Source organism: Pleurodeles waltl, chromosome 4_1 (assembly GCF_031143425.1).
Source record: "Pleurodeles waltl isolate 20211129_DDA chromosome 4_1, aPleWal1.hap1.20221129, whole genome shotgun sequence".
In the NCBI taxonomy this organism is placed as follows: Eukaryota; Metazoa; Chordata; class Amphibia; order Caudata; family Salamandridae; genus Pleurodeles; species Pleurodeles waltl.
Genome location: NC_090442.1, coordinates 154,859,011 through 155,003,189, shown reverse-complemented (window position 1 = coordinate 155,003,189; position 144,179 = coordinate 154,859,011). Strand labels below are relative to the sequence as shown.

Below are 144,179 nucleotides of genomic sequence, written 5' to 3'. Positions count from 1 at the left end.
GATTGGGGCTTCTGTTTATTCTGTGTCATAATAAAGACATGTTGATTTCACTGGTTAAATGAAATAAAACTCTAGTAGCTGTGTAAGCGAAATGTACCTATCCAAGGATGATAGATACTGTCCTAGACTGTACGATTTACTGCGTATCGCTGAGAATAGATGCTAAAAACACTCATCTCCATCTGTTTGAATCCTGAGAATATCTCTGAATGTATTCTGTTGCAGCTGTTGCGTCTTACTTAATTCCTATTGGTTATGAGCATGAGAACTGTGTACTAATGTAGTAGATGTGTGGAGCCTTTGTCTAACATACTATAAAAGAGGGTGATTTCTCCACGTTAAGCGGAGACCTGTTCCCCATTCCATGAAGGCAAATCTATGGTAGATTAGAATCTGAACTTCATTAAGCCATATGCTTATATGTTTTAAAGCCTACTGACGTCAACATTGATGGCCCTGTTTCTGTACTTTATATTTGAATTTACTGAGTAAAACGTAAGACTAAGACCCTTGTCTGTTATCCTTTACAAGAAATGCTTTGCTCTTAACTGCAGTGCTCTTTTATGTTAGCTAAGAGGGACAGATCCAGCGGGGAGCACCAAAGTTTGTCAAGGACTACACCGCTACCAATCCAGGGCCAGTGCCCTGAATAAAGAAAATAAATGCATGGGTTTATGCGCTGGTAGGTAAATCAGTTTGAGGTGCCGAGAACTGAGGTTGCACCTGAGGTTCACATTGACCCAGCCCGCACCCTGATGCTGATCGGTGATGACCGTGGGGAGACGAGCAAGCTGACACCGTGAACCGAAGTAGACAACCTGAGCATCAATAGGGATTAGCGTATATGCAAATGTGTGCAGAGTGACAGTGGTGCATTTTGGGACTTGTTGTACGGAACGGAGTGTTCCAAAGCAGTGGACAGATTTAGAATCAAACTATTATGTGTCTCTAATTTGTGGGCTGGTAGGGACAGTGGTTATTATTTTCTTGATGTTTTTCATTGACTTTTGAGAACAGGATGTGTAATCTCTTAGTTGCGAGTTATATCAGTAAAGGTACCTTAGTTATAACCTGGTGATTTACCAAGTTGCCGTGTTGTCTGCTAAGGGGATGTGTACTGTGAAGAGCTATAAGTTGCATCATGACATGGACATAATTTTCCTGTTGAGTGGTTGTACTAATTAAGGCTGATTGCTGTTCATTCCTCAGTGCAGGGAAGTAGATACATTTGGCGAAGGCAAACTGCTGCAGGTCGAGAATCTGCTGAGTACGAATGTTACATGGTGGAATTGCACTATTTGTATAAATTATTTTTATTAGAAGAAGTAGACAATGTTAAAGTTTAACAGAGAGTAAGAGCAAAAAACGTCATAAGGTGCCACACACGGAAGGGCTGGCAGACAGGCGTTGCACTGCGACTGGTTGATCTTTGACTTGGTTGCGCTGTTACTGGTGGACACATTGTGAGCTCTGTGAGTGAAGGCTTGAGAGAAAGGCAAAAGGGACATAGCGAGAAAAAAAGTGGAAAATAGGTAACCTTTCATTGAACTCATAAAGATTCAGAAAAGGAAAATAATCTTCCATCTAAAAGCACAACTGCTAAAGAAATGGCAGGAAAGAAAGGGTTGCACATGTGCGTTTAGCTTAAACAATGGAATCAGTATACTGAAGAAGATAAGGGGTTACAGTTTCCTCCATGCAGAACCTTACACAGACCTAAACTCGAGAATCTGAGGTGGAGAATATCTGAACTAAGGCTGTAGCATAGACCCACTCAGTTTGAAGCGTTGAGTCTTTGGTAACAGAGTTTTGGCCTCAGAACTCAAAGGAAGTTTTGTCTTAGATGAATTCAGGATAATGAGACTTGGAGGAGGTGGAGAGAGGATGTGAACAATATTGTAGGTGCTTACCCTGCGATAGACAGCAAGAACCTGCGGAAAGAGAATCACCCCTTCAGCAAAATCCAAGGGAGAGTCAGATTCAGAGAGCGATGACGAGAACGCTGTAATAGACATGCTTCTGATGGCCAGACCACCTGAATATAATGCAGCCCCAGTAGTAGGATCCCCCCAAACTTCCTCAAAGAATTAACCTACCACCCTGAATCCTGTAGAGAAAATCACATCCCTGAGTTATGCAGAAGCAGGAAGTATCCAGACTCTGCCAGCCAAGACTATTACTTCCATTATCACTCAAAGCCTAACTACCATAAGCCCCCTTCTAGACCCATGTGCTGAGAACCCTGCAGATTCAACCCACCCCAAGCACAGGTAGTCATAGAATCTCACAATGTCACAGATTTGAATGACCAAGAAGGAGGTGTCCAAGGGTGGTGTCCAAGGGTCCCCTGTATCAGCTAAATCTCCTTAAACAAATAGTGTATCAACTTCATAGAGAATAAACATTGTCCAACTGCAAACTGAGCTCAAAGAGATTGTTAAGGGTAATTTACTATTTGACCTTTTGGGCACAAAGTATAATAAACTGATTTATTTAAGCAGAAAGCTGCAAGTGCGGTACAAGACATGTATGCCAAGATGGAAGCATTGGCGGATGAGTAAGGGTATCATTTGATGCAGAGGAAGAAGTTGCAACAAAGTACTAGGATGAATACTAGCGAAAGGGAGTTGGGAGTGCTGAAGCATAGAGGCTTGAAGACTCATGTGAAAGAAGTGATTGAATGCATCAGGGAACGGAGTGAGTTAAAGAAGAAGAGGGACCCGAGTTCCAAAAAGCAGTGGTCCAAATTGAGACTGACATGAGGAACTGTGGTTGAGGAGAAGGAGGGAGACACAGAGGCAGCCATAAGGAAGTATTCCCTAAGAGATGTACAAGGAGGAGGCCTCATGCACATTCCTTGGTATTGAGCTGGTTTATTCGACTTCATGAATTCTCACCCAAAACTAAGAGAACACACAGATTGATGGCATACTCAGACAGACAGAGCTATGACCATCTCCAAGGTTTTGAGGGAAGAAGAAGATGCTGTGTTTGAAGTTTCAGTTCTGAAAGATTTATAGGCAGAATGCAAAAGGGCAGCAGACTGGCAGACGCAAAAACCTTTGAGAGTAGCAAACCTGAACGTCCAATCTATAACCGAAAAAGCTAACTATGAGGCAGTAATAGCCCATATGAAGGCAAAGGTCCCCTAGAAAGAGACATAGTGGCCCAAGATATTCAAGACTCGCAGGACCCCAAAGAATCAGTCCACACCTATTTTGAGTGCTTAATGCAGGTGTATACAGAACATAGTGGAATGAATGAGCACCCTTGGTGAGAGTCTGAGAAGGTTTATTGCAGCCTTCGTAAAAAGAGCCACAACAAAGAGGTGCATTCATTGTCACCCCCACAAGGATGGTTCTCGAAATCTTGGATAGAATAGCGCTACGAAGGGGCCTTACCACCTTCCCATCTCCCAACACACCACCTGCTCTTAACCCGGGCATCACGCCGTCCTTTGACCCCCATTATTTCCCAGCTGGGAGGCTTGTGAGTGTGTCACTCTATGTGAGCTTTTCAAGGGGGAGGCCATTAAAACTTTAGAGCAATGCAAAGCGGATTTCAAAGTCCTCGAATCAACACAACTGCAATACTGCTAACTGCGTTACTGGTTCTCCACCCTCATAATGTCCAAGGAGCCACGCAGGCCTAAACCCCCTTTGAGAAACTGGTCAGAACATACAATGGTACTAGAGGCTTGATCTCTCACAGCTACCAACTACTCCAACACTCTACGTGGCTGTGCTCCACACGTACAAATCGCAATCGCACAATAGCTCTGTAAAGGGCATGTTAGAAATTGTGCCTCTAGTTGGCAGAGGTATACACCCTGTCCAAGTAGGAATCACAATCCTAGTCAGGGTAAGTTACAACAGAACCTAAATTATCCTGTGCTCACCCTCGGGTAGCTTGGCACAGAGCAGGCAGGCTTTACTTAGAAGGCAATGTGTAAAGTTTTGTGCAATAACTCATACAGTAACACAGTGAAAACACCACAAAATGTACTCATCACCAGTTTAGGAATTAGATAGTATTTATCTGAATAAAATAAGACGAAAATGACAAATATCCAATGTGTATAAGTCAAGATATCACTTTTTAAAGGTTTAGATGGGTCCTAATCCATAAGAATCAGCGGCTGTATCTTTTTTAACACAGAGTACCTGGGATGCATCAAAAATAACAAGGCAGAGGGCCGCAGAAGAGGTGATGCATTGGAAAATAAAGCGATACATTGATTTTTCCGGTGCGGCCGAGGTGATGCGACAATTCTTTCCTCAACGGCAAGGTGATGCATCGAATTCCGGGTGTGCACCCTTGCTTTTTACTGTGGTGCGGGGATATTTTGACAACAAGGGACAATACCTGGAAAATCCAAAACGCGCTGGGAGGATGAAATAGGTGCTGCCTCGATCCGGTAGGCGATGCAGCGATTTTTCTGCTGCCAGACAGGTTCTGAATTTTGCAGGGTTTGCATCGATTTACTGATCCAGTGGATGTTCTCTCTTTGGTGAAGTCTTTGATGGCCCTGAGACTTCTTAACAGGAAGCATGCTCAGTCCAAGCCCTTGGAGCTCACTTGTGGGGGAGGGCAGAATACCTCCAGCAGAGTCAGGAAGCAGCAGGCAGCAGGGCAACAAGCAGAAGAGCAGTCCTTCCAGAGAAGCAGTCTAGATTAATTCTTTGGGCAGCACAGAAGTGCCTCTGACAGAGTCCAGTTGTAGGTCTAGCAGTGTCTGCTTTTAGGGGATCAGAGACCGCGTATATATACTCAAATGTGCCTTTGAAGAGAAAGAAACTTCCAGAAGTGTACCAGTACCCCTTTCAAGCCAGTCTTGTCTGCCAGGAGATCTGTGGGGGATTATCAGTCCTTTGTGTCGGTCAGGCCACTAGTCTTTGAAGTGTAAGTGGGAGCACCTCCACCCTTCCTGCCCAGGAAGACCCATCAGTATGCAGATGTATACAAGTGCAGCCAAGTGTCCTATATTTATGGCTGGGTGGAATGTACAAAGGGAGCTATCAACCATCATAGACCAGTCGTGGATTGGAGAAAGGCTGTAAGGCACAGAGAGCAGTAAGTGCAGAGAAATGCCTTCTTTCTAAAAGTGGCATTTCTAAAATAGAAATGTTAAATCCATCTTCATCAAAAAGTAGGATTTCTCACTACCATTCCAACTATACCAAACATGACAATGCCACTTCTTTCTAATCAGAAATTACCACTTAAAAGTATATAAGGGGATTCCCAATGCTGGCATAGGAGAGGAGCAGGCTTCACAATAGTCCTGCCTTTTACTCACATAGCACCCTGCCCTATGGGCTACCTAGGGCCTACCTTAGGGGTGACGTATATGTAGTATAAGGGGGGTTTAAGGCTTGGCAAGTAGTCTTAAATGCCCGTGAAAGTGACAGTGAAAAGAAACTGCACAAACAGGCCTTGCAATGGCAGGCCTGAGACATGGTTAAGGGTCTACTTACCCGTGTGGCACAATCAGTGCTGAAAGCCCACTAGTAGCATTCAATTTACAGGCCCTGGGCACACATAGTGCGCGTTACTAGGCACTTACAGGTAAATAAATATGCCAATTGGGTATGAGCCAATGTTACCATGTTTTAGAGAGAGGTCACATGCACTTTAGCACTGATTAGCAGTGGTAAAGTGTCCAGAGTTCTAAAGCCAACAACAATGAGGAAAGAAAAAGAGGAGGAGGAAGGCAAAAAGTTTGAGTGTCCCCTCAGAGGGGGCCATTTTCCAACAGGACGTCTCCCAAAAGCAGTGGGAAACACTCTGGTGCGACAGTCCCAAAACACACAGACCTACCTCAGCGCCATCTGCCCCGCTGCCTATGTCCCTTTCTGGCACTGTAACACCGTACCGGGGGTCTTCTGCTATATCTGGCGGTCATGCTCTCTCATCACTAGTTACTGAAAGGAGGTCCTTGGCCACATCAAAGGCACAGTGGGCTTCCCCTTCCCTGCTTCATACACCACGGTTATCCTGAGTATTTGGCCCATAGAACTACAGCTGACGACACACACCAACTGGAGCCCCATTAGCGACATGCTAGCTATATCAAAGCAGCTCACAGCACTCCACTGGAAGATACCCAATTCCCCACCCCTTGTTCAATGGTTTACGCGCCTTTGCCATGTTATAGCTATGGAACTTTTGTCTCATTAATTGGCACCTGCTCATGCTAAATTCGCCTGCATCTAGCAACCACTGTTTGACCACTTTACCCACCTAGAATACGCCTGTTTCATGCTGCCACAGCTTAAAGCGCTTTGAATCGTTAATTAACAGCACCACACAATGATGACACAATGCTGTGGCATTGGCCTTCTGCCCCCTCACACTCCCTTCCTCTTTTGTCTCCATTGCCTCAGACTCTTTCACTTATACTGCCCCAAGACATTCCTCCAGGTTGGCCACTGCACACTGGTTCTACTGGTTGGTTCTACTGTTTTTTCTTGGATCCATGACATGCCCATCCACTCACATCGTAGAGCATTCTGCACTCACATCGCTTCTAGTGCACCCTTGCCCTCTGTGAAATGTTGTTAGCTACTGTTAAAACGCAGCACTGCATGTAAATGTGGTGCATATGTTCTATTAATGAAAGTGTCATGCAATATGTCGTATGTTATTGTTAGACCAGTCAGCTCTTGCCGTGGTTTCCCGTCTTTTGGCTTCTGATCTTCTGTTTTTGATCTTCTGCTGAATTTCCTTTTTGCTGGCTTTAGGACTCTGGGCACTTTACCACTGCTGACCAGTGCTAAACTGCAAGTGCTCTCTGTCTAAATTGTAAGGGTGATTGGTTTGTCCATGATTAGCATATTTGATTTACTAGTAAGTCCCTAGTATAGTGCCCCAGGTGTGCCCAGGGCCTGTAAATAAAATGCTACTAGTGGGCCTGCAGCACTGATTGTGCCACTCACATGAGTAGCCCTGTAAACATGTCTCAGACCAGCCACTGCAGTCTCTGTGTGTGCAGTGGTAAACTGCCATTTTGACCTGGCAAGTGTACCCCCTTGCCCGACTCAAACCGTCCCTTTTACTACATGTAAGTCACCCCTACAGTAGGCCTAAGGCAGCCCCCTGGGCAGGGTGCAGTGTATTTAAAAGGAAGGGCATGCACTGATGTGTTTTACATGTCCTTATAGTACAATATTGCTACATTTGGGTTTTACTATTGCAAGGCCTATCTTTCCCACAGGGTAACATGGGGATTACCTTGAAATATCTTTTAAGTGTAATTTCCCATTGAGAGCAGATAGAGGCTTGAAGTTTGGGGTCTCTGAACTCACAATTTAAAAGTACATCTTTTGGTGTAGCTGGTTTTTGAATTGTAAGGTTGAAAATGCCACTTTTAAAAAGTGGGCAGTTTCTTGATAAACCATTCTGTGCCTCTGCCTGGTTTTGGAATACACATCTGGGTCAGGATGACAGTTGGGCTGTTTGTGAATTCACTCTAGACAGTCACAAAAAGGGAGCTGAAGTGTGCCCTGCATATCCTGATGTGTCTTCCTGAGCTAGAGGGGCAGGAGTAGCTGACACTTGCACCTGAATATGGCTGTGCCTGTCCCTACACAAAGCAGTCTCCAATCCCCTGGAGAGAGTCTGGGGGCAGGGCAGGAAAGGCAGTGTCTTGTGAACTACAGAGACTTCTTTTTGAAGATTGCCTACTTCAAAGACAGAAAGAGGTGTCAGAGTCACCAGATCCTTGGGGTCTGCGCACGTTCCCAACACGTCCACCACTGAACAGCCCCAAGACTCTGATAAATAAATCACAGAGGCTAAGAGAGTTCAAGAGAGTTCAAGAGGGAAAGAGGGGATTAGGAAGGGAAACAGCTGGGAAGGAGACCTGTAGTAAGAAAAAGGTTAGAACACACAATATGAAAATTATATCTCCTGAAATCAATACTAGACTATGATTCTAAGCATAGTCATTCTGAAAACATGAACAATCTAAGAATTAAGTTTAAAATGACTAAGTTTCAAGATGGCTGAATACCTGTAAGGGAATTAAGATGGATTAAATGAAAAGTTTCTTATTCAAGTACTTTCCTTTACATGAGAATCAGAAAAACATTCTGACTAAATTTTAAACCAGTCATATAAATCCTTTTTTGAGAATGCATACTAGGACCATACAATATTGCATCTAGAAACTCTGATCTTCTGTGTACTCTTAAAATGTTTCAACACAAATTGCGCATATTGTAGATTTATATATATATATATAGTAAACACCATAAAAGGATTGTGCACCATGAATAACACAATATGGATTCAGGAAAAACAAATCACATAACTTGTCAACTCGAATATTACATGATAAATATCTTAGAACAGTGGCATACAATAAACAACATGAATTAAACTCGAGGAGAGAATCGTGCGTCTTGCCGATTCTAGTGCCACCATGTAAAAAGCCAAGAAATGGTAGTACGCAATGAATATCAAAGTCAAATCATCATTAAATGAATCGTGCGTCTTGCCGATTCGTAAAACACGATGTAAATGCCAAGAAATAACAGATCACAATGAAGAACAAGATCAAAGTACAATGAAACGAATCGCGCGTCTTTTGCCGATTCTTAAGCCACCATGTAAATGTCAAGAAATGGTAGCGCACAATGAACAACAAAGTAAAAACACCATAAAACGAATCGCGCGTCTTGCCGATTCTTAAGCCACCATGCAAATGTCAAGAAATGGTAGCGCACAATGAATAACAAAGTTAAAACACCATAAAACGAATTGCGCGTCTTGCCGATTCTTAAGCCACCATGCAACTGTCACAAACACTCAAGCGCATATTTCACACGTGCAAAGTACTCTGTCAAATCATAAAAGAATTAGACCCAAGAACATGAGAGTTCTTGATAACGGCGTTGGGAGGCCAGCCCAACCACCGTCTTACCGCCTAGAACAAGGATCTCCAAATGAAGAATGAAAGTCAGATGTCTGGAAGATCAAATAGGCCACCGGGACAGGAGCTCAGGAAGTAGCTGCTGCTCTGCACCGGGACCTCTGAATAGTGGCACTTGGAGCTGGGCTGGCTCCTTTTTATAGAGTCTTGGACCAGCCCACAACCACACCCAGGCATGTTGCAGGGAAAGTCTCTAAAAGCCCCTGGAAAGGGACCACACCCTAACACACCCTGAAAGCCTGCAGCAATACATTGCAAATGAACAGCATTTGTAAGCACATTAAAAATAAATCTTCAGGACTGAACTCTGCAATGCAAAAGGTTAAACAACAACATATCAGCACAATGCATAAATTACGTTGTTTTGAGAGTGCTGGGTTTTTGCATTCTAGTCACCAATAGAGCGCGCACTGCCATGGTGTTGACAGTACTCCCCTCTCCCAGGCGCGCTCTAGGGCCTGGTTTGCCTGGATTACGACGATGAAAGCGTCTCACAAGTACTGGAGCATGAACATCAGATGCGGAAACCCATGAGTTACTTTCAGGACCATAACCTTTCCATGAGATTAAGTACCATAGATTACGCCCTCTTAGTTTAGAATCCAACACTTTCTTAACTTCATATTCTTCTTCTCCCTGTACTAGAACAGGAGCTGGATGAGGGTGGACCTTTTGGACTGCCCTTTTTAATAGGGAAGTGTGGAACACTGGATGAATCCGTAAGGATCTGGGCAATTGTAGTTTATAGGTTACCGGACTGATTTGCTGAAGGACTGTGTAAGGACCTATAAATTTGGGATTAAACATGTGCTTCTTCTTGAAGTCTATATGTTTTGTGGAAAGCCACACTTTGTCACCTGGTTGATATTGCGGTCCCTCACAATGTTTCTTGTCATAATGCCTTTTGTATTATTGTTTGGCTTTTTCTAAATGCTGTTGAATCCGTTTCTGGGTTTGATGCAAATGCTGAATGGTTTCTGACACAGCTGGAGTAAGAGAACTTTCTTGAGCAATTGTGATGGGCAGGGTGTCAGGATGATAGCCAAATAAACCAAAAAAGGGTGTAACGCCAATAGAAGTGTGGAATGAGTTATTGTAAGCTAACTCATCTAACCAGAGCATAGATGTCCAAGAATGAAGTGCCTTTTCAGCGTAGGCACGTAGGTATTGTTTCAAAGTCTGATTTAGTGTCTCCGTTTGACCATCTGTTTGAGGATGGTGACTAGTAGATAGTGTAGATGTCACTTGGAGTGTTTTACACCATGTCTTCCAAAAATTGGAGGCAAATTGCGACTCCCGATCGGAGAGGATAACTTTTGGCAGTCCATGATAACGAACCACTCTGTTCAGTAAAATAGTTGCCAGTTCACTAGAAGTGGGCAATTTTCTACAGGCAATGAAATGTCCATATTTCGTGAGACTATCTACTACCACCTGAATTACTGAATGCTGTTGAACCACTGGCAGACCGGTAATAAAGTCTAAAGAAATGTGCTCCCATGGACGACTTGGGGTTGGAAGTGGATGTAACAACCCTTTTGGTTTTGAATGACTTGTTTTAATGCGAGCACAAACTTCGCAGTTGTTTACCATTGTTCTTACATCTTTTGTTAGGGTAGGCCACCAAAAATAGCGTTGGATCAGTTCAAGAGTTTTAGGAGTACCTGGGTGACCTGCCGACGGTATAACATGCAACCAATGAAACACTATCTTGCGAAGTTTGGTAGTGGGTACGAACAAACGAGCGTCATGAATGGGTAGACCTTGCTTGATTGACCTTTTGGGATCTGCTTGGGCCCATGTTTGCCATTTTTCAACAGTGAAAGAGTTAAGAATTTCTTCAAAGAAATCTTCAGTTTTTATGATACATAGAACCTTGTCAGGAGCAATGATAGCTCTGGAGGCTTGAAATGCAGGCAACGTGGTAGACTCTTGACGGGACAAGTCGTCAGCTTTGCGATTATCTTTACCAGGCCGGAAGGTTACTACAAAATCAAATTCTGCAAAAAACAGCATCCAGCGTAATTGCCGAGGGGTCAAAAGTCTGGCGGAACTCATGAATTGAAGATTACGATGATCAGTATATACTGTGACAGAGTATTTGGCACCCAACAAATGATGTCTCCATTCTTTAAAGGCGTCACGAATCGCCAGAAGCTCCTTTTCAGCAATGACATAGTTCTGTTCGGCTTCATTCAACTTCCGAGACATATAAGCTACAGGACGAAGTTGACCAGTGTCTTTATTTCGTTGTGATAAGACGGCTCCTATTGCTACATCTGAAGCATCAGCTTCCACTATGAAAGGTCGATTCGCATCAGGATGATTCAAGACTGGGGCAGTGGAGAAAGCTTTCTTCAAAGTCGAGAAGGCTTGATCAGCTTCTGGGGACCATACAAACTTTTCTTTCTTTCTTAGTAGCTTAGTGATTGGAGCCACTGTCTGGGAGAAATGATTTATGAATCTCCGGTAAAAATTTGCAAACCCCAGGAAACATTGTACATCACGAACAGTCTTTGGGGTGGGCCAATCAGATACTGCTTTTACTTTCTTTTCTGCCATCACCATACCTTGAGGGGTAAGAATAACCCCTAAAAATTCAACTGTGGCAACATGAAACTCACACTTGGTTACTTTGCAATATAAATGGTGCTTTCGAAGGGCTGCAATAATTTTCTTGACATGTTGGACATGTTCGTTTTCATGGTCAGAGTAGATCAAAATGTCATCGATGTAGACTATGGCAAATATGTTGAGGTACTCTCTAAGAACGTCATTCAAGAAAAATTGAAATCCTGCTGGAGCATTACACAGACCAAAAGGCATGACGGTGTATTCAAAAAGGCCATATCTTGTCTTGAACGCTGTTTTCCATTCGTCACCCTCTCTCATTCTGACCAAATGATAAGCACCTCGAAGGTCAAACTTCGTGTAGATTTTTGCTCTCTTTACTTGTTCCAATAATACCGGAATTAGGGGTAAAGGATATTTAGTCTTGATGGTGACTTTGTTCAAGCCCCTATAGTCGATGCAAGTTCAAAGTTCTCCATTAGCTTTTTGGAACAAAAAACAAAGGCGAAGCTGCAGGAGATTTAGAGGGGCGAATGAAGCCATTCTCCAAAAATTGATCTAGGTATTTTCGTAAATGTTGATTTTCATGTTCTGACAGGGCATATACACGACAGTTGGGAAGTATCGCACCTGGGGATAGATCAATTTGACAGTCATAAGATCTATGAGGAGGTAGAGTCTCTGCTCCTTTTTCATCAAATACATCTTTGTAAGATGAATACTGTTTGGGCAGCTGAATTTCTTTCTCCGCGGCAGTAGCTATGTAAGAGTTACAAACTTTTGGTACTTGAATCTTTTGGAGACATTGTTCGTTACATAGCGCAGATGAGAACACGATTTTTCGTTCTGCCCAATTGATCTCTGGATTGTGATGAGTTAACCATGGCAAGCCGAGGATAATCCCATATTTGGGAGCATGGATCACGTCAAGAATGATTTTCTCTTTATGTTTCTTTCTTTGATTCTTATCTTCACAAATCATCGACAAGGGGATAGTCTGAAGAGTTACTGGACCTCCAGTCAAGAGTTTTCCATCGACTGCCTGGATGATTTCTGGGGTCTTCTTTTCAATACATGGGATCCCCCATGCACGAACCAATTGGACATCAACAAAGTTCCCAGTAGCCCCAGAATCGACTATAGCTTTTTTGAAATAGATCTTTTTCTTGACCTGAACTCTTATTTCCAGTTTAAGATGTCTAGATTGTGAAGGGTCCACGGTGACACCCAAGAGCAACCCTTCTCTGCATCTTGGGTGTTTTAGTTTTCCAACTCGACTGGTGCATTGGCTGCTACCTTCTGAACTGGACCTTGCTTGTTCTTTGGTTTGATTGGACAATCTTTGGCAAAATTACCCTTCCGCCCACAATAAAGACATTATCAATTTTTTCTGCATAGGTCCTTTTCATCTTTGGTCAAAGGTCTTCTGATGGTTCCAATTTCCATCGGTTCCGGCGTTCTCTCTTTCGGAGTTTTTGAGTCTCTGTTATCATGAACACGCCATGAATATTTTTCAATCTTGTTGCGCATTCCTTTACGTTCTGCTAAACGATGATCAAGCCTCAAGACAAGGTTTATTAATTCTTGACAGTTTGTAGGTTGTGGGTGGATTTGCGCTAAGATATCTTTTATTCCTCTTTGAGTCCCTTGTAAAACAAGACCGCTTGTTTTTCTTCAGGCCAGGATGTCTCGGCAACCAGCCGGGTAAAGTTGGCTAAATACGACACTAGGTCTTGATTCCCTTGGCGTAAATCTAATAATTCACGATCTGCTGACTGTGTTACAGTTCTACGATCAAAAACTCTCTCAAACTCACGAACAGAATTTCTCCAGTTGTACAACAAGGGACTATTTTTACGCACAAGAGGAATTGCCCAAGTAGCTGCATCCCCAGCCAAATATGATAACAAGAAAGCTACTTTGGACTGGGCATCGGGGAAAGTATGTGGTCTGCAGGTGAAGTGTGGTCCCACTTGAACCAGGAAAGATTGCGCTTTCAAAGGGTCACCTGAGAAATGTTCTGGGGGAGCTAAAGGAATTGCGGAAGGAACATTTAGGGAAATGTTTGTCGGATTACTTCCAGAAGCCTGAGAAGAAGTACCTGGCCAGGACACACCTGTGGGACTTTGTTCCTTCTTCTCTACCTTATCTTGGAACTGGCTCACTCTCTCAGCTAAGCTAGTTGTCAATTCTTTGGATGATACCACCTCTGCCTGGAGCTGGGTGATAGCCTTGACTAACTCGTCCAGCGTGGCCATGCTGAAAACATACCACAAACCAGGAGGATAATAATTTGTGGGCTCACTCTTCTGTCAGAGTCACCAGATCCTCGGGGTCTGCGCACGTTCCCAACACGTCCACCACTGAACAGCTCCAAGACTCTGATAGATAAATCACAGAGGCTAAGAGAGTTCAAGAGTGGAAGAGGGGATTAGGAAGGGAAACAGCTGGGAAGGAGACCTGTAGTAAGAAAAAGGTTAGAACACACAATATGAAAATTATATCTCCTGAAATCAATACTAGACTATGATTCTAAGCATAGTCATTCTGAAAACATGAACAATCTAAGAATTAAGTTTAAAATGACTAAGTTTCAAGATGGCCGAATACCTGTAAGGGAATCAAGATGGATTAAATGAAAACTTTCTTATTCAAGTACTTTCCTTAACATGAGAATCAGAAAAACATTCTGACTAAATTTTAAACCAGTCATATAAATCCTTTTTTGAGAATGCATACTAGGACCATACAATATTGCATCTAGAAACTCTGATCTTCTGTGTACTCTTAAAATGTTTCAACACAAATTGCGCATATTGTAGATTTATATATATATATATAGTAAACACCATAAAAGGATTGTGCACCATGAATAACACAATATGGATTCAGGAAAAACAAATCACATGACTTGTCAACTCGAATATTACATGATAAATATCTTAGAATAGTGGCATACAATAAACAACATGAATTAAACTCGAGGAGAGAATCGTGAGTCTTACCGATTCGAGTGTCACCATGTAAAAAGCCAAGAAATGGTAGTACGCAATGAATATCAAAGTCAAATCATCATTAAACGAATCGCGCGTCTTGCTGATTCGTAAAACACGATGTAAATGCCAAGAAATAACAGCTCACAATGAATAACAAGATCAAAGTACAATAAAACCAATTGCGCATCTTTTGCCGATTCTTAAGCCACCATGTAAATGTCAAGAAATGGTAGCGCGCAATGAACAACAATGTTAAAACACCATAAAACGAATTGAGCGTCTTGCCGATTCTTAAGCCACCATGCAAATGTCAAGAAATGGTAGCGCGCAATGAATAACATAGTTAAAACACCATAAAACTAATTGCGCGTCTTGCCGATTCTTAAGCCACCATGCAACTGTCACAAACACTCAAGCGCATATTTCACACGCGCAAAGAACTCTGTCAAATCATAAAAGAATTAGGCCCAAGAACATGAGAGTTCTTGATAACGGCATCGGGAGGCCAGCCCAACCACCGTCTTACCGCCCAGAACAAGGATCTCCAAATGAAGAATGAAAGTCAGATGTCTGGAAGATCAAATAGGCTACTGGGACAGGAGCTCAGGAAGTAGCTGCTGTTCTGCACCAGGACCTCTGAATAGTGAGCACTTGGAGCTGGGCTGGCTCCTTTTTATAGAGTCTTGGACCAGCCCACAACCACACCCAGGCATGTTGCAGGGAAAGTCTCTAGAAGGCCCTGGAAAGGGACCACACCCTTACACACTCTAAAAGCCTGCAGCAATACATTGCAAATGAACAGCATTTGTAAGCACATTAAAAATAAGTCTTCAGGATTGAACTCTGCAATGCAAAAGGTTAAACAACAACATATCAGCACAATGCATAAATTACGTTGTTTTGAGAGTGCTGGGTTTTTGCATTCTAGTCGCCAATAGAGCGCTCACTGCCCTGGTGTTGACAGAGGTATAAGTGCTGGACCTCTGACCCCACAAAGTTAGAACACTTCCAGACTGAGGACATTCTGTCAGGAAGAAGAGCTGGATGCTGTTGGAAGGACTGCCACACTACCTGGTGATTTGTTGTGCTGGCCTGCTGCTGGCTGCTTCTGTCCTGGAAATGAAAGGACTGGACTTTGCTTTCTACATCCTGCTTTCCTAGCTTCTCCAAGGGCTTTAACTGCGCTTGCCTCCTGTTAAGTCTCAGGGCCATCAAAAACTTCACCTACAAGCGCAAGGGCTCTCTTGCTGAGAAACTTGACTTGCCAAGTGATGCCAAATACAGTTCTTGGGCCCTTGGAAGTGAGCTCTGGTGCAACCAAGAAGAAATTAAGTACATTGACTCCAGAGCGACTTTGGAGCCAGCGCTGCACTTTGACTCCACTCCACTGTCTGCACCAGAGCCGTGGTCCCCACTGAGTGCAACAACCGCTACTAACGCCGCAAGCCTGATGCCAATGCAGCACCTCCGAAGTCTCACCACAGCATGAGTCTGAGTGCTGTGTGACCAACGCCCGTGACACCCAACTACACTGCAGCACCTGTGGTGTGATCGCAACACTATGAAGTTGACGCCTCACGTCTTGACCTGCTTGTTTCATTGACCCCACCTTGTCATAAGGAATCAATGCCTTGCCATTGAAGCTGCATCACCTCTCCTGCAAACGTAAGGAACCAATGCCTCACCTCCCCTGCTTAGCAGTAACGAACCAACGCCTCACCTCCCCAGTAGCAGTGGGGAACCAATGCTGCGCCGGCTCCAGCAACGCCTCACCCCCCAACTCCGTGCAACGTCTTTGTTTCCTTGTTTTCCCAGGTACTGTACCTATGGTCTGTGCAGCTCCGTGACCGGCCCGCAATCCCTCACTGATGGGAATGACTCCTTCAAGACGTTGTGATAGCCCTAGTTACAGCTGTTGTGTTTCTTAGCACTATATCAAGATTTAAACTTTTAAAATTTGTATCTTTGCTTGTATATGTTGGATTGTTGTAGCTTTAGTCTTGTTTTGCCTAATATTGGCTATTTTTCTAAACTGGCGTGGATTACTTTTCTGGTGTTTTCACTGTGTTACTGTGAATGTGTACAAATACTTCACACATTGCCCCTGAGATATGCCTCACTGCTTGTGCCAAGCTATCAAGGGGGTGAGCAGGGGTTATCCTAGCTTTGTGACTTCTTTACCCTGACTGGAGTGAGAGTCTCTACTTGGACAGAGTGCAAACTACTGCCAAATTGAAACCCCATTTCTAATAGTTATTTTGTGAAAAATCCTTAATCAAGAGATTCTTTTTTTAAAAGAGCCACAAGCCAAGGTCAGTTCCCATAATATTGAGAATGTGTTATGTTGGAAGTCAAAGCCCTTAGATGAGAACCTGCACTATGGGAAGCACTGCAGTGACACTTTAGGAGCCAACTGATAGAATCTGAAAGAGAGATTAATGCTTGCTCAAACCAAGCTAGCACAGAATGGGGGAATGAGAGGTGTGAGTGTGACAAACATGGATTTTGACTTGATAATACAGAGGATGGAACATGTCAGGAGTTGCCATTCCCTGTGCGAGAAGCATGCAAGGACAGAGGAGAGGTTGAGGGAATGTAAATGGAGCAAATATTAATGCTTTGAAGAAGGCTACCTATGACGAGATGTCTTTGAAATAAAGGCATTAGTGGTAAATTTCAAGCAAGTGAGGTTTATTCTCCACAAGAATGTTCCCAACAAGCCACTCCAAATGCTGTCCAGCTCTCACTTCTCCAATTGCCTCCCAGCAGTAAAATACGGGCACTTATGTCATAAAGATCCTATGTAGTTTAGAATGGTGTGATGTCATTTTCAGAATCAGGAAAGCTGGAAGACAGTTGAAGAAGTGAGGGTTGGACAAAAGACAAGCTGAAAAGATGCATCATCCTACTGAACACAGGCCAGTGCTTGCATGCGGTTCTCGTGCATAGAACCAGTCCTCTCTCACGAAGGAATCGTCTGCATGAGATCGCTCCACATAGTCTTGAAGCAAAAATCTGCGAGCACCATATAGTTGACACTGCTGTTATTTTAGATTTTTTAAAACATACAATAAAGATATATACACTAAGCTTGTGGTCTTAAAACACAGTTTCATCACATATGCAGGAACTTCCAAACATGCGCTGGAGGGAGAGACCTCTCCTGAACACTTATCGCCGAAAACCACAATCCAGATCACAAACACGAAAATCAATGATCTCTTCCACCCACTTACAACAAATTGAATTGTCACTTAACTACCATTTCTAGCAACTACAGGAAAAACTGATAGAGTTTACCCTACTGATATGAATTTCAAATGAGCCAAACAAAGTCTCTCAAATCAATGCAGATGCCATCAAGCTTCATGGTTTTGAGACCTTACTTCAGCATCCCATCTTCATTGCCAAGGGGTCTTTGAAATGAAGACAGTAGAGGTAAAGTAGAACCAAATGAGGTTTATTCTCCTCATGAAAGGTCCCATACAGCCATTCCAGTTGCTGTCCAGCCCTCACTTCCCGCGCTGCCTCCTATCTTCCCAGATTCTGAAAATGACATCACAATATTCCAAGCTACATAGGATCTCTATGTTATAAGCATCCATACATTACATTACCTCTTTTCACATTTGTAACAAGGTAGATCATTGGAAGAGGGAGTGTTGTTTCAACCCTATAATGATGCAGATTGATGCTCGAGTACCGCAGGCACAGGAAGAAATCCCTCAGGTGCCAAGATCCCCAATGAGTCTCAATTTCCCAAAGTCTGGGTTGCATCAAGCTCCTATGATGCATTCACAGATGCAGAATGGGAATCCCCACCTTCAGTCCAATCCCTGAAAGCGAAAGGCAATGTTCCAGAGTCAGGTTTCACAGATTTCCATCATGTTTGATATCTTGTACAAACACAAACAGGCCCAATTGTGGTGCCTAAGAGGGGATAAAAATTGCATACTTGGTGAAGTTCTGGAAGTGGTTTAGAGTGGGGCTTATGTGGAATGAGCAGTTAATGGTCACCCCATTTCCTTTCTGATTGATACCAGTGCTACTCGTTCAACAGCGTGGACAGTTGAGGTAACAAATCTACCCCTCTTGGGTAAAGAGATCCAAGCTGTAGACATTTCAAATGTGCAGGACAAGAATAAAGTTTCGGCTCCTGTCCTCTGAATTAGGGACTATTAGAGATCAACATCAATTACTCCAACTCTAGAAACAGATGTGCTATGTAAGCTCAACTATGTGATCTATTGCACGCCTGAGGGAGTAGAATTGGAAACTAATGGGGCAAATGCCGAGTTCAAACGAGAGTCATAGGAATCTAAAGTTCAAATATTTCCCATTTTTTCCACAGAAGACTTAATTATAGAGCTGAAGAGAACAGCCGGAGAGGAAGTACAGGATTTCACAGGGAGAGAATTTGGCCTGATCAAGTATGCTGCTCCATTTAAGATTACATTTAGGTCCAATGCCGTTTTCCCCCAGACCCGCCCTTACAAACTGTCACACCAAGCAGTAACTGCAATAACACCAGTCATTGAGAATATGACAGAACTGGGAGTTTTGAAGGCGGTTATTGGGGGTCCATGTAACTCTCCGATAAGGGCCTTGCAAAAAGTGAACAAAATATTGAAGAATGTCTAGGACCTAAGAAAAATAAACTTAATAGTCTTTCCATGCTATCCTGTGGCACCGAACCAGCCATACTCCAAATTTCCCTTAAAGCTGAGTGTTTCACTGTCATTGATTTTTGTCAGGCTTTCTTTTCCATTCCACTGCATGAAGATAATCAATCTCCCTTTGCTTTCCGTTTCCAATAGAAAAGTCTTCTGTGGTGTTGAGCACCTCAAGGGTATATTGAGAGCTCTTCCTGTTTTAATCAGGTCCTGAAGAAGAATCTAGAGATACTGCATCTACTGAGCAGTTCCACTTTAGTTCAGTGCCTTGATGGCCTGCTTGTGGCATCAATAACAAAGGAAGCTTGCAGACAGGACACAATTGCCCTCTTCAACCATTCCTTGAGAAATTACAGTACTGCTAAAAAATAAGTTAAATATTTGGGACACCAAATTGAGAAAGGACTGGAGCGAGAAGAGTGCGAGCATTGAGGTAGACTTCAAGATGAATTTCCAGACCACACAAAGACAGGTGCACATGTTTTTGGGCATGGTTGGCAGAGACCTGTTGCCTAAGTGTTGGCAATTCTTGATTCTGCAGCTTTACCTGGTTGTCTCATTGTGATTGCTAGTTTAAGATTCCAGCAGACCAACACCATTGTGATAGGTCACCTATTAATTGTCCTGGTACCTCACTCTATTGAAATTCTCCTGATATGTACACATATGCATTATCTCACAAATAGTCAACTAACCTGCTATGAGAGTATCATCTCGGCTGCAGAACATGTGTCCTTACCAAGCTGCAATTTTCTCAATCCTGCCACACAGTTGCCCACTTCTCATGAAAATGAAGAGTGCGAGTATGACTGCAACTGTGTCGATGTAACCAAGACCTGACAAACAGGATGTGCTCCTTGCAGAGTCAGATCCGGCCTTGTTTGTCCATGGCTTTTGTTTAAGAGACAGGCGAAGTATTTTAAGAGCAGCTTATTCCATCTGCATATCGAACAGTGTTGTGGAAGCATCGCACCCCTACCATGTAACAACAGCCCAAATAGCCAAATGAATTGCCCTTACTATTGCCTGTTGTACATCTAACGTATTGAAAGTCACCATTTATGCCAACAGCCACTATGGCTTCAGAGTTGTGCATGACTGTGGCCAACTGTGGTCCCAGAGAGGTTTCTTGACTTCGTCTGGCTTGCCTTTTAGGAACAGTCTATACATCTTCAATCTGTTAAATGCTTTACAGCAGCCCTGACAGATCGCAGTTGTGAAGTGTGCTGCTCAACTTTGGAGGTGATTTTGTCACCCGAGGCAATAGATATTCAGAAGAGATGGCACACTATTGTGCTTTTGAGACCAGCACACTCCACTTTGACAAAGCATGCAGTGAGAGAGGAACTGCTTCAAACATTTTAATGAATGCTGTTCAAACTTTCAATGCATTGTGGGAATTGCAACACAAGGCTCCTGCAATCGAGTAAGTGGGGAAAAAGTGGAATGTACAAAAGAGGTTAGTGATATCTGGGAATCACGTGATGGTAAACCTGACTCCATATTGCCTGCCATGGTGAGACACATCCATGTCCGACTCATGTAGGACGATATGGAATTGTGGTGACATTCAAGCATTACTGATACAATCCTCATTATCGAAACAAAGCTGAAAGTTTGTGCCAAAGGTGTCCTGTGTGCCAGAAACCAGATGTTGGCAAAAGAGTTGTAGTGACCATGAGTCACATAAGGAAATCTGATGGGCCTTTCAATGGACTTCTAGTAGATTTCATTGAAATGCCTCACAGTAATCAGCTGAAGTACATGTTAGTTTTGGTTTCCTTGTTCTCTTGCTCAGTGGATGTGTACCCCACCAAGAATGTGACAGTCTGACAGTTGCCAAGCTACTATTGAGGGAGTTGATCTCTCGATTTGGCATGCCAGTTCATCTTGAATCAGAATAAGGAAGTCACTTCAAGAATGAAGTGAGGTAGTTGCTTTGAGCTACACTAGAGATTGTCCAGAGGTTCCTTTGCAACTACCAACTAGAAGCATCAGGGATAATAGAGAGGGTGGACGAGACAATCAAACAAAACTGACAAAGGGCATGTGCTTCTGCATCTCTCTAGTGGCCTGATGCCCTTCCCCTGGTACTCATGGGCATCAGAAGTACTCTATGCAGGAAAGTGGGACACTCCTCTCATGAAGGTCTGATAGACCTTCCATTCCAGTGGCTGCCCTTGTGAATATCACAGATGACTTAGGTGGTCATTACGACCCTGGCGGATTACTTCCGCCAGGGCCGCGGGACGCGGTGGCACCGCCGAAAGGCCGGCGGTGCCCCGCGGGGCATTCTGACCGCGGCGGCTTAGCCACGGTCAGAGAAGGGAAACCGGCGGTCTCCCGCCGGTTTCCCGCTGCCCCCAAGGAATCCTCCAAGCCGGCGCAGCTTGCTGCGCCGGCTTGGGGATTCCGACTCCCCCTCCCGCCATCCAGTTCCTGGCGGTTCTCCCGCCGGGAACCGGATGGCGGGAGGGGGAGTCGCGGGGCCCCCGTAAGAGGGCCCCAAAATGTATTTCACTGTCTGCCTTGCAGACAGTGAAATACGCGACGGGTGCAACAGCACCCGTCGCACCTTCCCACTCCGCCGGCTCTATTACGAGCCGGCATCCTCGTGGGAAGGGAGTTTTTCCCTGGGCTGGCGGGCGGTCTTTTGGAGACCGCCCGCCAGCCCAGGGAAAAACTCATAATACCCTCCGCGGTCTTCTGACCGCGGAGCGGTATTATGGAGGGCGGAATTCTGGCGGGCGGCCTCCGCCGCCCGCCGGAATCGTAATCAGGCCCTTAGTGTTGGAACACTGGAAGGTACTAGCTGATGTGGTGCACTCTGTCACTCACCAGGTTGAAGTTGCCACCCCATCTGTGAGTGCTACCTTATGCCATGATTTGAACCCTGGAGACTAGGTTCTTGTAAAGTGACATGTTCAGAGGTCGTGTTTAGAAGAACTCTGGAGATGCCCTTACTAGATCATCCTGATAACTAACCCAGCTATGAAGTGTACCGGACCGCCGAACTAGGTACATGCTTCATACCTCAAGAGCGTGAAATGAGCTGAAGAAGCGGAAGAGACAATTTCTACAAGTTCCATGCAATGTCCTTGCTTTAAGTATCCAACACCTTAGAGGAGGAGGAGGACGTGGGCCAAGAAGGCAATTCATGTTCTCCAGCAAAACCACAGCAGTCTCATGAGCAGAGCGATGACAATCAAAGAAGACCCACCTCTTGGGAACGAGGAAGAGACTCACAAACAAAAAATAACTAATACCTCAGGAGATAGGGCATACTCAGAAGACAATTGGCCAGAGTAAGGACCTAAACGGAAGAGACTGCTAGCTAAGGCTAAAAGACAGAACCTATTTCAGAAGAGAGTGAGTTAGAGGAACAAGAGAACCAGGAACAGTCAGAATTTACTGAAAGTGACTTGGAACTGACAGAACCCACAAGACCTAAAAGAAAGAGAGAAATAAATCAAAAAATTTCAGGCCCAACTGGACGTACTTGGGGCAAATTTAAAATTGCTCCAATGATTTGACTGACACTGGAGAACCTCCATGAGGTAAGAGGCACTGTTGGAGACATTGAGACGACACACTTTCTGAACTCAAACAAGATTTCTAAAGTTAGAGCAACAGTTAAAGGACCACAGGCCCCTTAGGCAATCCATTTGACATAGTGACAATTACTGCAGTTTTCAAGATATGGTAGATACTGTAAGGTAAAATTGTTAAAGAAATAACTATAGTACTAATCTTTGCTTGTACTGGCACGATGAGAGAATGGAGGAGGAACCCTGCAAAATTTGCCTAACAATATTGGTAGTTCGGGGTGGAGCTTGCTGAGCCTGAAGAGGGGTGGAGCTTGCTAAGTCTGAAGAGGGCCACAGTTTAGGCAAGCTCCTTCGGCCATTTCACAATCCTGCAGCACCCTGGCGCTATCAAGATCCGATACACCACAGCTGACCTGTAGATGTCTAATCCTGCCCCCAAATATTGCAGACCCTGAAAAAATGCCACTACGGTCCTTATGTGGGACAGTCACTAAGCCTGGCTGCAGCCTGTGTGGCAGAGTCCGAAAGAGGAGAGCAGCCAGCCTGTAGCTGAGGGGGTGCCTGATTGGCACTGCATGTCGGAGGCCCAGATCTGTTGTGGGCTCCAGACTTCCCCTGGGGACTGCGGTGACCACAGACGCTGCATTTCTGGACCCGCACAAGTGATCAGGTGCTGGGACGGAGTGCAATGAACACCAGCAGTGCAGTGATCGGCCTGGCGGAGCAGGAGCGGCCTGCTGGCGCATACCAATATCTAGCCACAAGGGCTGCCTGAGAACAGCAGACGGCTGGGCATGGCCAGAGAATAAGGAGCTGTGCATGGAAGAGCCCAGAGGTGAGAGGGGTGCGATCGGTCCTAGGGGAGCGGTGCAGACTACCAGCACCCTGCGCGTCTGTCTGAGTGATGCTGGCATTCTGGAGTCAGCGGCCCGAGCGGCATGGGGCCCTCCAGGAAGTCCATGATTCCCCACCCCTTGAGGGAGCTGATACTTGCCGCTAAAAGCTGCTGGCCATGACATGACTGTGCTCCTGGAAGCCTAACTTGCAACAAGCCCAGGCACACCTACTGTAGGGCTCTGTGATGTGAAAGGGCACTACACCTCCATCTGCATCAGTCGAGGCCTGGAGGGAGACCTGAACCACGCCTTGGAAGTATCTCCCAAGTGCTAGGGAGGTGAGCCCTTGCGCACTCCGGAGGGGGGTACGGGGCCCAAGTGAGGGAGCAGTTGGCTAGACAGATGACATAGGGGCCACTGCCGCTCATGAGTAGGCGGCAACCCACGATGCTCCCCACCACTGCCCCACCTCAGTGGGGGGTAAAGTTCACCAGCAAGACACTTGTTTCCACTGGGAGCGAGACCTCAGGGTAATTCCGCCTACATCAACTGGCACATGTGCCCCACAGAACAAGAGCATGTAACTGATGAGAGCCCTAATTAGGCACCAGCATGCCACTTGTGGAAGGGGCTGTGCAATCCCTGAGGCCCCAATGTCTGTGGCGTCTTCACGCAGACTCAATATACTGGAGAGTCCTTGCTATCGGCATCCCGCTTAGCACTACTCCCTCAGTGCTGGAGGCTTGTTGCTGTGTCAGCCCCCGGGACACAGCAGTCCACTGAATACTGCTGGGAGTGAAAGACCATTGGAGAGTGCGCCAAATATTTTACAAGACAACAATGAGTAAGAGACACCCATGGGGGAGCAGTTTTGAGACACTGTAGTACACCTTTCCGATATGGGCAAAGGCATATCAGACAAATCACAACCTCAGTTGACTTTTGAACAACGGACAGCCCATAAGACTAGGGATGATGGCACACCAGAGCCCTGACGAGATGAACCAGACCTAGTATTGAGGAGTGGCCTGCGGCAGACCCTTGAAGCCATGCAACATAGCCTTACCAAAATAGTTGGCAAAAAAAGACGCAATGACTTTTCGTATGGATCGCATGTCTGAGCGCCTGGATAAACATGCTCATTAACATGGTGGAATGGCAGGTTTCTGAGTTGGAGGACGAGCAGGTCACTGCCTCGTCAACCCAGAAAAAGATGGACAAGGTACTTCACAAGTTACAAGCAAAGGCGGAAGACCTTGAAGCCACACTGCACTGCAACAACATCAGAAAAGTGGGCCTGGTGGAATCCACAAACACCGGAAACATGGAAAGGTACATGGAACAACTCCTTGTTGACTTGCTTCAACGCAAAACCTTCTTGGATATTTTTGTGGTTGAACAGGCACACCGATCCCTTGCGCCCCGCCCAGTACTGGGTGCTAAATCTCACCCCACCATTTTTGCAACTTCTAAACTATAGAGATCGCGATGCTGCACTCTGCAAGGCACATGAACTGAGGGTGCTCCGACATGAAGGCTCAGAGCTCTCAATCTACCCGGATTTCACAGAGAAGGTACAGGAAGCTCCCAAACAGTTTATCCCAGCTACACGCAAACTGCAGGAGTTGAATCTGAACTACAGCGTTATATCCCACACGTTTGCAAGTTATGGTTGAAGGGAAGGCAACTGTTTTGGGGACCCCAAGCAATTGCTACAGTTTCTTACGAACCAGACGGCTGCGGCACTCCCCTAGATCCAAGATCAGGGACACCAGGACATCCAAGGACCTAGAGGAACAATATTAATTCCCCTGGCCTGCTGCTATGATTCCCTTCATGGGTGTGGCACTCAATATTCAATGATTACCCCCTCTCTGAGTGGACTAAACTGTATTGTGGAAACACTTCACCTACAATCCTGTACACTGTGATAGGACATCAACCTTGGAATGATACCTTCTTGACACCGGCACTGTATCCTTCAGGTGGAGGAACTGACCCACATGCGCGCAGGCTGGACTTAGTGGGCAAGTGAGCCTGTTTGTTCTTCTAGGCCGAGGTTCTGCAGGACTCTACTACTTGGCTATACCCTCATGCTGTGGGCAGAGTGCATAGCTGGCTTGACCAACTTTGTCACATTGTGGTATACATATAGTAGCACATACTATGGGGGTTATTCTAACTTTGGAGGAGGTGTTAATCCGTCCCAAAAGTGACGGAAAAGTGACGGATTTACCACCAGCCGTATTACGAGTCCATTATATCCTATGGAACTCGTAATACGGCTGGTGGTATATCCGTCACTTTACCGTCACTTTTGGGACGGATTAACACTCCTCCAAAGTTAGAATAACCCCCTATGTCTGTAACATGATCTCCTGCGGCTACAAGTAATAGGGGGAGACTGGCCAGGCAACATCTGCCCCCATGTGTGCACTTCTAGGTTTTGCTTGGAGTTCAGTTGGATGGGGCTTGGGTGGGGTTGGGAAGGTTTGCATTTCACTGAGCATGTTCTTGATGTACACAGTGTGGGTGGGGGGAGGGATTTATTACCAACAACCATTTAATATGACTGGGTTCAGGTTGCAGACTGTTTGTACCCTACTCAATTGTTTGCTGTGTTATATAGTGTTGCATGATGATGGCAGGTGATGCGCAAGCTGAGGCGGTGACTGCTAGGAGCTCTTCACTGATAAAGTTCCTCAGCTGGAATGTCAGGGGTCCGAAGGACTGCAGTAAGATATGTAAGTTAGTGGAGTACTTACACCAACACAATGTTGACGTGGCTACATAACAGGAAAGGCACCTCACGCCTGGTAGCGAGGCCTTCACACAATGCTGTATGTGTGGGGTCTGCTGTGCAATGGGTTTCACAGTGCATGCTCGGGCGTGCTGATCTGGGTCCGTAAGAACTCGGGGGTCAGGATTCAGGAACTGCATGTCGATCCCAGAGGCAGGTATCTGGTAGCACGCTGCTTCAAGGAGACTTTGGTGGTGTTGCTGGTTTGGGTATATGGCCCTAATTATGATAACCGACAATTCTACAATGCGTTGCATGTCTGGTTGACTCTGAGCTGTGACTAATTGCGTGCTGTGCCCGGAGAGGGACCGCTCCAGAGACATGCCTAAATGGCCTTTAGCTACAGACCACAGCCTTGATGAGATCGCGGATCAATATGGCTTGCTGGATGTCTGATACACACACTATTCCCCACCGTACATGACATTCATACCCCCATAACTTTCTGGTTGATGTCTCAGCCTCTAGTGCCACATGTACAGCACTGCAAACACTTACCACATACTTACTCACACCGCTCACCGGTACTATTAGAACTGGAATTACTGGGCCCCAGATGACCTGCCTTTGCGTGGCATTTCCCCCCATACTTGCTCATGGATACAGCATTCAGGGACGATTTGTCGCAAGCTATAGACAACTACTTCCGTAAAAATATTGGATCTGCAGAGAAATTAGGCCTTCAAGGTCTACATACATGGAGTTATGATATCGGCCCGGGACATCTTGTTTGGGGTCAAGGGCAACAAGTTTTTATGTATACTTTGTCCTTGGGACAAGTAGGCCCAACCCCCTGCAGCACAAACCCTTTGGCTGCCTGATTACAGAAAGTGGAACTCTCTGCAGTTGAGGTAATGTGTTACCAAAAGATAATGCTGTTCGAACTTGTATTTATGGTTCATTATTTGAAAGCCTTCATTATTAGGGTGAGTGCTGTAAATAAATGTTTTAAGGTCACACTTCACTACTGATGTTGGTTCCAGTACAAAAAAAAAAAACGTGTATACACATGTTTGAAAAGTTTAGGCTATAAGGCTAAGTATAATGCTCCCAGAATGCTCTCTGATTATATGCAAATGAAGTGTCATTTAGTAAAATGTGTTGATGCATGCTAGTATTTCCCAAAAATATTTCTAATGGAAAATCAGTGTAACCGTTTTCAACACGATTACGGGAAGCATGAAAATAAACAAGCACTGACAAAGCCAACTGATCTGACATATTTTTATAAGTCTTTTAGTTTCATCAATGCGTGTCTTGTTTTGACATGGCTTTTGTAACACTTTATTGTTGTGGGAGCTACCAGGCCCTCAACATTGTAACAAACACTGGCAAACCCCCCCCCCCAAAAGTTTTTGAACTCTCTAAAAGCACACCAGCGGCATAACAAAGGCCCTGCAGCCGCCCTCCAGGGGGCCCCTTCAGCACAGCACCTGCCCTGAGTGAGTCTGGAGAGGGGGCTCCTCCATGTTCTTTACAAAGGGGCACCCTCCAGTTTAGTTACGTCACTGATTGCCACTGTAGTTCCTGACACTGAACAAAACTACTTTGTGTGGCAATATGCTCCTTGTGGAAGAGCAGAATGCGATCACTCACAGTAAAGCCGGCCGAAAGAGAGAGAAATAGAAGTTTAATAAAAACAAAATGTCTTTGTTAACACCAGACCTAATTAGGAACCAAGACCCACATGTAGGTAGCTTTTTGCATGTCGCAAACAGCGACTTTCTCTGTTTGCGACATGCAAAAAGCACACTGCGATGCACAAACCCAGTTTTGCGATTCGGTAACCTGGTTACCGAATCGCAAAACGGGTTTGCGACTCGCAATTAGTAAGGGGTGTTCCCTTCCTAATTGCGACTCGCAGTGCAATGTAGGATTGTTTTGTGACCGCAGGCGCAAACCAATCGCAGTTTGCACCCATTTCAAATGGGTGCTAACACACATTACAAAAAAAAAAAAACTGCTTTATTGAAAAGCAGTCACAGACATGGTGGTCTGCTGTCTCCAGCAGGCCACCATCCCTGTGAGGGCCGCCATTCGCGAGGGGGTCGCAAATTGCGACCCACCTCATGATTATTCAGGGACACCATCCTACATTCGGATTAGCGACTCGCAATTTGCAGGTCGCAAATCTGAACCTACCTACATGTGGCCCCAAATTCTTAAAGAAAGTCACAAAAGTGCACCCATGGTATATGTCGTACCCCTATAAAATATTTGTGAACTGTATTTTAGCATGGGTAAATACGATGTGTAGATTTGCTCATGTAAAAATCTATTGAGCATTTGCAAGTTCATTTTCTCTCCAGCCACTTTCTTCCCAACCCTGGAAGAAGTTCTGATTCTGCCATTGTCAGGAGTAAATGTCCAACCTTTCTTATTATGGGAAAATATTAGAGAGAAGCTGGTAAAAATCTTTAAAACATGCAGGTTAGTAGGTTTGCAGACTCAAAGGCATTCCAGCCCTAGAACTATTGCTTACTGCTTCCTCCAGCCCCAGTATGCAGATCTGCAGAAAGGTGGCAAAATAAGGAAATTGCTACAGTAGGGATTGAAACTGCAAGTATTCAAGCCCTACTATGGTAGTAGCCCTGGCATAATCAGAGAGGCTATTATCAGAACACTTACATAATGAGATTGCTGCCATAATTTGTCGCCACACTACATGGCACCAAAGGGACAAGTAGATCTTTTTACAGGACAAGTAGATTTGAGAAGCAACCTGTCCACTGGACAAGTAGATATTTTAATAAATTCCACACCCCTGTGGGGTTACTCAGGTCGTTGCATGGGCAGCTAACATGGTTAGAGACAAATTGCTGAGTTGGAGCAGAAACACTTCAAGATGGTAAAACAACACCTACTACGCGATATCTGGGCTAAATTGGCAGAGTTCCATGAAGTGGTGCAGAGTGAAGTTAATAATTTCGGGAAATATGAAATGACCAGGGTGTACGGTAAAGGCAAGAGCCGGGGTGAGACACTCCCTGCTCTGTTGCGTCCTCGTCGTGATGATAATACGATACTGACATTGGGAGATGCACTGGTGTCAACTTTGTGCACTGCTGAACAGATCTCAGAGAGATTCTGTCAGTGATATACTGAGCTCTATGTGTCGCGCCACCCGCACAACAATAGTGCCATGTCAGACTATCTTGAGCATATCACCCTGAAATGGTTGACATCGGCCAACAGAGTGGGCCTTATGGCTCCGGTATGCCACACCAAAATCGTTGAGGCATTGAAGGCCATGTCAAGCCACAAGGCGCCTGGCACAGATGGGCTGACAGTGGCCTTTTATGAAGACTACCAAGACAAACTAGTTCCCCACTTAGCCACTCTATATGTAGAGATGGCAGAGGATGGATACATGCCCCCCCATGTTGTGGGAGGCCCTTCTGGTCACCTTGAAAAAGCCAAGTCAAAACAGCGGACTGCTGCTCCTTTCATAGGCTACTGTCTCTCTTAAACGTGGACACAAAAATCTTTGTGAAGATTTTGGCCAACCGGCTACCGCCATTACCCCCTAGCGTGGTGGGTCAACAGCAGTCCGGCTTTATTCCAGGCCGAGTCCTTACGTGCAACCTTAGACCACTCTTTGGTGTGCTCTCCCATATCAGCGCAGAAGTGCGTGCTATGAAAATATTCTTAGACAAAGCATGCGACTCTGAAGTGGGAGTTTATGCTGGCGGTGCTGCACCAAACTGGAGTTGGGGGATGTATTACTGAGGCTGGTTCGAGTGCCCTAGTCACAACCGACGGCACATCTCAGTGTGAACGGCACACTAATCACAAACCCCATCGCCATAGTGAGAGGCACTAGACAGGGATAAAAAAAATCTACCTTACGCGTCAAGAATTTTCAATTCTATTAAGGACATGGAGGCGAGGATTATGTTTCCTCTTTCTTTACTGTCAAAATCACAGCAGCCAATCAAATAACAATAAACAAAAAAACTACATATCCCATGATGCTATAGTCCAGTATCACATGCACCAATCACTGTCCGTGACCTATCCCACAACATAAATGAACCCAAACGTCACATCCTCTTTCTTTGCGAAAATCGATAACCTTCAAACTTCTGTACCGAAACGTCCTTCTGAACTGTAGAACTCGAAACTTTCAGTCACCTCCAACATAACCGATCTCCATAAGAATTGGATGTTGAACAACTTTCTAAGATCCAAAAGAAGAGTATCTTCTCCGATATCCATCAACTCAGATAATCAAGCATTCTTCTGATCTGAGCCTAAAACATAATAATAATAAAAGGTAATATCTCATAATGTTGACATAGTTAGAAAAATATAAACAACCTTATTTAATATCCCAGGGTGGGCACAATAATAAAATCTGCAATAGTTTTTCATTTATAAACCATCTATAACATATAGAAAAAACATCAACTGGGGGATAATCCTCACCTCCGTGCCCTTAATAGAATTGAAAATTCTTGATGCGTAAGCTAGAATTTTTTTTATTCTATTTCAGGACCGGAGGCTCGGATTATGCTCGTTCAAAGCTGATCAATAACAACAGAAGCAACATCAACTACTGGTTTATGATAGAATATTTTAAATGTAGACTCAGAAGACCAATCTGCTGCTTTCATAATGTCCTCTAGTCTCGAACCCAATGCAAAGGTTTTTGATGCCACAGCTCCTCTAACTAAGTGAGCTCCAAATAGACTTATATCTAGACCCGCTTCACTCATGAGCCATCTCATCCACCTAGCAAGAGTGGCTGAGGAGACATGTTTAAAGGGCTTCTGCAGAGAAATAAGTAATTGACCGTTTACATTCTGTCTAAATTCTTCAGTGACAGCTTCATAATCTTTTAAGCATTGAACTACACATAGGCCCTCATTACAACATTGGCGGTAAAAGCCGCTTACCGCCATGCAGAAGGCCGCCAACACACCGCTGAGGCCGCGGAATTCCGCCACAGCTATTATGACCCACATTTCGGAATCCGCCAAAATTCAGACACCCACACAAGTCCGCCACACCAAAGGTCAGTGATAAACTGGCGAAAACAAAACCTCCACCGTCACGCCAACAGAAAAACGCCCACACTATCACGACCGCGGTATTCTATTGGCGGTACACACCACCGCGCTCAAAATACACACACTCTTACAAAACACAGCCACATTGGACAATTTGAAATACACACACCTGATACACATACACACACCACTCCCACACACCCATTACAATATAAAACACACACCCACATCACCCACAAACCCCTACGACAAAAAATTCCAAAAGAAGGCCAGAGAGAGACAGCACCAGCAAGAACAACAGCATCCACAGGCACACAACACCATCACCCACAGAACTTCCACGCACCTCACACAACACCCCACTACATATCAGCACACTTATCACCACACACTCCACCCCACACATCACCTACACCACCCCATGGCATGGCAAAGACACCCCAGGTCCTCGGAGGAGGAGCTCAGGGTCATGGTGGAGGAAATCGTCTGGGTAGAGCCACAGCTATTCGGAGCACAGGTGCAGCACACCTCCATAGCAAAGAAGATGGAGCTATGGCGAAGAATAGTGGACAGGGTCAACGCAGTGGGACAGCACCCAAGAAATCGGGAGGACATCAGGAAGAGGTGGAACGACCTACGGGGGAAGGTGCGTTCCGTGGTCTCAAGACACCACCTGGCGGTTCAGCGGACTGGCGATGGACCCCCACCTCCTCCCCCACAACTAACAACATGGGAGGAGCAGGTCTTAGCGATTCTGCATCCTGAGGGCCTCGCAGGAGTAGCTGGAGGAATGGACTCTGGTAAGACAAATCTTAATTATTACATCCCCCACCCTACCTGCATGCCAGCACATAACCCCACCCTCACCCCCAGCACACCAACTCCTCACATATGTCCCAACATCACAAACCACCCATCCCAACACCAAGCCCTGCATGCAACAACAAAGCATGGACACCCATCACTAAAGCATGCCCACTGCACATACCCATACAACCCCCTAAACCATCATCACACAAGGTCCCACACAGGAATGCAAGCACTGGGGTACACGGTCACCCACCCATTGCACACCATGACACACACAGATGTAATAACCATCCTTTTATACCCCTGCAGGACCCCTACCCAACGTCACCGGACAGGAGGGTCCACACATGTCCACACCACCAACAGAAGAGGCCCACAGTGATGACAGCACCTCTGTCCAACTGGAACTAGATGACCAGCCCGGTCCATCGGGAACCTCGGGACAGTCGGTTCCCCTCACCCAGTCACAGGCCACCACAGACCTTCCCCCCTCTGGAAACACCAGCACATCACCCACCCAGCAGGCCCATACCTCCGTCCCCAGGACACGTCAATCAGCTGTGTGTCCACCACTACAGGGAACACAGGATAACCCACCACCCCAACAACAACAGGGATCTGGGGGCAGTGGCAGTGGGCACACGGTCCAGGGGACGGAGGCCCAGGAACACAGGGGAACTGGGAGGGCTGCTGTGCGACAGGGGGCGGACAGGCCAAGGAAACCCACTCTTCACGAGGCCCTCTCCTCCATCATGGGAGCCTACCACCACTCCCAGGAGACGATGGCAACGGTACTGGCCAAGTTTCAGGAGACCCAGCGCCTGCAGGAGGAACAGTATATGGGCTTCAGGGAGGAACTCAGAACCATCAGCTCCACCCTGGGCACCATCGTACGGGTGCTGAAGGAATTACTCAACACCAGGAGGGACACTTTGGCACTACAAGGGGCCCCTGACACTAGCATGGACGATGAACTGCCCACCACCTCCGCCGGCGCTAGTGGACAGGACGCCCCGCCACAGGACCACCACACCAGCACCCCACCCCCTGCAGAGGGAGAACCACCCCACAAACGGTCCCAGAGATCCAGGACAAAGACAGAGCACGATGCCAAGACCCCCGCCAAGAAATGAGACCACCCTGATTGTCATCCTACTGTCCCACTTTGTCACCCTGTCCATACTTAAACTGCCCCAGCTCCACTTACCATGCCCATATGGGCAATGCACCTGTGAGACTAATAGACTGGACTCTGCCATGGACATTCCTCCGCCATCACCCCCTCCAATATTGAGCACTTAGATAAACACACTTAAAGCACAAAACAATCTGGAGTCTGTCTGTGATTTCGAAATAGTGTATTAGCAATTACAGTGACAAAATGCTCTTTCAATTGTAATGTCAACATACCTATGTCACACAGCTCTAGTCCATGAGGAATCTAAGCAGATGTCACACAGTGGGACCCACACCTGTGAAATCGTAAGGGAAAGTGACAACTCAGTGACCATACACTGGGTGAAAACGACAGACAGTAGAGAGGTAGTAGTGTTAAAGTACATGTAGTAGGCAGGTCTGTACTCTTACCTGTGTCTCACTGGAAATATTGCTGGATCACTGAGTCCCTGTTGTTCATGTCTTCTTCCTCTGCTTCCTCGTCTTCACTGTCCACAGGCTCCACAGTTGCCACAACACCGCCATCTGGACCATCCTCCTGCAGAAAAGGCACCTGTCGTCGCAAAGCCAAGTTGTGAAGCATACAGCAGGCCACGATGATCTGGCACACCTTCTTTGGTGAGTAGAATAGGGATCTACCTGTCATATGGAGGCACCTGAATCTGGCCTTCAGGAGGCCGAAGGTCCGCTCGATCACCCTCCTAGTTCGCCCATGGGCCTCATTGTAGCGTTCCTCTGCCCTTGTCCTGGGATTCCTCACTGGGGTCAGTAGCCATGACAGGTTGGGGTAACCAGAGTCACCTGCAAATGGTGAGGGACAACTGTTAGACACGCACTAACGTGGAGGGATATCCCCAGACCCAGACAACCATTCCCACTGACTTGCTTCCAGGTGCTCACCTAATAGCCACACACAGTGCCTCTGGAGTTGACCCATCACATAAGGCATGCTGCTATTCCGCAGGATGTAGGCGTCATGCACTGAGCCAGGGAACATGGCATTTACATGGGAGATGTACTGGTCTGCCAAACATACCATCTGTACATTCATCAAATGGTAACTCTTCCGGTTTCTGTACACCTGTTCACTCCTTTGGGGGGGATCAAAGCCACATGGGTCCCATCAATGGCACCTATGATGGTGGGGATGTGTCCCAGGGCATAGAAATCACCTTTCACTGTAGGCAAATCCACCACCTGAGGAAAAACGATGTAGCTCCGCATGTGTTTCGGAAGGGCAGACAACACTCTGGACAATAGGTTGGAAAACATAGGCTGGGACATCCCTGATGCTATGGCCACTGTTGTTTGAAAAGACCCACTTGCAAGGAAATGGAGCACTGACAGCACCTGCACTTGAGGGGGGATTCCTGTGGGATGGCGGATTGCTGACATCAGGTCCGGCTCCAACTGGGTACACAGTTCCTGGATTGTGGCACAGTCAAGCCTGTATGTGATAATCACATGTCGCTCCTCCATTGTCGACAGGTCCACCAACGGTCGGTACACCGGAGGATGCCGCCATCTCCTCACATGTCCCAGCGGACGGTGCCTATGAAGGACAACAGCGAGCACAGAGTCAAACAACTCAGAGGTACGTACCCCCAGTTTACACAGAACACCATTCATACACAAATGATGGCCTGTATGTGTGTAGAGTCTAGGCCTAGGTATGTGTGATGCAGTTGAAAATGAAGCCATGTGGGCCCCTGAAATGGCGGCTGCCTGACCTGTAAAGTGGGACAATGGGATGTGAGGTAACTGCACTGGCGTTGTACACCGTCACGGTAGGCGGTCGAAGACCGCGGCGCAATGCTGCATTGGTTAACATTGGACCCTATGGGTCCCAGGAGCCAATGATGATGTACGCCGGCGGTGACGGTACGCACCGCCGCGGGCGTGACCGCCATATTCTATCTGTTCAATCACTCGATACCTGATCTTCGACAGGAGAGGACCTACACTGCAAGTGCTGCTGTGACCTCGGTCTGGAAGAGACAATGGCTCGAGTGTCTGGGGAAAGGGCCCCTGCCTTCACATCGGAGGAGTTGGAGAAGCTCGTGGATGGGGTCCTCCCCCAGTACAGGCTACTCTACGGTCCTCCAGACAAATAGGTAAGTACACAGGGAGCATGTTGTATGGGCTATGCCTGTGTGGAGAGGGCTGGATGTAAGAAGGAAGGGGGGAGAGTGCTGCGTGCATGAAAGACGGTGAATGCATGTGCCACATGGCAAGGGTAGGGATGGGGGCCAATCAGTTTGACGGTGCAGTTGGTAATAACTTCTCTTTTACCCCTGTACATTTCATGTAGGTCAGCGCCCACCAGAAAAAATATATTTGGCGTGCCATCGCCAAGGATGTCCGGACCCTGGTGGTCTACCACAGACGGAGCACCCACTGCTGTAAAAGATGGGAGGACATTCGCCGCTGGAGCAAGAAGACGGCGGAGGCTCAGCTGGGGATGGCCTCCCAACGTGGGAGGGGTGCCCGTCGCACCATGACCCCCCTGATGTTCAGGATCCTGGCGGTGGCCTACCCGGAGTTGGATGGGCGCTTGAGGGCATCACAGCAGCCACAAGGGGGTGAGTACACTCTCATTCAGCTGACTTTGCGCGCAGTGGAGGTGTCTGGGTGGGGGAGGTGGGCTGTGGGTTTCCCTAGGCCAGGGCGAGTTCCGTAGGCAAGGCCCCTCCGTAAGGCAGGCCATGTGGCACCCCATCTCTGTAGAGTGCCAAGTACACCTAGTCATGCCCCTGTGTCATCTATGTGTGCAGATGTCGTCCATAGCCTTGTAGGCCATTTCCCAGGAATTGAACAGTGGACCCCAAGAGCGCGGCGTAGTGCAGGGGGCTTCTGTGTCTGTCGTGTCCGCCAACGGTAGTGGTAATGCATGCACTCAACATGTCTTTCTTCTGTCGTCCCCACCCTTTTTGTGGTCTCCCTGTTCTTGTGTGCGTTAACATCATCAGGCGGAGGAGCAGTGGCACCGGAGCACGAGGGAGCTGCATCCCACATGGCCCTGGAGGGCGAGACTACGGACTCAGAGTTCACCAGTGGGACGGAGGGCGAGGGGAGGTCCACGGCGGGGACAGGAGCTGACACCAGCGACACGGACTCGTCCTCTGATGGGAGCTCCCTTGTGGTGGAGGCAACATCTGTGCCCCCCGCATCTACAGGTACAGCCGCCACCCCCCCTACCAGCACCGCCCTCCCAGCAGCCCCTCAGCCTTTGCCCCGTGCCCGCTCACCCAGGAGGGTGGGCATCACCTTCGCCCCAGGCACCTCAGGCCCTGCCCCAGTCACCCCTGCTGCCCTCAGTGAGGAGGCCATTGACTTCCTCAGGTCCCTCACTGTTGGGCAGTCTACCATTTTGAATGCCATCCAGGGTGTAGAGAGGCAGTTGCAACAAACAAATGCATTCCTGGAGGGCATTCATTCTGGTCAGGCGGCCCTTCAGTGAGCTTTTCAGACTCTGGCCTCCGCACTGATGGCAGCCATTGTTCCCGTCTCTAGCCTCCCCCCTCCAACTTCCTCCACCCAGACCCAATCCCCTGTACCTCAGCACACCTACAGACCAGCATGCACACACGTCAACATGCAAGGGAAGCTCTGGCAAACATAAGCACCACACACCCCACAGGCACTCACGCAAGCATCACACACATGCACACACCAACATCCACTGCCTCCACTGTGTCCCCCTCTTCCTCGTCTCCCTCCTCCCTCCCAGTCTCGTCTACACTCACACCTGCATGCATTACCTCTACAGCCACTACGTCCCTCTCCAGCACACCCACCACCACACCCCGCTCACGTGCAGTCACCACCCCCACTACCATTCACACGTCCCCTGTGTCCTCTCCCAGTGTGTCTGTGACGCCCCCTCCCAAGATACAAAAACGCAGGTACACACCCACCCAACAGCCATCCACCTCACGACAGCCTCCAGCGCATGCACCTTCACCCAAAGTCACCAAACCTACACCTCCTACAACCACCGCCTCTTCCTCCACTCCCAAACCCCCTCCAGCTACCCGTCCCAGTGTGTCCCAAAAACTTTTCCTGTCCACCCTTGACCTCTTTCCCACACCTCCCCCACCCCGTCCGTCTCCTAGGTCCCGAACTAGCACCTCAGCCACAACATCTCCGGGACCAGTGGTACCTGTAGTCACCGGAATCTGGAGTGCACCGGCCACCAGGGCAGTCAGTGTGGCACGGAGCCACAGCATAGACAGTCCCCCACCTGTGAAGCATCAGAAGTTGGCCAGTGCCCGGCGGGAGAGGGGGAAGACTCCAGCCACCAAATCCGCTCCCAGGGGTCCCGGTGGGAGTGTGGAGTCAGCTATGACACCTTCCAAGGTGGGGAAGGGCCACAAGAAACCCGGCAAGTCTGGGAAGAGCAGCACGGCGGAGAAGACCGCCATCATCCCCGATGCCCCGGAGCCCACCTCCAGCACAAGCCCAGCTGCCCAGGACAGGACCGCCAGCACTAGCCAACCTGCCCAGGAGGCCACCGCCAGCACCAGCCCACCTGCCCAGGAGGCCAGCACCAGCCGGAGGCCAGGACCAGCCCACCTGCACAGGAGGCCACCGCCAGCACCAGCCCACCTGCCCAGGAGGCCAGCACCAGCCCACCTGCCCAGGAGGCCACCGCCAGCACCAGCCCCGCTGGGCCATGAAGGACCGCCAGTAAAGCCCCGCTGGGCCATGAAGGACCGCCAGCACAAGCCCCGCTGGGCCATGAAGGACCTCCAGCACAGGACCCGCTGGGCCATGAAGGACCACCAGCAAAAGCCCCGCTGGGCCATGACTCTTTTGCAATAACTGCCATATCCAAGATCTTAGTCAGAGGTCCCGAAAAATCGAGAAGTTTGTCTTGGCAGAGTCTCCATGACCTATCCAAACCTTTTTTAGGGTCTTTAGTGAATTTTTTCATAAATGTGACCATTATAGGGTCTATCTCAGGGGTATCAGATACCTTATTGTCTAAATCAGGTCTAGGGCATTCGGCTCGAAGACGAGCGCAGACTTCTTTATCAAAACTCTTCCTGAGATTAGTATGTACATATTGCGCTACTTCAGCCAATTGGAAGATCTGGGGTGAATAAGTTCAGTTGGATCAAAATTCAAGACCTGTGACGCAGGAGGATGTTTCCTGACTTTCTTACTGGGTCCTGGGATATCTGAGTCATCAGAATCACTGGAGGAGTCCTTATCCGAGGAAGAAGAAACTAACTGGGTGTCTTTCTTAGAGCTATAATTATGTTCTGTCGCCCGTTTCTTGCGAATCTTTTCAAAGATGTCCGCATGAGGATCTACAGATGTAGATTTGGCGTCTTCAGTAGCCCTAGATCTTGCTTTCTGTTTAGCAGAATCCTCCCCCAAAAGAGGGGTATTTTGGTTAGACAACCAGCCTTGCGATTGGGCATATTCGAAAAGCTGTCCTGAAAAGGGGCCCAAAGCTCGAACCAAGGCATCGTTTACAGATTGTTGTACTCTGGTATCCAAAGCTTCTACCAAATGAACCTCTAGCCATAGTGCTCTGATTTATTTGTTCTCAGAAATATATATCAAATAGGGGGAGTGGAAAAAAACCCTAGCAGGCACTAATAATCAAAGGCCCAATAAGATGTGGAGGGAGCTGCCTGCTACCACTCTAGGCAGAGCCTAATTTATTTTACAACCCAGGTGTAAGTCACGCTGGGCATCCGGGAGCACAGAGAGCTAAAAATAGCTCTTTCCGACACTCGCACGCTGATAGGAAACGAGCCGCTCTCCTGAAGACAGTAAACTCAGAGACCGGCTCGTTAATCAGCGCGCGCGTATAAAAGAAAAAACAGACTACGCGCTACGCGCGTAGTCGCTCCCACTCCACCAACGAAAAAACGGGCACAAATAAATCGGAGTTTCCGATTAAAATAAATACATTACAATTAAACAATGCGAGCGGAATCGCATCGCAGATAAGCAACAATAGAATATATACATTTAATGTCACATTAAGCATAAATACACACAAGAGAAAATGGAAATAGTACTTATCTGCTGCGAAGCAGCAAAGAAAGAGGATGTGACGTTTGGGTGCATTCATGTTGTGGGATAGGTCACAGACAGTGATTGGTGCATGTGATACTGGACTATAGCATCATGGGATATGTAGTTTTTTTGTTTATTGTTATTTGATTGGCTGCTGTGATTTTGACAGTAAAGAAAGAGTAAGCATAATCCGAGCCTCTGGTTCTGAAATAGAATACCCCCTACTGTTGTTGCTGTATCAACTGGTGGCCGAGTCGTTGGCCTGTGCCCTTCGAGAATACTATGCGCACCGGGAAAATTGGTTCCCCAGCTACAATTTGATTGTGTCTGTGTATGCTGATGATAACTTCCTCTGTATATGTAACCCCGAATATAACCTAACTTTAGTGCTCCGGAGGTTGCACAGTTCGGTGGTCACTCGGGTTTGCGTATTAATTGGAACAGGTCCCAGATTTTTCCACTCATTGCTGCCTCCACACTGATGCAATTAGAATATTCATTTCATTGTACAATGGACTCTATGAGATATTTAGGGAAACAGATTCATACAGACCCATTGGTCGTGATTATGGACAATTATGGCAAAGCAGTGCAAAAACTCACAGTGGAGATCGACCAGTGGATGTGGTTGCTTCTATCACTCAGTAGGCGTATAGCCCTAATGAAAATGGTGGTGTTATTCCGATTCCTATTCTTATTTGCTAACATCCCCATCCTGCTTCCTCGTGTGCTGTTCAACAACCTCAGGGCCCTTATGTTTCACCTGGCCCGCGCAGGAAAGCAACCATATGTCCATTGCAACACACTTAACTTACCTTACAACAAGGGTGGGCTAAATGCACAGGACCTGGAGGCTTGCTACAGGCCAGCACAGTGCATGTATGTGCATTATTGGCTGCACGCACCAGCGGATTTGCCACACCTGTGGATTGAGCATGGCACTGCTTCTCCGCTTATCGCTTCCTCAGATGTTACTTTCGGAGCAGGGACAACACTACGATGACTTTGACCTATTAAATTTGACCGTATGCCAATGGTAGTGGCTGGTGGAGCAAGGGGCCTGATCGCTGCTCTGTTCACCGCATGTGCTGATTGACCGGTGCATGTCGTGCCCCCTGGGGCAGGGAGCGAAGAGTGCACTGAGTAGGCAAGAAATTAGATCTATGGGTGACTTCTTCCAAGATGGGGTTATGCGCAATGGGGAACATCTCAGTGCGCAAAGTGATATACCTACAACCCTAGACCAATTCCACTATTACTAAGCACAACATATGATGCATGGCCTACTGGGGAGCACCTAAGCGAACCACCTGCGGTGCCGGCGTTGACACACTGCTTGTAAACAGCGGCGCCAAAGTGTATTATTGCAACGCTTTAAATGTTCTTGCAGGAGGCATGACGGCTGGGAATTGCAAGGGCTAGACTAGACTGGCAAAAACATTTGGACATAGTTATCATTGATAAGCAGTGGACCTATTGGTGCTCTATGGTGAAGCTCATGTCCATGAATAGTAGACACTGCTTAGTTCCTTTTAAATACCTCAATAAAGCATATTACACGCCAGCCAGGCTATTCCAGTAGGGCTTACGGGACTTACGGGCCTAAGGTGCAGCGTAGGAGGGGAGTGGGGTGCTTGCCCACCTAACTTCTTTTTGCCATGGTGTACAGGAGTTCTTAGCAGAACTGAGGGAATCACTGGCGAGGCTATTGAACTGACCCTCTGACTAGCGCTGCTTGGTTATTACAAAGCTACCATAAAAACATTCAGGTGGCTTGATTTTAGCAATCAGCAGAGTAAGCGAGTCAGTTTTACCTATGTTACTAGAGTGGTGCCTCCTGGCCCACTGAAGTAAATTCTGCTGCTGGGTGCTTAACTCAGTCCTTGGCCTGCATTGGGTGGTGTGCAGCATGAGGATGTACATGTGCCTGAGATATAGTACAGTGGGTACTGCGGGTATGTTGGAGGAAGGCTATACGTTATTTTTTATTCCATGCAACAAAATGTAAATAGCTGTAAATTAACTGTGCAAATATTTCAGAATATATCGGAATTAGTAAAACACTAATGAAGCACATTTTCTGTACTTCTGAAGTGTGGATGGAAACAAATATTTTAAAAAGATCAAAACAAATCAATACACTAGGTGATGTCATTTCCACACATTATCGTTTGTGCACTGTATAGCGTAATTAGTAAAACTGTATGTCTGTGCAAAAGTAATGGTCATTTTAATTGAAAATGTGTTGTCTGTAATAGAGGTGCGCTACTACACGCTCTACTCCATGACACTCTATGCTATACCACTCCGCTCTACGCCACTCCGAGCTACTCTACAACACTTTACTGCACTCCACTCTACGACATTCTACTCCACTCTATGCCACTTCACTCTAAGCCACTCTTCGACAGTCCACGACTCTTCACTCCACTTTATGATACTTTACTCCACTCAACAACACTCCAAGGTGCACCATTCTACACCACTGCACGCCACTCAATCCTACTAAACTCAACTCTACGACACTCTATGCTACTCTAAGACACTTCATTTTACCCCACTTCACTCCCCTCTACTCTATGACACTTCACTCCACTCTATGCCACTCGACTCTATGACACTTTACTCGACTCTAGACACTTTACCCCACTCTTTGGTACTCCACTGTACGCTACTCTATGCCACTCCACTCTACGTCACTCCGCTCTACAGCACTTCATTCCACTCCACCCTGTGCCACTCCAAGTCACTCTATAGCACTCCACTCTACGACACTCCCTTCTTCTGACCTCCACATCACTCTACTCCACTCTCTGACTCTACACTCCACTACTCCACTCAATGACACTCTACACCCCTCCACTTTACGACACTCCACTCTATACCACTCTACTCTACGACACTGTAGCCGCTCCATTCTACAACCCTGCACTCCACTTTATGTCACGTTACTTAACGATGCTCCACGGTATGCCACTCAATTCTACAACTCTCTCACAACACTTTACTCCCCTGTATGCCACTCCATGCCCCTTCACTCTACAACCCCCAAAACACTCCACAGCACTTTATTCTAAGACACCCTACTCCACCCTCTCTCACAACACTTGATGGCACTCTGCTCCACTCTCCACCTCTCCACTTTACATCACTCCACACTACTCCATTCTATTCCACTCCATGCCAATCTACAACACTTTTCTCTACGTCACTAACTTTTAGCAACGCTGGTGTACAACATGGGTCAAATACATTGACAAAGCCAATCGCTCTTGTTTAACCGAGACCTATTGGCTTTGCCAATGATTATTCTATAAATGCAAGCATTTGACTGGACAATCATTTATTGGGGATGCTGGGTGTATTTTGAGCAGTGAGTCTGTGATCACCTTATACCTACCTCCTACCTGAGAAGCCTAGGGCTGTTCGAACCGCACTTACACTGAGAGTCAAGTGCTGAAGGGGTTTTTGCTTACATGCCAGCATTTTAGAAGAGAAAGGTCGGAGTTTGTGAAAAAATAAACTGTAGAATATATTCCTCTCGTTGAACGAGAGACAATTTCAGACGGGAGACACCCAAATAAAGCCATTTTGGGCTTCAAAATTTTGGAATCTTCCGCCTGAATCGAGTCTATTAGCATGGACTCGGTCCAGTTGCTCACAGCCCACAGTAGGCCAGCCCTGGGACATGAGGAGTAAACGGCCTCAACCACCACGGTTGGGCCCAGTAATTCATAAGTACATTTATAAGTTTCTCCCAGTTATTCGCATAAGGATGCAGGAGGACGACATATAATAAGCAAAGTGTTAGGTTTCTTACAAATTCGTTAGCTTTACTTGTAGGCATTGAAATGGGCCAACGGAAGGGGAGTGGCAGTAACCGACTAGGTAAAGAATTTAGGAGACTCCAAAGAAATATAAAAAAAGAAAGCAATGAACAAAAAAATTGTCTCAGGGTTAATTCACAGAGGTGCGGAATGGATATGATCGGTGACCTGTAGAACAAAAATAGATGTCTGCGCATCAAAGCGGTGACAGAAAGGTGACTCTCAAAATTAATTGATAAACAGGAGGACATTGTTGTGCTAAAAGGAGCTCTTGGTGACTACATCATAGAACTGGTGCTTTGACTTTTTTTCACTACTTCAGACGATTTCGAATGCATTTATCCACGACAGTCGTTGCTGTCAAAGTCGCACACGTGCAAACAGGCTCCCATCTCCTGTAATCCTCCTCCCAACGCGCTCCCCCGCCCCTTCACCCACCTCTGACCTCCTTGTCACCCGTGCCCCTTTCTAGAGAGGTCGCTGCCATGCTTCTCGCGCCACGCTGTAACCCTTTCTAGAACGTGCATGTACAATCGACAGTTTCTCATTGGTTGCTGGTGTACTCAGCAACGCAAGAAGGCGCCAATTACTTAGAAGAGAAGGCGACTCGTGCTACGATTGGCCAAGGTTTCGCTTCTGCCGTGAAGGTGGTCCGATGGCGGGAAGACATGCTGCGCTACAGCGCGAACGGCTCCGCAGAAGAAACCACCACTACGCAGAGTCCAAGCCCAGCAGCTGATAGGTAAACACCAGGAGCGCATGCGCGTGGCGGGAAGCGCGAGCAGCGGAGCTAGGGAACGTTCCAATCTGCCCCTGATTACGGATCTTTACACCAGGACGTTTCGGGGCCTGAACTCACCCCGCAAAGTACACGTCTGTCCCTTTCAGACGCAAAATCAGCACCCTTGACATACCTTTTACCGGCCGTCACTCTAAGCGCAGAGGCAAAGTCTCAGAATCTGTCACACTTAAATATTGATGCCGACAAGTTCACCCTCGGGGGCTGAGCAATAGCATTACTGCACGACACGGTTCTCGCCCTGTGCTGCAACTTCCATTTGAGCATAAAGAGTTCAGTTTACTGATAGTGTGTGCTGGGAAAACTGTAAGGAGGCATGATATTTATGGGTTTTGTAATTTCTTATTTCAAACCCCGTTTGTCTTTTAATAATGTTTTCGTCAACTAGATTTGATCGTTCACCGCGCCGAAGCAGTTTTTACCTCTGGCATGAAAAAATATTGACCCGCATCCTAACGCAGTAGGACTTTAAAGTACCTGGTCCCTCTGACCAGATCAGTCTAATCGAAAGTGTTTGAGACAGACCCACGCGGGTTTAAAAAAGGGCTGCACAGCCTTATCTGACAGTTGGCGAGAATTATAATGGGAAAGCCAGCACTCTGGAATTAATGTACGAGATATGTTAACAGTTTTGACCACCCTTTAAGTCCGCTAAACCTTCTCTTCCAACCTCTAAAAAACATCTTGTGCTCCCACAGCCCTGCAGTTGTAAATGTAGGGTTACCTTATTTCCCTTTGGAAAATCCGGGGCACTTCTGCATAATCTATTACGTCTGTCAGCCTTTCACCTAAAAAATGTGGATGAAGTCGGGAGTTTCAGAGGGCTGTCCCATTAAGGTCAATGGGGAATGAACACTTTTTGGAGGGTGATATAGGTTGCAAAAGCAGGTAATTCCACAGAATCTATGAATGCATTTTGTCAGGTGCATGAACAGAGGTGGGCGACACCAACCAAATGTGTGTGGGTTGACAGCTATGGTATTGAGGCGTTAGTATGGAATCGCCAAGTGACCAAATCTTGAGTGAGTTACTCCCAAACGTGTGAGCAAGTCTAGTGAGTGACCCTAAAAATATCAAGAGAGTCCAAAGAGGCGGTCAAATAAAATGCCAGCAAGCAATCAAAAAACAAGGATTTGCAATGTAATAGGTCTCGCATTTGTTAGAGTTAGAGCTATTGGCGTGGTAAATGCATAACTGGACTTTTCTTGCTACATAAATTGGTCATAATTTCGTCTTTTCCTGCCACATAATTTCAGTGGCCCTGCATATAACTGAAGCACTTCCATTTACCTTCTTCCTCTATCTGCAGCCTGCAATACAGACACATTACTCAGAGACTTTGGAAAAGTTGACACTGTCTGATCATCTGAAATACAAGTGAAGTTTGAATGTGACTCATTGTATTGCAATGACTCCACATGGCATTTTATCTTGAAACATTCCACTATCAGTGAAGTGGAGCCTTGTGAGTACCTGACAAAAATGGAAAGTACAGTACACTATAGAATTAAAGAGTATGTATGGTCAAGGTCATTCCCCCGAGGAAGCCCGTAGCTTGCACTGACATCACACTTAAAGAACTTATTACAAAGCTGTTTGCACAACACACCGATGACCTGAACGGAGAATAATAGCAAACATCGTTGTGACTCAGCTGGCAGCTGAGTGAAGTGTTGGCATCTAGTCACATATATCCTAGCCCAGGCTCTATTTGTGGTGAGTGAGATATCCGTAGGAACGTCTGCATAGTGCAGAATAACACACCAGACATATTACTGGCTGGAAGTAGCAGCAGATGGGGGTGGAGCCATGGAACAGCAAGTATGCTATCTGAGAGTTGTGATATGTTTTCCATGTACTAAAGAAAACTTGTGTAATGCAGCTTCAAGAAGTGCACAATAATAAAACAGTCTTTTATGGATTACTAAATGTTAGTGTCGTGTGACTATCGCTGTTAAAAAGTGTTGTTGCTGTTCAGCTCAACCATACTCATTTCATCAGTCTCAGAAAGATGAAATGCAGAGACATTTCTACTGGGATTTTATTTAGTTATGCAAACCATAAACTACACCAGGACTACCAGGTGATTCGATGTTAGTAGAGGCCGTGGGGCTTATTCACATGCCCCCTGCGCCACTGGTGCATCACTTTTCCTTGGGGAAAAAAGTGACGCCCTGGCGGTGTAAGGGGCTTGTAGAGGAGAGATGAGAAACTTGTGTAAACGTCTGAACAGAAATTGGAAAATAAGCCTGGAAAGTATTGTTCTTTTTATGTTACAGAATGAAAAGTCTTAGAAGCATTTTTGCCTCACATTTCAAAATAGCTCTAATGAAGTTAACAATAGCAGAGCAGCCTGAGAAGATTTAGGGCCCCAATAAAGGAGATAAGCAATGCCCTGTGTGTGGATGTCTCTGAGGGCTGGCAGGGAGGGGGCCTGGAGGGAGAGACTCCAGATGCAAGGCTCTGCAAGTTTCACATCATTGCTTCTAGGTTTAGCTGCATTCTACCAGAAAGGGCATATTGTGGCTTTCATGAGCAGTGAGCTAAATGTTTAGGCACCAGGTGCTTCTTTTGTAAAATAAGCTTATTTTAGCAGCCAGAGGGAAATGAGGACAGCACTGGAGTAAAGCCAAAACATATTTTAGCGATATGAGAGGAGGTGGGAGGAACGGAATGCTGCAATAAAACGCAGGCAGTTACCAGCCTGAAACACCCACAGTGAAAAGTGAGCAACACGGAAATGACAAAAGTAGTCTGTCACAGCAACAGATAAAGAAACCAAAGTGGAATAATGCAGTAGTTGGTCACTGCTCTGAAACAGAAAAAGGAGGGAGAAAAACACAGAACTGACCACTAGCGAGCAAGAAGTTTTAAAGGACACTTCAACCAACAAATGAAATCGCTTTAAGCCATTAGAAGTGTACTAAAAGTATTCAAGAGGTCGACCGCTTACGCTCAACCTAAAAAAAACAGCAAGCTAATCAGAAAACTGCACCAGAGCAAAACCCTTTAAATAGAATGTTGACTACAGACTGCCATAGACTAGGCAAATAAGAGACTTAACTGAAATAAAATGTGTTCCTGGCTGAGCCATCCCCAGAAAGTCTGGTCCTTCTGCCAGTCAAATGACAAGGATGTCATATTGGCATGTACTGGCCATGTAATGAATTTATTGGTCTTCTATTGTTACAGTCAACATCCAAGGAGTACATTTCATTTTCACGTGAGATCTGCTAACTTCAGAAGAGCTCCAAACTTTACTAGATATGACATCTTTCTCGTCAAAGTGCTGTTAAGGTTCGATACTTTCAACGATGCTCAGAAGCCAGAAATAGTAAGCAATTTGTTTTGACAGTGTCAGATAACACAACCCTGCTCCACTCACATAGCCATTCCCTGCACCTCTCACAGTGGTCACAAATACACATTTCCCAAACATGCACGGCCCCGTCCGTATTACTCACATATAGAACATTCACAAACACTGCCTAATTATAGCATACAAATATAACCCCATGCATGAAACCCAGTCATAGCACTTGTTAACAGAAACCCAACCTGCTTACCCAGGCACAGCATCATCCCTTAGATCCCCATGTGCCACCTCCAGTCTAATGAAACACACATACAATCCCAGTGCAGCAGTCAGAGCAAGCATACACTGAAACCCAATTGTGCCCAAAGTTTTAAACCACGTGCATCACCATCTTCAAAACCCACTGCTCTTGTGCACCGCCCAGTGCCAGCACCTAGACATTGAACTCCCATATAGGCCACCCAGTCAGCAGTCATCCACACTGAAACAACCAAGCATACCAGCTTGTTACAGCATCCACCCAAAAGAACCTCTTTGTGCACCGTCCAGTTAATACCTACATATAAAACCGCTCTGCACACACTTACATTGTCATTTGATCACACCATCTGAGTGTAGAAGGACCCACACGTGCATCGCCCATTTATATCACTTAATTGTATAATTCGTATAGAACACCCTCAAAACCCTAATGTGTACCACACCATTGCAGTACCTATAGAATGAGCCACCTTGCTTCACTTTTTCACAGCACTCACACACAGAACTGTGATGTGTTCTTTACAGTCAAAGAAAGCACGCTTAGTCCCAGTGTGCACCGTCCAATCACAATGCAGTAACTTCAACTCCTGCCACCTCATTAATCCCAGATGTACTAGTCCGCTACCACACAGAGAAATCTCTGTACCACACAGAGTGGTAGCAACCTCAGTTTTATCACCCATATGTCTCACCCGATTACATCTTCCACTTATATAGAACTTCTCACACTTGCACCTCCATCACCCACACATTAGCCTGTGTGCACCACCCAGTCCCAATGCTCACATAGTGAATTCCAGTGATGTCATTATGTGCACCCAGGCACACTTATAAAACCATGGTTGCCACCAGTGGCAGGGCAGGATTTTGTGCTCAGCATGAACCTTGGTCAGTTGTGGCTGCTGAACTTACGAAACAGGAGATGTCATAAAAGGCAGCTGTGAACAGTGACAGCTGGTGAAGTCTAACACAAAGTGTTGTTTAATTGCTCCAAGCGATTTATGGGAGGTAGTGCGGTTAGTAGACTCGGGGGTGTTTTTGAGATTATATTTTATACATGTCTCTTAATAGTGCATTTTAGATTATCAATCATACAATTATTAAATGGAGGGTTGCTATAAATGGCCACCATGAACAGTGGTAGTTGGTGAAATAGCGGGGAGTATATACTCAAAATGCACTAGTAGACAGAGGATGAACTATGCAAGTGAGTAACATTTGCTTCAGAAGGAAGTGTGGTGTTTGCTGGAAGATTGTCAATATAGTCATGTTTTGAAGTTTATTATGCAATTCATGATTGGCAATTACCAGTGCCCCAACAGATTCAGTATATCATTTGAATCGCAACCATTATGCCAGGCCCGAAGGGGTGCACCCTATGAAACTCTAGATGCTAGGGCTAATTGATCAGAGGTACTGCGTGTTGGAGGGGACAGACAATATTTCATGTTTTACTGTTAGCTGCAACAAACTGGCAAAAATGTTCACACAAAAGATCTCGGACGTAACATTGAGTCAAAACAAATTAGGACAGCGATCACTGAAATCAAGGGAAATTTAGGTGTCAGGTGGCCAGCGCTCAAACAATTCACAAACCTTGAACCTTGTACACACAGAGCCTCATTCTTAATTAAATAGATGACCAGGTCCTTGCAAAACATCACCCCAAGGATCAGTGAATCACGGCTCAACATTATTAATGCTTCCCTTGAGCAGGGCTTAAATCCAGACTCTGTAAAAACAGTAATGTAATGATTTCTATAAAACCATGTGAGTGGGACAGTAGATATTAATTACTGTAGGTCATCACCATCCTAGACTTCTTGGCCAAATTATTAAAGAGCTGTGTAGCAGAGCAACAGAAAAAACACATCTTGGAGAATAACCTAGTGGGATTAGGGTGGGCTTCGGCTCATAAACTACACTTATGTAGTGGAGGATTTTGGACAGAGGTGAGTCTAGTCTAGTCTCCTCAGCCTGCTGGACCTCCCTGCAGCATTTGACATCACTGAATGGAACATACTCCTAGATACTCAGCAAAATTAGCTGGGCATAGTGGACTGTGTGCTGAAACAGCTCTCTTCTTATTGTTGTAACCAAAAATGGAACTTCATGTCAGCTATCAAAGTGTTCCTTCATTACCCATGACATATTTGGTTTGACGGGGTTCTTCTCCACTCCGCTTTTGAATTTTCACATGGAGTGTGTTAGAAATTGGGTCTTTAGTTGGCAGAGGTATTCACCCTTGTCCAAGTAGGGACCACAATTCTAGTCAGGGTAAGTCACAATACAATCCAAATTATTCTGTGCCCACTCTCTGGTAGCTTGGCACTGAGCAGTCAGGCTTAACTTAGAAGGTAATGTGTAAAGTATTTGTGCCATAACTCATACTGTAACACATTGAAAGCACTGCAAAAATATACCATACAGGTTTAGAAAAATATCTAATATGTTTCTAAATAAAATAAGGTCAGAACGTACACGTAAAGTTATGAATTTGTAAGATTGAAATCCCACTAAAGCGCTTAGAAACTCAGTAGCTCCAACTGGGGCTTACACACCGTCGCTGATGGAGTCGTTTCCAATAATCCGATGCCACAGGCGCCGGTCACGGAGTCACACGGATCCCCAAGTACAGTACCTTTGAAAACGAAGAAACAAAGACGTTGCATGGAGTCGTGGAGATGAAGCGTCGCTGGAGCCGGTGCGGCGTCAGTCCCTTACGGCGTCCGGGGAGGTGAGGCGTTGGTTCCATTCTGCAAGGCAGGGGAGGTGAGGCGTCGGGTCCGTCCAGTTGCAAGGGGAACTGGTGCTGCGTTGGTGGCGAGTCATCAGTTCCGTGTCACCCGACGTCAGGCGTCGCGGCAACGTCGGACTTGCGTTGCAGGCCACAGTCGTTGCGTGCAGCGATGTCCACAGAGCAGGAGCAGGCTGTGGCATCGGTGCTGCCGTCGCTGAAGTCATTCCTGGCATCGCCGAACTCAGAAAAGTAGCTAAAAGCTATTAGATGAAGTCTTTGCTGTCCTTGAGACCTCAGAACAGGAGGCAAGGTCAATCCAAGCCATTGGAGAGCACTTGTGGGAAAGGCAGAGCCCTTCCAGCAAAGTCAGATGCCAGCAGGGCAGGAGAGCAACAATCAGGGCAGATGTGCTTCTCAGCAAAGCAGTCCAGATGAGTCCTTTGGGCAGCCAGGCAGCTCCTCTGACAGAGTGCAGGTGTAGATCCAGAGGTGTCTGCTTTGGTGGGGTCAGAAACCAAGTTTTATACCCAAAAATGCCTTTGGAGTGGGGGAAACTTCAAAGAGTGGTTTTGAAGTGCACAAGATCCCCTTTCAGTCCAGTCCTGTCTGCCACTATCCCTGTAGGGGTTATCAGTTCTTTGTGTGAGGGCAGGCCACTGGCCTTTGAAATGTAGGAGAGGGCCCCTCCACCCTTCCTGCCCAGGGAGACCCATTCAGTATGCAAATGAATGCATATGTGACTGAGTGTCCTGTGTTTATGGCTGTCTGGGTGGAATGCACAAGGGGAGCTGTCAACCAGCGCAGACCAGACGTGGACTGGAGACAGGCTGCAAGGCACAGATGGCAGTAAGTGCAGACAAATGCCTACTTTCTAAGTGGCATTTCTAAAATAGTAATATTAAATTTAACTTCACCAGCAAGCAGGATTTTCTATTACCATTCTGGCAATACTAAACATGACAGGCCCACTTCTTTCAGATCAGAATCTACCACTCAAAGGTATATGAGGGTAGTCCTAATGCCAGTCTATGAGAGGAGCAGGCCTCACAGCAGTGGAAAACAACTTTAGGAGTTTTTCACTACCAGGACATGTAAAACACATAGTGCATGTCCTACCTTTTACTTACATAGCACCCTGCCCTATGGGTTATGTAGGGCCCACCTTAGGGGTGACATATACGTAGTAAAAGGGGAGTTTAAGGCTTGGCAAGTAGATGTAAATGCCAAGTCGAAGTGGCAGTGAAACTGCCCACACAGGACTTACAATGGCAGGCCTGAGACATGGTTAAGGGGCTACTTATGTGGGTGGCACAATCAGTGCTGCAGGCCCAATAGTAGCATTTAATTTACAGGCCTTTAGGATTTTTTGTTTTCAGACCTCTCACAGTGAAGTTTCAGTCTTTCTACATGGGGCACCCTTAGAGGGTTCCTAGGGGTCTGGAGGTCCACCAAGTAAATGGCCTCCCCCTTACGCTCCTTGATTTCATATGGGCAAGTCCAGCAATCCTGGAGAGCTCTGGGCTCTGCTGGTTCCATGACCCATACTTTGTCTCCTGGTTGAAACTCCACCAGAGTGGCCTTCTGGTCGTACCAGCGTTTCATTACCTTTTGACTGGCCTGAAGGTTACTTTTGTCCTGTTTCCAGAAGCAGTGCACCTGGTTGTGGAGGGCCAACATGTAGCTGACCACATCCTTGGGGAGGGGGACCTGGGAGCTTTCTCCCACCCCTCCTTAAAAATGCTTAGTGCCCCCCTAACAGGGTAGCCATAGAGAAGCTCAAAGGGACTAAACCCTATCCCCTTCTGAGCAGCTCTCCGTAAGCAAAGAGAAGGCATGGCAAGAGGACGTCCCGTTTATGCCTCTTGACCTCAGGTAGGCCTGCGATCATGCCCTTCAAGGTCTTGTTGTACGCAAACATGAAGTTAGTGACTCTGTCAGACACCATCTCTTTGGGGAACCCCGCGGGGGTAAAGATCTCCATCAAGGTTCTGGTCATTATCGGTGCAGTCACTGTCCTCAGAGGGATTGCCTCTGGGCAGCATGTGGCATGGCCCACCAAGACCAGAGTGAAACTGTTGCCTAGGGCTGTCTTGGGGTCCATTGGACCAATGATGTCGAAGTCCACCCTTTCAAAGGGGGTGTCACTGACGGGAGGTGGGATCAGGGTGCCTTCAGCTTTTCCTCTTACTTCCCAGTGGCATGCCAGGTGGGAGACAGGACCCGCAGATTGTATCTGAGGTTGTCCTCATTCGGGGCCAATGAAAGTGGGTAACAAGCCTAGCAAAGGTCTTGTCTTGCCCTAAATGTCCTGCCAGGGGTATGTCATGAGCCAAACCCAGTAGGAAGGCCCGGTAACACTGGAGGACCACCAGCACATGTGCTGCCCCAGTACCTGGAGCCTTAGGCTCACTAAATAGGAGATCATTCTCCTAGTAAATTAGGTGATCCCCAGAGGCTTCACATGCTGCATGAGCTGAGGCATGTTGCCTCAAGCCCTCAAGAGTGGGACAGTCTTTCTGCGCTTTGCAGAATTCCTCCCTGGTGGGCCCACCCTCAACTTGCCATCCTGCAAGCTCAGGTAGGTCACCCAGGGTGGCAGTGTCCTCCCCTGAGGGACCCCGTCAACCTCCACTCCGGAAACTTCTGGAACAGGTTTCCCCCGCCCCTTGCCCCTCTCCTTGGCAGCTGTCTGGGTCAGTCTTCCAGGCTCCAGACGCCCTTGTCTTTCCTCCCGGGCAGCCATGGACCGTATGGTCATACAGACCCACTCGGTCAATCCCATCACCTCCAAGTTAGACATGAGCTATACCTTCCTCCAGGCAGTGTGCTTTAGGTCATTGCCTAACAGACAATCTACAGGCATGGCGGGACTCACAGCTACTTCTAGAGTACCAGAGACCCCCTCCGCCCCCACTCAGAGAGAACCAGAGCCTCCGGTAGATGGCTATCGCAATTGTCAGCGACTATGAATTGGTGGAATGTGTCCGTAGGACCTGCTCTGCTGACCCTTGACAGTAGTCATGCTGGCTCCTGTGATTGGCAGAGCCTCCACCCGTTGCCCACTAAAGGTGATCCACTACCTATACTTAGAAGTATTGGCAGGCATGTGGGCTTTTGGCATCATCTGCATCCCCCAGGGACACTAGAGTTACCTCTGTCTGTTCTCCAAAACTATCTGGGACTACCTCCTCCCGAGACCTACACTAGCCAGCCTAGGTGTCTGCCCACCAGTTCGGCGCTGTGCCCTCTTTGGACATTTGGAGTTGCCCTTAGAGTGACCATACGTGGAGCACTCTGCACATTGGGGTACAAACCTCCCTGTGTTAAGATCAAAGATCTCTTTCTTGTTAGGATTAGACTGGGACTGGTTACCACTTTTCCCTTGGGAATTATTTTGGGGGCCTTTAGCAAACTCATTATTTTTAAGTTTTCTACCCCCTCTGGTTCTTCTGTTGGGAAACCTTGACCACCTTTGTGGGTGTCCCACCCAGATACCTTTTTGGACACTCTGGTATTAGCCCAGAGGTCCGCCCCCCCAGCACGCTTCCTGGGATCAGTCAGCTTACTGTCATTTAGGTGCTGGCGCAACTCTGTAAAACAAATACTGAGCATATGCTCTCTCAGGATTAAATTGTACAACCCAATATAATCACTGACTTTGCTGCCCCGCGCCCAGCCATTCGGTACCTTACTGGAAAAATCAATAAAGTCTACCCAGGTTTGGTTGGGGAGCTTGTGACTGTCCCTGAATCTTTGGCGGTATTTCTCAGAGGTCAGTACAAATTTGGCAATCAAAATGGTTTTCATGGGGGTGTACTTGGTCTGGTCCCCAACCTCTAATGTCAAAAGTATGTCCCTCCCAAGTGTAGGAACGTGTTTCCGCATACCCGCCCACCAGTGCTCTTCAGGAACCCCATCTGCCCTCAGTTCAACTTCATAAGCAGAAAACCACTTGTCAATGTTATCTCCCACCACATAACTGGGCACCAAATCCTTGAGTATACGAACCTTCTTGTCTGCAGCAGGTCCTGTATGTATGCTGCTACCATCACTGCTGGACTCAGACTGCCTAGACTTGAGCTCCTGCTCTTTTAGACTGGAGTTCATGGGCCAAGATAAGTTTCTTCTCAGCTAAGGCTCTTTCAGCCTCAGCTCTCCTCTGTCTATATTTTTAATCTTGCCAACTGGAGCTGAAATTCTCTCTCCTCCCTCCTTTCATCTGCGGTCGAGCCATCACTGGATACACTGCTTCCTGGTCTCGCAAGAGGAACATATCCAGGGGTGTCATCCCCTACTGCTGTTGGCAGCTCCTCGGGAGAACCATTCTCTTGCTCCCCCAACTCATCATTCTCTTGTGTGCCGTACTCACACCAGGCCCTCAGCGCCTTTTGAAATTCTCCCTTCTTGGAAGCTCCAGGGGCAGGTACCCCCATAGCTTTGCAAAAGCCCTTCAGCTGGGGGAATGTGTAATCCGCTGGCTTAGTCAGGTCAAACTCTCCATGTCCACTTGTGGACTCAGCCAGCGACATGATGTATAGGATTGATTAAAGAATGCCAAGCAGGGAAATTGCAGGCACACGAAAACAAATCCAATTGACCTTTAAATGTGGGTAGGTAGTGTACACGTAGCTATTGTATGGCACTGCACAAACACAAGTCCTATCCTCACCGCTGATCCCCAATGTTAGAAATTAGATCTCTAGTTGGCAGAGGTATACCCCCTTGTCCAAGTAGGGACCCCAATCCTAGTCAGTGTAAGTCACAACACAATCCAAATTATCCTGTGCCCACCCTCTGGTAGCTTGGCACTGAGCAGTCAGGCTTAACTCAGTAGGCAGTGTGTAAAGGTTTTGTGCAGTAACGCTGTAGGAAAGTACCCTCTTTTTTTTGGCATGGTTACCCCCATTTTCTGCCTGTTGTCAGTGTTTGACTGTGTTCACTGGGATCCTGCTAACCAGGACCTCAGTGATTATGCTCTCTCCCTGTAAATTTGGCTGCTTGAACCACACGCACCCCACATTTGAAATGCTGGTTCCCCCTTGTAAGACCCTAATGTATGGTACCCAGAGCATTGGGGTACCAGGGGATCCCGATGGGCTGCAACATGTATTCTGCCACCCATGGGGAGCCCATGTAAAATGTATCTGCAGGCCTGCCATAGCAGTCTGCATGAAAAGGTGCATGCACCTTTTCACTACAGGTCACTGTACCAGATCACTGTAAGTCACCCATATGGTAGGCCTTCCTAGCCCAGGGGGCATGGTGCAAGTACCTGCGTGTGAGGGCACCCCTGCACTAGCAGAGGTGCCCCACGAACTCTAGTTCCATTTCCCTGGACTTTGTGAGTGTCGGGACGCCATTTTACGCATGTACTGGATATAGGTCCATGTGTCCAGCTACATAATGGTAACTCCGAACCTAGGGATGTTTGGTATCAAACATGTAAGAATCATACCCCAATACTGTTGCCAGTATTGGATGTATGATTCCATGGACCCTGGGGGCTCCTTAGAGGACCCCCAGCATTGCTCCTACCAGCATTCTAGGGTTTTCCGGGCAGCCCACGCTGCTGCCACCCCTCAGACAGTTTTCTGTCCTCCATCTGCTTGATCTGCTCAAGCCCAGGAAGGCAGAACATAGATTTCCTTTGGGAAAGGGGAGTAACACCCTTTCCCTTTGGAAATAAGTTTTACATAGCGTGGGAGGAGTAGCCACCCCAAGCCATTGGTATGCTTTGAATGGCACATTTGGTGCCCTCCGTGCATAAAACATTCAACACCGGTTCAGGGACCCCCAGACCCAGACAGTACCATCTCTTGCAGTTACCAAGGCTTGTTGGCATCTCCTCCAAGGGATCTTCAGGCTTCATGTAGCCCCAGCCCCCAGCACTCTTCCCTGCGACGCACAGCCCTCTGTGTGCTTCTCCTGCGGCGTGGGACCCTTTTTCAGTTGTGCTGCATGGGCTCCTCTGCGACTCCTGGTTCCTCTTCCAATGGGTCTCCTGTGGGGGCTGCCTTTTCTTCTGTGGAATCTCTGCCTTGCTGAGAATCCCCCCAGGACTCCCCTCCCCCACCCCGTGGGTTGAGTCCTCCTAGACCTTGCTGGTCCCCGGCAGCCCCACCTTTGCTTCATCATGACTTCTGCCTTTGCGAAGGCTTGTGGGTTGCTTTTCCACGCCACTAACCAACTGCAATCTTCCATCTGGCGTGGGACGTCGACTGCATCCTCCAGGAACTTTACCGACTCCAGGGCTGCATTGCTGACTGTCTTCGTCCTACCGTCGACCAACTCCTGCAACCACAGATGGGTGAGTAATGGCCCCTGCCCCCACCGGACACTTCTGTGACTTCTGGACTTGGTCCCCTTCTTCCACAAGTCTTCCTCTTCAGGAATCCACTGCTAGTTTCTTGCAGTCTTGTTGGGGTGTTGCATTATCTTCATTTTCGTCTTTATTGGTGGTTTGGGGAAAATCTAGTAACTTACTCCTTTCTTCGTGGTTGCTGGGGGGCACTGTGGTACGTACCTCTGGGGTTTCCTAGTTCCTCCTCTGCACATCTCACTTACCTAGGTAGTGGTCAGGCCTTCGCATTCCATTTTTTTAGTATATGATTTGGGCTCCCCCAGAGTCACTATTGTTTATTTACTTTTGCACTGTTTTCTTCCACTATTTATGCCTCTTTCTGATTACTAGTGTACATATTTGGTGTGTTTACTTACCTCCTATTGGAGTATTGCCTATCTAGTGTTTTGGTGCTGTGTAACTGTAATAAAGAACCTTTATTTTCGTAACCCTGAGTGTTTTCTTTCATGTGTGTAAGTGCTGTGTGACTACAGTGGTATTGCATGAGCTTTGCATGTCTCCTAGATAAGCCTTGGCTGCTCATCCACAGCTCACTCTAGAGAGCCTGGCTTCTAGACACTGGCTATACTACACTAATAGGGGATACCTGGACCTGGTATACGGTGTAAGTGCCTTAGGTACCCACCACACACCAGGTTAGCTTCCTACAAACTCAAACAGTAACACAGTGAAAACACAACAAAAATACAGCACACAGGTTTAGAAAAATAGATGATATTTATGTGAATAAAATAAGGTCAGAGTCGTTTCCAATAATCCGACGCCACAGGCGCCGGTCACGGAGTCACACGGACCCCCGGTACAGTACCTTTGAAATCGAAGAAACAAAGGCGTCTCACTGAGTCGTGGAGCTGAAGCGTCGTTGGAGCCAGTGCGGTGTCAGTCTCTTATGGCGTTCTGGGACGTGAGGTGTTGGTTCTGTTCTGCGAGGCAAGGGAGGTGAGGCGTTGGGTTTGTCCGGTTGCAGGGAGAGCAGGTGCGGTATCAGTGGCGAGGTGTCTGTACCTGGTGAACCGGCGGGGTTGATGAATCCAGTCGGTCAAGATGTGATAAGTCGACTTTGCAGTGTCGCGATCACACTCCGTGACGTCAGAGGCATCGCGGCAACCTCAGGCTTGGATTGCAGGCCATGGTCATTGTGTGCAGGGATGTCCACGGAGTGGGGGCAGGCTGCGGCATCGGTGCTGGCATAGCTGAGGTTGTTCCTGGCGTCGCTGAAGTCGGAAAACTAGCTAAAAGCTGGTAGATGAAGTCTTTGCTGTCCCTGAGACTTCAAAACAGGAGGCAAGCTCCATCCAAACCCTTGGAGAGCACTTTTGGGGAAGCAAGAGTCCTTCGAGCAAAGTCGGAGGCCAGCAGGGCGGCAGTCCTTCTCAGCAAAGCAGTAGGATGAGTCCTTTGGGCAGCCAGGCAGATCCAGAATTGTCTTATTTGGTGGGGTCAGAGACTCAGTTTATATACCTTAAAATGCCTTTGAAGTAGAGGAAACTTCAAAGAGTGGTTTTGAAGTGCACAAATTCCTCTTTAAGCCCAGTCCTGTCTGCCAGGATCCCTGTAGGGGTTATCATTCCTTCGTGTGAGGGCAGGCCATTGGCCTTTGAAATGTAAGAGAGAGCCCCTCCACCCTTTCTGCCCAGTGAGACCCATTCAGTATGCAGATGAATGCAGATGTGACTGAGTGTCCTGTGTTTATGGCTGCCTGGGTGGAATGCACAAGGGGAGCTGTCAACCAGCACAGACTAGCTGGGATTGGAGACAAGCTGTAAGGCACAGATGGCAGAGAAATGTCTACTTTTTAAAAGAGGCATTTCTAAAATAGTAATATTAAATCCAACTTCAAAAAGAAGCAGGATTTTCTATTACAATTCTGGCAATACTAAACATGACAGGGCTACTCCTAGATTAGAATCTACCACTCTGGAGTATATGAGGGTAGTCCAGATGCTAGTCTAAGAGAGAAGGCCTCACAGCAGTGGAAAATGACTTTAGGAGTTTTTCACTACCAGGATGTGTAAAACACAAAGTACATGTCCTGCCTTTTACCTATATAGCACCCTGCCCTATGGGTTACCTAGGGTCTACTTTAAGGGTGACATATGTAGAAAAAGGGGAGTTTAAGGCTTAGTAAGTAGTTTTAAATGCCAAGTCGAAGTGGCAGTGGAACTGCACACACAGGCCTTGCAATGGCAGTCCTGAGACACAGTTAAGGGGCTACTTATGTGAGTGGCACAATCAGTGCTGCAGGCCCACTAGTAGCATTTAATTTACAGGTCCTGGGCACATGTAGTGCACTTTACTAGGTACTTCTAGATAAATTAAATATGCCAATTGAGTAGGAACCAATATTACTATGTTTAGGGGAGAGAGCATATGCACTTTAGCACTGGTCAGCAGTGGTAAAGTGCGCAGAGTCATAAAACCAGCAAAAACAGGGTCAGAAAAATGGAGGGACGCAGGTGAAAAGGTGGGGGATGACCACCCTAAGGCTGTCAGGCCTAACAGAGAGCCTCAATGCGCTCCAAAATGATTCTGGCAATGACTACCATCAGTACCCTTACAACTACAAAATCCGTTGGTGGTTTGAGAAGAAATATAGTATAGCTCCAAGGTTCAGACCAAAACCAGTACTCTACTGGCATAGCTGATTTGAAATAAATGCTGGTGCAGGAGAGCCCTGCGCAACTTCTTGGGTACCAGATTGTCACTAACTCCAAGGAAAGCATCAAATTCACCCTCATTCAGTGGTGTGAGGGTTGCAAAATAACACTTCAATTAGGCACTGAGCATAGTTTTTCATTATGTCGTGAGCGGTCCCAATGCACTTTGCATCAATACAGTTTTGACTATGGAGTCCAGTGTTACTTTATTTAAAGTCACATGGAAAGTGTTTAGCTTGATATAATGAACAGTAGTTCAGTGCAAAACATTGGTACCTCAACCTATTCAGGCCCAATTAAAAAAAAATATCCTCAAAGGAAAATTAAGTGGCCCTGTCTATTTTCTGGATGTGAGTATTTTGGTGTACTATATGATGTGGCTGTGGGGCCCTATTGTGCAGCACACTCACAAAAACATCTTGGGTCCAATCAGACTCTTTTTTTTTTAACACCTTTATTTTTAATTTTTTGCATTAACAAATACACAGCAGTGCATAGAGTTTCAGCAATAAAAATATTAAAGCATTGAAAAGAAAAGAGGCATGACTAGGGATAAACGTAATTCCTGCACATTATCCTGACAAGGGTGGGTACTCCCTTTAGTGTGGTACCCTCTAGTTTAGTTGCTCCCCTGTGATGAGCCTTCCCCTAGCCACCTCCTCGCCTCCTCCTCCCCCTTGTCTGACATGCTGTCTGTTGAGGAAGAACTGTCAGGGGTCATCTGGGTTCAGGAGCCTGTCGCTTAGTTCCCTCCAGACCCCAAGGTCCTTGCCCACCTTATCATCCCTTCCACTCAATTTTATGTGGATTTCTTCGGCTAGTGCCCATTCTTTAATGTCACCCAGTCAGCGTTGTTTGTTTGGTATTCTCGTGCCCATCCAGGAGATGGAGATCCGGTGTCTAGCAAGCATTAGTGCCAATTGCAGGAATTTATATGCCATCTTTTTCCTTTTTGGGCACCTGATGGTTCCCCAAGAGGTAACAGGACGGTGATAGAGTAATAGGGATGCCCACCATTCTATTCAGAGTCGCCACCACCTGCTCCCAGTACCTATGAACCTCCCAGCATTCTCAGGCCAATGCTGCGTTGTCCCTGCGCCTTGGGCAACTGTCGGACCGAGCATCGGATATTCTATGGAAGTCTCAGGGGGTAAAGTATGTCCTGGGTAGGAAATTGAAGTGAACTAACCTGCATCAGGCAGTGCAGGATACCGAATGGGTGAGTGAATTGATTTATGTCCTGTCCACATCCCCCAGGTGATCTCCCATGTCGCCCTCCCAGGCATTCTTAGATCATGGGGCTTTGCCACCTCTGTCCCTCCTCATGGCTTTGTACAGCAAGGTAATTAAGTGGCGACCTGCCCCACAGGATAAAAGGATCCCCAATATGTGTGTCGTCTCTGGTAACGTGGGTCATGTGCCCCTAGCTATGTCAGACAGGCCAGGGTGGTTTAGGAAATGGCCCTGTCTTAGTGCGAAGGTGGTGCAAGCGTCCTCAAATGATATGAATGTTTCCTCGGGGTAAAGGTCACCAAGAGAGTCACCCCCGCGATCCAGTCCTGAAAGGACACATCCACCATCAGTTGGCGGACAGGTCTAACTATCCATAACGGCAGTTCCCGGTGTAAGGGGACCTTCTTCAAACCTTTTTGAATGAAACTTTGGCAGATATAAGCAGTGACTCGCACTCTCTGCAGGACTGTTGGTGAGATCTCGTGCCCTCCATGAGGAGTTCTGGCAGGCGTTCCGCCACCCTACCCCCCAGAAAGCGCTTCTCCCAGCCGTCCTCAGGAGCCAATTAGCGTGCCACATACTGCAAGTGTAATAGAAGTCGAGGCATGGGCCTCCAGACCCCCTTTTCTTAAGGGTTGATAGAGCTACCCTGCTTCTTCTGCCCCCTCATAATAGGGAAACCAGTCCAGTTGTTTGAACACCCACGCCAGGAGTGGACATAACGAGTTCTGAAGTGTGTATAAGCATCTGTAAGCAGCACCATCTTAGAGATGACTAGGCACCCCATTAGTGAGAGGGGTAGGGTGTTCCACAATGCGATGGAGGATCTAAGGTCAGTGAGAATCTTGTCTACGTTTAGGCTAAGCTGGCTGGCCACCGAATGTGACACCCTGATACCCAGGCTGTGTTGCCAGATTGGGCTATTTCCCGCATAAATGGGCAATATTTTTTCTAATTTGTGCAGGAGAAAAACCCAAATGCGGGTGCCTAATTGTGGGAGGTTTATAAGCCTGTTGTGCGGAAAATTTAACCTATGGCGGCGCCAGCCTCAACAGTGTCAGAAGCACTTCACTCCAGTGGATGAGATCGAAACTTTGTTGTCATCTTTGGCAATGATGGCAGCTGCGTCACAGCTACAGTCACTCACAGTTAGGTAGCTATGGCCACCCATGATCCGATTCAACACTGTAACGTGATTGCTGTGCCTGTGCCCTTGAGCGAATAAGCACGATTGCCATGACGCTTGCAGCATCATGATTGGACACACACAGACACAACTTGTGTCTGCGTGTGTCCAATCATGATGCTGCAGGCTTCGTGTCAATCACGCTCATTCGCCTCCGGGGCACAAGCACATTGGCTACACACACTACATGTGCTGCTGCAGCCAGCAGCATGTGTGTGAACTGTAGTTCAAGCGCACATGCTGCTGGCTGGCACCTTAGCTAAGGTGCAGGCGGTGTGTGGTGTACCATACCGTGTTTGGGGCTCATGGCTGTCAATTTAGTAGTGTGAAAGTGTTGCCAATAGACGGCCCTGTCAAAAATGATTGTCTTGCCCCCTCTGCGCTGTTAAAAGCCGCAATGGTGCACGCTTCCCTCTCTCTTGTGCGGACAGTGCTGCACGTTGGGAGAGACCCCACCCCAGCAGTGCCAGTGATTGACCTGACCACCAGTCTTCTTCACTCTCTTCAGCGGTGGCCGCTGGGCTCGGCCAGTGGCGGTGAGGGCTGAGTAGTGGCGTGTGACTGGTGTGTCCGGGCTGCTCACTGCCGTGACTTCACTGTCAGTGTCACTCAGTCATGACGACACAACACTTTAACTACTCTGACCATCGTCATGTCTACTCTGATTCTCCCCACCGGCTACGGCGTCACCGACTCCCCTTCCCCTTGTGTGAGCGCCGGCAGCTGGTGGTCGTGAGTGGCCCGCAGCCCAGCCTCAGGCCTGTGGAAACCTGCTCTCAGGCTCAGCCTGCCCTGCAAGTAGATAGTGAAACGTTGAGTGCTGTTGGCTGGACTGGTGTGTGTACATAATTGTTTGTGTGCAAACTGCAAAGGGACTGTAATCCAACACCCACCAACCCACCCTCCCCCCATCCCCTGCAGCCACCCAAGCCTCACATGATTGTCCCTGGGGGCTGGCCACTTAATCACACTGCAAGTTACCTAAACCAGCGGTTGAAGTGATTTTAGAATGAGCACTTCTACCCCTGGTTTAGGTAACTTACTGCTGCTGGCGTGATGCCACGTCAGCCTGCCAGCCTCCCTTTTTACCTGGAAGAGAGCCGCTTGATGGGGCCTGCCTAGCTGCCAAGGTTTCCGATTGCTTATGTGTGACATTTTCTTTATGGTTTCAGTATACTTATCAGTGACACAATGACCAAATGTGTGACACTTCAAGAGACACTTTGAGGGTTATTACAACTTTGGAGGAGGTGTTAATCTGTCCCAAAAGTGACAGTAAAGTGGCGGATATACCACCAGCCGTATTACGAGTCCATTATATCCTATGGAACTCATAATACGGCTGGTGGTATATCCGTCACTTTACCGTCACTTTTGGGACGGATTAACACCTCCTCCAAAGTTGTAATAACCCCCTTTCTCGCGAGCAAAATCAGGCAGTGAAGTCCATGGAAAAAGATACGTATAAAAAATTAAACCCATTTGAGCAAGGAAATAAAGTTCTTGAAACTGCTGCAAAACACCTGATCTGTACAGCAGGCATTTTAACCCTCTACGCTACATTATGTTGAGTCAAAACTGCTACTAGACAAAACTCATCTCTGTCCAGCAGTAACATTAATCATCATTTCACTTTGATGTTTTTATTGTTGCCTAAAACTGCTAGACACACAATTAACCCTCTAGCTGGAGCTTTTACACCCATAAGTTATGTCCAGGCACAATGCCCCCTCCCCTCAGCTCACTTGCAGGTGCGGATGAATCAAGTAACAAAAGAATCTCTGTGACAAAAACAGTAACCCACCGAGCTGTCTATATAAAATACATTTCTGTGATATCGTGGAACATGTTCTTTACAGCAGGTACATTAACCCTATGTGCTGCATTATGGTGAAACAACTCAAAACTGCCACTAGATAAAACTCCGATCTCTCTCCAGCAGGTCTTTGACTCACTAACTCAGAGTCTCTGTCAGTGCAGGGAAAAATGCCTGCTGCCTCGAGTTGGTGCCAGTCTGTGGAGTCACACTCACAGCAGGCAGCTGCTCTACTGCTCAGATAGTGTCACTGTGATGTGCTGGAGACAGGAGTCCGAGGGGAAGAAACTTCCCACCAGCACGGGGAAGTGGCAGAGAACTCAAGGTCGCTTTGGGGCAGGCAACTGCACATGAAAACACAAAGCTGCCACTGCTGCTCTGGGCCAATTGGCTGCGTGCCTGGTGGTGGCAGAGTTCCTTGCCTGAAATGAAATAACAAAAGGCAAGGCGCCACTGGATTCACTCACGTGTGGCTGCACTGTCCTTATCCTTAGCTGGGCGGCTGTAGTTATTTATTGCTTCTGCACCACGTGAGATCAGGGAGAATGAGGCAGACCTGGCTTGATTTGAAGTGGAAGCCTGGCATTTTGTTGCTTAGCAGAGTGCTCATGTCCCCCCTCTGCCCAGTTCACAGTGTGTCAAGTAATAAATAACTATAAGTATGGAATTATTTTAAAACTACACATACATAAACAGGTGTGGCACGTATCAAGTGATGCGCCTGCTACACGTAGGTATTACATTTAAAAAGGGACTTTCTATTAAACATATTATTTAGTTTCTTTTCGATTATATTTGTACATTCCAAGATGGCTGCTGACGTGCAGACTACCCACTGTGCCCCTTGCCCTTGGAATTTAAATATCTTCTATACCGTGTTGCCATCTTGCACAGGAGGTGTTACTTTATTTCCTCAAAGGTTATTTATTTAATTTTCTATAGATATAGACAGTGCACCATACATAGCTCATTTCTCGGCTTCCGCAGTGCCACAACTGCCTCCAAAGACAGTAATGTGAGGCTTAGGTGCCAGGCCAGCCACAGCTCATTTTGAGTGACTGTGACATGGTTTCCCAATTGTTCTTTTTCGTACATACATGATGAGCATGACATTTCAATTGTTATGAGTGACGTCAGGTGTCTCTATTTCTTCTTTCTCTTCTCATGGTTGTGTGGTACTTGGCTGGGCAGCAGGGATTGCATACACTTTTGAGCTTCTGTGCATTAAGTATGAGGACTGTGATGCTGCATGCAATGGGGGTGGGATCAAGAGTAGTTAAAAAAAAAAAGAAGAATAATCTGTAAGTATTTATGGTTTTTCACACTGCTTCAATCAGAAATATAGTAAATTATGAAACCCCTGTTAATGCACTGCAGAGCTTATGGTTGCATTATTTCAGTGTTAAAATTAGGCTAGGACAGGTTCATTTTGGGCTTACTTTGGGCTGGTAGTTCAACAGCTTTGGGCTTTAGAAGGCTTTTCAAATCTGGCAACACTGTGCCCAGGTATCTGAAATTGTTTGTTTCCCAGCGAAGGCTCAGAGAAAGCAGGCTTATTTATTTAACCTTACGCTCAGCACTTGGTAGCTGTGGCTGCAAGCAATACAGCTTATCAAAGGAACTATGTGTAAAGCATTTAACAGCACCAAACCACAAAATAGGAAAGTCACACAAGAAAGAGACACAACAATTTATAAAAAATAGAGCATATTTTTATTAATTTTTTAGAGCTGTGGGGGACGGGGGCCACTGGAGGGTTTTGAATATATGAATTTTTAAAGAATTTAATTTCTTTTATATCAACTGAAAACAAGCACTGGCCAACACAAATTTTGTAAACTGAAAATTTGAAAGAGTTTGTATGGCAACTCCACCTGTGACCAATTCAAACAGGGCAGAGGTCTAGGAGGCCAATAAGGCTACTTTAGGCAGTAACCTGTCCACCAGATCAGCTTTGAAGCAAAATAAAAAAAATTCTAGCATTCACGCTAAGAATTTTTCAATTCTATTAAGGACACGGAGGCGAGGATTATGCTTCTCTTTCCATGCTTTATTTTAACAGCAGCCAATGAAAATCATGGAAAGTAAAAAACTACATGACCCAACATCAGTCATATCACATGATCAACCATAGAGGAGGAAGCCTATAAAGTGTTGCATCACACCCAGCCACTCCTCTTTCTTTGTTCAAAATTCGCAACAGAAAAGTCAAAGTTTTAACGAAATACGCCAACGAAAATCCTGAGAACAGATGAACTGGCATCCGACTTGACCGGAAGAAGAACGAAATCGCGGCAGTCCGCATTACTTCTCATCATTTCCTAGAAAAAATGAAAAAAGTCCAGGCCATAAAAACTGAATAATATAATAAATACTTATATTCATTATTTAATAGGGAGGGATAGCACTGAAGTACAGTAACTTGCACACAAATCAAATAACATGAAACTTTACAATCATATATATCTATAATATACAGTGCGGCGGGATAATCCTCGCCTCCGTGTCCTTAATAGAATTGAAAAATTCTTCGCGCGAATGCTAGTATTTTTTTAATTCTATGTCAGGACCGGAGGCTCAGATTATGCTTGTTCAAAGCTGATTTACCACCACCGATGCTATATCCACAATAGGTTTATAATAAAACGTTTTAAAAGTTGAAGGCAAGGACCAATCCGCTGCCTTTAAAATGTCCTCTAAGCGAGAACCCATACCTAAAGACTTCGATGCCATAGCTCCTCTGGCCAAATGCGCACCAAATTTAGAAACATCAATACCTGCTTCACTCAGCAACCAACGCATCCATCTAGCGAGTGTGGCTGAGGAAACAGGATGATATGGTTTAACTAAGGAAATGAATAATTTACCTCCCATATCAGAACAAAATTCTTCTGTACTCACCTCGTAAGCTTTAAGACATTGTACCACACAAAGCTTGGGATTGTCCACAAAACAGGGGTAAGATACTGACTTCAAATTGCATTTTGTTCTACGCGAAATGGAGAATGATACTCCTTCAGGAGAAAACACTCTCCCAGCCAAATCAAGAGCTCTAACATCTGAAACTCTCTTACAAGATATCAAACACAATAACATGGTGAGTTTAGCTGATAATTGTTTCCTAGACAAAAATTTATTAGCAGGCCAAGCTTCTAAAAATCGGAGGACAACATTAACATCCCAAAGGGACGAATAACGGGGTCGAGGGGGATTAGCTAACCTGATACCCCTCATTAATTTACATACAATAGGAGACTCCCCGATGGGTTTACCCTCCACTGGTACATGACCTGCTGAAATAGCGGATCTATAATTATTAATAGAACGGTAAGCTAAGCCTGACGCTGCTAGGGAGGAAAGGAAATTCAAGACCAGACAGTTACCTGCTGAAGAAGGATCTGCACTCCTAGAACAACACCAAGCACTCCATCGCTTCCACGCTGAAGCATATCTTTTGTGAGTACTGGAGGACCAGGCACCCGCAATGAAGTCGGAAGACTCTTGCGAAAGCCCTGGGATGACCCATCTTTCCCTGAAAGACGCCATGCCATCAGGGATAGCTTGCCTGACAGGATCAACGGATGCGACAGACCCCAAGGGTCCTGGAGAAGATTCTCTCGGAATGGAAGAAGGATCGGATGATCGCAACTCAGTTCCATAGCTACCGGAAACCACGCTTGCGACCTCCAAAGAGGCGTCACTAGAACTAGCTCCGCTTGTTGGCGCCTGATCTGGGCCAAGACCCTGGGAATCATCAGTAAGGGAGGAAAAGCATAACCCAGTTCCAGAGACCAGTCCTAAAGGAACGCATCCGTCCTTGATGCCTCTGGATCTGGTCTCCAACTGAAAAAACGTTTCATCTGACGATTGAGTCGAGATGCAAACAGATCGATTGAGAAGGGGCCCCACTTCGCAGAAAGCGTTTGGAAAACTCTGGGGTGTAACCTCCAATCGCTGAAGTCTCTCAGGTGACGGGAGTTCCCATCGGCCACTAAGTTGCTGGTCCCTGGAAGGTATTCCGCCACAACTGAAATCCTGTGTTGAAGGCAAAAATGCCAGAATTCCTTGGCAATCTCCGCCAGAATGCGGGAACGAGTTCCCCCCAACTTGTTGACATATCTCACTGCTGAGATATTGTCCATGCGAAGCAGAATACAACAATTCGTCTTGACGGGGGAAAGACTCTTGATTGCAAAAGAGCCTGCTAGGAGTTCCAAACAATTTATGTGGAGATTCAACTTCGAGTTGGACCATCTGCCTCCCGTGGACACTGATCCGCACCGGGCTCCCCAACCCCAACGACTGGCGTCGGACTCTATCACTACATCTGGGAGAGAGTTGAATATGACTCTGCCGTTCCAGGCTTCCATATGCTCGAGCCACCAAAGCATCTCTGCCCTGGCCTCCTCTGACAGAGGAATCTGGTCTGCATAACGAAGCCCTTTCTGAAGGTGAGAGATCTTCAAACGTTGAAGGGCTCGGTAGTGCAATGGACCCGGGAAGATCGCCTGAATCAAAGAAGAGAGCAGGCCCACCATGCGTGCAATCGCTCTCAAGGAAACAGTCTGTTTGGATAATAGACACCTCAATTCTCTCTTGATTGAACGTATCTTCCCTGATGGAAGAATCAGAAGAGACTGCAGCGAGTCTATCTGGAATCCCAGGAAGTCTATTCGATGAGAGGGGACTAGAACCGATTTTTGGGCATTTATTATGAAACCCAGACCTTGTAGTAGAGACACTGACCATTCGAGATGATTTAACAAGAGGTCTCGATCCTGGGCCATGATAAGAATGCCGTCTAGGTATACAATTAACCTGACCCCTTGAGATCGAAGGAATTCCACTACTGGGCGCATAACCTTTGTGAAACACCACGGGGCGGAGGATAGACCAAAGGGGAGAACCTTGTACTCGTAATAATCGGTCTCCCAACAAAACTGAAGAAACCTCCGATGGGGAGGAAATATCGGAATGGTCAAGTAAGCGTCCTTTAGATCCAAGCGGACTAACCAGTCTCCTTCTTGGAGAACATCTCTCAGTAAATGGATACCTTCCATTTTGAAATGGCGATATAGTAAGAAACCGTTGAAGTCTTTTAAGTTGAGAACTAGGCGCGAGCCGCCCCCCTTCTTGTCTACCAGAAATACTGGGCTGACAAAACCTGACGGATGATGAAGAACTCTGATAATGGCACCTTTTTTGAGAAGAGACAAAATCTCCGCGGAAATAAGACTGTGTTCTTGAAGGGAAAAATATCCCTGTCTGGGAAGGCATGTCTGATAAGGGGATTCGTAAAATTCCAGCTTGAACCCCTGCACGGTCTCTAGGACCCAAGCATCCGATGAAATCAGACGCCAATTCCCCAAACATTTCTGAGTTCTGCCCCCCAAAATCACTTCTGAATTCAAGACCAAGCTCACCTGTGGCTCCCGACTCTTGGGAGAAAGATTGTTGACCTTTGGCTCTCCCTCTGCGGAATCTGCCTCGACCGTACCTAGGTCTTGATGGGTAGAAGGTAGCTGTGGAGGAATCTTATCCCTGATAACCCCCTCTTCCTTGTTGGAAGGAGCCACGATGGGGGCCTTGTTGATTGAAACGGCCAAAGGCACGCCCTCTGTAGCGTCCGGCCCCTCGAAAAAGTGGACGTAGCACTCTCCGGATGGATCCTTGTGCCTTGTCCAGACTGGCGTAGGTGGATACAAATTTAGGCAGTTCCTTCATAAAAGGCGAACCAAAAAGTAAACCCTGGGCTACGGGTCCTGATTCTGAAACAGCGAGGTCTGCTAGCTTGGGATCCAATTTCATCAAAACCGACCTGCGTCGCTCAGACGAAATGGCGCAGTTAGCATTGCCCAAGAAACATAGAGCTCTCTGAGCCCAGCCTACCAGAATATCAGGGTTAATAGGATCACCCGATTCCTTGGCCTGAAAGGCTAATTCAAGGATCTTGGTTAGTGGACCGGAAATGTCTAAGAGTTTATCTTGGCAGCCACGCCATGCGCGATCAATACCCTTCTTAGGATCTTTAGCAGATTTTTTGAGAAAAGTTACTAGGGTAGGATCTAACGCCGGAGTCTCTGTAACCTTGGATGGAAAATCTGGTCTGGGACACTCCGATCTTAATCTCGAACGAATATCTTTATCAAAGCCATGCCTGATATGGGCTTCAACATAATCCGCCACCTCCGGGGGCGGTAGCCAAAGAGAGGATCTGGGGTGAACAATGTCTTCTGGTTCGAAAGTTAACACCTTAGGGGTGGGAACCTCCTGGTGATGAGCTTTCTTCTTGCGTTTACGAGGAGGCGCATCCTCTTGTTCGGAGGAGGGCTCAGAGGAAGAAGACGATGAGGGTGGAACATCCTTACCCTTTTTATGTGAACCTGCATTGTAATCATGCTCTCTTGCCATATTCCTTATAAGGGATTGGAAATCCGCAGCATGCGGGTTGGAAAGTTGCTTTTCGGGTTGCGGGATTGCCGCAAAAGAAGGATCCTCCAAGGTAGATGCGCTCCCTGGCGCTGCCCAAGCCTATTGTTCTACCAGGCCCAAGAGCTGATGCTTGATGGGCTGAATGGCCTGAACTAAGGCCTGATTAACTGAGTGACGCACACCTGCGTCAAGCGCATAAACTAAGTCCTGGTCAAACGAGCCCGCAGTATCATCCATATAGTACAGTTCCTCGGCTGGGTCATCATAGCCAGCCATACTGAGTTGCAGCAGAGATGAGCTCCAGAGGAGCAGTATAAAAATTTAAATAGTAATAACAGTAGAAAATAAATCAGGGCAGGAATCACAAAAGAGTCTTTAAGATGTGGAGGGAGCTGCCCTGAAAGGGTTAACACCCTTAAGCCAGGCCCAGCCTGAATCAAAATTGTTCCAACCCCAGTGTCCCAGCACTGGGGCGTAAATGGGAGCTGAGCCGGTGTAGGAATTTTTCAGAGGGTCTTAAGAGCGTTGAAAAACGCTTTGAGTTTATGAGGTAGCACCTCTAATAAAAGTTGCACAACAGATGATGATATCGGCGCAGGAGCGCTGATCTTGCCCGAGGCAGTGCCTCTTAAACGCCCTCGTGGAGAAGGAAGAATCTGGGCCGCGCTCGGAGCGAGCGTTCGAATCTGACCCCCTAGGGGATCGTAATAACCTAAGCGAGGCGCTCTGTGCGAGCGCAAGAGTAAAACAAATACAGCGCTCCGACCGAGCGTGAACAATTGAAGTGAGGGCACAAGCCGAAGCGCTCCGATTGCAGCAGAGACGGAGGATCGGCAAATGCAGCGGGGGAAACAGGCTTCACACGCGCGTCTAATACACACGCGGTGAAGTCGGAGAAGATAGTTGAACGCGGGTCATAAAACGCGCTCACGCTGAGCGCCGATCGTAAAGGCAGGGACAGGAGAAAGGGAAGAAAAACCTCACCGGCTTGCCAAGGGACTGCGCTGGAAGCGCGAGACCACGCTCCCTGCTCCCACTCCACTAGACGTGTAGGCGTTCCAAGGGACGCTTAAAGGGGGAGGGGAAAAGCCCGCTCCAACACTCTTAAATCTCCATACAGTTAAGCAAATAAAATAAATCACACTTATCTGGCTGCGAAGCAGCAAAGAAAGAGGAGTGGCTGGGTGTGATGCAACACTTTATAGGCTTCCTCCTCTATGGTTGATCATGTGATATGACTGATGTTGGGTCATGTAGTTTTTTACTTTCCATGATTTTCATTGGCTGCTGTTAAAATAAAGCATGGAAAGAGAAGCATAATCTGAGCCTCCGGTCCTGACATAGAATCCAAACTTCATAGGGCAGGCGCCATAGACTATAATTTAGCGGTCCTGATGCTGAGGGATGTAGGCAAAAGATGCTGCTGATGCTGTGTGGTTGACGGGGCTAATTTCTGGGTAAGTCCTTGGTCCACGTGGGAGGTGGGGCAACTTTGGCCACAGATTGCCACAGATTATGGGGTCCCACAAAGTCCTCTTCGCACTGGTAGAAGGGATGCTGCGGCAGGCCTTTAGTTCTTGCTACACAGCAGTCAGACTGCAAATCTTTGGTGGGAGCTAGTGTCCCTCTTGGGCAACAAATCAGAGATCACCCACTCATCCAGCAGAAACGGGTGCAACTTTTGGCTGTCTTGGATAAGTTTCTTGAAGGGCTTGGTGTCCGTAGTGGGAAAACGTCTGCGATGGCTACCAACTTGGCGATTTAGGTTCTTCTAGCTTTAATGTCCCTAGTGGTGTTCTAGGGATCCAGTTGACTGACCCTTGGAGTCATTGCTTCGATCTGGGACTGGGAATCAACCTTTGCCTGAGCCAGGAGCCACGGACACAATCCAAACTTAAGTAGCTCAAATGGCAGAAGGTGCAGTCCTTCCGACGGGGCAGCCTATCTTTGTGCGGTTCCAACACCACCACTTTGGTCTTTTCTGAAAATCCACAGTGTACTGAAGTCTAGGGTGCCAGGGGTGGCATATTTATCTCAGGAAACTTCCCTGAGGGGTCAGTGGGGTCACTAGATAATGGGCTAGTGGGTCTCCTCTTAGGTGACAAAGTTCCTGTCTGGTGTGGCATATGGCTGTCCCAGAGTGCAACATTCTTGCCCCTTCCAAGATGGCATGACACTTTCTTGGTTGTCAGGAGCATGGTAGCCCACCTTAGAGGTGTGGCTACCTAAGAGCTACATACAGACAGGACACCGGTTCTGACACTGGGTTTCCCTCTCGGCCCCTGTCTCCAGGAACAAAAGGCAGCCTGCTCAGGAGTGTTGTCACCATGCGCCCTTTAAAGGCGGTTTTCCCTTTGAAGCTCACCTTTTGGGCTAACACCCTGAGGGGCCATCCTGGGGGAGGAGGTCACGCCTCACTATGTGGTAACTGTCTATGTTCCTGAGCCTGGGAATTGTTTACACGCCTCTCTAGGCAGTCAGAAAGCTGTCTGTGTGCCAGGGCCTATGTGAGGCCTCTGTACTAGCTGGGGCATGGAGTGGCAACTTTCTAAAAGTTGCTTGACTTTAAAAGTGACAGAAATGTTGACTTGACCATAATTAATTTGATACCTTACATGACCCAGTTAGGTGGTCCCATTCAGGAGTTAGCTGGCTTGTGATGCCAACCGGTAACCTTGTGTTAGCCAATTGGGCTACTAACTTTATCCACAGAAAAATGACTATTTTGGAAGTGTTGCTGTTAAAACATATCAGAAATATATGCCCTACTTAACAAAATACAGCTTCCTGCCATTATGGAAGTGTTTCTGTTAAAACATATCAGAAATATGTGTCTTACTTAACAAAATACTGTGCCCTGCCGTAGGGCTCTGTAGGCCTTTCTTTGGGTGATAACTATATATATATATATATATATATATATATATATATATATATATATATATAGTTAAGGGATAGGGTGGCTTTGCCATTAATGGTATAGTCAAACTGGCAGTGCAACACTGCCTTTCCAGTCTACAGTAGCAGGCTTGGACCATGTTTTCACTTTTTCACACACAGGGTGGCACAACCAGTGATGCAGCCCTGAGGGGACACTCTGTCTCACATGCCCTGGTGTACCCTGAATACAGTATACTAGGGACTTATAAGTAAGTCAGTATTTGCCTACTGGGGACACCCAGTTCAACTTAACCTTTGGAAAGGGACTGAACAGTGTCACTGAGGTCTGGACAGCAGGCCTCAGTGCACTCAGTGTCAAAAAACGAGCAGTTAATTGTCCAAATGGAGGCAAAAAGTAGGGGGAAACCGTCAAAAAGCCTGTTTACTTACACTGGAGTTAAACTAACCCAGTGGCTAAGGCTGCAAAAGAAGAGAAGCAATATATAAAAGCACTGTGTTGCATTATGTCTCGAACAGAAGTCTCAGTGTACGGACTGCCTATTTTGCCCTATTATTTCTGGATGGAAGAAGATTGGATCTGATTTATTTGTTTTTATTTATGCCTCTCCTTTTTCTTTTTTTGATGGTTTTAGTGTAGTATGTCAGCATACAGGGATAATGCCAGCAGTAGCTCATTCTCCAGGGTGGCTGCTGACTTCAATCCACACCTGCTTCAGTCCAGCGTGGCAAGGCGGCGTTTGTCACAGGCAAGACAACGGGCAACTCTTGCAAGCCTTATCGGGCAACTGCGCGACACTGTCTACCCTGAGATGGATCCATATAACATGGTGACAAAGGTATGTGAAAAATATTAAATCATGGTCATGAAATATCTAGATGGTGTGTACCTACAGCTTAGAATAAGGGAGGAAAATGAGAGGTTCATAATCACGTCCTGTGTCAGATGATTCAGATGATTGAGTCTGACTTCCTGATGCATGCACACAAACTTGCGTACCTAAAGGCTTTACTCTGCTCCTCTCCAACCCATCCACCTGTCGAAAAGTTTGGAAATTGACTACAGACAACAGTAGGAGTAAAATCTTTTAAAGTGAGGGAAGGTACCACTCTCTCACAACAAAAAAGTAGGAGTGTAAATAAAAGATTTTCTCCATGGGCAGACATTGTCTCAATAGAGAAAAAGGTTTTAACAAGCGAGTTTGCGCATGCTGTATAGGTTTCACATAAGCAAATACATGTGTTTATATTTGCCCATACGAAAAAAAGTAATTCACAGGTATATGGTTCCAAGGTATGTAAATGATAACCTGCACCAATACCAGGTTATGGAACTGCAGGTGCATTTTTGTGACTTTCATTAGTAACAGGGTATCAAATGTATTTTTTGGGCCATAATGCTGTCTTTAAAGGGTTCACTCCAGTTATCCATTATTATTGTTTTTGTATACTGCCATGCATTAAATATGTTTTATTACATGATGCATTAGTGAAATTGTATTAAAAAGTGTTGTTTGGTCTGCATTTTCATTAGGAAACTGTTGTCCTTGACCCCACTCAATATATTTGGGGCATCAAGAGCTCAAAATTCCACACCCCTGTCGTGGAAAGCCCATTTTAGTCTTGACAGTGTCTGGCTTTCTTATAAATCTGTGGGCTTTTGGGTACCTTAAATTGTCTCATGTTGCTTAGTATTCAATAGCCTTTTTTTTTTCATTTTATTCGCCTAGTTGCATTTGCAATTTTTTTCAACACTATTTTTTAACAGTCTGTAAATGTTACTTATCATTTGGCTCAGTAAATAAGAGAGGTTCATCAACAATAACAGCAATATCGCATTGCTTACAGATTTGTCTTGCTCAAACTGAAAGGTCCATCTCTTGCTGTGTCCAATTGTCACTTACTCTATTTTTACTCCTTACTCCTCTATGTATAGTATTTTTTGTATTCTCATTAGTCTGAAATTTTATTCTGCATTCACACTTATTTGCTAGTTTGCAAGAATGCAGTGCTCTTCCTTTAATTGTCTATATATTCAACAACTAACACATTCATCCATCCACCATACTCTTGCATGTCCATCCCATTCAAACAACCCATCTAACTGTTGACTCCTTGTCACTTACACAGTCACCCCACTACACACACACTCAAAATCAATAAAGAAACAGTTTAACTAGAAAAAAAGCAGACGTATTGACTGCCAATCCTTTTTATACAATAAATAATGATCAAGCAATACTTTATTGTATAGTTAATTAAAACCTTTACCGATTTCTACAATACAAAGTTATGCAGTAAATAAAATTGAGCTTCATGCTTAAAATATTCAACAAATAATCAAAAACTAATTTTTTAGAGGATAAATGAAAAGGTAGTGTGGATTACAATATTAAAATGATTTCAAGAGTACTGTGTGGATTACATTGTTTTAAACCTAATCATTGTAAACTAGCAAGCTCAAATGAGTTAATCATAATGTGCAAATGTGCAAAATGAATGACTTTGAATTAAAGTTATTATCGAATACCTGACTCCAATGAATTGGTCAAAAGTGTACAAATAGGAGTGAGTTATGTCATTAAAGGTCATTAAAGGTGAAATGTTTATAAGTAAGCCTGTTCAGAAAGGTAATCAGGGAGTCTTGTGTTTTCTAAAAGAATTGATTTTAGTTAAGTTTTCCCTGCTGTTTTTTTCTCAGTTTTTAATATCAACCCTTTAGTCACTTACTGCTAATGTCAAATTGGAATGATTTGTTTTTTCACTGCTTGCAGTTTCTTTTCAGCAAGTTCCATAAGTTTTGTAAATACAGGGAGTGCAGAATTATTAGGCAAATGAGTATTTTGACCACATCATCCTCTTTATGCATGTTGTCTTACTCCAAGCTGTATAGGCTCGAAAGCCTACTACCAATTAAGCATATTAGGTGATGTGCATCTCTGTAATGAGAAGGGGTGTGGTCTAATGACATCAACACCCTATATCAGGTGTGCATAATTATTAGGCAACTTCCTTTCCTTTGGCAAAATGGGTCAAAAGAAGGACTTGACAGGCTCAGAAAAGTCAAAAATAGTGAGATATCTTGCAGAGGGATGCAGCACTCTTAAAATTGCAAAGCTTCTGAAGCGTGATCATCGAACAATCAAGCGTTTCATTCAAAATAGTCAACAGGGTCGCAAGAAGCGTGTGGAAAAACCAAGGCGCAAAATAACTGCCCATGAACTGAGAAAAGTCAAGCGTGCAGCTGCCACGATGCCACTTGCCACCAGTTTGGCCATATTTCAGAGCTGCAACATCACTGGAGTGCCCAAAAGCACAAGGTGTGCAATACTCAGAGACATGGCCAAGGTAAGAAAGGCTGAAAGACGACCACCACTGAACAAGACACACAAGCTGAAACGTCAAGACTGGGCCAAGAAATATCTCAAGACTGATTTTTCTAAGGTTTTATGGACTGATGAAATGAGAGTGAGTCTTGATGGGCCAGATGGATGTGCCCGTGGCTGGATTGGTAAAGGGCAGAGAGCTCCAGTCTGACTCAGACGCCAGCAAGGTGGAGGTGGAGTACTGGTTTGGGCTGGTATCATCAAAGATGAGCTTGTGGGGCTTTTTCGGGTTGAGGATGGAGTCAAGCTCAACTCCCAGTCCTACTGCCAGTTCCTGGAAGACACCTTCTTCAAGCAGTGGTACAGGAAGAAGTCTGCATCCTTCAAGAAAAACATGATTTTCATGCAGGACAATGCTCCATCACACGCGTCCAAGTACTCCACAGCGTGGCTGGCAAGAAAGGGTATAAAAGAAGGAAATCTAATGACATGGCCTCCTTGTTCACCTGATCTGAACCCCATTGAGAACCTGTGGTCCATCATCAAATGTGAGATTTACAAGGAGGGAAAACAGTACACCTCTCTGAACAGTGTCTGGGAGGCTGTGGTTGCTGCTGCACGCAATGTTGATGGTGAACAGATCAAAACACTGACAGAATCCATGGATGGCAGGCTTTTGAGTGTCTTTGCAAAGAAAGGTGGCTATATTGGTCACTGATTTATTTTTGTTTTGTTTTTGAATGTCAGAAATGTATATTTGTGAATGTTGAGATGTTATATTGGTTTCACTGGTTATAATAAATAATTGAAATGGGTATATAGTTTTTTTTGCTGAGTTGCCTAATAATTATGCACAGTAATAGTCACCTGCACGCACAGATATCCCCCTAACATAGCTAAAACTAAAAACAAACTAAAAACTACTTCCAAAAATATTCAGCTTTGATATTAATGAGTTTTTTGGGTTCATTGAGCACATGGTTGTTGTTCAATAATAAAATTAATCCTCAAAAATACAACTTGCCTAATAATTCTGCACTCTCTGTACAATATTTAGTGGTATCAGGAAACATTCAGAAAGTTCAATTCATTGGCACTTTACTGAGCTTAATGATTGCTAAATCTTAAATACCACAAAAAGACACATTGTTAGTCTTTCGTGTTATTTGACCTATTACCAGGTTGGGTAAGGTGTCAAGTTGAATAAAATACAGTAAATAACAACATGTTTATGGTAGAATTAACAATGTTTTGTCACTTGTTACTGAGGTCAAGCTAACATGATTTTTCCACTGCTTCCAATTTCTTTTCAGAAAATTCCATGAACTCTACGAATGTTATATTTAATAATTTAGTAGTTCTATTCAAGTCACAACAAAGGGCTTAACATTTATATTGTGCAGCTGGTTGTGAATACATCTTCTTCATTCCTCTGCAAGTGCAGGACAAGCACACAATACGTGTAATATTATATTGTTTCACTTTTGTAGTTCCAGAGCCTGTACGTATTATTCTCTCTTAACTTTTTCCTTCGGAGTATGAATTATTAGATGGAAACATCCCAAACCTATGAATCATTAGTTTGTATTTAATATGTACTGGAAATTAACAGGGTTGTTAAAGATTAGTTATGTAAGTGTTAATAATCATCAGTCATCAATGATGCAGTCACTTACATAATGCCTTTTTATCCTGGACTTGTTCTTATTATAGTATCACACAATAGCATAGCTTAGGCGTATGTTTTGACCCTTCTGTAACAAGCTAAATAGTAACCACATATTACCTTAATCCATATGGATTAATTTCTAAGTACTTATCTGTTTACTGTCTTTCTCATGTTCTAGTCTGTCACACAACTTGAGGTTTCATGGCAGTAAGTTTGAGCAGATATTTATCACTTGAAATATCTATTGTGTTAACTTCTATATCTTTACTGCTGTCATCAGATATATAAATCATTTTTTGCTCTAGATGGATTACTATGGGACTTCCCAGAAGCACATAAATGTATTTAATTAGCTTCTTTGTTTACAAGCATTACGTCTTTCTCTTGTGTTTATTCTGACCTATCATGGGTTGGTAATGGCCACCAGTAAAAAGCTGAATAACGCCTTGGTGCTGTAGTCTTTTTAGGTGAGCATGTCTTGTGTGGAGTTCCTTTGAAGAAATGAGGGAACTCAGCTGAAGCCTAGAAATCATTTGGAGGTCACTCAGTTGAATGAGAATATAACTTGCTGATGGGTGAAGACAAGAAAAGGATAGTGCATAAGACCTGCATATGTAAAAATAGAATGTTATTAGCAATGGATAGGTACGGAATCTTAGTGCTAATTAATTTTTACCTGTACCGATAGGCCTGAAAACAAGACAACAACATCACAAATACTGAATATTAATTGAATATCGATAAACTTCAGTGATTATAATGATTGCAGAGTTATAACCACTTCATGCTCTGTGGAAAATGTATTCCCTCTACCAAGAGCGTCATGCCCTTTCTAGAGCATGAATGTACTTGGTCTGTGTTTTTGCAAACACCTGTTCCTATCAGGGAAATGTTTTGAGCAGCCACAATTACTCTTTTTCATGCCTTCTCCGAGTTTTCCTTTCCCAGCATGTACATGGTTGGAATAATTTAATTTTAACATAGAGGTTTTTAAAATACTATTGAAACACTAAATAATCCATATAGTTTGGGCCTTTTCAAAATCAACCTAATAGGGCATGGCTTATTAATAAGTAAGGACAGATATAGTTAAATGCACAGACTGAACAGTTTCTTTCCCAGTGGCTGTCTTCTGTTCTTGAATCTAAAGGCGCTGCCTGGCTAAATTGTTATTACTGATGAGAGGTGCATAGAAATGACACAGTCGGGTTGTTGTGATCCAGACCAACACAAACACTTCCCTACATGGCACCCTAATCTACAGGCCACCCAGACCCAAACCCAGTTCTGCGAAGACATCGCTGACTTCGTCGCCCCCCCAAACACTCAGCTACTCTGACTGCATCCTACTCAGCAACCTCAACTTTCACCTTGATAACTACGATGACCCTAACACCACAAACCTCCTTGACAACCTTACAACTCTCTGCCTCAAACAACTCGTCAACGTCCCCACCCACAGAGCCAGACACATTCTCGACCCTGTTTTCTCAGCAGGGGACATCATCATCATATCCCACACCTCCAAACAGCACTGGACCAAACACAAGTACAGTCCAGGAAAACGTTACCTACAAAAAGAACACCTTACACCACTACACCTCTGTCCCCCTCCTGCCCCTTGACCCCCCTCCCCAGGCAGACGTTGGGCAAAGTCATAGAAGCACAACTCACCAACGCTCTCAACCACTCCCTCCCACGGACACATATGAAACTCCACGCAACCTACACTGCTGGCTATTGAACTGCACCAACAACATAGCCCCCTAAGGAAAACAACAGGAAATCGACAGAGAAAAACACCTAAGGGGTTTATGGCACACCTACAGGAAACCAAGCGCTCCTGCAGACGACTAGAATGGAAATGGAGGATCAGCAAATCAACTGAAGACTGCACAGCCTACAAAAATGCAGTCACCACCCACCACCAGAACATCAGAGCCGACAAAAAAGCCGCCTTTAAAGCACGCCTTCACACCAGCGCTCAGAACAGCAGAGAGCTCTTCGCCAACATCAAAGAGTTGCGGAACCGTGGGACAGACACCTCATCCATCCCTCCCTCCCAAGACCTCTGCGACAACCTCACCACCTACTTTCACCGTAAAACCCAGGACATCTACAAAGGTTGCAGGAACCAGAACCCGCCAGCACCACTCACCACCACAGACCTAGCACCTCACCAGATTCTGAACTCCTGGACCCCCATCACCAAAGAGTACACCCTTAGACTGATGAACTCCATTCACTCGGAAGCACCCTCAGATCCCGGCTGTCATCTTATCCTCATACTGGCCAGAGCCACCATAGCACCGGAACTGTGCTGAACCATCAACCGATCCTATGAGACCGCCACATTCCCCTCAGACTGGAAGCACGCTGAAATCATCGTAATACAAGCAAACTGCTCTTGTGTGCCATGTGTGCCTTCGTTGAAATGCCAAGTTGACTGTTGTCGTATATGGAGTCAAAGCCCAACTCCAGCTGGTGTGAAGCTTTGGAATGTAAAGAAAGCTTCACTGGGAAGTCTATAGATTGTTGGTCAAAAAGCAGTGACCAGGACCCTACTACTGCCTTGCCACACAAAATAAAGTTATACAGTGTATGTAGTGTTAATGCTATAGGCGGATACAACCAGGTTTACAAAGCGCAGTCAAAGACAATCATAATTTACCACATAAGGTTGCAAACAGAAGTGCAGCAAGATATAGTTCAGCCAGGTGTCAGAAAATGCAAACTGAAGTGTAAGAAGGATGAAATAAATGACTCACCAAGCCTGCTAAAGAGAGTCATCGTACCACAGCAGTCAACAAAGTGGCTCAAGGAGAAGTGCTCAAGGTTGTGCTTACAGAGGTGTCCATACCCAAAGGTCTTCAAAGAGCAAAGAGTTGAAGGCAACTGTTGAGTTTGTGAAATTTGAAGATGGAAGCTAAGAGGGAAGACACTGTGCCAATTAATGTTAAAGATAATCCTGAGGCTCACATGTCAAAGGGCTCTAGAGAAAGTTTGCACAAACATGATCATCAAACAGTGCCAAAGAGGATTCTACTTTCAACGTCAGTAAGTTCCACACTAGTTTACAATGCTGTCGCCTTCCTGAAACCACAACCACCTTTCGATACCGCCGAAAAGCGACATATTGGCGGTAAATGGACTGATTGGCTATATACATTTGAAGATTTCATTGATGCACTTGAAGAGACTGATAACAGAAAGATTAGCAAGTATCTCAAAAATCTTACTGGTGATGGTGTGAAAGAAGTCATAAAGAAAATGTAGAGAACTGATGAAGAGTCACATTCGGTCCGATTAAAAATGCATTGAATCTTAAGTTCAATCCAGTACCAAACGTTGATAACGAACGATACGTTTTCAGTCAAGAACGTCAAAGAGTTGGTGAAACTATTGATTAATTTATGGAAATAGTTGATGCACTCCTCAAACACTACTGTAAGTTCAGTGAATTTAATGATGAAGAAGCTATACATCTTTAGAGTTATTGATGGATGCTTGTCAGATTTATTTAAACGACGAATGCTGAGAGAAAGTCTTAGTCTGGAGTGAGTGTTGATGGCTGCCAGAGCTGAGGAACCTGCTGAGAGACAAGCTGCTGACATGGAGGCTCGGGGTGCCCAGAACCAGTCAATCATGAGTGGGAAAAGTAATCTGAAGCAAAAGACTGGAGGACACAAAGTGATGTCTACGTGAAAAAAGAAGTGTGTTAGATGTGGATTTTCGTAAAGTGTCCCGCCTTTGGGCAGATATGTAAAGGATGTGGAAAAGAGAAACATTTTTTGATGGTGTGCAAAGTGAGGAGAAAAAGTAAGTGCATCACGGCGCAAAGACAAAATGGCCACAGAACATCCCAGACGCAACATTCGACGCATGCCCACAAGGCTAAGTGGCAAAATCAGTCGAGGCAAATTGATACTAAACGAAGTCCATTGTCCGCTAAACCATTGTCTACCAATTCATCCTTCTCAATAACAAGTGAAAGTGAAGAAAGTGATTGTGCTATATCAATGTTTACATCAGAGAAATGTGCGCATGTTGGACTGGTCACATGTGAAGACAAATGTCAAAGCAGATAAATCACACGAACACTGTCCAAAGATTACATTGAAAATAAGTGGGTGTTCAATACCTTTCATTATCGATAGTGGTGCATCGATAAACAGAATGCCTTAAAAGAATACATTGAACTGTCTCCATTGAAAACCAAAGTGTATACATGGGCTGCATCAGCACCCATAAAGAGTCAAGGCTCATTTGTAGTGAAAGTGAAACAAGAAAACGAAGGTGCAAGCACCAATCAATGTGCTTCACGGTACTGCATCAAGTGCCTTTTTACTCAGATTCAATACAGCTGCTGATGTGGGACTGATTTCCATGAATTACAACATGAAAGCTCATAATAAATTAGTAAGTCAATTCCTCTCGCCGTTTCATGGTTTAGGAAAGGTTAAGTGTTTGAAAGTAAAACTGCATATTAATAAGGATGTCCATTCTCTTGCTCAGAGGCACAGACAAATTGTTTTTTATTTACAACAAGCTATTAAAAAAGAACTTGAATTGTTACTTAAGCATGATATTATTGAGCATTCCACTAGTCCAGTGCATGGGTTTCTCCCATAGCAGTAGTACCCATTAAGGACAATGAAGTAGCTGTATGCAGCTGCGTTGAAATTGTAAATAAGGCAATTGAATGAGAACAACATCCAGGTCCACACATTGCTGACATGATAACGCAATTACATAGTGGAAAAGGTTTTTGTTTGCCTTGATTTAAAAAAAGATTATCATCATTTGGAACACAAAGAAGAATTTGCAGGTACATTACAGCCTTTTGTACACATGTTGGTTTGATTCGATACAAAAGACTCCGTTTTGGTGTGTCATCGGCTGCAGAGCTTTTCCAAGATGTCATTCGACATTTCATACAGCCTGTTGCGAATGCGTTCAATTATAGCGATGATATATTAATTTTTGGAGCTACACAGAAGGAGCACGATAGAGCTCGCACACAAGTATGTACTTTACACAGTGATGCAGGTTTGACTGTGAATACCGACAAGTGTGAGTTCAACATGACAAAACTGGACTTTTTTGGCCATATCTTTTCAGATGGGGATATGACACCTGATCCTTCAAAAGTACAAGCTCTGTCAAAGGTTGATCCCTCAACAAGATGTTTCAATGGTACGTTCCTTTCTTGGCATGGCAAGTTACTGTTCAAGGTACATGCAAGAGTTTGTCACTGTTAGTGCTCCATTACGAGAGTTGACGAAGAAAAATGTTTCTTCAAGAATGTGAGAGAAGATTCAAGAGAATCAAACACACCATTGAAAACGCTACTGAAATGGCAAACTTTAATCCAAAGCTTCATACAGAGGTTGTAGTCGATGCAAGCCTGGTCCGTTAGGTACTATACTTGCACAGCATAGTGGACGCCCAAATGCTTGATGGCATATTGTGGCTTCTGCTAGTAGTAGTTTGTCCCACACAGAATGCTCTTACTCATAACCTGAGAAAAAAAAGCTTGACTATGGTATGGGCGTGTGAACATTTCCATGTATTCCTGTATGGAAAACCTTTTACCCTGGTAACTGATCATCAAGCTTTGCTGACCATCATTGGCAATCCAAAAGCCAAGATGCCTCCTCACATTGAACGGTGGGGAGTCTGATTGCAAGAATACGACTATACAATTGTGCATTGTCCAGGAAAGGATCAGAATCCTGGTGACTACTTTTCAAGAGTGGAATGTCACTGTACTCCATCCAAGATGGCTGACGCCTACATTAATTTCATTGTCAAGACAAATACACCAGCTGCTATCTCGTTAACCCAAATTATAACTGCCATGAGCAATTAAAAGACATAATTATGCACAGAACTGACACAGTGGACTTCTCACCAATGATACTGAACATAAAAAATACAAAAATGTCAAGAATGCATTGTCCGTAACTCAGGAGGGAGTTATACTGCAAGGGTCAAGAATCCTGATTATGGGCAGACTGCGACAGAAAGCAATTGAAGTGGTTCACGAAGGACATCATAGTATTACCTCCACCAAGAGAGCTCTACGAGACTGAATTTGGTTTCCAGAGTTGAAAAGGAACTCAAGGCCTGTCATTTATGCAACTGCCTTTCTACCAATGTTACTCAACATACTCTGAACATGTGGGAGAGAATAGCCATCGATTTCTTTGGTCCACTTGATAATGGACATCAACTGATGGTGATTGTGGATAAATATTCGCATTTTCCGTAGGTTGAAGATCTCTCACTACAACTCACGAATGAGTCATTGAAAAGCTTGATGGCATCTTCATGGCATGGGGCATTCCAGCCATTGTGAAGTCTGATAATGGCCGACCTTTTAACAGTAAAGAATTCAAAGAGTTCCTGGAGCATCTGATCATAAAGCATCTAAAGAGCGTGCCTTTGTGGCCTCAGGCCAATGGACTTGTTCAGCGTTTTAGGAGTACATTAAGGCAGTGCAGCGTACAACTCTTGAGACGCTCAGTTTTGAAAACAGTACTTAATTCTACTCTACAAGCTTATCGTACAAGACCCCACTTGACCACATGCAAAAGACCTGCGAATTTGATTTTCGGGACAGCAATGACAACCAAGTTACCTCAACGGACCAACAGGAGAGACCAAATTGAGAACTTGATTCAGATAAGGGACTTGGTTAACAAGCAAAGAGTGAAGTTTTATGCAGACAAGAGGCAACATGCAAAGGACATCTCATTTAGAAAAGGAGATTTGGTGATCACTTGAGAGATGTGCAAAAGAAAATCTGATGCTCCCTATGATGCTGTGCCGTTCCAAGTGGTGTCTACCAAGGGACACATGATGACTGCTCAGCGCCCTAGGAAGTCTGTTACCAGAGACTCTTCTCACTTTAGGCCTGTGATTCACAGATCTTCATCTCGAAATGGTGAAAGAAAGTCTGACCCTGAAAACCCAGTGTCTTTACCATCTTTGGCAATCTCGGACACTGAAGATGACTGCTTCCAGCAACGAGATTGGGTTGTATGATCAAAGCCCCAAGAAGATTGATCGAAGAGATATAGTTGTGTGTGTGTGTATATATATATATGTATATATATATATATATACACACTGATTTTATAAAAAATTAAATTTTTCATTTAACAGAGGGGGAGATGTATTGTCTTGCATGTTTTAGTATGGAATTTTTTTGTCTCCAAATGGACTCCGTATCAGTGTGACATAATCGCTAGAATAGAATGTAATGGAAGCTTGGTTTAGAATGTTGAAGTTCACAAGTACCTGCAGAGGAATAGACGTGTGATTTAAAGCTCTGTGTGTGACATAGTCGTTGGCGGGTACCCAAGCTGGGGAGGGTGCTACAGGGGTGAAGGAAGGTAAATCAGGCTAATACAGCAACATGTGAGGATAGAGAAGCCTCTGTATGTCATATTTTCTTTTGGTTGACTATGAATGTTAACTGTCTTTTTTTTTGTGAAGGGGCAGGTTCTCCGCAGAGCTAAGAATTATATTCAGGAGCTGGAGCACACCCTGGACACTCTTTTAAAGATGAAAGGTGAGTGAACATTTTACAAGGATTTTTTTCATTCCAATTTTATACTTATTCTTTATCTCACAGACTTTGGTAGTACTCAGAGTAATCGATCCGTTGTTGTACATGTTACTAAAAAAAAAATGTATGCATGGCCTGAACTGCTAATCTTGAACTCACTCCTGTTAAAATAATATATTTTGGCTCGTACACACTACTACGTGAACTTAACTACTTTGCTTTTTTGCTGAACACACAGTTATTCACCCTACACTAGGTATGAAGTTCCAAATCAATTGAATTGTCTGAAACTGCAAAACGTAGTCTGTTTTCAATTGCTCGGATGGATCTTTTTCAGGATGCATAGACCATCACCCGCCAAGATAACATGCTTCATCATCGGGTCGAGCTCCATATTGCGTGGGCGGGGGTGCAATACTGAATGGGCTCCTTGCAAAACACTTTTAGGAGATGTTTTACTGTGCATCCGCGGATTGACCAACGGACTAACCACTTATAGAAAGTAATTTTTTCAAAGGTAATGAGTAGTAATAGTTTGGGCCAAGTGAACTTAAATTATCTATGGATAACCAATGTTCTTATTGTTTATTAGCTGGTAGTGGAATCCATAATAAGATTAAACAATTACACACTCACAGGACGTAATTATCCAAAGAGTAACAGTGTTTGACATGTTTCTTGCTTAAACTGTCTTCGTAAGGTTTGTGGCATTCATTAGTACCAGGAACTTGCTCTAATCTAAATAATGATGGGCCTGGAGTATTTGAGTAAAGTTAAGTACAGGTCCCTAACATACATCAATGTGCACTCTAAAAGGTTGTGAATGAAGTCCGCATTGGAACTTACCTATTCCTTGATAGTTTCATTGGACCGAAAATGACAGACAATAAAACAATCAAATAAATATAATGCAATTCATTATTTTGCAAGATTTATCTGTATATAAAGTACATCATGCATCATGATAGTGGGCACAGAAAACCTTTTGCAAGCTTAGTGCCCGTACACATAATGATAGCTCAACCTGAGTGTGAGGGTACCATGAAGCGTGGATACCTCAAGTGACACAGAGTGAAAACTATTGGAAATAGAAGAGAAAGACATCAGCATAATGTAATCTATCAGTACATACCTTATTTGTGCATTGCCACAGAGTACCTACTTCCACAGGTGGTACAGTGGCTGGAAGTCTAACATTCAAGACCAAAATGCTGCTGAATCTTGGCGAGGGTGGTTTTGGGCAGTTTTAGCAATTAAGCAAGGTCAAATCCATAGAGGATGTGTTTGATAGCGTGTGATATGTACAGAAGTTCATGTGAGAGCGACATAAACTGGTGTGTGGACACTGGAATGGATATATCATCTTGTAGTGGAAGACAACAATGGTTTTCTGATGGTATGAGTCTTTTTTTTTTTCACCGTCAATAATTTGTTTTTTTCTTCTCAGTATAAATAAGTGCAAAAAAGTGTTATGCTCAGAATCTATTAAAGTCAAAATGGTTGCATAGATAAACCGCATATTTACATGCATTTTTACATCACATGATCACATAATTCTGCCTTCAGTATCAATGCAGATGCGCCATTTTTGAGTAGGTGCATGTTGATCATTAGAACATAATTAAGGGTATTTTTTCATGTTTGCTCCATTTTCATGTCACCGAAGATGAAATGATATCTGATTGAGCAGGTGCAGGCAGTAAATTGTATGCATTAAAATGATTTGTAGGTGACATCAACCATGTTCCGACATAGAGATCCCTCCTTTGTGTGGAAAAAGGATAAGGGAAGTCCATGGTCACTTGAAGACAGTGTTATATTAATAAAATAGGAAGAATCGATACTACTAACACTGGTCCTATATGGAGCTATCTCTTTTGTCTTAAGTACTGACCTTGGAATCTCACTGTTTAGTCCAGTATTGTGCTTTGAACTTGAATGCCCAACGTTGCTCTTTTTCGCCCAGCTTAGATTTTACTTTGGGCCCATTATTGAGTGTCTGTAATTTTACCCATTTGATCTCATCTGTGGTATGGCGTTTCTTCAGGTAATGGGCGGTGAGTTTTGTACTTAAAATGCCATGTAATAGGGAGACAGGTGGATTCATCTGGTCTGCCTGCTCAGGTGTGATCTTGTATGGGCTGGAATATCTCTGAAACTCTTAGATCTTTTGAACACAAACAGGTTTTAAAAAAAATATTTTGACTTCCCTGTGTTGATACTGTGCCAGTTTTTTGTTTATTATTTTCAAGATCATTGGATATTTGCATTGAAAGTAGTTACATGTGAGCATATCCTGTCTGATTTCATGTTTGGTTTCAGTGCCTCCCGTTGATTATTCCTAGCTTGTTTCCTGGCTAGTTTTATAACCTTCTTAGGATATTTCTTTTCCACTAGGTTTTGAGATAGTTCAGCGGCTTGTTAGTTATATAAACTGATGCGACAGCAGTTTCGGTAGAGACCTAGAAAGTGACCATAGGGAAAGTTCTCACGTAAAGCCTTAGGATGATTACTGTCAGATCTGAAAAGGTTATTACAATCTGTGGGTTTGAGGTAGATTTTGGTCCTGGTTTTACTATTGACGATCTCAAGTTCTAATTTAAACAACAACGGGCCAGATGTATCAAAGTATTTTGCATTTGCAAACTGTGAGAATTGCAAAATCCCACCGTTTGCGAATGCAAAATAGCCTTTCTGAATGTATAAAAAACATTCACTGGACAATTTTAAGGAATGGCTAAAATAGCGATTCCCTCAAATTGCGACTATATTTTGCGTATCGCAATTTGCGATACCCTAAATGGGAAATCGCAAATAGGGAATACCTATTTGCGATTCCCAATGCACATGTAACAAGCATTTCCTAAATGCGAACTGGGCATTTACGAAATGCTATTACCACCAACTAAGTTGGAGGTAACTATGTGCAATTTTAAATAATTCATTAAAAATGCACTTTTTATGCAATATTTTTTGGTCCATCAAAGGGGACCTTAGGCCCTCAGCACCCTTGGTTTTGCATTTCCTAATTTGCGAATTCCTACAAGGAAATCGCAAATTAGGAAATGCAAAACCATTCGCACCTATAGGCCTTCAGGCCCATAGGAACGAATGGTGTTGCATTCCCTAATAGCGATTGTGAATTTTAAGAAATCGCTACTAGGCAATTGCTATTTTGTTATATAGCATTTTGTATTCCCTAAATAGCGATTTATTAAAATTCGCTATTTAGGGAATGCTAATTGTGAGTTTGATACATATGGCCCAATATCTTCCTATTATAGTAAGTGGAAGTACCTTGGATCTGTAGAAACAATTAATCCTCAAACTGTACAAGGTTGTTTTCAAGGGCTTGTGTGGCTGTCAACTACGAACTGTACAGGGTCATGTAATTGTGACCTACACTGCCAATGTTTATAAGGCCTCCCAACACATGCAAGATTATTATTGAAACTGTAAAAGATTTGACACCCCGAAACATTGTGTGTGTTGTATGTTACCATCTCAATTTTTGGTATCGTCCTATAACAATATTGCATCCACTACATTGACCTAAAGCCTTATTGTAAGGTGAGTATATAATTACTATTCTAAACTCTGCCCATACTTACCTTGCAAGATATTCCAAGAGCATTTATTGTGTGAGAGTTTGAAAGCTACAGAGTTGGTCAAGTGACCCTTTCCAGGTCATTAAGGGCAAAATGTGTTAGGCTATCCAAATTGACAGCCAAAAACATAGTATTTTGTGTAAGTCACTGCATTGTTATTGTCAATATCTATAATAAAAGCACATTCACTACATTGATGATCCATTTCATTTTAAAGTGAGCATAGAATTTCCGTTCTTATCTTTGCCCATGCTCACCTTTGGAGGTGAGTATAACTGGCGTGAAGAACAGTAATTAAATGTTTACAGTGTAGACCGTCAGTGTAGCGGTCACAGTATTATCACCCTGTGATATATTTCATAGAATACAGTGACCAACCACAGTTGTATTTTAGTGGGCTGATTCGAGCTACATTGTTCACATTCTGTATTCTTGGTCTAACCTTTGTTGGTAAACCTCAGTTTAGACCCCACAGATCCAGTAGTTTATACAACATGCTTGTGAAGGGGGTGGCTGGCCTTCTTGGTGGTTTTCAATAGTGTGGACCATGCTTATTTATCATCTAGGTGTAACACTCAGCACGAGTGTCAGCGCCTATTGTAGATTAGTTTCCTTCCTTTCTTGGATTAATTGGAACAGTTTTATCCCATCCAGGACAGCTTGTTTTATAGTGCCACAGGACCCACTGCTCTCCCCAGTTCATTTCATTGTCTACGTTACCCGTCAGGGACCTTACCTACAAGCACATCATCTATTTTCCAATAGTTAGACAAGTCCTCCTCCTACGATACACTTCCTTCTGCGTTTTCACAGTGACAACAAAAAGCCTTCACATGTGACCGCTACAAAAGTGTCTGGTTGATCAGAATCACTAACAACAGGAGACTGGGAAGAAGGGATTCACCAGAACACCTGCCATTGTTCTCTGTTATGTTAGTGAAAAAGAGAGGATGCGCTCCAACCCATACTTTTTTGCCCACTGTGCCACTCTAGACCAAGACCCGCCTTATGCAAAGCGGTACTGACCCTGCTCCTCATAAGAGCCAATCCCGAGGTGCCAGAGGAGCCCCTCTCTAGAAGGGAACACAAGCAATCCCTGCTGGTTTCCGCCTTATTGTTTTTATAGCAAGTAGTTTATTGTTTTTTCATAAAAGAAACATGCAAATTACATCCATGTTGACACAATCTCCCAAAAGAAATACAAGCATGGAGCTTAACCTACATTCCACCTGTACCATACAGGATACAAAAGTAGTCTCACACCCCAAATGTTCTTACATTCATGGGTACAACCCCGCCTTCATGAACAGATTATTTGAATTTTGTGCAAACAGTCTATCCCTGTGGTCCAGTTTGAATAGGCTGTACAGTTGAGGCCGTCCAAGTCCTGGCTGTGCCTCTCTTGGTTATGAATATTCCGATGTTTGCTTTTCAGTATTAACAGTGGTGTTTTCAGCCAAACGTACTTCGACTGATTTCACATATTGGCTTCTTGTTTTAAAAGGAAAATCCCAAAATGGGAAATAGCTCTAATAGGCATGCTATCCTTATTGTAATGCATATTTCAAATTCAAATTATTTTATAAAATGTATTCCAGGAATCTGGCACGAGTGTTGAGCTATTCGGTTATTTATGTTTCCAGAGAGAATACTCAGAATGGAGGCCTATGGTTACAAGTCTTTTTTCTTTTTGCAATTATGTACCAGCCCACCTTTTGCATTCCACTTTCATGAACTATCAAACGATTCTCTGGGGCTTCTTCAATCATTTAAGGCCACATGTACATCTAAACAACCCTCTTCTAGCCTTGGAGGCTAGGATTTCCTGCTGACGTTGTTGCACCTAAGGTTTTGCTCCTGATTAACAGCTGACTGGCGTTTTCATTAGTTGCAGTCAGTCTGAAGAAATCCACTGCAGTGTCACTCCTAAAGAAGTCCAACTCATACCTGGACGTTCTGTGTAGCTCTTGCCCAATTGATAGATTTCCGTGGCTGAATAAAATCTTGGAGGGAATGTCTGGCATCAGACTACAAGCTTTTCTCTAAAATCATATGATCTGAGATTACGTCCAGTCTGGTTTGTGACCCAAGTACTAAACAGCACTTCTGGTCATTTGGGAGGGATAACTTGCTAAGGTAGATGGGGAGACCTCCGTCTTGATAATTGTTGGCCTTGTTTGCAGCTTTTTGCCCCCTTGATACCTTACTGTATCCAGAATGATTGAGAAACACAGAACCTGTGAGCAAGCTGTATGCTAGTTTGCCTCTAATCTCCACGATGGGAGCCATTTTGTAAATCTACAAACTTTCCTTCAAGTCTGTGGATTTCCTCAAGGGTCTGCCATCTGACTAATACTTTTTAGTTTCTATATACAACCACTTTTCTGTCTGATGTGTTCAGGGATGTGGAATTCCTATCGCCCGACGCCCGGGACATCTTGTTTGGGGTCAAGGGCAACAAGTTTTTATGTTTACTTTGTCCTTGGGACAAGTAGGCCCAACCCCCTGCAGCACAAACCCTTTGGCTGCCTGTTTACAGAGAGTTGAACTCTCTGCAGTTGAGGTAATGTTTCCAAAAGATAATGCTGTTCGAACTTGTATTTATGGTTCATTATTTGAAAGCCTTCATTATTAGGGTGTGTGCTGTAAATAAATGTTTTAAGGTCACACTTCACTACTGACGTTGGTTCCAGTACAAAAAAAAAAAAACGTGTACACACATGTTTGAAACGTTTAGGCTAAGAGGCTAAGTATAATGCTCCCAGAATGCTCTCTGATTATATGCAAATGAAGTGTCATTTAGTAAAATGTGTTGATGCATGCTAGTATTTCCCAAAAATATTTCTAATGGAAAATCAGTGTAACCATTTTCAACACGATTATGGGAAGCATGAAAATAAACAAACACTGACAAAGCCAACTGATCTGACATATTTTTATAAGTCTTTTAGTTTCATCAATGAGTGTCTTGTTTTGACATTGCTTTTGTAACACTTTATTGTTGTGGGAGCTACCAGGCCCTCAACATTGTAACAAACATTGGCAAAACCCCCCCAAAAAGTTTTTGAACTCTTAAAGCACACGTCGCCACCAGCGGCATAACAAAGGCCCCGCAGCCGCCCTCCACAGGGCCCCGTCAGCACAGCACCTGCCCTGAGTGAGTCTGGAGAGGGGGCTCCTCCATGATCTTTGCAAAGGGGCACCCTCCAGTTTCGTTACGTCACTGATTGCCACTGTAGTTCCTGACACTGAACAAAACTACTTTGTGTGGCAATATGCTCCTTGTGGAAGAGCAGAATGCGATCACTCACAGTAAAGCCAGCCGAAAGAGAGAGAAATAGAAGTTTAATAAAAACAAAATGTCTTTGTTAACACCAGACCTAATTAGGGACCAAGACCCACATGTAGGTAGCTTTTTGCATGTCGCTGTTTGCGACGTGCAAAAAGCACATTGCGATGCACAAACCCAGTTTTGCGATTCAGTAACCTGGTTACCGAATCACAAAACGGGTTTGCGACTCGCAATTAGTAAGGGGTGTTCCCTTCCTAATTGCAACTCGCAGTGCAATGTAGGATTGTTTTGTGACCACGAACGCGGGCGCAAACCAATCGCAGTTTGCACCCATTTCAAATGGGTGCTAACACTTTCGCAAAAGGGAAGGGATCCCCATGGGACCCCTTCCCCATTGTGAATGTCACTGTAAACATTTTTTCAGAGCAGGCAGTGGTCCTGTGGACCACTGCCTGCTCTGAAAAAATGAAACGAAAACTTTTCATTTTTCGTTTTTGTTATGCATCTCGTTTTCCTTTAAGGAAAACGGGCTGCATTACAAAAAAAACCCAAAAAAACTGCTTTATTGAAAAGCAGTCACAGACATGGTAGTCTGCTGTCTCCAGCAGGCCACCATTCGTGAGGGGGTCGCAAATTGCGACCCACCTCATGATTATTCATGATGTGGGCATTTGCGAAGCCCTTGCGAATCACAGATGGTGTCAAGGACACCATCCTACATTCGGATTTGCGACTCGCAATTTGCAGGTCACAAATCTGAACCTACCTACTTGTGGCCCCAAATTCTTAAAGAAAGTCACAAAAGTGCACCCATGGTATATGTCGTACCCCTATAAAATATTTGTGAACTGTATTTTAGCGTGGGTAAGTACGATGTGTAGATTTGCTCATGTGAAAATCTATTGAGCATTTGCAAGTTCATTTTCCCTCCAGCCACTTTCTTCCCAACCCTGGAAGAAGTTCTAATTCTGCCATTGTCAGGAGTAAATGTCCAACCTTTCTTATTATGGGAAAATATTAGAGAGAAGCTGGTAAAAATCTTTAAAACATGCAGGTTAGTAGGTTTGCAGACTCAAAGGCATTCCAGCCCTGGAACTATTGCTTACTGCTTCCTCCAGCCCCAGTATGCAGATCTGCAGAAAGGTGGCAAAATAAGGAAATTGCTACAGTGGGGATTGAAACTCCAAGTATTCAAGCCCTACTATGGTAGTAGCCCTGGCATAATCAGAGAGGCTATTAATTGCTGCCATAATTTGTCGCCACACTACATGGCACCAAAGGGACAAGTAGATCTTTTTACAGGACAAGTAGATTTGAGAAGCAACCTGTCCCCTGGACAAGTAGATATTTTAATAAATTCCACACCCCTGTGTGTTGTTAGGAATCAAAATGTCACTCTTATGCTGGTGAATCCATGCTCTGTCTTTTGCTTTTGGGAAATGCCCCAAAACACAATGTGGACACATCACATTTTTCCACAGAAAATAGAGGTGTTTTTTGCAAAGTGCCTACCTGGCTTAGCCGGCACCTAGGGAAACCTACCAAACCGGTGCATTTTTGAAAACTAGAGACCTAGGGGAATCGAGGACGGGGTGACTTGTGGGGCTCTCACCAGGTTCTATTACCCAGAATCCTTTGCAAGCCTCAAAATTTGGCAAAAAAACCCACCTTCTCCTCACATTTCGGTGACAGAGAGTTCTGGAATCTGAGAGGAGCCACAAATTTCCTTCCACCCAGCGTTCCCCCAACTCTCCCAATTAAAAATGGTACCTCACTTGTGTGGGTAGGCATTGCACCCGCGACAGGAAATGCTCCAAAACACAACATGGACACATCACATTTTTCTACAGAAAACAGAGGTGTTTTTTACAAAGTGCCTACCTGTGGATTTTGGCCTCTGGCTCAGCCGGCACCTAGGGAAACCTACCAAACCTGTGCATTTTTTTAAAGCTAGAGACCTAGGGGAATCCAAGACTGGGTGACTTCTGGGGCTCTCACCAGGTTCTGTTACCCAGAATCCTTTGCAAACCTCAAAAGTTGGCTAAAAAAACACCTTTTCCTCACATTTCGGTGACAGAGAGTTCTGGAATCTGAGAGGAGCCACAAATTTTCTTCCAACCAGCGTTCCCCCAAGTCTCCCGATAAAAATTGTACCTCACTTGTGTGGGTAGGCATAGCGCCCACGACAGGAAATGCTCCAAAACACAGCGTGGACACATCACATTTTTCTACAGAAAATAGAGGTGTTTTTTGAAAAGTGCCTACCTGTGGATTTTGGCCTCTAGCTTAGCCGGCACCTAGGGGAAACCTACCAAACCTGTGCATTTTTGAAAACTAGAGACCTAGGGGAATCCAAGACGGGGTGACTTGTGGGGCTCTCACCAGGTTCTGTTACCCAGAATCCTTTGCAAACCTCAACATTTGGCTAAAAAAAACCTTTTCCTCACATTTCGGTGACAGAGTTCTGGAATCAGAGAGGAGCCACAAATTTCCTTCCACCCAGTGTTCCCCCAAGTCTTCCGATAAGAATGGTACCTCAATTGTGTGGGTAGGCCCAGTGCCCGCGAAAGGAAATGCCCCAAAATACTATCTGGACACATCAAAATTACCAAATACAAAACTACCTGTTTTTGCGGGGGCACCTGCGTTTTTGGTCCTGGGCTCAGCAGCCATACAGGGAAACCTACCAAACCCAGACATTTCTGAAAACTAGACACCCGAGGGAGTCCAGGGAGGTGTGACTTGCTTGGATACCCCAGTGTTTTCTTACCCAGAATCCTCAGCAAACCTCAAATTTAGCTAAAAAATCAAAATTGTCCCACATTTCTGTGTGGGATCACCGCACCGGGACAAATTTCCTACCACCCAACGTTCCCCTCAGTCTCCTGGTAAAAATGATACCTCACTTGTGTAGGTGGGCCAAGTGCCTGTGACAGGCAAGAGCCAAAAACATCTCAAAATTGAGGCAGAACCAAAGTGGGTCCAAAAGGGCAGTTTGGAAAAAAACATTTTTAGGCTGACAAGTGGGGCAGAATTTCTATTGGTATAGATGAGACAATGCTGGGTGGTAGGAATTTTGTGGATTCCTGCAGATTCCGGTAGGTTCCATCACAAAAATGTGGGAAAAATGTGTGATTTTCAGCAAAGTTGGAGGTTTTCAGGGCATTGTGGGTAAGAAAATGGTGCGGGTGCATTTGAAGCACACCACCCTGGACTCACCCAGATGTTTAGTTTTCAGATGTGTCTAGGTTTTGTGGATTTTACTACATGGCAGCGTCCCAAAGTCCAAAAAGTGCAGCCCTCAACATTCCAAGTGGGACGATTTTGAGAGTTAGCCAAGCTCTCATGGCCCAAATGTAAAACCAGAACCCCAAATAATCAAATGTCCACTTGCTTGCCGTGGGATAAGATGTTTTAGTGTGCGGGAAGAGCTGATAAGACTGTTACCCCCTTCAGTTGGGGTAGGGGCATAACCATGCCCATACTGGTTGGTAGCCACCACACCACTATTTTTTTTTTTAATTCCCTGGCATTTAGTAGACTTCCTGCCCCCCCGGGGTGTGGATCGGGGGTAATTACCCCATCTGCCCACTGGTGGGCAGAACAACTTGGGCCCAATTTATTCGCGGTGGGGGTATGGCCATAGCCCCACCCTCTTATTTTGAAAAAAAAATCTTCCCTGGTGGGCTTTCTGCCCCCCGCGGGGCAGATGGGCCTTCCAAAAATAAGCTGATCTGCGGCCAACAGTAATGTGCCCCCATGGGGAGCGACCCTTGCCCAAGAGGCAGTCCCCCCCAAACAAAACACACACACCAATCTCTGGTGCCTAAGTGGTTTCTGCCCCCCCGGGGCACATCGGCCTAATAAAAATAGGCCGATCTGCCCCCAAGGGGAGCAGAAATTACCTAAAATAAATTTGCCCCCCAAAGGGAGCGACCCTTGCCTAAGGGGTCACTCCCCTTGCATGAAATTAGCGCAACAAAAAAAATCCCTGGTGCTTAGTAGATTCTGCCCCCCTTGGATGCAGATCGGCCTAATAAAAATAGGCAGCTCTGCCCCCAAGGGGGGCAGAAATGGCCTAAAATAAATTTGCCCCCAGGGGAACGACCCTTGCCTAAGAAGTCGCTCCCCTTGCGTGACATTTTCACAAAAAAATAAAAATCCCTGGTGTCTAGTAGTTTCTGCCCCCCCCGGGGGCTGATCAGCCTAATTACAATAGGCCGATCTGTCCCCAAGGGGGCAGAAATGGCCTAAAACAAATTTGCCCCCCCCCCCAGGAGAGCGACCCTTGCCTAAGGGGTCGCTCCCTTCAAGAGAAACTGACAACAAAAAAAATCCCTGGTGCCTAGTGGTTTCTGCCCCCAAGGGGGGCAGATTAGCCTAATAGAAATAGGCCGATCTGCCCCCAAGGGGGGCAGAAACGGGCTAGAATTAATTTTGCCTCCAGGGGAGCGACCCTTGCCTAAGGGGTCACTCCCCACATATAACAAAAAAAAAAAATACCTGGTGTCTAGGGGGTTTTGCCCCCCCGGGGGCAGATCGGCCTAATTATATTAGGGGGGGCAGAAACAGCTGTAAAATTATTTGCCCCCCCCCCCGGGAAGCAGCCCTTGCCCAAGGGGCCGCTCCCCTTATGTGTACATATTAAAAAAAACTAAATCCCTGGTGTCTAGTGGTTTCTGCCCCCCTTGGGAGCAAGTTGGCCTAATAAAATTAAGCTGATCTGCCCCCAAGGGGGGCAGAAATGGCCTAGAAAATATTTGGCCCCCAGGGGAGCGACCCTTGCCTAAGGGGTCGCTCCCCACAAATAAAAAACACAAAAAAACAAAAAATAAATAAATTCCTGGTGTCTAGGGGGGTTTCTGCCCCCCCGGGGGTAGATCGGCCTAATTGTATTAGGCCGATCTGCCCCCATGGGGGGGCAGAAACAGCCAACAAAGCGATCGGGCAGCAGAAAAGCTCAGAGAAGCCTGAAAGGAAAGGAAATGCCTTTCCTCTCCTTTCAGGCTTCTCTGCCCCCTCCACGTGATCGGAGGAGAAATGCAAAGCATTTCTCCTCCGATCGGGCGAGGAAGGCCTCTGATGAGGTCAGCGCACGAAAGCGCGCTGACGTCATCAGATACCACAGGGGGTTGCGGGGGTGGAAGGGGAAGCGATTCCCCTTCCATCCCTGCCTAGGGGAGGGGTGTGCCTGGCCTTAGGGGGGAGCGCTAGGCCCCCCCCACCCCCCCGGGGGCCCATAGCAGGATGAGGTGATCTCGTCCAAGGCACCGGGGAACCGGGGCCTTGGACGAGATCACCTCGTCCTGGGCACAGTAGGGGTTAAACACATAGGGCGGTAAAGTGTAGTTTCAGTTCCCCTTGGCCTACAGAGACCATTGACATCTTGAATTTTAGTGTAACCTGTTCACGAAAACCAAATATGTAACACCCAAAATGATAACTGTACATCTTCTGGGTCATTCAGAGTTTCCAGGTCAGAGCCCAGGCCTTGTGTCACCCTGCTGTGGCCAATAATTACATTTTCTTCAGCAGTAGGAACAAAGGCCAGCCCCACGCAAAAGGAGCAATTAGCAGTTCTCCCAGCTCCGAGGAGGAAAGGGGTGGGGCGGAATGATCTGTAACAATCACCCAGCTATCACACTGTACCAAGGATGGGCCTGTCGAAGCCCATCGAACAAAGTAGAGTGCCCAGACAAGAGGAGCCAACCCACCAGGGGCTCCATTTGAGATTCTAGTGTGCAAGTCCCAGACATTGATGTCAGCGAGGGGTGGAGCTGAGACCCCAGGAGCTGATGTGACCAGTGACTCCTGGATAATATTTTGAACTGCCCCAGCATGCTGTGAAGGAGAGTTGGCGCAGGGGTGGAGAGGTGATGTGGCACCAAAGGACTGGCCAGGGGTGCCTGTCTTCTGAAACCTTCCTTTCCCCTTTAAAAACTGCTGATTTCTACACACTTCGCTGCAGGATCCTGAGACTACCATGGAGAACTGGAAGCAGGAACCCTCCCAGTTAACCCCAGGACCAGTGGGTCTCCCCAAGGGCCAGGGAGGCAAGCCCCCTTACACGCTAAGGACCAGTTGGTGAGAAGCCCTGGACGTTTCTGTGCCCTTCCAAAAAAGAATAAAAGGAGAACTCGTGCAGGAGGAGGACCAGCTTATGAGGACTGAACTGCCTTAGAGATGAGGAAGGTTGTGGTAACTGTCACTCACCACCAGAAGTAAAATGAGCCCAGGATCATCCAAATCAGCCCAACGGGGCCCAAATTATGGCATTCTAAAGTGTAGGGACCTTTGACTTATATTTCTGCTTCTGAGCATGTGGGGCTCCACTGCCATTCCAGTACTTTCCTCTGGTGTGGATGAAGACCCGGGGAATGGCGCAAAGAAGCTGGCTGTTATTTTTGGGGAGCTGGCGTGTGTGGGGCCCAGGTTCATGCATCTCACCCAGGGACCCCATCCCTCAGGTGGATTCAGGCTCGAAGGGGGCCGGGATCCCATAGCAACACAAAAGGATGATGGACAGAGTGCTGAAACTTTTCAAACACTCATACCCCTGTCACAGATCTGGGTTAAATCCCTTATTCTTTTGCTCCCCATGCCATCCCAGTTTGGACCCAGCCATATGCAAATCAGTCCTGACCCTGCTCCCCATGGGAACAGTCCAGCCCAAAGTGCCATGCCAGCTCCTCCCTGGACCAGAAACATGCATCCTAGGGCTGGTTTCGGGGTATCACCACTCATCAGCCAGGCTAGCTTGAATCCAGTGACACAGTGAGCAAGGGTCACATGTCTAGGCGTACCATAGCCATTTAGGGCAACTTCAGAAACACAAAAGGATGATGGACGGAATGCTGAAACCTTTCAAACACTTACCCCCTGGACTCCCGAGTGTGTCCTGATGTAGGGAAGCGACGTTGCGGTTCACCAAAGTTCTGGAGATGGGGGAGTACCATTGCACTCCTCTGCAGGACAGGTCCAGGACCCCATCCTTGGCCGCCATATTCATCATGGAGGATGGGGGGAAGTGCTGTTGAACCCCCCCAACTTGGTCTCCATTCCGTGCTCCCTGCGCCCTTGTCTGGGGGGAGCGGGAGACAGCTACACACCCTGCATGTCTGCCTGCTGGAGCCCTCTAGGGATTGTTTTTACCATTGCAGTTTAAATGTCAGATACATGAAAGAACGCACAAACACTTGGTTTATTCCTGACAAATGTTTTATTAGGTTATCATAGTAGCTGCACGTTTTATTGGTTCATTATTATCGCAGTAATGACAATGACTCGTGTAAAAGCAATGTGTTCATTAGAAAACTACTGTTTAAACTCAATTGATATGTTTGGGTGGCCTTCTAGCGGATCACCAGTGATTACTTAATGTCATCTATGGTAAGTTCCATCTGCCAATGTATATATTTGTAAATTACTGTGTAGTTAATAGTAGTGGGTGTTTAATAAATGTACTTCCCTTTTTGTTTCTAAAGAAGAAGTACTGATTGGACAATCATTTATTGAGTGTTATTATTGCATGCCAGTGATTGGTGATTACTAGCCCACACCACTTCCCTTGAATAGGACTTGGACTGCTCCACTTTGCTACCATGTGAGAGTCAAGCTCTACAATGTGGTGTTTGGTTCCCAGTGGGGACAATTGTAGACCTATTACTTGTGACGGCCACACAACTAATAGCCCACTTTCCAACATAAGCCTTACTCTTCTTTTGAAGAACATCAAGTCCTAGGTTGTTCTAATGACAGTATGGCCCGTTCCGATTGCCCCTTTTCCCACAGTTGTTGATTTCTATCGCCTAGATAGGGGTCAGCTGATTTAATGTGCAAGGAAAATAAAAATGTTTCAGGAACTATAGTGTAAGGAATACTACAGTTGATATGGTGGTGAGTAACTCATTTCTCCATTCGTTGTGATAGGCTGGAAACAATGGTCTTAAAGTAGTTATCATTTCTAGCTTGTTTTTCTCTGTGTAATCAGAGTCTTTCCATCTGGAGGATGGGAACCCATGCAGCCTGGAGGAGGTGAAGGAGGAATATGTCAGAGTGTACTGCTGCAATGCCAGGTAATTCTTCTGTGAAATATCAGGTAACTATTCTAAGTCTTGAAGAATCAAGTAGGTTTAATTCACAGTCAGACTGACCAGAAACAATTATAATTTAGGGGTAACAATATGGGATGTTGTGTTGCTGCAGTACCATTTAATTCAGATACAATTTTGGGTAACTCATCACAGGGACTGAGGACATACTTAACACGTGAAGGAACACATGTCTAATTCATTTGACGAGGTTTTGTCATTGTTATTGCTCATAGTGAATGATCGGTCCATAGCTTTTCTCAGGTATTATCATGGTTGATGTTGCTTCCCCCCCCTTTCTGTTTTTTTGGTTATCGTTCTGGTTGAATCAACAAATGCTGTGGCTTCCTTTGAGTAATAATGTTGTTAATAGATTACACAGTTGTTTGGGAGTTAGTTAAATGTCAGTGGCTTTTACTTGTTTGTGTGTACGAGCATCTCCTCCTCTGTTATGTTGTTGTGTTTTTTTGTTCTCTATTGCTGTGCCGACTCAGGATAAGACTATCATTTGTTAGGTGCATGTTGATTATGCTTATGATGAAAAATGATCTCAGTTGATGACCTTTTCCCAAAACCTGACTGTAAATAATTGTTGGATTTTTATGTCACCATTACATCCTCTTTAGCTTACTACTGGAAATATGCCCAATATTTAAAAGCATCTTCCAGTGTTTCATTGCCACTGTTTTGAGTTTGTCTGCTTTTTCTTGGGGAAAAAAATGAGCCTTCTGCTGGCCACTAGTTAAGTGATTAGGAAAGCCCAGTTTTCATAACCTTGGCCAAATAGGTAATACTTTGGAAAACACAAAACATAATGGACTGCCAAATGTCGGTACATGATACCTCATTAAAGGGCCATTTTTCATTGAGATTTAGTTGTTGCGCATTTCACATAGGAGTTTGAGTGTTCTAAGTTCTAAGAGGGATATTTATGAGAGCCTTGCGCCATGTTTGCACCACGCAAAGTTTTATATGTGTGATGCAAAGCTCTGGGTCAAATTGATGAAGCCACTCAAAGCCACACAATAAGTAAGGCAACGCAGCATATATTGCTTTGTCGCCTTACTCTGCACAAGGAAGCCGTTCCATGGGTGTTGCAAGCAGTGATTCCATGCAACTCCCATGGGTTTTCATGCATTCCCTGAATTTAAAGGACTTGTAAACCTGGGGACGCGACAAAACCTACACCTCCCCAGGGGAGGCGTAACGAAGGGCAATATCTTTATCTCTCCTTTATCTCTTCTTGTATTTTCTTCTTTCTATGTGTACTGCATTCTGCAGCACACATAGAAAGAGGAAAATGCCTCTATGGATTGTTTCTGGGCAGGAAGGTGCCCCTTCCTGCACTTAAACAATCCTGCTGACAACACAGGCACCGTTGCACTATGGACTTGAAATAGTCATAATTTCTAGCTTTTCTTTGTTCCCTATGCACAGCATTTGACCCCAGGTGTTCGTTTTTTAGCAGTGCTTCTGTTGAATCTAGCAGAGAAAACCTGTCCATGAGCAGATACTTCAATAAGCAATATGAAAACAAGTCAATGGAAGAAGAGAGCAAGATTGAACTCAGTCAGTCATCGGTCACATCATCTCCAGATCTGATGGAATTTGAAAGGTACTACTTATGCAACTGGCTCAGCCCATTCATTGCATGCTTTTACATGAATGCACTATTTTAGTAAGCACAATGTCTTGTAGTACTAGCTCAGGGAACACTGCAAATTGTAAGACTGTTTTAAGAGATTGCACATACACATATTGTGCCAGTAAACCTAAAATGATTTTTTAAAATCTGGGTTCATGTGTTTGAAACCAGTGTATCAGTAAGTATCTTTTTAATTTGTACATATCATCCCTGTATTTTGTTGATGGACTTTTCAGTGGCTGCTGTAGTAGACAATTGCCAAAGTTCCTTTGTTGCGTGGCAATCCCAGCTACAAGAGCACAGGGTAGAACAGACAACACAAGCCCAGCGGGGGAATCACCATCTTCTTCAAGAACACCATCAGCTGCAGACACAACCCCCAACTACATAGAACACCTGTCTTAGACTCCACATCATAGCCAACTTCACCTTGAATGGCACCTTCATAAATAGACCACAGGACCACTTACTCACCCACTTCACCAACACCATTGATTACTTTATTGCACTCTTCATCCTCAACTCAAGCACCTCATCCTCTTCTGGCACCTGAATATTCACCTTGGAAACTGTACCAACCTGAATTAGACCACACTAATCGAAGACCTAGGGAACCTCAACCTCACCCAACATGTAAAAGGAGAAACACATGCTGCCGGACACCTCCTGGACCCAATTTCTACCACCTTCAACAACATCTTGGTTGACAAGCTCAACTAGTGACCTAATCACACCCTCATCGAGTTCATAATTTCCATCCTACCACAGAACATCTACCACTAGTCCAGCCTGCCAAGACTGGAACAGCATCTCACAGAAAGACTGGACAACCATACTCGCAGAACACTAGTCTGAACAAAGCAGCAGCTCACTAGACTCCATCACAAACTTCAACAACTGGATCAACGCCTTTGTTGTTACCCTGGGTCCTCTCAAACCCAACCAAGCCACAAGATTCAGACCACAAGCCCACTGATATGGAAGCTGTCTTGTACACAGTGTTGTTCAGGACGTTCCTAATTTTGCATTGGGACCAGGTCATTTGGGCTGTGATCCCAGACCCTCATTTCGATGAGAGGTCTGAGGCTTCTTCGCCTGCTTGTCAGCTGAGTCAGCTGGGATATGTTGCCTTTTCAGTGGAACATGAAGCCTCAGTAGGCCCAGCATCAAGGAAACATGACCGATTTCATCCAGATTTCAGAGGCTATTGCACAAGATCTGCAGTGTTGGCAGCATGACCCTGATCAGACCACTGACAAGCCCATGTTCCTTTCCAAAGCAGAGCTGAGGGTGGTGACTGATGTGTCAGTGCTGAGTTGGGGAAGTCATCTGGGAGTGATGAAGATCAGAAGTCTCTGGTGGAAACCTGGCTGCAGGTCCATCTGTTGGAGTTGCAGGCCATTCCTCTGGCACTGAAAAGCTTTCTGCCACCCATCAATGGTGCTTGCTACTGCAATAATCAGGCAGTGTGGAGTCCTGTGCCAGGAGGTTTTGTACCTTTGGTGGTGGTTGAAATGCCGGGCATCTCCCTAATTGCTTACCACCTCGAATGATCAATCAGCGCCACGACGGAAGAGCTCAGGTTACCACCCGGTGTATCATAAATGGCATCTGCACTCCAAGGTGGCACAAGTTGTCTTCTGACATTGGGATTCTACAGACAACAGCTACACATTAATCAGCTGATCTTCCTAGACTGGGAGCTATCCAGGCAGTGTCTCCGGACTCGCATCAGGCCGCTCGACCTCTGCCCTATTCTGAGGGTTCCTATTGCGGATCCAGTGGCAGAACACACTCACTGCAATCTGACTTGTGAATCGACCACAGGCGATCCAGAAAGGGGGTGCTCCAAAGGTACTCCAGCAAAAGCCGAGGCTTTAAGACATCATCCATCTGCTGATACACAGACAAATTTGTCCTGTATGCCCTGTTTAAAAAATGATTGTGCGGGTCGGTCAGCAAGTTCTTTAACCAGCGTCCGCCATCTGTGGCACCCAGCTACGCCCCCCTGTCCATTGTGATCGAACAGAATGCCATCACTCACAGTGATGGGAGCAAGTGGCCTCATGTAGACCGACTCACTGTCCATGATATATGCTTTTGTAGGCAAAATAAAATGTGAATCTTGCAAGAGGCCATTGAAATAAGAGGGCTGTCTGAAAGTCCCTGTAAGTATAATATACTTATAATTTTAGAAATATTAAAAGGTCTTGGCTACCACCAGACCTAAAAACATTAATACGTCATGGAATTCACTAGGTTTCCATTACCTTCCTCCCATCTGTCCATTCTCCACCACTCAACCTAGTTTAGTCACGAGGCAATATAAAAATCTATAAAGCACATCTACTATTTGATAATCAGATATGTTATTGGTTATTCTCATCAGTACATTCATTTAATTTTAGTGCATTCCCCTTTGAGCCTAAGATAGTAGTGAGAATTGCAGAAAGTGTTGGGTTTACTACACAAACTCAGTTTATCTCTGTGATCTAGAACGTCACAACTTTCCTGCGAGCTGTAAAAAGAGACTACGGGGTGTCCATCTCCTAAGGCAAGGAATCACCACACTTCTATTGAGACTCCTAGCAGTCAGTGAAAGTCCATGTTAAAATAGTCCTGGAACAAAATACTGCACTACGTTCCAGGATGCTTTAGGCACCAATCTTTCAAAATATTATCTAGAATCTTCATTCATACTGCAGCTGTATAGGAAGTAGGCATTTACTGAAGTCAACCACCATTGTCTTCAGAAAATACTCAAATTACTCTTTTCCTAAACCTTCTCTCACACACACACACACACACCCACACACACACTTAAAAATACCTGCATGCCTTTCCAAATTCAGCATTGATCCACAATATTTACTTATTTTATATGTTTTTTCATGTTTGTATCATAATGTTAATTTGCAAAATGTTCGCCGAATAGATATATGCTAAATTACTAAAGCTACATCAATAATCCACATGTATGTGTTTTTTTTACAAATTCCTATAAATTAAGTACAGTAAAGGAAGGTGTGACATGTTCTATCACAGCATACTTTGTGCACCCTGCCATCGTTCATTCATCGCTCCATGGTTTTCTCTTGCAGGTATTTGTACTTCTATAAGCAGACAGTGGACTTGCTAGTGGAGAACCAAATTGTGCCTGCCGGGGACGTAACCCTTCCGGTAGTTTCTAAAGCAGTTTCCCACCTGTGGCAGGATCTTCCAGAGGACCGCAAAGCCAGCATTTTACAGTACTGCGTCCGGCAGGAGAAAATCCCCTGGCCTCAAAACCTTCCCATTCACGAGCCAGTGTGTTCGGACGGTAGTGTGAGGAGTAGTCAAGCTGATAGCCAAGAAGCAAGTGGATCCCTCTTGTCTTCCCCTCCAGAGGAGGTAACATCTTGTTTAAAAAATGGATTTATATGGCGTTATACTGGGGATGAATCGACTGGACACAGTGTATTTGTAAGTTAGCATATCAGAAAGGGATTGGCTATTTTCCATTATTGGATTCTATATGATATCCATATGTCTGTCCACACATCTTTAAATATATACCTTTTCAATTTTGGAAAATAATGCATCAACTCATACACTAATGGTGTTGCATTGACGTCCTTAACACTGTGTTCCCAATGCTAGGGTCGTGACCTCAATGTCCAAGCACTCGCCGATGGGATATCTGATGGTGAAGACACTATGGGGGTGACCGCCAGGGTTGTTTTGACGAATTTCACCACCAACAGGCTGGCAGTGAAATCCTGGGGATTACGACCGCGGCGGAAGCGCAGCGGTCGAACTGCCGGCACCGGCGGTTTCCCCGCCACTTTTGTCCCAGTGGGAGTAATCCTCCAGGTCAGCGCTGCTTGCAGTGCTGCCCAGGGGATTACGAGTCTCCCTCCCGTCAGCCTTTTCATGTCGGTTTGCACCGCCATGAAAAGGCTGACTGAAAGGGGAGTCGCGGGGCCCCTGGGGGTCCCTGCACTGCCCATGTCACTGGCATGGGCAGTGCAGACAGTGAAAAGCGCGACGGGTGCAACTGCACCCGTCGCACAGCCGCAACACCGCCGGCTCCATTTGGAGCCGGCTCCTGTGTTGCGGCCGAGATCCCCGCCGGCCCAGCGGGGATCTCATAATGGCTGTGGCGCGAGTGCGGCCGCATTGCCAAGGTTGTAATGACCCCCTAAGTATCTTTCTTTCCAATGCACCACTACCTGCAGAGGCAGCACATGCGCACTGCGCCTCCCGGTATTCTTTTTCCCACACAGAGGTCAAGCATGCCCTTCAAGTCTTATGATCGCAGTGGAATATGCTAGAGCATTTAATTCCAGCAGCAAGCAGGTTGGCTCACAGTTTGGGCCATAACCTGCTCCTCAACAGACCCTCAAACAGGACAGGCACACTTCCAAAAGGGATAATCTCTGATTGTCCAGGGTGGACTTCCCAAAAGAGTTGTGTGATGGGTGGCTCAGTAAGACTGCTATCGCAAACCTAGATTTTTCCAATAGGCTGCTAAGAGATTTAAATGTGAAGACTTATGTGGACACAGAGACCACATTATTCACACACCCAACAGCTGTTTTTCTCTTTACTAAGAGAGCAGAAACCCTGCCTGGAGCGAGGGGTTTTCATGAGAGCGTGGTCCCATGACACTGGGCCAGTTACCTGCAGCCTGCGCTCCCATGAATAGAATGATTAAGGCGCAGCTCATTGTGGCTGCCCCTAGTGAAAGGATGAGCAGGTGTCAAGCCTATTTGAGTGATGTATGCGCTTCCAAACCTACAACAGGAACATATACATTGGTGAATATGGTTGTGATCAAATTTGCGTAAGTATTGCCTGCTTTTAGCCGGTAAGTCAGGCGCACCCGTTCTTGTTTTAAGATGTGGATATGGGAGAGCATCGTTTAAGGGGCATTTTATAATTTGCTTGTGTTGAAAATCCTAGTTATGCCAATGGACCACCTAAATGGATCCCATTTGGCTATACCTTGAATGCTCAATGTAGCCAGACTGATGCTTCATTCTTCTTCTCCCAGAGAGGGGTAGTAGTCTCCAATCCACTTCAGGCATGACGTGGAAATGAGCAGGGGACTCAGAAGTATTCTCTGAATTGAATGCAAAATCAGATCTGCATAGGCATCACTTCCAAGCCTTTTTAGTTTTATCTGGTCTCATTCCCAGAAGTATTATGCTCCTCCTATTCTTACGATAATATAAATTAAGGTTTACAGCAAGAAAAAGTGTGTCCCCTGATGTTCCCTTAAAGGTTTGCTGCTCCTACTAGAACACACCATTTTTGCTGAGCTCTTTGTTGAGAATGTTGGTGATGATAGCCCCTTCAACTGAGCTTTGTTATGTGACCAGGCTCTCACTTGTTACTTTCTGTACCTCGCTTTGGATTAATTGATTGTAGCACATGGATTCAAGCACAATTGAGATACCTTAGAAGCACGGACTACTGGTGACAAGCATTTAATGCAATCTTCTAATCTGAAATGGACTCAAGAGACCCCAAGAGCATCACTAGGTATAATTTGCGCTCTTCTTTTTTTTTAGATCCTTTTTGAAGACGCCTTTGATCTGGCTGCCGGGTTCCTTGATCACAATGAAATGCGAGGCCTGTCTAGCACAAGGTAAGTGCCTTTTATTTATAAAAAAAATCCCTCAATTGTGTGAAGATACATCGCTGAGCAACTCTTCTGACTTTGCTTTACAGAGTCAGCCAGCCCACTCATCCCAGGTCTAAGCTGTGCCTAAACCTATTAAGTGATCATCACAGGTTTTTCAGAATGTAAGGGCTCTCCTTGTTACATGCTTCTCTGTCCTTCTGGCTCATTCTTAATTAGCAATAAGCGTTGAATGAGCACTATTATAGCAGTGGCTAAAATCAAGTCAGCCTAAAATGTCTGCCTGTGTAGTGAAATAATTTCTCCCTCACTATGTCTGATGTCCAAGCCAAGTGTGTCTTTCATTGTAAATACGGATTTTGCTCCAGTTCTAACGTCTGTGAATGTAGGCAAATAGGCATGCTGCGGATTTGAGGCATCAGAGGTATATGAATGAAGGCCCGTTTTGAGTAATGTTAAATTTCCATTTCCATTTCCATTTCCATTTATTTAATTGTTATTAGCCTATCCGGCCTTAACAATAATCACACAATAGATATCAATCCCTCAAACTCCATAAAAATCACATTAAATAAAACATCTCAATAAAAGGAACTATGCTTGAATTTTTGATTTAACATGTGCCAAAATGTATCCAATTTACCATGCATTATCGTAAAACCTGATTTGACCATAATTTACATAAAAACTTAACTTATTCTAGAAAAGCATTATGAGTCTAATATTTAAAATGTCTTATTATGGGACGAGTCATTTGGGGCCTTGCATTGCCTTCCAGCCGTTTAATAAAAGCCCGAGGCCTAACCCAGTTTGCACTACCCTGCACCGATTTCCCAAGCTAAATAGCTACGGGATAACATAGGCTATTGTGCCTGTGCCAACTGTAGGTGCATTGATAGACGTAATTTCCATGCTTCCAAGATATAAGTTGAGACTTTTGTCACAATGTATTTCTCATCTGAACGCATACATAGCGCTTCCGCCTCCTTGCACTTCCTAACTCCGGAAGTTCTGAAAAGTGGACGAAGGTACAATTTACGAAGTCTGAGCGTAAAGTGGCATAATAAAAGGAAGTGGGAAAGTGTTTCCGGACCACCATGAAGGCATGGACAACATTCTAAAGTACCCGGAGGAGCGGATTGCCATCTGTTGACCACCGCTGTCACTGGTAGTGTGCCCATACGGAATTTAAAGTAGAGAGCCCTTTTTTCCTCCGGATAAATACTGTCTATGAATATTGCTGGTTTAAGCTCTTGGTTAAACAAAATATACCGCTTGAATAAAGGGCTAAATGACTCGCACATAGTCTCTGTCTTTCGCTCCCAATATGCCTTTTTTATGACAGCTAGACTAGGCCTTCCGATTTTTTCTGGATGGAGCCAAAAGTCTTCCTGGCCGATAGCAGCCAGGATAGTTGAGATATGTTTGAACCAGGGCAGTTTCCGATGGTTTTGCAGCTTCATGATATCCTTAAGTACGTCTCTGAATGGTTTGAGAGCCTCTTTTGTCCAAATACGGATCCAGTATCTTACTGGAGCCAGAGCGATGTAGTCCTCAACCTTTCTCATCTGTAGATCAATTCTTATTGCGTTCATTGGTGTAGCATTACCTAGACAAAGTAATTGGCGTAAAAATTTGTTCTCGGTTACTTGTATTGATGGAATCTTTCTGAATCCCCAGATCTCTGCGCTGTAAAGTGCTGCGGCTCTTGCTTTTGTTTTGTATGCAAGCAGTGCGGGGCTCACGGAGTGATTGCCTGTAGCCTTTGCAAATCTGAGTACTGCTCCGGCTTGTTGGGCCAAGGAAATTCTGCTTTTGTAGATTTGTGGTTTCCATGTCTGTTTTTCATCTAATCTGCAGCCCAGGTAATCATAGGTGGCCACTCGGGCCAAAGGCTTATTATTTACCCTAAAGGTCGATTGCAACGTCTGTTTTTGGTTGAGAATCATAAACTTTGTTTTCCCCTCATTGATTACCATGTTAAATTTCCATCCCTGGTCACCTCCAAGCACTTTTGGGATTGATGAACATGTAGGATATTCGCAATTCTACTGCCACTGTCCTGACGTTGATGTATATAAATGATGTAGATACCCGTACAGAGAGCTACACCACTACACTTTTTCCTTCTTTTTTGTGGGAAAATTTGAAGCAAAGACCTAGTTACAAAAGCAGGCCTGTTTTGCTAATAAAAAAAGCAGCCCTGTGTGGGCCATAAATCTGAAAGGGAACAGAGTAATGAAGAGAGAATGCATCTGGCCCATGTTCTAGTTTCTTCTAGTCTGACGAACCTTTTTCGGAGTTCCGAAGGATAAGGAGAAGCAGTTCAACACTTTCAAATCAAATAATAGTTTAACTCATTATTAAATCTCAGAGACTGGAAATTGGCTTTGCCCAACCTTTCTATCAGCTCTTCCACTCGGGCATAGGGTAGGTGTCTAATTTGGATGCACTGTTGAGCTGGCGGAACTCTTCACAGAACATGAGCGACTGATTAGGGTTGGGAACCAAAATGACAGGGGAACACCAAGCGCTGTGTGAGAGTTCAGTGGTTACTTCCTGTAACACGGTAGATGCTTTCCTTTCTACTGCTTCCCGTCTCGCCTTGGGTATTCTATAAGGGCGTAACAGAACTACCTGAGTATCCTCTGTAACAATGTCATGTTGAATAAGGATAGTTATTCCAAGCTTCCCAGAAAGCAAGTCCTCATACATATGTAGAATTTCTCACAATTGGTGTTCTTGCGCAGGTTTGGCAGGGCCCCACTTTCACTTCTTCTGACCCCTTGAGTTGCCCTGAAGAGGCAAACGTATTCTCAAGGGGTTAAGGGTAGTGACAAATTACGATGGTGCCACGAGCGTGGGTCCTTCATTACAGGCTCCTCCCACTTCTCTAGGAGCTTCACATGATCAATCTGACCTTCTGTTTTATGAGGCATAGCCACCTGGTATGTTATATGAGAAATGTGACCCAAGACCATAAAAGGACCTTGCCATTTGGCCAGTAATTTGTTGTCAGATGATGGCAACAATACAAATACTTCTATCCCCTTTTAAGCTCTTGGACCTTAAACTGTTTGTTATAAGCAGCTTTCTGCTTTCCTTGGGACTTTTCCAGGTTTATTTTTACCCTATTCCACAGAGACATGACATTGTTTTTTTAGATGGACCGCATAGTCAAGTAAGTCCCTACCCTCATCCTCCTCCTAGTGTTCTGCAGCCCTGTCAAGTAAAGTGCTAAGTTGCCTGCCAAAGACTAGTCAAAGGGGAAGAACCCGGTAGGACACTGGCATGATATCGGATGGAAAATAGTACAAATGGGAGTTTCTGATCCCAGTCCCTTCTGGTATCGCACAACATCTGTTTCCAAATGGTCTTGATAGGGCGGTTATATTGTTATACCAGACAGTTAATCTGGGATTAATAAACAGAAGTCCAGATTTGTTGTATACCCAAAATTCTGCAGACCTGAGTCATCAATTTGGACATAAAAGGAGTCCCCTGGTCGGTCAATAATTCTTTTGGAAACCCCACCATAGAGAAGAAATCTTTCATGTCGTGGGGCACTACTTAGGTCTTCATACTAGTTAACGGTATGGCCTTGGTTTCACATAGCTTAGTTAACTAGGACCAGGATGTTGTGTACCTCAGCCAACCAGAACGTTCAGTTCCACTGTTGCTAGAGGTCATGACAGACTTCGCATGTGCTTCAGGTCTCCATGTTAACCTACTAAAGACGATCCTGTTTCCTTTGGTTGCCTGTCGGGAAAGCTGATATTATATCTCCCAGTGACTGGACTGTCCTGGGAGACTGAGAGCTTTCAATATCTGCAGATTAGGATCACATATACTGCGCATTACTAATTTAACCTCAACATGGGCCGGGTGCTTGCTGGTCTCAGGGCCTTGGTGGGGTTCTGGACTATGCTACCGCTCTTGGTCATGGGCATAGTAGCCCTAGGCAAAATGGTATTCCTTCCCTGCCACTTGTATGTCCTCCAAAACTCATATTGCAACATACCCGGCTCCTCTGTTTGGTCCATTGATGGGTGACTTGTTATAGTGGTTTGGGCGGAAAGTAGGAGCAGGGTACAACTAGAAGTTCTGAATGTGGGATACTAGGGAGGGTGGCCCTGGTCTCCCGGATTTGAAACTATATTACCCGTCTGGACAACTACAGCATGCCACATTGTGGTGTGCTACAGAGGATAACAGGGAGAAGCACCTTTTGATGGGACTAGTGGAGATGGGGGACCTGGCAAAATTGTTGATGAGCGGTGCACGGACTCTTGCGCATGTGACATATATTGTTAAAAGGACTGCCAGACTATGGGAATGACATGTAAGAAGTATGCTTACGCAGCCCCGTACGCTAAACTCCTCCTACTCTTGTGGCTGCTACCATTCCGTGAAGCTGCGGGGTTGATGGACATGTCCCAATGGACTTCAGGGGGGTGTAACTACGTAGGAGACATGTATCAAAATGAGTCGTTCTTCACCATAGCTGAGGCTACAGATTTATTCAAGCTCCATCCTGGGCAGTTACGACAATAAGCTTAGTTATCCAGCACGGTCTCAGAGATCTCAACAGATTTTCAGACTGAACCCATGGTTTCCCTTAACTGGATCCGGGTTCAGAAGAGGATTTGATCTCCTGCTTGTAGTCGCCGCTGAAAGTGGACAGGTGTCTGGATTTGGAAAGGACACACCATGGTTGGAATGTGGTTCTGGGGGAACAGCTGACAAACAGCAAATGGAAATGTACACGAAACCAGGCCCAAAACGCAGACAGTAATGTGCGTTTCAAACATACACAGTTTTATTATCTACATCACGCCTATCTCACACCACAATACCTGTACGTGGTCTTCCACACCAGACCAGAGGGCTGTCTCAGATGCGGGACCACACCTGCTCACGTTATTCATATGGGTTGGGAATGCACCAGTTTGAGAGCATATTGGACCGTAGTGGTTGACATGCTGCGCAGAGTGACGGGTCCCAGAGTAGAATGGGGTATGAAGCATTTGTTTGTCATCGTTCACAGGAGGCACATAATTTCCTAAGGTCCGAGTACACCCCTGGCCAATACTTCTCAACAAGTAGTCTTCCATTTTCTTTACCCATATTGACCACCTTCCACATGACAATGAGCCAAATATAAGACCTGTTGTCAGAAAGGAAGAAGAACAACCAATTGAACTCTTTTTTTCATTTGCTATAATAGCTCTCCCTGGTATTACCTGGTTGTGTTCTTGTGTATTGGCTCATGCCCAGGCTGAGCTAAGTTATGATCTTCCCTCTGCGCAGCTTGAAACTTCGCTGGTGTTCCCATTTGTCATTTGTGGAAGAAAATACAGAATATGCTTCACCATAACAATCATTTATAAACAGTCACTTATCTGAATGTTTCTCTGACTTTCATTTCTTTCTTTTAGGCATACCAATTGCAATCGGTATGGCTAAAAAAGGAGCATCCGCAACCAAATTGTCTGTCACCTCACTTCCTTTGGATATCAACAGTTGACGAAACCGTGGTTGATCTGTCCCAATTATCACATCCTCTACTAAATTGGGAATGACCCCTACCCTTAAACTTTCTGATTCTTCTTCCCAGTGTAATATAACCTGGGCTACGGGATAGTTTTTCTTGTCTCCATGTATGCGTGTAAAAGCTGCATTTTCCCTTTTTTGTACTTGTCCAGGATCAATCCACTTTTGATGGATTACCATGTAGTGGCCTCCCTATCAACGCCCTAACAGGCTCCCATTTTTAACCATCTGTCTTCTATAAGCCTTGGTACGAGACCCCATACATAGAACTTGCCCTTTTGAATAACCCACTTCTATGGGTTCTGGTGCTGGAGGTTTCTGGGGGGAGTTCCTTGCTTTGTGTCCCTGTTCTGCACATCAGAAGCACTGGGGACCCTGCATTATCTCTTTCCCTGCTGTTTTCAATGAGGTTTATTTCCTGTGGAGGATCCTGAAGTTGGGTTTAATTGGTATCTTCGAAGAGGAAGGTGATGCAGGCTGACCTTTGGACAAGCCCACTTTAAAGTCTGAGGATTTATGGAATGCACAAGCTAATTATTTTGCCATATTTACAGTGACATGAGGATGCTGCCAAATCCAAACCCCCAGTAAATAACGGTAGGGCCTCAAAACATTTTTGAAGTAGATTTTGTCAACCACCTCATCAACGGTAGACATGGCAGGCTTTAGCCATCTATTTTCTAAGTCCTGTATACGATAATACAAGGCTCTTGGATTATTGTTGTGTCCCTGTTTCTCTTTCCAGAACTTTGTCCTATAAAACTCCGTTTAATATCCCTGGAGATCCATTATAGCTTTTTTTATGTCTGCGTAGGGGGTAGTGGCTTGATATGCCATCTGTACCTCTCCTAATAGCAGAGGGGCTATAAATTGGCCCAACGTTCTGGAAGCCAATCGGTGGTGGAAGCCACCCTGTCAAAATTGGTAAAAAAAGAAATCAGGATCCTTTCCTGCCTGCTACTTTTACAGACAGTGTATGGTACATCTGGGTGTACTGTTGCATTAGTTATTGCATTTGTCACTTTAAGAATAGCCGTATCTTGAGCTTGTTGATTATTCCCAATAAGCTAACTTGTGTCTTTAAGGTGTCCTAAATGTTTCCCTGTCCTGTTGTACTTCCTGTGCTTGCTGCTCCACCACCAACTGTAAGTGCCTCTGTCATTCAGCTAACAGCTTTAGCATGTCCTCCATGGTTATGGGTTGAGTCATAACTGTAGCTTGGGGAAAGAAAAAAAAAACACTTCTGACAGTACTGTAGTAGATGTTCAGTTACAACAACCCAAGATAGACTTGTGAGGAGTTTTTATTAAGTGGATCAATTCGATACAGTTATTAGTAGAGCAATTTAAAGTCTTCAGGTTGATGCCCTCAGTCGGTCAGTGTTCTGTTGTGCTTTCTTCTGGTAGCCTTTTTGCAAAGCAATGGTGACCCTCGGGAGAACACAACAACCTGAATGCCAGAATATGTTTTTATACAGAAACAAGCCCTTTACGGTCACCCTGTGGTGATGATTCCCTTTTAGATTCACCTAGTGCCGCACAATGTGTAGTCATCTAGTTGGGTGCCCAAACTGCCGACCCCCCCACACACACAGTGCATTCTCCCTATTACAGCACGCTCTAGACGTTATGAAGTGGTAAGCCCTTCCTTCCTTTTAATACACTTAGATTATTCTCAAAGATTGGCCACATCTCCATCTTCGACGATGAAGCAGTGAATTTGGTGTACTTAGCATCTTTCAATAAATGGTGTTAAAAGAAACAGTTATCCAATATTGGATCTTTCATAAATTCACATGCTTGAATCATCCCCGTCGTCGAAGTGGGAGTCCCACGGTACATAAAATAGCAATAATTAACAAATATTTTTTTTTTGCCATAGGCTATAATGGAAATACCAGTCACTCATATAGCCTATCCAGGTCCTTTTGTGAAAAGGACCCAAACTTGCCTGCTGACCAATCAGGCACCAGCACCCTCTAGAACACTCTCCAGAGAAGCTCCTTCCCTCAGATTTTCTACCGCACGTCGTGTGAAGGGAGTCTCCCTGAGCTCTGCTCAGTTTTCTACTTCTTCAGAAGCTTTTTTCTCTCAGAGAAATGAAAAAATGTTGGATTCTTCTAGAAAAGCCTTTTCCACCCTTGCAAGACCTGTGGAAAGAAAAGGCTCCATGTGGATGATCCACATAAAGACTGCTTGTATTGTCTCTACCCACAACACCAGGTGAAGGACTGCAAGATATGTTGTACTTTCTCCACAAAAACCCTCAGAGACCGTGAGGGTAGACTCCTGACATGGTTACAGGCAAAATCCTGTACTTCAGGTGAGGGGAGTGGGTCAGAGAGGCCACACAAAAGGTCCAAATCTGAGGACCTGGGCCAGACAAAAAAATCTCGAAAGAGGCAGAAATTACATCATGGAAAGGGCTTACAGACTTCAATTTCCTCTGAGCCATCCTCTCCTCTTCAAAAGAAGGAGTCGTACCGTCTTTCTCCTTCCTCAGAGCCCTCTACCTCTAGAAAGGTAACTATTAAAATTAAGTCGACGACGACAGCACCGTCGACGACCGTGACGACGATGACGGTATTTACAGCTACCGTCTCCACTACCTCTTCGACGAGACCATCGTCAGCGACGACTACATTGACGTCAACGGTAAGGGCTCCTATCCCCTCAATCAAACCTCCTTCTATGAGGACTCCAGAACGGAGTGCGTCGTTAATATCATCGACGACGACAACATCGTCGCTTATAACACCGTCGACGACAGCCCCGTCGACTATAATATCACCAACGACAGCGTCATCGGCTGTCTCACCGTTGACGAGGACACCGTTGAAGAAGCCGTCGTCGACGAGACCACCGTCGACTACACCATCGTCGACGAGAGCACCGTCGATGACACCATAGTCGACGAGACCGTCATCGATGGAAAAATCATCACTGGTCACAGTACCGTCAACGGCATCTTCAACTTTGACACCATCTACTACTTCAGACAGATAGAGGCTACTCCTACCTCTTCCAGGTCTCCGGATCTTCGAGCCATGGTCAGGATCACATCTCTGCCCAGATCAGACATTTATCCCATAGACACGTCTCCAAACAAAGTGTCAACTTTAGTACCCAGTCATCTGCTCGACTGGGAGGAATCTGATGAGGGTCCATTCGGAGATGCACACAGCCCATCACAGCTCCACGTTAAATATCAAGAAGAGGACGAAGATGATGAGAATGAATACCAACCATATTACTCACTTCAAGAGCACTATTACCAACTAAGAGAGCCTCAGCCAAGAGACTCTATACAGATGCCTTCCTCCTTAATCCAGGACTTACAATCAATGCTACAGGATTATAGGAGGAGGTTCCCAGTTGCAGCAGAAGATCAGCCACCACCGCCAGTTTGTCCTGCTACACCAAGCAATGTCCCTCCTCCTCCAGCTACTCCCAGAATGACACCCCACTCTGTGTTAGCTGCACCCCCTAGAGATGAAGGTTCCACTTCAGGGTAAGAAGAGGAAGAAGGAGAGATTTCTACCCCGCAACATCCTACTGAGGAATGGGATGATTACTTGGCCCCCACTCCTTCTCCACCACCTTTCTCGCCCTTCTGATTCTCCACCCGAGGATATAGGTGGTTTCCACAATCTAATGGACAGAGCTGCCGCATGCTTCCACCTTCCAACATCTGTCTCCCAGTCGGAATGTTTCCTGCATGATTTTAAGGAGCAGTCAAGGAAGTCTGTACGGTCCATTCCGATTATTGACTTTATATGGAGCGAGGGTACAAAGATTATGTGCAACCCGGCAACAGTCCCACCAGTCCCGCAAAAACTGGACAAGAAGTACAAGGCAACCCAAGACTCTCAGGCATGTCTCACTGGCCACCCAAAGCCTGATTCGGTTATTTCACAAGCTGCTCAAAGGCGTTCTAAGAACCCATCGATGCCTATCTCTACTCCTCCAGACAGAGAAGGAAGGAGATTGGATAATGTGGGCAAAAGATTCTCCTCCATGTCAGCAATCACTGTCAGAGCAGCAAATTCATTGGCAATCCTGGGTCGTTATGACCGGCAAATGTGGTCGGATATGCAACCTTTCATTGACCTCATCCCTGAAAGCAAGCAAGCAGAGGCACAGAAGATCCTCCAAGAAGGTGAGCGTACGTCGGAGGACATAATCGACTGCGCTCTAGATATAGCCTCCACTGGCTTTCGTCAGCTAGCTGGTGCCGCGGTCTTACGCCGCCAAGGTTGGCTCAAAGCCACATCTTTCAGGCCGGAAGTGCAGTCCAGAATCCTCGACATGCCCTACGATGGCGAATCTCTCTTTGGCAAGCACGTAGATGACGCGCTCCAGGCCATCAAGACTAACTGCCAAGTCCCTAGGTACCCTACAGTACCGGAAACAGCCCTTTCGGGGTGCTAGAGGAAGAGGATTTACCTCATTTTGAGGTTCCTTTCACAGGCAGTACCAGCAACCCCAATATAGGCCTTCCTACCAACAACATTACAGGCAACCATCTACGGCTTCCTACGCTAGACAGGGAGGAAAGAGAAGACAGGGTTCACAAAGCAGAGATCAACCCAGAAAGCAATGATCTTCTATGCTCCCCCAATGTTCACACCATCAACAAATAGGAGCAAACATCTCCAACTACATCCATGAGTGGAAGAAAAAAACATCAGACAAATGGGTGCTGGATATAGTGACAAGAGGTCATACCCTGGAATTCATACAAAAACCACCGCATCATCCACCAAGAACAGGAAGACCTCTCCATCTTCGTCTGCTTCAACAGGAGGTATTTATTATGCTTGCCAAGGGAGCTATAGAAAGAGTTCCAGTTCAGCAACGAGGTCTCGGATTCTACTCCCGTTTCTTCCTAATAAAGAAAAAGTCAGGGGAATGGCGTCCGATACTAGATCTCAGGAAACTCAACAAGTTCCTTCGGAAGCAATCTTTTCGGATGATCACACTGTCAGATATCCTGCACCTCCTCAATCCTGGAGATTTTATGACAACATTGGATCTCCAGGATGCCTATTTCCACATACCAATACATCAGAAACATCGCAAATATCTCCGCTTTACTGTAGCCGGTGCCCATTATCAGTTCAAAGTTCTACCATTCGGGCTGAGGTCAGCTCCAAGAATCTTCACAAAATGCCTTGCCCCAGTTGCAGGTTTCCTCCGCAGCAAGGGTTTCCAGGTGTTTCCATACCTGGACGACTGGCTCATAAAAGCTCTGCCTACACTACTAGCCTCCAAAGCGACAAACGCTTGCTTGAAATTATTCCACAGTTTGGGGCTAACAGTAAATCTACAGAAGTCGGTCACACTTCCCTCAAGCAGAAGAGTCTTCCTGGGTGCAGAATTAGACACCATCCAGAACAAAGCATATCTCACTCCAGCAAGGCAGCAGAAGCTAACCTACTTAGCTGTCAGAATCTCCACAAAAGAGTTCGTTTCAGTACAACTGTTCAAGTCGCTTCTGGGCATGATTTCCTCGGCCATCGTCCTAGTTCGACTGGCAAGGCTGAGAATGAGACCGTTGCAAGAAGAACTACAACTCCAATGGACCCAGTCGCAAGGGTCCTTCGACGACTTAATAACTATCACACCAAAAATTCGGCAGGCGTTGAAGTGGTGGTCTCAGACCAACCACCTCTCCCAAGGTCTTACATTTCTAACACCAATAACAGACTTTGTCATCACCACAGACGCTTCCTTGGAAGGCTGGGGAGGCCATTTGCAAGACATGCGCATTCAGGGAAGATGGTCCAATCTCCAGAAAGGAATGCACATAAACCTGCTAGAACTGAAGGTGATCCATCTCACGCTCAAGGCTTTTCTTCCACCCATCACATGGTCCTCAGTGTTGGTCAGGACGGACAACACAACAAGTATGTTTTACATCAACAAGCAGGGAGGAACAAGATCCTGGCTGGCTCACACTGCACAATATTCGCCTCAGGGTGGAGCACCTGCCAGGGGTCAACAACGCCCTAGCGGACTCTCTCAGCAGGACGGACGACAACTGCCACGAGTGGAAACTCAACCAGAACATACTCAACTGCATCTTCCAACGATGGGGTCAGCCGATCCTAGACTTGTTTGCCACCAACCTGAATGCCAAATGTCAGTCGATACCCACTCCCGGGGTCGTGGGGAAATGCTCTTTTGATGAGATGGTCCGGGATCTTTGCCTACGCTTTTCCCCCCCATCCCGCTGATTCCCAGGCTCCTCAGGAAAATGAAGTCCGAATGCTGCAAGATCATTCTCATAGCCCCCAGATGGCCCAGACAGTACTGGTACACGGAGCTCCTACTCCGGTCCGTGGCCAATCCAGTCTGCCTTCCTTGCAACCACAACCTTCTCACGAAGAATCAGGGTCTAATCCTTCATCCCGATCCAACTTCTCTGCAATTGCATGCTTGGCTCCTGAGTACAGAGAGTTTCACGATATGAACATCGATCAGGAATGCAGACTGATATTATCTAGGGCACGAGCAGAGAGCACAAATAAGACGTACAAACTCAAGTGGAAGAGATTTTGTGTTTGGTGCTCTCAGAACAACTTCCACCCGTTACAAATTAAGCCTGAACAAATTCTTTCGTACCTTCTCACACTGTCTAAGGCTGGTCTTTGCCATGCATCAGTCAAGATTCACCTAGCAGCTATAGCCTCCTATAGGCGATCAGCTGAGATGCCCTCAATCGGCTCATCCAGAATCATTAAGCAGTTTATGAAAGGATGCTTCCGCACTTTCCCTCCGGTGCGGCTACCTCCGCCAGAGTGGCACCTTAATATATTCCTGTCTCAGCTCATGAAAGCTCCTTTTGAACCTATTCACAGGGCGGAAATCAAGTACATCACATGGAAAGTGGCAACCCTGCTTGCTCTCACTTCCACCAGGAGAGTCAGTGATATACAGGCTTTCACTACTAAAGAACCTTTTTTGTTTTTTTCTGATGACTTTGTTATGCTCAGAACCAACCCCTGATACATTCCCAAGGTGCCATCTTCATTCCATCTCAATGAGCCCGTGATACTACGAACCTTTTTTTCAAATCCAACTACAATCGCGGAAAAAACTCTACATTCTTTGGACATCAAACGATGCCTCAAATTTTACCTTCAAAGTACCAAACAAATCAGGAAATCAGATCAACTCTTGGTATCTTATTCTCTTGGACGACAAGGAACAGGAGTCACCAAGGTCACTATAGCCCGGTGGATTTCCTCTACTATCCAGTTCTGTCACACCAAGGCAGGAAAACCATTGACTAGGCGCCCGAGAGCCCACTCCACGAGAGCAGTCTCCACATCGGCTGCTTTGTTTCAGGGTATTGCCCTGGATAAGATATGTCAAGCTGCGACATGGAAAACTACGCACTCCTTTACGCAGCACTATTGTTTGGAGTCATCGCAGAGAACCGACTCTCTAGTAGGACAAGATGTTACTACGTCATCTCTTTCATTAAGGTGAGACCTTTCTTTGGTTATATAGAAATAGTTTGATATGCAAATAGCCATGATTTCCAACCTATATACTTTGACATGCTTCTATGTAAGTATGTATGTGGTTATGTATATGAATATATATGTGTATGTATAACACGGATGTTCAGTATATGTGTATATGTACTTAGAAGTATCTATATTTCTTTGAAGTTCATAATGCAAGATTTATGAGCTAACTATTTCATATAGGTTGTAAAGGATTTCCATGCTCGCACCCTCCATCCACTGCGAGTATAATGTTTATCAACAGTACTGCTGACTATTCAGATTCAAGCATGTGAATTTATGAAAGATCCAATACTGGATAAGAAAACAAGTTAATTACCTGTAACTACAGTTATCCAGTATTGGTATCTTTCATAAATTCACATGCGACCCACCCTCCTCCCCTTGGATGCTCGCATTTCCTCTCAGGTTATAATCTTTCACTCTCGTGCTGGAAAATCTGAGGGAAGGAGCTTCTCTGGAGAGTGTTCTAGAGGGTGCTGGTGCCTGATTGGTCAGCAGGCAAGTTTGGGTCCTTTTCACAAAAGGACCTGGATAGGCTATATGAGTGACTGGTATTTCCATTATAGCCTATGGCAAAAAACAATTATTTGTTAATTATTGCTATTTTATGTACCGTGGGACTCCCACTTCGACGACGGGGATGATTCAAGCATGTGAATTTATGAAAGATACCAATACTGGATAACTGTAGTTACAGGTAAGTAACTTGTTTTCTTATCTCCTATTCGCTGATCCCCAGAAGATATTCTGCAATATTTTCAGGATGGTTTCTATAAAAGTTGGTCAGTGGCCACTTTAAGATTACAAAGGGCAACTATTAGGGCCTTCTGATTTCTGTGAAGACGTCTAACTGCCATTGAGGGCTTCCATCTAGGGGTTTCAAAGATTTTGAGACCTCAAGTTAAGAATACACTCCCATGTTGGGATTCATAATTGGTATTGCAGCATTACAAAAATTTCCTTTTGGACGATTAGATGAGATTTTAGAGAAATGGTTTATCCTTGAAGGTGGTTTTCTTAGCAGCTGTTACTACAGTTAATTGTTTACAAGCTGCATGCATTGATGTGCAATTCTCCTGGTCCATATGTCATCCTAAAGGCAATTTTGGCTTTTCACATGAGCTAGGAAATAGTTCTCCCTGTTTTGTGTTCTAACTCAATTTTGGAACATTAATTTCTGCTGAAATTATTGGATGCCATGTTTGTTAATTTTAGTCCAGAAAAAGAGGATGTTAATCTTACTTGCCCTCCTTGAGTTATTGGCTTAAGAAGATCAATTATTATAGCATATTCAAAATATGGTCATCCTCTTCCATGTTCTATTGAGGCGTCTTATACACTGGGAAATTAGCCTCATGGGCAGAACGGGGCAGAGCCTCTATTACAAACACTTGTGCTGCTGGAACTATGGCAAGTTCTTCTGTGTTTGTTACCACTATTGTTAGTACATGGCATAAAGTGCAGAGCAAGACTTTAGTACAAAGTTCCAGAGGATAAATAATGCCCCAATAATTGATTGCTAGAACAGGAGCGCGATTAAAATTAGATCAGTTTTGGTTGCATGTATCCTCATCTATATATATATATATTTTATTTTTTTAAGAACCTCTTAGTTCGATGGCATTTGTGGCTGTAGATACACATGCTATGCATAAGCTCGCCATCTAGTGTTGGGTTCGGAGTGGTACAACTTGTTTTTCTTTGAAGAAGCTTTTGGAGTCACAGGATCAAGTGACTTCTTCTCTCGGTAATACTGCACATGGGCATTGAGTCCTTTGTTAGAGTGTTTCTCTCCGCCGCCGAGTTCGGACGTGTTCCTTTCGCTCTGAGTTCTCGTCTCGATACGATCCAAAACGGTTCTCTCTCTGTCATTCTATCACCTTCAGTATTGTTTGATTGTGTTTTCATCCCTCACTTTGCCTTGGGTTCCAACTTACGGCAGGAATCGATTCTCTGCCCTCTCGGGCCCTCTTTGGGCCTATCTCCTCTGTGTGACATCGAGCTATGCAAACCTGATGGAACGGACTCCATTTCAGTTTTGCCCTCGATGCCACTCCAAATTTCCACACACCGACCACCACTAAGTGTGTATTTTGTGTCTCTCCCCCAACCACAACGAGCAGACCTGCGACACTTGTCGATCCTTTCAGTCGAAGAAAACACTCAGAGACGGAAGAGCTCACCTGGATGGAAATGGCATCTCGGGCTCCAGACGACACACTGGACATCTTCGGCGACGAGCTTGCACAGGAGGAGCCACAACAAGAACAGGCCTTCTCCATCGAAGACTCAAACTCCAATGTTCAATCCAACATCGAAAGTCAACTGTTGCAGTCGGTGCAGACTGTGAGTAAAAAGACCCCTTCGACCCTGGTAAAGACAACATCTAAAGAGGTCACCAGTCTGCCACTGCTTTCCGGCCATGGTTGGAGCCGTGAAACTACTTTGGATGCCCCTTCCTTCGGCTCGGCACTGAAAAAAAGCCAAAAGCAAATGTTCGGCATCGTTCTCAGGTGCCTGAACCTTTACCTCAGCACCGACCCAACCAATTCCACATGGTTCCTTGGTACCTGCCATTTCGGCACTGCCGAAAAACCTGCCATCCTCTTTTTTTGGTGCCTAAATTATCACCCAAAGTAAAATCTTCTGAACCAATTTTTTTTTTAAATACTTCTCTTGATATCAGACAGTCTTCGACCACTCCTTCACTGGTGGAACCAATTTTAGAACTTATAGACGCTGAATAGTTCCTACTTCAGATTCAAGAGGGAACAGGACATATTATAAAATCACCCCCTGTCCCTTTAAAGAGAAAATTGACTTTTCAAGAGGCGCTTGACTCCTCTCTGCCACCAAAACAGCCTACCAAGGACAAGGCTCCATCTCTACCACAGCCTTCTCCTCAGTCCTCTACACCTCCTTCTCCAGATCTTTCTCCTCCACCATCTCCCCCCCTCATTCGGGATTTACACCACCTAATTCTCCCCCTGGTGGGGCTCATGACTTATGAGACACATTAGATGACCCAAACCACTGCAATACATTTGATCTGGATCCTATTATACCTAATGATCTGGATCTCTACCCAGCTAGAACCTCACCACCTGAGGATTGCACCTCATATCAGCAGGTCATAGCTAGAGCAGCTGGATTTCATGACGTGCACATATATACTGATCCCATGGAAGAAGACTTTATATTTGATGCCCTGGGCACAACACACACGGAAAGTCAGTTTCGTCCATGCTCCTGGGCATGCTCAGGCACGCAGATGAAATCTTCAAAGAACCAGTGAGAGCACAAGTTATCACTCCCAGGGTTGTCAAAAAGTATAAGGCTGCACCACTGAGCCTTTATTTATCAAGGGTCAGACTCCTCCTGACTCCATTGTTACCTCAACTGCTTGCAAGAGGGATAACAGCCAATCAACTGGAGTCTTACACCCTCCTGAGAAGGAAAGTAAAAAGCTAGATGCGGCAGGTTAAAGGGTGGCAGCTCAAGCAGCCAATCACTGGCGTATTGCTAACACACAGGCGTTACTATTCTGATATAACAGGGCACACTGAGATGCTAGGGAAGAGCTTCTACAGTATCTCACGAGGAACATCGTAAGAGAGGTGCAGAAATTGTAGCTAAAGGGCAAATTATTACCAATAAGGAGCACTTATTTGGCCCACAAGTTGATACCACACTTGAAAAGCTGTGCAGACAAGATGACTGGCGTGTACTATCTTCAAAAACGGGGGAGGGGCACAATCGCCTCAACTATCCCATCTTGCACAAACAATATGGAAATGGGCAATTCATCACCACATTTACATGGTGGCACAATATCTCCCAGGGTCAGACAATCAATTTGCAGACCTGCTCAGCAGGATGCAGCAACAAGTCCACGTATGGGAACTCCACCCACAAGTCCCTCGACACTACTTTCTAAAGTGGGAAACACCTCAAGTAGACCTATTTGCCACACCTCAAAAGGTGAAATGCCAAAACGTCGCCTCCAGGTATCCTCACCCTCATTCCAAAGGTAATGCTCTATGGATGAGTTGGTCAGGAATATTTGCTTACACTTTTCCTCCTCTCCCACTCATTCCTTTTCTAGTTCGGAAGCTCAGGCAATCTTCCCTCCCCATGATCTGGGTAGCTCCTCCACGGGCACGTCAACCATGGTTCACAACACTTCTGGATCTCTCATTAATTCCACATCAGAAGCTTCCCAACAAACTGGACCTTCTCACACAAAATCAAGGACAAATAAGACATTCAGACCCCAAATCGCTCAACCTAGCGATATGGCTCCTGAGGTCATAGAATGTGGGTATTTACATCTGCCACAGGAGTGTATGGATCTTCTTAAAGAAGCACGCAAACCCACAACTAGACAGTGTTATGTGGCAAAATGTAAATGTTTTGTTGGCTACTGCCAATCAAAAACATTGACCCTCTCAAGCCAACGGTTCAGGAGATTGTCTGTTACTTACTGCATTTACAAAAAGCTAATCTTGCTTACACATCCATGCGTCTTCATTTAGCAGCTATCGCTGCATATCTTCAAAACAGATAGCATAGGTCTTTGTTTAGAGTTCCCGTTATTAAGGCATTTATGGAAGCACTTAAAAGAATCATTCCACCAAGGGTTCTTCCAGCTCCATCCTGGAATCTTAACATTGTTCTCCATGGCTTATGGGTCCCCCTTTTGAGCCACTACACTCCTGGTCTTTACAATTCCTGTTATGGAAAGTAGCCTTTTTAGTCTCTCGCCTTAGCCTTATATAGACAGAACCAAAGACTTTTGAAAAACAAAACAACTTTTTGTGGTTTTTTTTCATTGCCACATAAAGAAGAGCCTATAGCTAAAGCAACTATATCTAGATGTATAGTCAAGTGTATTCAAACTTGCTATGCTAAAGCCAAACAACATTTACCTACATCACCTAGAGCACACTCAACTATGGCATTTTTAGGTAACATACCTGTAGCAGATATTTGCAAAGCAACTACATGGTCTACACTGCATACCTTTGCAAAACATTATCGTGTAGATATATTTGCACGTCAACAGGCAAATGTTGGGAAAGCAGTATTTAAAACACTGTTTCAAACAATTGCAACTCCTGCATGCTAGCCACCGCTTGATGGAGGGACTGCTTTACAGTCTGTGCATAGCTTGGGTATCTACAGCTACACATGCCATTGAACAGAAAATGTTACTTACAAATAGACATCTGTTCGTGGCATGTAGTGCTGTAGATTCACATGCGCCCTTCCTCCTCCCGGACGCGTGTGGCCATTGCAATTCATTAACATGTGTATATTGTACATATGTACATAAATTGCATGGACATCTTTTTAATCCTACTCTCTTTTCACTACTTCACTCTCCTGCCAGCGGAGAAACAATCCAACAAAGGACTTGATGCCTATGCACAGTATTACAGAGAGGAGGAGTCACTTGGTTCCGTGACTCCGGTGACTCCAAAAGTTTCTTTGAAGAAAAACAAGTTGTACCACTCCGAACCCAACACTAGATGGCGAGCTTATGCATAGCATATGAATCTACAGCACTACATGCCACGAACAGATGTCTACTAGTAAGTAACATTTTCCTTTTCCTATCAAGACTCCAGATGTTTTTCGATATTCCGTTTTTTTTGTCGTAGCTGTGTGTCAACCCTAGAGATCTTCAAGTCCTGAAGTGCAAAATGTAGGTTTTTCTGCAAAGCCCTTTGAGCCCCTTTGAATTTTGAGTAATCTAAGACGATCAGGATTTTAATGTGTTTGTAGCTGTCAAGGTGAGTGTAGGAAAAGTCGGCGAAGAACCTGGTGCGCTCATTTCAGCAATGCAGTAGTAAAGCTGATTAAGAAACGTGCTTCGTGTAAAGCACTGGTAGACGAACTAGAACACATTTTGTTAACACAAGGGCCTCGTCAGCATTAGTAATCTGGCCTTCACTTCATCTGTTATCCTACTGATTCATTCGAACAAACCAGTCTACACACTGAATGTGCTGTGCAAAAAGCACAACATTTCTTATCTTCAAACTTAATGCAAAATGTCTAAAATGTTGCTTTCTTACTAAGCTTACATTTTATTTAAAAATAAATGATGGTTGTCGATGGATTTACAAAGCAACGAGGCCTCTTGCACTGGGATTCAGTAAGTTTAATTGATAAGTAAATTTTGTTTTTACATACACCACAAATCTGCAAGTTTGTGCAAGTATTTTTCTATTTTATCTGCAAAGCATTGAAATCCGCAGTGTGGATTCAGTCTGAGAAGGAGCACTGACTGAATCTGTACTTAGCGGCACCTTAGGATGATAGCAAGCTGTGTGCCACGAGGCTCTGATTTAAGGCTTTACACTGTCCCCTTTCCTATTAGGTGTAGATGTTTTTTACATGAAAACAAAAGAAGCCATGTTACACCATTGTTGACCACGTGCAAAGAGCTAATTGCTCAACAACAATGATAAGGGAGCGACCTATGTTAGTAGTTTAACACCAGAATTTAAGGGCCGGTATGGTCAGATCGGGCCCTAACAGAGATAGAGGGGCTGAGGTGGGAGGGCAATGAAAGCCTTAAGAAGAGTAATCATAGCCTGCAAGCTGGCATAAAACTCTCATTCGAATCTCACCTCGCAAGACCCTAAATGCAGGATATGCCCCTCCACTTTGTATTGGGAAGGAATCTCAAGTGCTCTCAGCAATAGTTCATCAGAGCTTACCTTACCAGGAATATGGGTTCTTGGTGAGCTTATGCCTCCTTCTTCACTTAAATGATTTTGTTGCCACACCACAAATTTTGGTGCTGCTGATGGTCGAGTACAGATGTCCATCATTCCTTCTAATTTTACAGTCCACCTAGCTGGGAGCTGAATGAGTCCTCATACCTGTTATTACATTGTAAGTGAAATATCACATGACAAAAATATAGCATCCACCATATCGAGTACTGCTATAATACGGTAAGATGTGGAGTCCGGAACAGTAAATATATACGTACTTTGACTATTATGGTAAGCTAAGAAGCAAATGCAAAATTGTTGTGAGTTGATACTGGTGACCTCGATATAGGGACATGCAGCCCACATCCATTGACTTGTTAATAGTCTGTAAGTCTTGCATTTTTAGTTGTGTGTTTGCAGCAGAGATTGTAGAAGGTGTATATTTTCGTGCCCTTCACAGACAGATTTCGTGGCAAATTTCAACCTTGGTTGCTGTCTCTTATTATAGGGAGTAGGCTGTCTCTCTCAGGAGTGTTCCTGCCCCAGTTATGATTTCGGGAGAATACATTTTTCACAAAGTGCCATATAACATACGACATACTCCCTTCCACTAAAGACATATTTATAATTCTGTGGGTTGACCTCTTGAGTTCTGTAATCATTAACATAGCGCACTCTTAATCAGAACCTAAAAATGCAACATTCCCCCCTTCAAATGTTGCTTAAATAATCTACTAAATAAGCCTAAATAGAGCTTAGCAGTCTTAGGTGGCTGAATGCTATTTTTTAAAACTATTGCCTGCCTTTGACTCTCTCAACACTCTCAAAGACAGCCACTCCTCCTGGTTCCTTGTTAGTCTATCTGATCATTGGAAGAGTAACATGCTGCCCATGACTATTGGATCACTTTCCTTATTTGGCTTTAAGGGTAACATGTACAGTATGTACTGCTATTTATCATTGCTGCACAATGATAATGGCCATCTATCATATTATCTGTAAAAGGGTTTCTCGTACATTTCATGCCTTTACTGGCCATCAATCATATTGTCTGTAAAAGGGTTTCTCATACATTTCTTGCCTTCCTTTTAGTAGGTAATGTTCATCATTGTTGTGACCCTGCTACTGTTTATTGCTACTAACCTTGTCTTATGGCTTGCCCACCCACCCTCTCCTGGCAATCAAACTGTTCCCTATTGCTGATCCCTTGGAAATTCTAACCCACATGCTGGAGAAACTCTATTTGTTTGTAAAACCTGGTATGTGATATGTTGGAAAGCATATGAAGTTTGCTCTAAAATGTTTACTCTCGCTTGCTCTCCTACTGTAGTCCAGTATATGATGATGGCACCTTGGAGAATCCAGAGCAGAATGGTTGCCTGTACAGACAAATAGTCAGTTTTCTAACGGGCCATCTCCAGGCTATTCCTCAGGTAGAGTTGGGCATATGGCTGTGCCTTTGCACATTATTAAATATTACATTTTAGTTTATGTGCGATAGCCTAATGCATCTTATTTGTTTGGAAGGGATGACTTGTGAGAATATAAATATTTAGGAACAACTGAAAACATCATTATTTGAGAACCAAATTTATCAGCCTCACAAAATAAAACAGAGCTGATTCTTTTTTGCTGTTACTTTCTAAACAGTTGAAATACTGCATATGTTGTGTGCGTCGGGGCTTCAGATGTGTTGCAGCACATTTCTAGTACTTCTTCTTGCCCCTTAATGCTGAGACATCCTCTACCCCATTAATAGTGGCACCTGGGACCTGCCAGGAGCAAATGAATTTGCTCTAGCTTTTTTTTCCCTTCAGTGATTGTAGGGGCTGCCTACAATTGTTCCCTGTTTCATAACTCAATATCAGTCTCATTTGTGTGTATCATAACAAAGATGTAATAATTGTTCCTCTGCAACCTATGTTCACTTTCCTGTGTGCTTCACACGTGCTCTTTGATTTTACGATGAAGGAAGGAGTTGATTTCCAATTTACACTCATGTTCCCTTTGATCAGATTAACATTCATGCATATACCTGTGTTTTAGCACCAAAAGAGTCTGTTAACCTGTTCTTTCATACCAGTATGTAAGGTCAAACACATTGAACCTGATTTACAAAGGTAAACTTACATTTTTGTGTAAGTTTAAGATCATTTATAATTCACAAAGGGATTTTACTCAGATCTTTATGACTGTGAAGCTTCCGAACATAAAAAGATAGGACAGCCCTATCATTTTATTAACAGACACTCTGGATTCGTAAAGATACTACTAGTAAAATACCTTTGTGACTGGCAGGCAGTCGTAAACACACACCAAAGTGTAAGTTTACCTTTTTGAATCAGGCCTATTATGTCTAGTTAAAAATCCTGTAATAATCAGTAGGCTCCTACCCTACCTTTCAAAGGAGGACAGCCAGACCTCTGGAGCTAATCACAGTAGGGGCTCCCCTGTGAAATTTTGGAGGGATGATCCAGGCAGCTGTGGCGGTTACGGGAAAGGCTTAGGCTCTCAGAGAAATTGTTTCCACAGACTACTTGTGGTTGCCATCTTAGCATGTCCCAGAATGCTGTGCAGGAGGTTTTCGACAAAACGGAATGCTAGTGTCATTCTAGGTATGGGCAGAACTTCCCCCCTCCTCTTAAAATCTCCTTCACAAGGGTGAACCATTTGAGAGCAGTCTGGATAGATGGTAAAGTGGCGCTGGAGGAATGCCTTGCTGGAGGAGAGAAGACACCTGGCCTCTACTGCACGGGTACATTCAAGGACCTCTGACTTCAGTTGGCAACCGGGGACTAGAATTTGTTTTTCCAGAGCCAGAGGTGCTGGCCCTCCTTCACCCTCTGGGGGACAGTAGAGGAACAGAGCTACGAGGAAGGGATACTGCAGGGCTCCACTGGATTTTCTGTGGACTGGTCTTGCAGGAGTGTGACCTCTACAAGGAAGGGGAACCTGATTTTTGCTGAATATGCCAGTCCTTCTCGAGTCCAGTTGTTCTGATCCTCCAGGTCAGAAGAGGCAGGCTGATAAGTCATAGGGCTTGTTTTGCCATGTGACTGCCAGAAGAAGACCCTCTAGTTACTGAGCCAATGGTAAATAAACTGTCAGTGTGGTATGAAAACTACCACCATCTAGTTCTTGGGACTTCTCCAAACACTTCAGTGAAATTTACTCTTCCTCCATAATCCAATGTGAAACCAAGGAGGAAGGTGCTTTGGGGATTGCGTCACTCTGAAGAGGACAACAGGGTGGACTGTAGTACCCCTCAGTGCATTTGCTTCTTGAGTCCCGTGTATTTCAGAAGAGAAGCACTGTGGGATTCGGGCATGTGAGAAATTGGGGTTTTGGTTGATGGGGGCTAAATTGTTCTGAAGCAGTAACCACAATCCTCTACAGGGTGAACCACAGAAGTTACTAAAATAACCTGTGCTTAACCCTCTGGCAGTTTGGCACAAAAGCACATAGGCTTAACTTAGAGGCAACATTTGATGCATTTGTGCAGAATGCAAGCACTAATAAAGTGAATACAAAACCAGAAAAATCCCACCACAATGTAGAAAAATTAAGTAAAGCCTAGTTGCATCACTATGCATGTTACATAGCAAAAAGCTGCAAGGTGCTATGATGCAGATCCTCCATGGAGTTACGTTGCTCTGTTGTGAGAGAACCCTCAGCTGGGCACGGAGGAGTACACTTTGATGCAAGCCAAGGGTTGGGAGGCAAGAGCCTGGGGCGGGGTGCAATTCTTGTGGAACAGAACTTGCTGCAGCAGAGGCCAGCAGCAGGGCACAGGCAGGTTCCTTTGGGTCTGGTCAGTTGGGCAGATGCAGGACAGATCTCTGGAGCTTGTTATGTCCCTGCAGCTCACACAGAGGGGTCAACCAGCTAGCCCTTGGAGTCACTCCGGTGGCCCTGAGTTCAAGGAGCAGGTCCAGGCTTCCTTCCTCGGGAAACAGGGCAGTAGGGCAGTCCTTCTAGAGGCAGAGCAGCAGACCGGCAGTTCTGAGTCTTATACAGGTCTGAAACTGATCTGATGAGTGGCTGGAGGGGTCTAATATTTATTGGCTCAAGAAGTCCAATATTTATACCTGGTGCCAGTTTTTTAAGTAGGGGTGGACTACCTATACTACACCCACATCTGTTCCTGTAAAGTTCTTCCCCTGTTAAGGCTTCAAGTAGTCTGGTGTAACAAAAACTCGTTTTGGGTGGGGGGAGGGGCTAATCCCAGTCATGTGGCCCAGGATACTGACAGAGGGCACAAATGGTTAGGATAAGAAAATGCCAACTTTCTAAAAGTAGTTTTTTCAGAATTGTGACGCAAAATATGACATTACCATTAAAGAGGGTTTTAAATTATTGTTCATTTGAGTGTAAACATAATTTTGCTATCTGCTCCCAAACTTAATTTATCACTTAGTAAGTGTAATAAGGGAATGCTATGGGCGAGATAGGCCCTGCAAAATTGAAAAACAACTTTAGAAGTTTTTCACTACCAGGGCATGTAAAACTTAAACACACATATCCTAACTGTTAAATACAATGCACCTATCCCTGTGGGCTGTTTAAGGCCTGTGTTGGGGTAGCTTATATGTATTGAGAAGGAAGGTGTAGGCCTGGCAAAAGGTTTATTTTGCGGGGTCGGAATGGCAGTTTAAAACTGTAGTACAAGCTGAAGTGGCAGTTATAAAACAGAGAGATGTTATAAAAGTCTACTTTGGTAGGTGGTACAAGTAGTGTTGCAGCCCTATTAGTAGCATTTAATTTACAGGCCCTTGGTATATGGAGTGCCATTTAGCGGGGACTTACAAGTAACTTAAATGTGGCAATCAGGTGCAGGTGAACTGTACCATGTTCTAGGGAGCGCAAGCACCCTTTAGCACTAGTTAGCAGTGGTAAAGTTCACAGAATCCTAATGCCAACAAAAACTAAATTCTGAAAACAGAAGGGGTGAAGGCAAAAACATTGTTGGTGACCCTGCAGAGAGAGCCTAGTACAACAGGGTCCTCACATTTTTTCTTTCCATGAAACCTTTCACTCTACCATTGATCTATCTTCTCAGTAGTGTACTGAATCAGGCTGAGGTCAGACTAAACTGCATGTGAGGAAGAGAAATCGGGGGCTAGATGAATATTGTTAGGCATGGATTTCAAAAGAGGAGGTGGTCTCTATTGCTTGGTATATTCCCCTGGATTCATCAGTGGGAACTGAGACTGGACTGACTGCCTTGTGTCCAGGAAATGAAGGGTTTTCTGTCTTAGGAAACAAGTCAGCTACACAACACTCAAAAGAAGATATAAAAGTGCACCTAGTGCAACGGTAAGTCAGGACTTCTACATCCATGTAAGTTATTGATTCTTAATCCGGCAGTGCACCAGAGACTTCTGTACGGAAGAGGATTTGGGGCCAGATGTAGCAAAATGCAAAATTGCGACTTGCAATTTGCGAGTCCATCCGACTCGCAAATTGCAAGTCGCAATTTGCTATGCAGTACGGTGTCTCAGACACCGACTGCGACTCGCAATGGGGTCGCAATGACCCACCTCATCAATATTCATGAGGTGGGTCGCAATTTGCGGCCCCATTGCGAGTATAGGCACTCGCTAACATGGAGGCCTGCTGACGTCAGCAGACCTCCATGTTCGTGACCTGCTTTTCAATGAAGCAGTTTTTTTTTATTTTTAAGTGTAGCCCGTTTTCCTAACAGGAAAACGAGCTGCACTTAAAAAAAAAACGAAACCACTCCCTGCCCTGAAAAAATATTTTTGGGTCCAGTCACAAACTGGAAGGGGTCCCATGGGGACCCCTTCCAATTTGCGAGTGGGTTACCATCCACTTGAAGTGGATGGTAACTGCGATGCCATTTGCGACCGCGTACGCGGTCGCAAATGGTATTGCATCCCAATGCGACTCGCAAATAGGAAGGGAACACCCCTTCCTATTTGCGAGTCGGAAATGCATATTGCGAGTCGGTAACGACTCGCAATATGCATTTCTGCATTGGGAAACGCGTTTAGCGAGTCGCAAACGGCAAATTTTGCCGTTTGCGACTCGCTAAACGTTTGCTACATCTGGCCCTTGGTCCCTTAAAAGCCCTCAACCCCCAGATTGTCAGTGGTCCACTGAGGGAACTTAAAGTATCATAGAATTTTTCCCAAGACCTTTTCACCAAAATCTGGCAAACTCTCAAGAGTCTTTTCTTCAGAAAATGCTGTTTCCAGCAACAGATTGTTCAGTTAGCTATCTTTGGCTTGTACGCTTTGCGTATTTCCTCTCACATATCACACGTTTGCCCCTTGTATCATTCATTCACATTCTGTGCTCATTTCTATATTACTTTTTCTAATCTTCAATCTATCTGTCCCATTTTCTGGTCTATTGGATTCTACTTTACTTTCACTTGTGTTTCTTTTTATTTTACCACATGTCTTACTAAGGCTTGAAACAGCCTCTAGCGACAAACAACCCACTTTCCTGTAGGTGCACTATTTTATTTATTTATTTGATTCATAATGAAAGAGACTCACAAGGGGAGTATTAAAACAGTTTACTCCTTTTGATCAATTAATACATAAGTGCAGTTGCGACTGCTACCAGGAAGGAGTGGGAGGTGCAGCGTGCAGAGCAGGGGCTAGAGGGGGACATTTAAATTTTTTTTTAAAACGTACCTGCCCCTCCGTGATGCACCGCTCTGCTCCAGCCGCCGCGTCTTCTCTCCCCAACCAATCATGTTGCTTCTTTCATGTTGTTACACAGCATGAAAGATGTGCAGCGATTGGCGTGAGTGGGTAGAAATGCTGCTCAGGAGTAGAGTGGGGCACTGCACTTGGTCTCCACCCGGCTGTGAAATACAGCCGGGTGGAGAGTTTCTAAGTGAGCATACCACTCCTCCTCCACTTGACGTGTAGGAAGCTGGCCCGACCTGCTCTACGAAGGCGGAAAAATAAAGGGATGATAAAATACTTTTATTATCCCTTTATTTTTCTGCTTTTTGTCAGTGGGCAATGCTCCTCTGCCATAGTGGAGGGGCCGCCCCTGCATAGGTGGTATCAAATGTACCACCAAAGAGCTCTAAAAGTTTGCTTACTAAAAGCTTAAATAAAGTCATTATTATTATGAAGGGTAAATAGAAATTCAGGAGAGAGTAAAATAATGTTAGGATAAGGTGAAGAGATGGAGAAATCATGAAGACCATCATGACAAGCACAGGGATAGTTGTGTATGGAAATCAATATTCAGTTAAATATATATTGGATAACATGGTGGGGGAGAACTGCGAGGGGGGGATGGGGACCAGGGCAGTGTGTGATGAGGGTTTCGGTTAAGGCCAAAGTGCATGCAGGACATGTTCGGTGTAGTGCTAGCAGACTTGGGGGTGGGGGTGCGAATCCCTTGCGGGGCATACCAGGTTAAGGCCGGTGAGTGGTGGGGTGGGAGTTCCAGATTGTTGAGAGGGTTGTGACTCTGGGTTCATGGAGGTAGGTCATCATCGTAGCTGCACTGCAGGAGGTTATCAAGAAGGGCATCCCATGTCGGGGAGATGGGGCGAATGCGCTGGGCCTCTTTAAAATACAGGGCCTTTTCTTCTGCCCTCCCCCAAAGTTGCACTGGGTTGTGCCAGACCTCCAACTTGGGGCTTGTGGGATCGCCGTTGGAAGGCCGAAGTGTGTTTAGCCTTAAGCAGTGTAAGGCTTGCAAATCGTGTCTGGACTGCAACTCGCTTCTTGTGTTTGAATATACAGAGGGCAAAAGCTTTCAAGGTGCTTATGTCTGGGAGCTCTGTCAATGTAGAGCATTTTGTGAATGACCTGCCAGTATGTAGAAAGGGAAGGAAAGGACCATAGCATGTGTTGGAGCTCGACAGAGAGCTCCTGACATTGTGAACAGCTGAGACGGGCCCTGGGGAAAAGCGATTAAGCTGGTGTGGCGTGAGGTAGGCCATGTGAAGCATACTCTTTTGAATACTCTTGAATCCGGTGTTGCATGAGACCCTGTGAGGGAATTCGAGAGCTGTAACCCACTCAGTCATGCAGTGATTGCCTAAGATCCAGTCCATTTCCCACTTGTCCCTGAGGGCTGCGAGTGAGGTCCCATTGTGCTCCCGTATGGCCCTGTAGTGCCATGTTATGAGGCGGTGGCCTGCGCCCATGGTTACTAGGGACTGGATGACGGCATGGGTAGGAGGTTCTGTGTCAGTGATGGACAAGTGGGTGCATAGCGAGCAACGCAGCTGTTGGAACCATAGATATTGACTCTGGGGGGAGGGAGGATGGGCGAGGTCACTAATGAGTTGGTCAGTGGTGAGGAGCTGGCCATCTTTAAATAAGTCACCAACCGTGGTGAGAGAGCAGTCATGCTAGGGTGTGAGGTCTCTGGATGAGCAAGGATCAGGGGTGTGTGAGAGGCCCAGCAGGGGAAACACGTGGGCATATGGAATTACAATTCGTGTCAGAGTGAGCGTCCGCTGAATGCATTTATGTGCAATTGTCACCAGGAGTGGTGTTGGTCGGCAGCGGGGAGGCGCTGTGGGCAGAAGAAGGCTCAAGGGATTTCAGCGCTGTAAATGCTCCTTTGAAGTTGCCTTCGAAGCGGTCTGTGGGAGAATGATAGAGCCACACCACTAGGTATCATACGGTGTCACCGTTCCACTCCAGCTGACGTCTGCCCAGTCGGACCTTGATTGGTGGTTAGGATCCCCGCATTGGGGACACAATTTTGCTCAATTGATCCGTAAACCGGATACTTGCGTGAATGTTTGTAAGGTGGCATAGATGGGGGAGAAGTCCATGCGGATATCCCGTACATAGAAGAGTAAATCGTCCACATAAAGGGAGACCGCATGGGTTGTGTTTACCAACAGTATTCCCCAGGCCTCCACCTCTGTTCCGAGCCTGGCAGCTACTGGCTCCATTGCAATAGGGGAGAGAGGGGCAGCCCTTTCTGGTGCTTCTCTCCTTAGGGAACTCTGGAGATACCAGGTGACCCAGCCGGACTCTAGGCCAGGGGGTGGTGTATATTGGCCTTGTATATGTGTGTAAATGCTCGCCAACACCTAGAGTGGAGAGAACCTGAAAAGGTAGTCCCACTCCAGAGTATCAAAGGCTTTTTCCAGATCTAGAATGAAACAAGCCACGCAGGAAAGCAGTGTGGGGCTTGGTCCATTAGAATAAAGAGTCAGCAAATACTCTGGGATGTGCTCTGCCAAGGAACAAAGCCATTTTGATCTGGATGGACTAGGTTTGGTAGAATCTGGGTGTATTGTTCAGGCAGTATTTTCCCCAGGATTTTATAGTCTGTGCCTAATATATTGATGGGGCAGTATGATTGAGGAGGGTCGGGTCCCGATCCGGCTCCGGGAGCAAAGTCAGTACTGAGTCACAGAGAGAGGATGGCAGGCGCTTGATGAGTAAGGCCTCTTCTTATACTTCGATCAAGTGGGGGACCAGGAGAGTACTGAAGGTGCTGTAGTATTCTATTGGAAGGCCATTGAGGCCCGGGGATTTGTTGCTAGCTAGGGTGCTTATAGCTTTCTTGACCTCGTAAGGCATTATAGGTTCATCTAGTCCCTCTCTACTGACAGGTGTGACTTTAGAGAGGGAGCACTCAACCAGGAAGGATCCAATCTGTCACTAGTGGGCCGGGGCAGGTGGCATAGATCGCAGAGTAGTAGTGGAAGAAGGCCTCTAGGATGGCCTTTTGGGTGTAAAGGATGGTCCCAGTGGGTGAGATGATCTCAAGGATGGACCCAGAGCAAGTGTCTTTGTGGACTAGTCATTGGAGTAGCCTGCCTCATCTGTCTCCCTCTCTGTGTGTTCGAGCTTCATATGCCTTAAAGTTAAAGCAGCGCATCTGATCAAGCATCACTGTTTATTAGTTTTTTTACTTATGAGGGCTGTCTTTTTTGAGGCATCTAGGACTGCCCCCCTCTCCAGCTTGGCTCTCTGGCACTCAACCGCAACCATTTCTCGATCCAGTGTTTTGTGGACACCTGATATTTCTTGTATGCATTGTCCACATGTGGTCACCTTGAAGGCATCCCACTCATTTGCACAGGAGGAAGTCGAGCTGCTGTTTTCGGAGAAGACGTGCGAGGCCTGGAAGGAGGGTTCCTCCAGTGTTTCCCTTGGTAGTCGCCACATGGACACTAGGGCTGCTCCTCGTATGGCATCCAAGATAGTGGCTCCTTCGATCGAGGCATACAAACAGATTGTGCACTGCCCAATAGAAGTAATAGACTCTTGTGTAGGATGAATGGATCGCCACGCACCTTCTAATGCCCACTGATGGGCCCATTGTTGGAGATGTATCGCTTGCTGGGGCGCACCGCGGAGCGGACAGAAGCAATCCAGGGAGGTGTCTAACAAGCAACTGTAATTGTCCGGCAGGATCCATTGGCTTCCCATTTTCTGTGCGAGCGCTTGACATAGTGTGTTTCAGAAGGCCTCCTGCTCGGTGTTGGGAGCATAGATGCTGCCAAAAAGGACTCTAGAGCTGTCAAGGCGACCCTCCTCTTCAGCAAAACGACCCTCTCTGTCTACTATTTTGTCTGTGATTAGATATAGGAAAAGGAAATGAGACATGGAAATGAAATAGAGTGCAAAGGAGGAACAGTTGAAGACTAGATAAGTGGGGATAAAAGAGACCTGATGATACTTAAAAAGGGAGCAGAAAGTATTGAGATAAGAAAGGAGTGACAATGGACACAGAGGTGTTGAGCAGTCAGAAAAGTGTCAGGAAAAGAGATCCATGAATAACTGACACTGTATAAGCTCAGAAGAGTGACAAGGAAAAATTTGAGGACTGACATACAAAGTAAGAACGGTTGAAATGATGATGACGTATTTGGAGGAAACTACATCATTTTGTACAATTTTCACAAATGTTTCTAGTGTTCAGCACCTTACCCGTAGTCCTCAGGCTCCAGGAGAACTCTGGTGTAAGCCCTAATCATGTATTGACTAGGGCAATACCCTGCTGGTTGCGGCTAATGAAGCACTGCTGTCCAAACTACAGGTGCTGCAGTCTCCCTTGTGGCACTCCATCTACTCCTACTGTAAGAGCCTGCACTGGTTGCCAGTCAGGAAGCGCTCCTTATTTAAACTCTGTTGTCTTACGCATAAGCCGTTGGCTGATACAGGCCCAATTTATCTTTAAATGAAAGCTCCTGTTGTCCTACTAGACTCCTTAGATTCAAGGCTCACCGTATCTGCACCTTGAGATTTTGGCAGTCTGACTTTTTCCTACCTTGCCCCTTTCTACTGAAATAAACTACCCCTTCACATTTGTTCCTGCACATACTTTGTTAGATTTAAAAACTTCTGAAGACCTGGCTGTTCTAATTACTATGTTTGCTTTGTGTCAGATAACCACCGGGATACAGCTCCTGGTTTGATATGTTTCCTCTATATTACGCTTTAATATCCTTATTATTATTATTTTTATTACTACAAAATGCTATGGCAATGAAATGAATGTTTGTTCTGATTGTAATGTTGATTACAGGTATGTTAGGAATGTTGGAACTTACACTGATAAATATGTTTTGTGGGACAGACCATGACCCTCAGAACGAATGACCTTTCAATTACAGTGGACTGCCACAAGAATTATGAGGTTTGCAGCACTCCCAGAGATCTGTTAACTTTCACAGAGAGAGTTTGGCTGCTGAAAAGTGAAATTATGGGGAGAAAATGAGGTGTTATCCAGGCAATCACTACTAGAGTTAATGATTCCCCATTATTTCCCCAGTTGTTGCTGATTTCTAGTGGAACACTCAGAGTTCAAATTGTCATAGTCAAAATTTTCCCCACCCACAGAGAACTCTGGTATCAGTAATTCAAAGGGTGGGGATAAAATACGAGCCATTTCCAGGCCACTCATAATGAAGGTCGATATAAGATACACATGACAAAAATTACTCTTAGAAAGGAAAGAAGCAATGTCTATTTGGAGTGGGGCATGGTGGTACCCAGATTAAAGCCCTCATTATGGCCATTTATGGGCGGAAGTCAGACTCCAAAGAGGCGGTTGCATCGCCAGCACCGCCACGGCAGCAACACTCCGCCTGCCATATTACAAGCCGTAATACAGCTTGGTGGAGTCTTGCTGGCGGTGCAAAACCTCCAGGATCCATCCCATCCTGGACGACCAGCTTGCCGGAAAAGATAAGGTGATCGTACGAAGGGTTGGGGTGGGTGCTGAGTGTTGGGTGCATGTGTGTGGTGTGTGCATGTATGTGTGCGAATTAGAGTGTTTGTGTTCGTGGAGTGAGTGAATAGGGGTGTCTGTGTGCAAGTGTGCGGATAAGGGGGGGTGCGTATATGTGAGTGCGGGTGGGTGAATTGATGTGTACGGTTGGGGGGTGTTTGTGGGTGCGTGTATGCGGAGGGGGGTGTAGTATGAGTGCAAGTATGCGGATGGGGAGGAAGGTTGTGAATGCATGTGTGTATGCGATTGAATGTGTGTGTGTGTGTGTGTGTGCATGAATGTGTGTGTGTGTGTGTGTGTGCATGAATGGGGGTGTTCGTGTGCACGTTTGCATGGGTGTGCCTGTGTGTGTGTGAATGCTTGTTTCAATGTGCAGGTTTGAGTGTGTGTCTCCGAGTGAATGGGGGGGTGTATGTAGCGAGTGCGTTGGTGATTTGGGTGCGTGTTTGTAAGAGTGTGGACGTGTGTGGGTGCATGTGTGTGGACATGTGGGGGTGCGTGTGCCGGCGACAGGAATGTGGATTGCTGTCGCCGTGTGCGTTTCCGCCAGGGTTTTCGTGGCGGGCTGACCACCATGGTAAGCCTGGTTGTCTGCAGCCTCTTAATCAAGCCGGCAGGCTCAGGCCTGCTGCTGGGTTGGAGGTGCTCACCACTGGCCACGTCAGTGCAACTGCACCGGGGGGCCAGGTGGCATTGTGGCAGTTTGGCTTCTGCCAAACCACACAACTTGTAATGTGGCAGTCTTTACCGCCATGTCCGCGGTGGTAAGATTGCCACGGCGAGGCTTGCGGTCTGATGGCCTCCATCCTCGAAATGAGGGCCTAAGTGTTTCATTACACCTATCATTTAATTTTAGGTCTATGGATCACAGTCACAATCTCAGACAAACCTACTAATCCTCTGTAACACTGTTCTCACTTAGCAACAATTTTGCTAGCCAAATTACTATTATTGACTTAACCATGGATTATTGTTGCACAAAGTCTAACAGCGATATTAAGCATTTAATATAGCCTTAGAACCCGCCGTAGCGGGCTCTACCGGCTATTAAAGGCCCGCTCCCCGCGTTAAATGCCCGAGCCGAAGGCGAGGGCATTTAACAAGGGAGAGGGACTTTAATAGCCGGTAGAGCCCGCTACGGCGGGTTCTAAGGCTATTAGAACATTCTGCCACTCAGGGCAGAATGTTCTATTAAAAAAAAAAAAATGTTCACGGAGCCCGAGGGGATTAAAATCCCCTCGGGCTCCGTGAGGCTTTGTTCATAGCTGTTGCTGTGAACAAAGCGAACATTGGAATGTTGGCGCTGCGGGCTTTTACCAGCCAGTAAAAGCCCGCAGCACTCCATTGTTTTCAATGGAGCTACCAACATTCCAATGTTCTAATGTACTGATGGAAATAGGTACCTCATAATTTGTTATACATTATATGTACAGAAGATATTTTCATATGAACTGATTTTATCCTTCTAGGTGAGTAAAATGAAAGCAATTTATAATTTGCCCCAAATCCTGCCACTTATTATTAAGTCCTCACTCCTGATACTGTTGAAAAAACTGAAGGAGAGAAAAATAGGTACCTCTACCTGTCCTAATCTGTTTCTGTGTGTTTTTTTCAGGACACCGGCCTGCAGATTGACTATGAGACAGTGATGCTGAGATGCACGGAAACCTTTGATGATGAAGACTTGTGAAATCACTCAAACCCTTGTCATTGACAGTGCCTTTACAAACTTCCACGCACAATTCCTAGTATATTGACTCAAAAAGTTTATAAAATTTTCCTTAAAAACGTTTGCTGACTTCGAAAAGTATTAACATTTTTCTGAAAATATCATTAATGGCCTGACGGACCACCACCCTGAAGAGCTGTGCACTCTTCCTAGGCACAGAATTTACGTTCTTCCAGTTAGTAAAAGATCTCTCAATAAGACTTTCAGATGTAGCTAACAGCACTTACCCCTGACTTATTTTGCAGCAACCCTTGCATACCAGGCTTGACTTCAGCTTTGTAAGGCAATATTCAGTGTTTTAAACACTGTTCCTTTTTTCAGATTCATTCTGATCTAGTAATGTCCCCTAAGAATACCTTAATATACAACTATTCAGATTGCAAAATGTCCCTTTCAGGAAATTCGGTGATGGCCAACGTTTATGACCTAAACAATATTTTGTTATCCCTGTTATCAAACAATTTCTTTTAATTTCCCATCCTCTAGGTCAGTATTTGTTCATGATACACCAAATGATACATAAGTACTCTAAAAGGCCTAAGAGGGCTCAATTACTTATCACTACCTTTGTCTTTTCAAAATACATGCAAACTCAATAAAAACAAAGGTTACAACCTGTTATTAAGATGTTTTGAAGAGATAAGCAAACTTCCTAAAACTACCTGTCAGTGCTCAAGTAAATAATGAGTGACCTCTAACCAAAGTGGGACATTTACAAAAGCAATGCTTCCTTTCAAACTTTTATAGAACAAAGATAATTATCCCCAGTTATAGGCAGAACTGCCTGTTCCTTGATATGCATGGTGCCCGTATGCACCATTCCAAACCCTTCTGCTGAGAGAAGACACTAGCCTTGTCTCCCTTGATATATGAATTCTAACAAGACAAATTCTGTGTAAATTAAGCCTATTTGTACAGCTGTTTTTATTCTGTGATATTTATAATGTTTTAACAATGTATGTATAACTTATGCATTATGAAAATTAAAAAATCTGTTTCATGTGTCCCCTGGTATGTGGCTACTTTAATAAACAGCTGTTTGCAAGAGGAGGCCATTTTCTGTACACATCCGACAGGCGCATGATGTCCTCTTTCTTGCTTTCACCTAAAGGAGTTCAATCTTCAAAGTCTCTGTTGTTGAGCATCGAGAAACAAAATACCTGATGTTATATATATTATTAGCTGAAATTCGATTAAGTGATTGGTGTTTTAATGACACACCTTTGAGTGAGAAAGCAAAAACAATTTTAAACAGAGAAGAGGATTTGTGTGATGAAGTAAGCTTGGTATCAGCAAGGAGCAGAAGGATTTCAATATTTTTTTATGTTTCTCAGTAATGGAGAAGTTTTAGGAGCAGAGACTTACGTGCAGTCACAGAAGACCATGCTTATTCACATGCTGACAGATGCATGCAAATATAGAATTTAAATTTTTATAAATATGTTTTTTTTGTTTTTCTTAGCAAGGAACCTTCATCAATACACTATATTTTGTTTACAGCCAAATGGTGCATTGTATCAGGAAAAGAACAGAAGACATGCACACTTATCTTCACGTATGGGACCTGTGAGCATCTGGGGCTAAGGAAGGGAAATAGCGGTCTCTGTCTTCAAAATACAGTTCAAGACAATATTAGCATAAGTGTATATTTATAATGATTATTGTTTACGTAAATCCATGCCTGCTTTTATTGACTTTTCTACTCCGATGTCTCTGGCAATTCTAATATTTAAGGGGGGTAACTTTGTTAATTCATTTTAATACAGAAACTACATGTCAAGGCTGGAAGGGTTGGAGAAGGAGGACGACTGAGAGCAGTGACCAGAAGAAAATTTAAGAAGTAAAACATGATAAGCACAGTCACCAGATTTGACGCGGATTGATGTAGCAAAGCAAAACAACCCAAACCGTAAAGAAAGTCCATCCTTACCCCTACACCCAGGTCCCACTAGACCCCCTCCCCCTGAACCCCGCATTCACAGACATCAACCAATGAATTTCTATGACTTTTTCACATGAAAAAATGAATAAAATAAGTCCTTAACTGGTTTGAAACTTCTGAATTGGAAGATGAACAAAAGAATATCCTACTGTTATTTGACTTTATAATAGACTGCATGGTACTGGCAAACACATATTTACAGAAAACAAAAGGAAGAGGCTCCTATCATATATTGTCAACTCAGATTTGTGAAGGCACTGCTGGGCTGATCCTCTTACAAAATCAGTAAAACTACAGTGAACTGTGTTTATTATTTTATCATGTTTGTTTATATTTTTTTGCCTAGCACTTGCAGGGTAACCTGCATTGTCCGAGAGGAGTGGCTGGGCTCTGGTTTCTTTTACTTGCAGCTTCTACTTCTGTTTTATGAGTGGTCTAGTTGCTATCTGGGGCCACTCCCCCTCTTTCAAAGGCGCCATATTTAACAAGTGATATTGTGCATCCTTGCTGTAGGTGCGCGCTGAGGGCAAGCATGTCTGTGTCAGACTATGCCCAGCTCAAGAACTTCTGGTATCCATGCAGTGACCCCAAATGCTGCCTCATTTACTTGGCAGTGGCTTTACAAGCTGTCAACGATACTGGTAAGGCTTCCCATCTCAGACACTAGTTTTCCAGAAACGTTTTTACTACCAGACGTGCAAGTACAATTGCCTCACTTCTCACTCTAGTTGT

At 45.3% G+C, this 144,179-nt stretch overlaps 1 protein-coding gene across 2 annotated transcripts; it reads left to right on the top strand.

Moving 5' to 3' along the window:
* The first annotated feature begins 43,702 nt into the window (after positions 1–43,702).
* On the top strand, positions 43,703–142,511 carry STRA8 (stimulated by retinoic acid 8). 2 transcript variants are annotated; one of them, XM_069230043.1, is made up of 9 exons: positions 43,703–43,962; positions 73,555–73,758; positions 85,418–85,493; positions 100,381–100,465; positions 101,946–102,095; positions 105,227–105,515; positions 107,681–107,757; positions 128,903–129,005; positions 141,392–142,509. In XM_069230043.1, exons 2-9 carry the CDS (start codon positions 73,561–73,563, stop codon positions 141,464–141,466), a joined length of 1,053 nt encoding a protein of 350 aa, XP_069086144.1. In that variant the 5' UTR covers positions 43,703–43,962; positions 73,555–73,560; the 3' UTR covers positions 141,467–142,509. The 2 variants fall into 2 exon arrangements, with proteins under 2 accessions (XP_069086144.1, XP_069086146.1); XM_069230045.1 differs by lacking the exon at positions 128,903–129,005 and having other exon boundaries at positions 141,392–142,511.
* The last annotated feature ends 1,668 nt before the right edge of the window (positions 142,512–144,179 follow it).

Excerpts from the sequence above, each read along its gene's own strand:
- STRA8 (XM_069230043.1), top strand. The coding sequence starts at position 73,561 with ATGTCAGCATACAGGGATAATGCCAGCAGTAGCTCATTCTCCAGGGTG. Across the intron at positions 85,494-100,380 it reads CACTCTTTTAAAGATGAAAG|AGTCTTTCCATCTGGAGGAT; the intron begins GTGAGTGAACAT and ends CTGTGTAATCAG. Across the intron at positions 129,006-141,391 it reads ATCTCCAGGCTATTCCTCAG|GACACCGGCCTGCAGATTGA; the intron begins GTAGAGTTGGGC and ends TGTTTTTTTCAG.